The sequence below is a fragment of the Manis pentadactyla genome, chromosome 14 (assembly GCF_030020395.1).
Source record: "Manis pentadactyla isolate mManPen7 chromosome 14, mManPen7.hap1, whole genome shotgun sequence".
NCBI classification, from domain to species: Eukaryota; Metazoa; Chordata; class Mammalia; order Pholidota; family Manidae; genus Manis; species Manis pentadactyla.
This window is the reverse complement of record NC_080032.1, coordinates 64228492-64362952: the sequence shown is the minus strand read 5'-3', so window position 1 is coordinate 64362952 and position 134461 is coordinate 64228492. Positions and strand designations below refer to the sequence as shown.

The 134461-nt window shown below is 49.6% G+C and overlaps 10 protein-coding genes and 2 non-coding genes across 63 annotated transcripts in view; 9 read left to right on the top strand and 3 right to left on the bottom strand.

The window, feature by feature from the left end:
- The window catches only part of ZNF384 (zinc finger protein 384), an 18530-nt gene extending 11566 nt beyond the window's left edge, over nt 1-6964 (top strand). For 20 of the 25 annotated variants that reach the window (XM_057491319.1, XM_057491312.1, XM_057491309.1 and 17 more), the window contains 5 exons: nt 1172-1396; nt 2091-2273; nt 3764-3842; nt 4623-4781; nt 5361-6964. In XM_057491319.1, the coding sequence (XP_057347302.1) occupies nt 1172-1396; nt 2091-2273; nt 3764-3842; nt 4623-4781; nt 5361-5744 (1030 nt within the window). In that variant the 3' untranslated portion in view covers nt 5745-6964. The remainder of the gene's footprint in view (nt 1-1171; nt 1397-2090; nt 2274-3763; nt 3843-4622; nt 4782-5360) is intronic. The other 5 variants (XM_057491326.1, XM_057491324.1, XM_057491322.1 and 2 more) reach the window with 2 other exon arrangements.
- A 2055-nt stretch (nt 6965-9019) lies between these two features.
- On the top strand, nt 9020-15798 carry ING4 (inhibitor of growth family member 4). 4 transcript variants are annotated; one of them, XM_036910061.2, is made up of 8 exons: nt 9020-9160; nt 11843-11914; nt 13643-13809; nt 13988-14093; nt 14250-14355; nt 14594-14741; nt 14998-15059; nt 15165-15798. In XM_036910061.2, exons 1-8 carry the CDS (start codon nt 9124-9126, stop codon nt 15202-15204), a joined length of 738 nt encoding a protein of 245 aa, XP_036765956.1. In that variant the 5' UTR covers nt 9020-9123; the 3' UTR covers nt 15205-15798. The 4 variants fall into 4 exon arrangements, with proteins under 4 accessions (XP_036765956.1, XP_036765955.1, XP_036765953.1 ...); XM_036910060.2 differs by having other exon boundaries at nt 14247-14355; XM_036910058.2 differs by having other exon boundaries at nt 13988-14102; nt 14247-14355.
- A 1450-nt stretch (nt 15799-17248) lies between these two features.
- Nucleotides 17249-25847, top strand: ACRBP (acrosin binding protein). Of its 4 annotated transcripts, none has more exons than XM_036910047.2 (10): nt 17249-18364; nt 18683-18901; nt 19074-19168; nt 19667-19784; nt 20416-20845; nt 21289-21421; nt 23396-23575; nt 23703-23870; nt 24902-24985; nt 25274-25499. In XM_036910047.2, the coding sequence occupies exons 1-10, from the start codon at nt 18325-18327 to the stop codon at nt 25358-25360; spliced, it is 1554 nt and encodes a 517-aa protein (XP_036765942.2). In that variant the 5' UTR covers nt 17249-18324; the 3' UTR covers nt 25361-25499. The 4 variants fall into 4 exon arrangements, with proteins under 4 accessions (XP_036765942.2, XP_036765940.2, XP_036765941.2 ...); XM_036910045.2 differs by lacking the exon at nt 25274-25499 and adding an exon at nt 25507-25847 and having other exon boundaries at nt 17256-18364; XM_036910046.2 differs by lacking the exon at nt 25274-25499 and adding an exon at nt 25507-25847 and having other exon boundaries at nt 17256-18364; nt 18622-18901.
- A 1007-nt stretch (nt 25848-26854) lies between these two features.
- On the top strand, nt 26855-36369 carry LPAR5 (lysophosphatidic acid receptor 5). 4 transcript variants are annotated; one of them, XM_036910054.2, is made up of 3 exons: nt 27344-28281; nt 28448-28647; nt 33952-36369. In XM_036910054.2, the coding sequence occupies exon 3, from the start codon at nt 34164-34166 to the stop codon at nt 35277-35279; it is 1116 nt and encodes a 371-aa protein (XP_036765949.1). In that variant the 5' UTR covers nt 27344-28281; nt 28448-28647; nt 33952-34163; the 3' UTR covers nt 35280-36369. The 4 variants fall into 4 exon arrangements, with proteins under 4 accessions (XP_036765945.1, XP_036765949.1, XP_036765950.1 ...); XM_036910050.2 differs by lacking the exons at nt 27344-28281; nt 28448-28647 and adding an exon at nt 26855-27321; XM_036910055.2 differs by lacking the exon at nt 28448-28647.
- An 8834-nt stretch (nt 36370-45203) lies between these two features.
- CHD4 (chromodomain helicase DNA binding protein 4) lies at nt 45204-70440 on the top strand. 12 transcript variants are annotated; one of them, XM_057491710.1, is made up of 40 exons: nt 45204-45362; nt 46211-46388; nt 49887-50008; nt 50215-50409; nt 50608-50726; nt 50826-51067; nt 51292-51419; nt 51663-51798; nt 51992-52131; nt 52321-52560; nt 53164-53367; nt 53473-53678; nt 54119-54250; nt 54324-54420; nt 54846-55037; nt 55494-55694; nt 55846-55983; nt 56231-56352; nt 56459-56632; nt 56938-57079; nt 57169-57300; nt 57416-57533; nt 58647-58771; nt 59126-59363; nt 59524-59699; nt 62058-62238; nt 62323-62409; nt 62500-62588; nt 62689-62822; nt 63133-63277; nt 63395-63560; nt 63816-63913; nt 64024-64153; nt 64390-64461; nt 64760-64897; nt 65143-65251; nt 65358-65490; nt 68568-68763; nt 69484-69647; nt 69839-70440. In XM_057491710.1, exons 2-40 carry the CDS (start codon nt 46289-46291, stop codon nt 69854-69856), a joined length of 5679 nt encoding a protein of 1892 aa, XP_057347693.1. In that variant the 5' UTR covers nt 45204-45362; nt 46211-46288; the 3' UTR covers nt 69857-70440. The 12 variants fall into 12 exon arrangements, with proteins under 12 accessions (XP_057347693.1, XP_057347692.1, XP_057347689.1 ...); XM_057491709.1 differs by having other exon boundaries at nt 68568-68766; XM_057491706.1 differs by having other exon boundaries at nt 51953-52131; nt 62061-62238.
- LOC118924891 (small Cajal body-specific RNA 11) lies at nt 63596-63734 on the top strand. Its single transcript, XR_005029779.1, has one exon. It is a non-coding gene; the product is annotated as a small Cajal body-specific RNA 11 (non-coding RNA).
- An 848-nt stretch (nt 70441-71288) lies between the features above and the next one.
- Nucleotides 71289-80303, top strand: NOP2 (NOP2 nucleolar protein). Its single transcript, XM_057491711.1, has 16 exons — nt 71289-71419; nt 71668-71777; nt 72758-72803; nt 72963-73051; nt 73221-73450; nt 74502-74557; nt 74671-74827; nt 74900-75097; nt 75254-75343; nt 76186-76273; nt 76348-76488; nt 77392-77531; nt 77662-77751; nt 77907-78029; nt 78149-78377; nt 79514-80303. The coding sequence occupies exons 2-16, from the start codon at nt 71672-71674 to the stop codon at nt 80179-80181; spliced, it is 2451 nt and encodes an 816-aa protein (XP_057347694.1). The 5' UTR covers nt 71289-71419; nt 71668-71671; the 3' UTR covers nt 80182-80303.
- Nucleotides 80304-80339: 36 nt separating this feature from the next.
- Nucleotides 80340-93771, top strand: IFFO1 (intermediate filament family orphan 1). 3 transcript variants are annotated; one of them, XM_036910077.2, is made up of 10 exons: nt 80341-81643; nt 85336-85396; nt 85526-85621; nt 86319-86459; nt 86779-86787; nt 87389-87570; nt 87686-87806; nt 88062-88157; nt 90701-90831; nt 91463-93771. In XM_036910077.2, the coding sequence occupies exons 1-10, from the start codon at nt 80604-80606 to the stop codon at nt 91566-91568; spliced, it is 1983 nt and encodes a 660-aa protein (XP_036765972.2). In that variant the 5' UTR covers nt 80341-80603; the 3' UTR covers nt 91569-93771. The 3 variants fall into 3 exon arrangements, with proteins under 3 accessions (XP_036765980.2, XP_036765972.2, XP_036765979.2); XM_036910085.2 differs by lacking the exon at nt 86779-86787 and having other exon boundaries at nt 80340-81643; nt 87413-87570; nt 88065-88157; XM_036910084.2 differs by lacking the exon at nt 86779-86787 and having other exon boundaries at nt 80342-81643; nt 87413-87570.
- Nucleotides 93507-97801, bottom strand: GAPDH (glyceraldehyde-3-phosphate dehydrogenase). Its single transcript, XM_036910086.2, has 12 exons — nt 97688-97801; nt 97379-97418; nt 95553-95652; nt 95365-95471; nt 95157-95247; nt 94916-95031; nt 94748-94829; nt 94394-94545; nt 94232-94310; nt 94043-94126; nt 93861-93958; nt 93507-93770 (listed from the first exon to the last, which is right to left on the bottom strand). The coding sequence occupies exons 2-12, from the start codon at nt 97399-97401 to the stop codon at nt 93701-93703; spliced, it is 1002 nt and encodes a 333-aa protein (XP_036765981.1). The 5' UTR covers nt 97402-97418; nt 97688-97801; the 3' UTR covers nt 93507-93700.
- A 2408-nt stretch (nt 97802-100209) lies between these two features.
- NCAPD2 (non-SMC condensin I complex subunit D2) lies at nt 100210-126929 on the bottom strand. 6 transcript variants are annotated; one of them, XM_036910070.2, is made up of 33 exons: nt 126726-126929; nt 126491-126535; nt 125576-125725; nt 118089-118164; nt 117760-117818; nt 117108-117289; nt 116661-116803; nt 114954-115081; nt 114763-114886; nt 114453-114600; nt 113235-113432; nt 112753-112887; nt 112559-112646; nt 112285-112465; nt 109313-109437; nt 108719-108955; nt 108227-108401; nt 107866-107950; nt 106096-106229; nt 105627-105759; nt 105451-105538; nt 105206-105373; nt 104740-104909; nt 103893-104004; nt 103695-103818; nt 103458-103613; nt 102918-103095; nt 102742-102836; nt 102182-102262; nt 101843-102026; nt 101019-101145; nt 100769-100927; nt 100210-100536 (listed from the first exon to the last, which is right to left on the bottom strand). In XM_036910070.2, the coding sequence occupies exons 3-33, from the start codon at nt 125700-125702 to the stop codon at nt 100451-100453; spliced, it is 4206 nt and encodes a 1401-aa protein (XP_036765965.2). In that variant the 5' UTR covers nt 125703-125725; nt 126491-126535; nt 126726-126929; the 3' UTR covers nt 100210-100450. The 6 variants fall into 6 exon arrangements, 5 of the variants coding, with proteins under 5 accessions (XP_036765965.2, XP_036765964.2, XP_036765967.2 ...); XM_036910069.2 differs by having other exon boundaries at nt 126491-126929; XM_036910072.2 differs by having other exon boundaries at nt 105451-105535; nt 126491-126929.
- On the bottom strand, nt 117367-117698 carry LOC118924888 (small nucleolar RNA U85). The gene has a single exon (XR_005029776.2). It is a non-coding gene; the product is annotated as a small nucleolar RNA U85 (small nucleolar RNA).
- A 419-nt stretch (nt 126930-127348) lies between the features above and the next one.
- MRPL51 (mitochondrial ribosomal protein L51) lies at nt 127349-129217 on the top strand. The gene is made up of 3 exons (XM_036910087.2): nt 127349-127600; nt 127684-127794; nt 128216-129217. Exons 1-3 carry the CDS (start codon nt 127522-127524, stop codon nt 128410-128412), a joined length of 387 nt encoding a protein of 128 aa, XP_036765982.1. The 5' UTR covers nt 127349-127521; the 3' UTR covers nt 128413-129217.
- Nucleotides 129218-134461: the final 5244 nt, after the last annotated feature.

Genomic DNA, 134461 nt, shown 5'->3' with positions numbered 1-134461 from the left:
TATATCCCCAAATAACAGTGGTGTCTTTTTCTCTGAGGAGCTCAGAATTCTTATTGGTCTTCAGATCTCAGTTAATCTCTAAAAATTCTCCTGGGATCAGAGAAAAGCAGACATCATCACCCTGTGCCATCCCAAACCCATTACAGAGATAAATCGGGGGGGACCCAGAGAAGAGAGGCTCGCCCAGTTGCGCGGCTTCCAGGCTGTTGCCCTTTCTGCCATCCCACACCGTACGCTCATGAGTTGTTTGGGTGTGATGAGATTCCAGCCCATATACAGGTGGCTTTTACCTAATAAAGTCTGAATAGTTGTAGCTTATATTGCTCAGAGGCCTTATTTGATACTGTTGAGTGGTGTCAGAACAGGAAGAAGGACCACCTACCCAGGTGATGAGTGAAAGTGTGTTCCGACCCTATTAATATCCATCTGAAGTGCTGTCTCCTAAGTGTTTGAGGGATGTAGCCCACTCCCAGCAGCTACTTTGGCTCATTGCAAAAGTGGTTCTCACTTGATTGCCAGGGGTTTGGGGGCCAGGGGTAGTTGGTGGAACATCAGATACAGGCTGGAGACCAGACATAGGTGGTTTGGAAAAGCCCCTCCAAGTAATTCTGGTACTTCTCCACCCCCATTCTTTAGGAATCACTGGCAAAAAGTAAGTAGGAGAAAATCTGAGAAAAGACAATTATCTAAGGAGAAAAGAGAGAGGTCTTCCTGGGGAATCCAGTCATTTTGTTCTCATTGTCATCTTGGGAGCTCTTGGAATACCTGGGGGGTGTACTTTGTACTTGGGAAACTGGGGAAAGGAGTTCTCTCAAAAGTTCGGAATCAGTTACGGGCAGAAGGAGAAGAGAAGTTAACCTATATTCCTGGCCCAGTGAAATCCACATCAGCCCAGAGCCTGTAATAAGATTTTCCTATTGTTCCTGGTTGAATTCTTGTTTTGGTACACACTAAGGGAGTCCAGTCATTCAGGAAGCGTTTATTGACTGTATCGTGCTGGGCTGTGTTGGACTTAGGCTATAAAGATCAATAAAGCAGAGCTCCTCCTCTCCAGGGCCTCAGTGTGGTTGGACTAGGAGAGGGTCGGATAGGTTGGCTTCCTGGCAGAAGGGGGGTTCAGCAGTGCCCTCACAGTGGGACAGGCTCTAACCGCTGCCCTCGCTTGGCCCAGGTGCCGGATGTGCTCGCTGACATTCTACTCCAAGTCGGAGATGCAGATCCACTCCAAGTCCCACACCGAGACCAAGCCCCACAAGTGCCCACATTGTTCCAAGACCTTCGCCAACAGCTCCTACCTGGCCCAGCACATCCGTATCCACTCAGGGGCCAAGCCCTACAGTTGTAACTTCTGTGAGAAATCCTTCCGCCAGCTCTCCCACCTCCAGCAGCACACCCGGTAAGGCTGCTCTTGGAACCCCCACTACCTGGCCATGAACCCTGCACTCCAAGGCCATGTGGCCTGCACCTGTTCTTCTCTCCATGTTTTCTTTTTTTCCCCTTCAACTTTGCCCTTTAGGAGCCTTGGTTCTCTCCCATTGCTGTCTGTGAGAAATAAATGATATGTTCTAGCAGTGTGCAGGGGGCCTGGAAAATTGTGGCCTCCAGTCCCAAAGTCTGGAACAATTTTTTGTGGTTTCTGTCTGTGTCTGTGACTGGAAATGTTCTGTAGAGCAGGCCCTGCTTTTATTAAATCCTTCAGTTCAGAGCCAAGGTGTGCATTCAACTTCAGGTCCATGGGGAATAGGCGGTATTGGTCTTTGTTCAAATTGCTATTTGAAAGCAGGGTACCTGTGGTGAGTGTGTAACCTTAGGACAAAGCAGAGGGTTGACAAGACTGAACTCTGAGGTTACCAGGAGCCAGGGGGCGCAGCTCTTCATCATCTCACTGCCATTCTAGCCACCGTCTTACGATCAGCAGCAACCTAGATCTGGGTGTCCTCTTCATTGGCCTCTCCACCGGAGTGTGTTTGGGAGGAGGGAGGAGGGGTCGCTCTCATCCGTCAAGCAACATCATTTCACCCAGCAGAGAGCTGAGCCCATGGTGTCGAACTGCTTCCTCCTCCCCCCTTCCCTCCTCTCCTCTCCGGCAGGATCCACTCCAAGATGCACACGGAGACCATCAAGCCCCACAAGTGCCCGCACTGCTCCAAGACCTTCGCCAACACCTCCTACCTGGCCCAGCACCTCCGCATCCACTCGGGGGCCAAGCCCTACAACTGTTCCTACTGCCAGAAGGCCTTCCGCCAGCTCTCCCACCTCCAGCAGCACACACGGTAAGGGAGAGTGGCGGGCAGCTGCCCCCGCCCCGCTGGCATGCCCTCCCCACCCCCGCCCCGGACACGCCAAACTACCCGCATGCGGGGGGCGGGGGAGAGACCTGGCTGGAGGAGAGCACGACAGGCCTCTGGGAAAAGAACAAGCGACAACCCTGGAGACACAAGTGGACGCTCAGAGGGAGTCTTTCTGGGGCGAAAGCTGCGTCGGGGAGCTGGAGTGACTGTAATGCTACCCCCAATCCATGAGAGGAAGAGACTCACTGGAGCAGAGACTGCTTTCCTTTCCCTTATTTCCCTGTGGAAACACCTATGTGCACATCTTGCAAGATTTTCTTCTTGATGTCAAAGCAGGGGCACTGGACTTGAGATCATACCTCTAGCCCTCAGGGCACCAATTATGGACAGGAGGCATAATCAGACTTTACCTGGGTGCCAGCATGCCGACAGCAACAAGCAAGGCTCCACGGGATTCCAGGAGTGAAGAACAAATAGTCACACAGAACCAGCAAACAGAGTGCAAAAGGTCATCCTTGCAAGGACACCCACTGCTCTTTGTCCCATGAATCTGGAGTGACTGGGAGGAAATGAATCTACAGCCAGAAGAGTTGATGGTCTGTGGAGGTTGCAAGTCTAAATGGAGTCCAGAATCTCAGTGGGAATGGGCCTTCTCACCTAGCTGCTTCTGGATGTGGCGATCCCCCTTAAAGTGGCCAGGCATCTTGCTTTGCGAAGAGGAGGAGTCAGGCTTTCCTCACAGGGAGACATGTCCTGAGATGATTTTGAGATACTAGAGATCCAAAAAAGCACCTGGTCCCAAAATGACCCTGATGCTGAAGTTCCGATGAGGAGCAGGTGTCTGCACAACTCCAGGGCCTTGGCTCATCACAGTGGAGGGCCCTGTGGTGTTTGGGGAGGTCAGATTGGTACTAAACGAGGCATTTCCTGCTGTTAGGGGGCTGACCTAGGAAAAGCCCCGAGGGGTTTCCACAACTATTCCTATCACTGCTACTCTCCCCACTTGGCGTAACTGTCTGCTTTTCTTTGATACCAGAACTTTCTCTGGGAATGATGCCCACAGCTGAGGGGGTAGTTTCTGGCTGTATTATGCGGGCCAAGGAAGAAGTGTTGTGTGTTTCTGTTTCCTTATCATTGTGTTTACCATATATGTCTTAACATTCTTTGGGGACAGTCACAGTAGGAGCTGACTTGTGTGCCAGGAGGCAGACTGCCTGTCCCCTGGCTGCCGAGCCATCAGCCCCTCCTCCCGCAGCAGAGAGGAGCCCTGTGTGAGCTGAGAGATGCAGGCAGCGAGCAGAAATCAGGCTACTCGGGCCTGATCGGTGTCGGAGAGGATCTGAGGCCCGTGCCTTGAAGCCTGTTCTGTGCTCCCATTGGAGGGCAGAAGTGACGTGAGGAGGTTTGTGAAGGAGTCAATCCCAGAGTGGCTTTGCTGATGTCTTTTCCCTTTCTTTTCTCATCCCACACAGAATCCACACCGGTGACAGACCATACAAATGTGCACACCCAGGCTGTGAGAAAGCCTTCACACAGCTCTCTAATCTGCAGGTAAATGTTCTACCCTCCACACGAGGCCTGGGCCTAAGACATGGGGCCCCAGTGCCATTTACTAGTACAGTGGTTCTCAGAAATGTTTCGGGACCCTTTACACCCTTAACAATTATTGGCGAGCCTAAAGAGCTTTTGTTGATGTGGGTAATACCTGTCTACATAGATACTAGGGAACTGAAAAACTTGAAAAAATATTTAGGAATTAGTTTAAAGACACCAAACCCATTGCATGCTAACACAGATACATATTTCCAAGTACTCCCTTGTCCCCCAGAAAACCTTTAGTGAAAAGAATGGCATTGTTTTATATTTTTGCATACTGTAATGGCTGGCTTACCAGAAGATGGCTGCATTCACACGTCTGCTGCATTCAGTCTTTGAGATATTGTACATCATGTCACCTCTGTACAGTCATGAAAAAGGAGAATGAAAAGGCAAACACTGTCTTCTTATTTAGAAAATAGTTTGGACCTTGTGGGCCCCCTGAGAAGGTGTTGGTGCTCCCTAGTGTTCCCCGTGTCTCGCTTTGAGAACCACTGGACTAGTGGGACCAGGTGCAGCATCATTCTAACTTTCAGGATCCTGGTATGTGCTGCGTGACGTATGCTGCTTGCTTTGGCCTCTGCTTCTCAAGTTGCATTTGAAACAATTGCTGCTGCCTTCAAATAGAACATGGGAGGCCTGATGCCCATTTCAGGGCTTTTCCATTAAGGTCAAGGAGGCAGGCAAGAGGAAGGAGTCCAATGCGTTCATCCCAATTTCTCCCAATTTCCTCAGTCCCACAGACGGCAGCACAACAAAGATAAACCCTTCAAGTGCCACAACTGTCATCGAGCGTACACAGATGCAGCCTCACTCGAGGTGCACCTCTCCACTCATACGGTGAAGCATGCCAAGGTGTACACGTGCACTATCTGTAGTCGGGCATACACATCGGTGAGTGCTCAGCACCTTCTCTTTTCTTCCCCATAGGCCTGTAAGACTGCAGTCCACTTCACCCTATCTTTCTGAGTAAAGGTCTGTTGCAGTGAATACACTACCACCCAGGCTCCAAGTGACAGAATCAGTGAAGAGAACAGAAATGAAAGCGACCCATAGCTAAGGAATATCGGGGATGCCTGATCCCTTAAGCTTCTAGAATTTGCTAAGCAATAATTCTTCATTTACCTAAACATAAGGGAAAATAAAGCAACTTGAAATTTGTGAGGAGAGATTTCCATTAGGTATTTTCCATTAGACTCCTGAAAAAGATTTTAAAGTTGTTCCATTTATAAAGGTCTTTGGGAAAATGGCAGCTTTCCCTATGCCAGTCAGTTGCTCACCATGGCCCTAAAGGTCACTCTCTCCTTCCTTCCCAGACATGAGCAGTGAAAGAGGCTCCTGGGGAGAGGTGGCCCCTGGCTGCAGAGCACCTCTATGAGTATTGCTCATTTACAGCCCAGTGAGCCCAGGATGCTGCTGCAAGTAAACTCTGCTTCTCTTTGTTCCTCAATTCCTTTTTACCGTCTTTCTCAGGAAACGTACCTTATGAAACACATGCGTAAACACAACCCACCTGATCTGCAGCAGCAAGTGCAGGCGGCGGCGGCGGCGGCGGCTGTGGCTCAGGCTCAGGCCCAGGCGCAGGCCCAGGCCCAGGCTCAGGCTCAGGCTCAGGCCCAGGCCCAGGCCCAGGCCCAGGCCCAGGCCTCTCAGGCATCGCAGCAACAGCCACAGCCCCCACACTTCCAGGCCCCCGGGGCTGCCCCCCAGGGTGGGGGTGGGGGTGACAGCAATCCCAACCCTCCGCCCCAGTGTTCCTTCGACCTGACACCCTATAAGACGGCGGAGCATCATAAGGACATCTGCCTCACTGTCACCACCAGCACCATCCAGGTGGAGCACCTGGCCAGCTCATAGAGACCCGTGTTGCCACCCACTGGGAAGAGGAGAAAGGAGTTCCGGTCCCTTCTTTGTCCAGCTTCTCTTGGTGGGAAAAGTCCTCTTCTTCCTTGACAGGCCTTGGCTCCATCTCCTTGGGCCGCAGGCACAGCCTTCCTTGTTCTCAACTCTTCTTCAAAAAGAACATCAGCCCTCCTGATTGGCAGAGGAACACTGTGCTGGTAGTGTGATCCAGCAGCCTCCCCTTCTAAGCATAGCTTTTAAAATTGGGGGTTGGTGCTCAAGGGAGGGATTTGCTATGACCTCAAAGAAACGTTTCCAGTGTGGGCACTTACCCTCTCCTTACCCTCATAATCCTCCAAGTTCGGGCTGTTGGAAGACAAGAGGCTGGCCCTCCCAGCTGTCAGAGAGGACGGAGCTCCAGACGCAGCCAGCCTCCTGTTCTGTCCTTGCCTGCAAAAGAGCAGAGGTTTCTTCATGCCCCAATCCTTAGGAGCCGTTTTCTTCCCTTCATGGTCTCACTTCACTTCCTACCTAATGCTGGAAGGAGATCTGGGTGGGGGTTAGATCCCTTTTATTTGTAAAGGGGCAAGGGCTGAGATGTGGTCCCCAAGGGGCCGGATATCCCCAGAATGGTGGAGGGTGGCTCAGAAGCGTGGGTTATGGTTTCCTGTGGAGCCTCTCACCTTCCTTCTCTGCCAACCATGGCCCTGTACTCTGTCTCCCCATCCCGAGGCCTCAGGCGCTGTGGGAGCTTTGTGTTCTTTATGAAGCCCCAAAACCGCGGGTGTTGCGGAGAAGGGAGAGTTCAGGGCAAACGCAAGGACTGGACTTAGCTCCCTAGGTGCCACGGTCAGTTGCCGGACACGGATTTATATATAAATATATATATATAAATATATATATATACCCACTCATCACGGCCATCTTTGTTGTAACCATTTCTGTGTTTATAAATGCATTATCTCTGAGAATTTTCATATTTGATGTTTTGTTTATTTTTGTCCTTTTTGTTTTTTTCCACCCTGTCTTCTGGCCAATGGCATTTTTATTTCCTTTTGTCTTCCTTTTTCTTTCTTTAAATTTTTAATCATGGCAGATTTCAGAGAAAAAAGAAAATGAAAAAAAAATCAGGAAATCAGTTGTTATAAAGCAATTTAAAATGAAGAAAAAAAACTTATGTACAAACCAAGGGGTGTTTTTAGAACCTTGTATAGAAATAAATTCGTGTAAAAGGATCAGAGGCAGTGGAGCTACTGATGTGAGTGAGCACGCGGAGAAACTGGGGAGATGGCAGAGGCCAGACTAAGGATTTACGCTAGAATGTGTGCGTGTGAGCAACAAGTGCTGTTTGACGAGGTTCTTCGTGTGTGTCCCCAGCCATAGAAGGGTATAGCTTTGGTACCTCTGAAATGAAATCTGGGTTTATGAGGGTTCCTACATATGAATTCTCTCATGGGGACTGCTTGATGAGAGCAAGGTTTTAAGTGGTGGTAACAAAAATGCTAAGTTCTGTACCTAGAGAATGGAAGTATGGTCTCTTTAAAGGACCCATGCTCCTCCCTGAGCATCAGTTGGCACTATGTGTATATACATATGCCCATTCCTGTGGCACTCGTAACCAGAGGGTTCTGGTGGTGGAAACCATAGCCAGGATTGAGTAACGATGCAAGACAGTTGTACTGATAGAACATGGTAAGGAAACCTGGACTTCAGCCCTGGCTCCCCCGCCAACCAGTGTCGGCCGAGGTGCTACTACAGCTCTTCAGTGAAGGGACTCGAGGTCACCTCCCAGATTCCTTTGAGAATTAGCCTGTAAGCACCGAAAAAGTGGTGGCAAAGCTCCCACATCTGATAACCTTGCTAATCCTGTGTGGGACTGCTGGGCAGCCATGCTTATTTACCTAGTGGAGTGTAGATACTCAGTGAAAAAAATGCCCACTCAATTTAGGGTTCAGTCTTGGGTGGGCATTCAGGATAGTCCTGATCTGGTGTGACGCTAATGAACATATCACATATGACCAGATATGCCAGTGTTTGTTAGCTTCCTGAATACTTACTGCTTTTCACCTTGATCTCACCAATTGTTGAAAAGGTCCTGACAGCCCTACCTTCATCCCAGGTACTAGAACCAGAATCTTATTTTAAGGTTTCACTTACATGCATAGCAACAACCCTGTGAGGTAGGTACTGTTATTCTCATTCTATAGAGAAGGAACTAGCCACAGAGATTAAATTACTTATCCAAGAGCATGACACGTATAATAGAGTGAAGTCTAGATACTATTGCTGTATCTTACCACCTGCTCAGTAGTAAACTCAGTTTCACCTACCCTTCTGCACACATTTGGTCAAATTCTTTGGCTGGAAATTTGTTTCATTAAAAGCCTGTCATGTGACAAATTTTTATCAAAAATGTGTAAGTTACAAGTGAACAATCTGCAAGACGTTTATCTCAACACCGCAATGAGGTTACGTGCACAGAGTTCCGTTTGCCTCCTCTGGTGGCAGCTTTACATCCTGATTGCGCGATTGCTTTCCATCCTGGTGAAAAGCACAGTTTTCACTGTACTGCAGCTGACTAGGGTGATAGCTGGCATCTAACTGTCCCAGTTGTAACAGCTCCACGCTCCAGTCCTTCTAGAATCATGGTTAACATTTAACTCGAATAAGAAGACCAAAAACAGGAGGGTAAGGCCAGAAGTCCCGCCACTTCATTTGTGAGAATGTACTTGACTGTAGAAGGACAATACCTGACAAAAGGTGTGAATCACTACTTTATTGTGCAAATTTTTTGTAAGTACACGTAGAGTTTATAAATATTGGATTCTTACCATGTTACAAAACAATCCTGGGGAGTTGATGTTCGTGTGAGTGAAGAGAAGAAACACGGAGAGTTTAAACCTCACAACATCCCATACGCCTCACCAACTTCCCTAAGAAACTAGCTTCCCTGCGGAAAGCCTGGATTCAGCCGGGACCTGCTCTGGCTACCAGAGTCATATTCTGCAAAAGGTAAAAAAAAAAAAAGAAAACAGTTGCGTGAATAGGGATATTTATACAATACAATCCTAAAGAGACTAGGTTCTTTTCCTCATTACCGCCCCTTCCCGTTTTGGAGGGAAAAAAGTTTGCTACAGAATGCAAAATGGCGCCTCGAAGTGACGTCACGCCGGCCCGGTCGCAGACTGGGGTAAGGGCGGAAGCGGCCTAAAGCCACCTCGAGGTACGGGCAGCCCTGGCTTCTAACGCCGGGCGGATGTGTCGGCGGGTAATCTACTTAAGGGCGGAAGTTCTTTTAAGGGCGGAAAGGCTCTCCCAAGAATAATAGCTTCGGCCCCTGTCGCTGTTCAGTCCCTTCCGGGGTGGATCGGAAATTGCTTTGTTTTGCTTCAAGATGGCTGCGGGGATGTATTTGGAACATTATCTGGACAGTAAGAGCAGGCTGGAGGGGGGGGTCAGGGGTCACAGAGTGGTGGGGGTATCGGGGCGAGAAGATGTACGGCCCTGAAGTCCTGGGGGCTAGGAGGTCACAGTCGTGGAGGGGTTCCGTGGGAGAAAATTTTGGAGGTTGGGAAGAATGAGGGGGCGGGGCAGCAGGGTCGAGGCCTGGCTCTGGTTGTAGACGAGGGAGGGGCTGCGCGGTGGGTCTTTTGGAGGGCTTGTGGGCATCGCCTGGAAGATGATTGCTGTCCCCACCTTCAGGGTCTCCAGCCTCAGGATCCTCACCCCCACCCCATTCGATCAGAATCGGTCGTTTTTATTATTTCACCCACTGCCATTTGGAGCAGCGACAAAGACCTGCTCGCGGCTGCTCTGTTCTGTCCTTTCTCAGAAGCTGCTGCTCATGGGGATGGCGGGTTGTGAGTGTCCATTGTCGGGTGGTGAACCAGATGCCTCTCTTCTTGAGTAGAGATCCAGTCCCCATCAAATGGAAATCTGATGTTAATGTTGATGCCATTTGTGTAACCCACTCCTTCACAGAGCCTGTCACCCTATTCACTTACATCTGTCTTAGTGTTGGAGTCATTCATTCATTCTTTTCATTCATTCATCGAAGTCCTGCTATGGGTTAGACTTAATGGCAGGTACACACAAAAATGAGTAAGACACAGCTCCTGCCCTCATGTGCTCCTAGTCTACTAGGAAACAGATTCTGCTAATAAATAATTATGATGGTGTGACAGGTGACATAATAGGAATACATTAAAAGTGTAGATGATAACACTGGAGAAGAAGGGGCTAATTGCCTGGGTATGTAGGTTTGAATAGATTTTGAAAGTTGAGTGCTTATTTGCCAGCGTGGAGAGAGAAAGGGAACTGCAGGTTGGAGAAAGCAACAGCAAAAATAATGGGTCTGTAGTGAAGTCAGGGCCAAGTGAGGTCTGAGTGTTTGATATATAGGACTCTAAGGCAGATTTGGGAAGTGAGACTGAAAAGAGGCTCGGGCTAGATTTGGTGAGGTCTTTTAAGCCAAGCTCAAAAGCTTGCATTTTAAATAGTGAGGAAGGAACTCCTTTTTAAAATAGAGTGATTTCTATAAAGGAAAATAACATGTATGGTAAGCTGGAGCATGGTAATATTAGAAGGGAGATGGATTAGCAGTAACAGTCCAGGGCATAGATAATGTGATCTCAGGGAGTGGTAGTATATAGGAGTTAAATATGACAGAATGGACTGAATGAGTGGGTTGAGAGACAGGAAGAATCTAAGGGGACTTCCAATTTCCTCCTTGGGAAGTGAGATAGACAATGTATCATCAACAAGATAGGAAAATTCAGGAGTAACTACAATATGTTTAATTTAGACTTATGCATAGGAATGGTTAGTGTATCCATGAGAGTAAGTGAAACCAAGATCATTCAGGGAAATAAAGTGAGAAAATGAGAGGATTAACATGTCACCTCAAGAAAACATTAACATTTAAGGGACAGGCTAAGGAAATATCAATGTTGCAATTGCCAGAAAGAGTATGATGAGATTTGGACTCCAAAGAGGAAGAAAGTTAACTCGGGGTAAAGATGGTGTGAACTGCTGTGGACTTTTTTTAGGATAGGACTAATAATAACAGACCATTTGGCTTGGTAAGTCATTGGTGACTTAAAATAATCTCTGAACTGGTGGTTGGCAGACCTGTATAGGTTAAAGCAGTGGAGACATTTTTAAAAGTTTGAAGTGGAGTCATGGGAAGAGATTTGTCTTATTTGGGAAAGACGTAAGTGTTCATTTATTTATTCAAGTACTTATTGAGGACCCTCTGTGTGCAAGTTAAAGTTTTCAACCCTAGGAAACAGGCAGACAGACATGCCCAGCCCTTCCGGAGGGCTGGAGAGACAGATACCAAATAACCAATTACACAATTAATTAATTGCAGTTGGATAAATGTCAAAAAGGGTAGCGGTAGAATAATTTGTGTAGCATAATCCAGGGTACTTGCTAGAGTGTGGGGAAGTCAGGCTTGAGCTGAACTTTGAAGAATGGACAGGAATTTAGTAGGCCAAGATGTATGGTAGGGGTGGGAAGAAGACCGGACAGTGCATTCCAGGCAGAGAGCAGCATATGGAAAGCCAAGTGGCAGGGAGAGTGCTGGCCAATTGGAGGCACTTAGAGAAGGCCAGTATGACCACAGCAGACAGGGCACAGAGAGGGACTGACATGGGGTAAGGCTGGTGTGGGGGTAAGCAAGGGCCAGTAAGTGCAGAATAGGAATGGTACAACAGGAAGTTACTAGAAGGTAATAAGCAGGAGAGTGACTTGATCAGATTTGCATTTAAAAGAACATTGTAACTACTATATAGAGAGCAGATTTGAAGCATGTGTGATGAATGGTAGAGGGTACCAGTAGGGTATTTGTAAGTTGAGGGCAAGGAACTTGGAGGGAGAGATTGAAGATCAAGGGAAAGGAAGGGCTGATTTGTGAAGTCCCTGAAGGGGAAAGGGTGGGAAAGCTGTGCAGAGATGGGGAGGTTAACTGTGGAGAGACACAGACTCAAGCCTCTTCTGAGAAAGGAAGGGTAAATGCTGTCCCTGATAGGTCCAGTGGTGTGAAGAAGGCTGTAGTTCAAAAGCAGCTATAAGGCCTGTGAAGTCCAGTAAGTTTCTCCTCTACTCCCTAGGTATTGAAAACCTACCCTTTGAACTGCAAAGAAACTTTCAGCTCATGAGGGACCTGGACCAAAGAACAGAGGGTATGTACAGAGTAAGGAGCCCATGGGTACAGGGAGTGTGTGTGGTGGGTTTCCTTCTCTGTTCAGTGTTCCCATGTCTGATCTGATCTGGGGAACTGGACTTCTCTCCCTCATTTTACTCTCTCACAATTCTTAGAAGGAGAGTAACGATGATCCACATTTCTATGTCAGCTTTTCTGTAACAAATGGAGTTTTATGACAGTGCCTCAAGAATTCAGAGATGCTGTGTTCTTTATATATTCTTTAAGAAGAACTAAAAAAAAAAAAACCAAGTCTAGAATCAATTCCGTTCTCCATGTTCAATGTATTTATAGAAGACTAAAATGTCTATTCCACTGGATTGTTACTGTTACCGTCACAAATTACAGTGTGACTTCAGAGTGCAACTCATGGTGGTAGACAGCTGCGCTGCATGAGAAGTTCTTAAGTAAAAAGGAAGGAGAAAAAGAAGGAAAAGCAACAATTAACACCAGGATCTCTACAGGCACTATATTCTTCAACCTTACGGAAGTGCTAGATACCATCTGTGGCCTTTCTTGGAACTTGAATGAGCATGGCTGTGTGGAGGCATTCACTTGGAGCCTGAGGCTACACTACAATGGTCAGATGGTCTCTTCAAGGCCAGAGATGTCTGTTGGAGCTACCCCCACATACCTGCTCAAGGACACATAGGTCTTAATTTCCATCCTTATGTAGCCATGTTCGAAGATGTAACAACCTGGTGTTAGGATACCTAAAGCTCTGATTTAAGTTATTCCGGGTAAGTTTATGCATGAAAAGGTGACCAGCATCTAAAATTCTGAACATAGGCCCCTGAGAACTGCCTGCCAAATGCTGAGAACCAGCTTGCTTTCTTCGTAATACACCCAGTTCTTGAATTCATGCACAGAAAGACCAGTTGGAGATTATCAAACGACAGGCTTTTTCAGCTTTCTCCAAGAGCTGTCAGTGAAATGGGGTGTAACCATAGTGTGCACAACGATCCCTCCTGTTATCAGTCACTATGCCATGTCACAGTCATACTTGTGTCTCTTTCCTTCGACATTTTTTATGAGCCCTACCAGATACTAGGTGGTAGACATCTGCAGTCACAGTGTCTTGGCACATCACCAGTCTTCCAAAATTAAAATGTTCTGAGCAATATCTAAGATGAAAAAACAGAAAAAAGGTGATGGGAAAAATAAGCAAGTTACAAATGATGCGCAAAATAGGGCAGGCGTGAGAAGAACTGTTCCATGAATGAGCTAGGGTCTAATTTGAAAGATGAGTGGTAGACGTGCAGACCTAGAAGCCAGCAGTGGCAGATGAGCCAGCCTGGTGAGCAGCCCTCGCAGCTGTTGTGAGGAGTCTATGAAATGAGAAACCAGGCGGCCTTTGAGACAGAAATTATGGTTCCAGCGGCAGCAAGCACTGCAAAGAAGCATCTTCAGACATGAACAAAAATAGACCTCACGCTAGTGAGGTATGCAAAGGCTCCCTCGTTCTGCGTCAATAATTTGAGTTCCAGCTATGATAGCAATGTTCTCAGCACCTGAAGGCGCCTTTAGGACAAATATTGTCAATATGTTGCATTACTTGAGTACATGACACGGTACCTGTGAACGTTCAGTACATTTTAGTTCGAAGGTTATGGTGGTCAAAGAATAAAGTCCAAGGAGCAAGAGGAAGAAGTGTGTTTCACCTAGCCACTCAGGGGCCATTGTGACCAGGCCTCTGTCTCTGTTGTAGACCTGAAGGCTGAAATTGACAAGTTGGCCACTGAGTATATGAGTAGCGCCCGCAGCCTGAGCTCCGAGGAAAAATTGGCCCTTCTCAAACAGATCCAGGAAGCCTATGGCAAATGCAAGGAATTTGGTGACGACAAGGTGCAGCTTGCCATGCAGACCTATGAGATGGTATGGCCCTGTTCACAGCTCCCCACCTCCTCCCATCTAATCCTAGGGGCCTAGAGCCCTCCGTCAGCTGTGTCGGGATCTGTGTAGGGTCTGGGAGATCCATAGAACTCTGCCTTAGCCAGTCGTCTTTTCCTGGAACCAGCCTTGTACCTCTTCGTTCTCTGTGCCTCCCACCCAGGTGGACAAACACATCCGGCGACTGGACACAGACCTGGCCCGTTTTGAGGCTGATCTGAAGGAGAAGCAGATTGAGTCCAGTGACTACGACAGCTCTTCCAGCAAAGGCAAAAAGAGTGAGGAGGGGGCGGGCGATGAGCGGTGGGCCGGAAGCCGGCTGGCAGCTGAGGGAGGGTCGCTGGGCCGCAAAGAGGGGGAAGAAGGAAGAGTTAACCCGTCTTTCCGTCTCCCTGCCTTCTGGCATTCCCCCTCTTTCCTAGAAGGCCGGACCCAAAAGGAGAAGAAAGCTGCCCGTGCTCGTTCCAAAGGGAAGAACTCTGACGAGGAGGCCCCCAAGGCTGCCCAGAAGAAGTTAAAACTTGTGCGCGCGTGAGTGTTTGAGGGACCATGTCGCCTGAAGGACTCTCGTCTCCTGCCCCCTACCCCCTGCCGCCCCACCACTTTCTCTGTCTTCCGTGCCAGTAGCTCTTCTTATCGTTTTGATAACTGCTGACTGGAGAGGAGAAGCCACAAATTGAGTGCCCCACCAGGATCCCCTGCCACCCCTGAGAGTCTGAGGTGGTAGCTTTTCCTGCCGATGACACTTCCTCTTCCTTTTGGCATGCAGAAGTCCTGAGTACGGGATGCCCTCAGTGACCTTTGGCAGCGTCCACCCCTCTGATGTGTTGGATATGCCTGTGGATCCCAACGAACCCACCTACTGCCTTTGTCACCAGGTCTCCTATGGAGAGATGATTGGCTGTGATAACCCCGATGTGAGAACCCTTGCCTCTGGATGGGGGAGTGTGGGAGACCTGAAGGCAGTGGGTACAAGAGGGGAAAAATGGTTGCTTGGTGGGACTTCAGGGTAGGAGGAAGGTGACTGGAGTTGGTTGGCCTTGTGACCTCCAACATTTCTGCAAAGGGACAGAGTAAGGGAATGCTCGTCAGGAACCTGTAGGGGGGCTTCTTTTCTTTCCTCTGTCCTGCCCTGGTCCCTGACCTCTGTCCCCCATCCTCTTCCTTTTCCAGTGTTCCATCGAGTGGTTCCACTTTGCCTGTGTGGGTCTAACAACCAAGCCCCGGGGGAAATGGTGAGTGAGTGAGGGTGAGGAGCCGGCCTGCCCTCAGCTGCACAGGGGAGGGCAGGCCCCCTCTCACCCACTGTCTCCCCGCTTCTCTGTCACATCTTCTTTTAGGTTCTGCCCACGCTGCTCCCAAGAACGGAAGAAGAAATAGATAAGAGCCTCAGATTCCAACACAATTTCTTCCATACCCCCTGACCTGGGCTGGTGGAGAGAGGAATGCCTGTGCTGGGGCTAGGGGCTGGGAAGAGTGGCTGGTGCCATGTTATCATCCCATTTCCTCCCCTCTCCCCACTCCTGGTGCTGAGGCTGCGTCCACACCCTGGTAGGCAGGGCTGCTGCACGCTAATGGGATGTGCTCCATGCAGCAGCCTCCGCCTTCAGAGGGAAGCAGGCCTGCCCACCGCCCTGTTGCCTCCATGCTGATGTTGGTGCTGTATTTCTGAGAGGTGGTCCTCTTTACTCCCCTTGCTTTGTATTTGAGGACTGGGGCAAGGGCGTGGGAGCACTTGCCCACCTTCTAATTCCTACCCCCTGGGGGGCCGCGGTGTGGTGAACTTTATTTGTTCTTTCCCTGCTTTTTCTGGTGGGGGTCCTGTCATCTGGGCCTTGCCTTAGTCGAAGGAGCACCCTTCCTCTGTGCCACAAGGATTCATCCTGGCCTGTGAATGGGAGAGGGGGCAAAGTGGAATGCAGAGCACTCACATGTAAAGGAGTTTGAGTAGGTGAATAAAAGCTATACATGCTGGCCAGCTGTGGTTATTGCAGAGATGCTATTTTAGGACATGCACTAAGCCTTTTTTTTTTGTATTCTTTGGGTTGGATGAAGCAACAGGATGACATACCAGAAGTAAAACGAGACATGGGACCAGAAGTGGTACCTTTGTACCAGAATCCACAGCTTCTCAACTTGGGAAGGAGAAAGCTGGCTAGAGGGGTGTGACCAGGGGTTTCCAGAACTTTTTAAGTTGTGCATTTTTTTCTCCATACATCTTTCACTTAATTTCCAATAAATGTGTATTTGTATTTTATACATGTACTATTATACTAAATGTTAACTTGGTTTCTTATTTTAAGCATAAAACAAAGACATTTTTTCCCCTACAACCAGTGGATTATCTTGCCCACCCCAAACTTGGAAACCACTTCCATCCATTGAGCTGTCCTCACACCTGAGTGCCTCCTCACCTGAACACTGCTCTTTATTTTTCAAGATAAAGAGCTTTTACTTAATTTTCAATTTATTTAAATTTTGATTTATTTAATTTTCTGGCTCCTTCCATATCAAGAATGCTGGTTTTCAAGGACACAGAAGATGATAAAATATTTCATAATTACTCATTTATCTCACACACAAAGCACTCTCAGAATAGCAATGCTACCACCAACATGATTAATTAAAATATTTTTAAAATATTTTGCAAATTCATTTACCACTCACCACCTCATTACAAAACCTTTTAGTAAATCTACATTGTCAGGGCATGGAATCATTGTATACCATATGCCTTCTTAGTCCTTATGTAGTTTTAATTCTGTAAGTAATTTTGTATTTAATACTCATCTCCAGTCCTTAAGTCATTCTTGGTTGTCTGAAGTTGGTTTTCTAGTAGATCTCCAGGAAGGAAGCTTGGCAACAGTATTCTCTGAGATCTTGCATGTTGATAACAGTTTGTGCCCTTTACACTTAAAGTCTTTTCTTGCTGGGTTCATACTTTCCTTTCGGCAAAAGGTATTACTGTTAAAAAGTATATCACTTTGGAGCCAAGATGGCGGCGTGAGCAGAGAAGTGGAAATCTCCTCCCAAAACCACGTATATTTTAAAAAATACAACAAATACAACTCTTCCTAAAAAGTATATCAATAGGCTAATATTTTTTCCTTCTAAGTGGTGTGTGTTTATTTTAGATGCCCAAAGAATATTTTTTTCCTTCTGAAGTTCAGTCATTTTACTAGAATATAGTATGTTTTGGTACTGGTCATTTTGGCACTGTATTCTCAGCTTTGCTGTATGCTCTTTGAATATGTAGTTTTAAGTTTTTCTTTATTCAGGAAAATCTTGAATAGTTTCTAGTATTTGTGCTGTTCCCTTGCTTTGTTTTTTTTCCCAAAGACTTGTATTACCTTTTTATCTTATTTCCAGAGTTTGTCAGTGACTCTCTAATCCTTTTTATCTATTCTTTTTGATTAAAAAAATTTTTTTCATCTTCTATCTATGGCATTATCTATTGTTTATTCGCTCTTGCGTACTTCTAGTTTAGTCTTTGTGAATAATGATTTTTTTCCTTTCATCCTAATTCCTGAGTTCTGTTCACCTCTGAGTTTTAGTTCTAATTCTGATTTATGTTCTTTCATGTGTCATATCATGTTCATAATGTCTTTTAGCTTATTTGAAATGGTTGTCTTGATCTGTTTCATGGCACATATCTCTGGTATGTTTCATTCTCTGTAGTAATGTTATTCTTACGGTTTTTCTATGATAATCTTACATGGGATTTGACCTTGGTACTCTTCTATCACTCATTTTCTGTGAAATTACTTTCCCTGAACTTAAAGAGTGAGGTGGGGTTCAGAAAAGCTCCTACAGTGTCACAGAGCTCCTCTTCTGGTGTTTTGTCTGGCTTGTTTTCTGAGATAACCTGGTGCCACCTCTTCTATGTTCGTGTCCATCTTCCTTTCCTTCCTCTCTGTTGTTGCCATCCTACTCTCTCTGTTTTTTTAATTGAAGTGCCCGTTGATATACAATCCTGTATTGGTTGCAGGTCCTGCCCCTGCTCCTGTTTCCCCTCTGGCTCACTTCTTACCTGGAGGCTTCCTCTCTAGTCCCTACTGAGGTGGACCCTGATTGGTTTTGTACGTTCCGTCTCTACCTGCCTGTGCTGACATCCAGCCATCCCCACCTACTGGGCAAACTGTTTCCCAAAGCCCAGGTTTCCCATCACCTGTAAAACTGGAGTAGAAAGAGCATCCCCTTTATGGGATAACTTGGGGAATGAAATAAGCCAATACACATAAAGGACCTACTCCATCCAAGGCGCTGCGTCAGCGATCGCTCGCCGTCCTCATCCTCCGGAGCTGGAAGCTGGCGGGGAAGAGCAGCCGCCGTCCGCGGAGCCCCCGGCACCCCCGTCGGTTTCCGAGGCCCCGCCCCCAGCTCTTTGTGACGTCGCGGCCGCCCTTCCCTGCCGTCGGCGAGCCCGCGCCCGCCGGCTCCCTGGCTTGGCTCGTTGGAGGCCGCTGCGGTCCAGGAAACGCGGGCTGACCGGGCGGGGCCATGAGGCCCGCCGCCGGCTTCCTTCTCTCACTCCTGAAGGGTGAGAGGCTCCTGCCGGCTCAGTCTCGTCCTCCGGGTCGGCCCTCTGCCCCCGGGCACCCTTCCCCTGCGGTGTCGGAGCCGCTCGCTCGCGGTGGCCGCGTTGGGTTTGCGCCCAGGCTTCCGCGTCCCTCCCCACCTCCCCCGGGGTCGGTCAGACATGTGCCTCTGCCTCTGCACTCCCCCCTGCGCCTTGATCAGCAGGGGTCGCGGGCCCGACGCCCCAGTTCCTAATTTGCACAGGGTCCCACTTGCCAGTCCATCCAGGGCCCGAGCGGGTTTGGGAGTCCGTCCATGCCTCCGCCTGTTCGCCCCGCAGCGCTGCTCCTGACTGCGGGACGTGCCTCAGCCCAGGATTCAGTTTCGGCCTCCGCTCCGGGCAGCCCCCTCTCTCCCACCGAATATGAGCGCTTCTTCGCGCGGCTGACCCCAGCCTGGAAGGCAGAGACTACCTGCCGTTTCCGCGCAACCCGCGGCTGCCGGAACCCCGTGATCGTCCAGCTGGACCAGTACGAAAACCACGGCTTGGTGCCCGACGGTGAGGGCTCGGCTAGTAGGACAGTCAGCCCTGTGCTCACTTAAGACAGGGGACCGGACATGGCTGGCGCGTCCCCTGAGCCCGCGCGTTCCCCTCCACACCCAAGGAGGCGGCTGCGCCTCCGGGAGGGGATTGCTCAATGTGTGTTCATCCCCACCCCACCCTTTCGCAGGCGCCGTCTGCTCCGACCTCCCTTATGCCCCCAGGTTTGAGTCCTTCTGCCAGTTTACTCAGTACCGTTGCTCCAACCACGTGTACTATGCCAAGGTGAGGCCCAGGACGAAGGGAGAATCTGGTGTCCCAGGGCCAAGGGAGAAGCAGAGGCCGTGAGGGGTTGGCACGAGGCTATCCTGAAGTCCTCTCTACCTGCCAGCTTGCCAATCATTAACCCAGATTGTGCATGAACACAGTCTCACCGTGGGCATTCAAACTATCAGGACAATCCTGTTATTGTAAGAAAAGTAGGGAAGAGGGACGGGAGGAGGCAAGGAGATAAAACCTTCAACTCCTCTAACAGGTCAGTGATTTCATTCAAGTTAAAAGGGAAAGAGCAAAGACAGGGGTATGGTCCAGACAGGAGTTTTATCTTGCAGGGGATCCCTTTTGCAGGTCTGGAGGGTTCCTGCAGGGATCTGTCCCTTCATCCCTGCCCAGGAACAGGGATGACGCACTGAGAGCAGACACGCTGGGAAGGGACTGAGGAATTCGCTGGTGTGGAAGGCCACCCTTGGGGAAGGCATGGCCACATTCCTCCTCTTCTTGCAGAGAGTCCGATGCTCCCAGCCAGTCTCAGTTCTCTCACCTAACGCTCCCAAGGAAATAGACTCTTTCACTTCCATGCCCCCTACCACGATGACTTCCCCCACCTCATCAAACGCCACAGGTGAGACCATCCCAGCACCCGGGAGACTTGCCAGCAGCTGCTTCCGAGTTCTCAGAGCCCCACATTTCAGGCCCTTGTGGTAGGGAGAGGGGCAGAATGTTGAGTGGGGTGGGAGGTGGCGGCAGGCAGCTATTTACAGAGGGAGGGCCTGCTTTTTATGAATGCAGGTTAGGGCTTTCCTGTCCCAGAATATCTTCAGACATCAATCACAGTCGTGTCCTGATTCCAATTTTCCTAGCTCCCAAAACAGTCCTGCATTTGGAAGAGTTCTGGGACATGTATAAGCTAGTATCTTCACTGTAGAAAGGATTAGTTGCCTAGCTATTCAGAATGTTAGGTGTTTCCTAAGGGAGAGGAACAATAGGTGGCATTTGAGGTGAAGGTTAGGGAGGAGCCTTTGTGAGGGGGGCCGAAAGGTGACACAAACTGCCAAAACTGCCGTGGCAATACTCTTCTCTTTTGATATTCGTACCCTTTTGTGTTTTTACACTTGACTGTGTGTGGTTTGGGCTCCTTTTCTCTGCGTTTGTATTTATGCGTGTGTCCCTCTGAAATCAGTGACGCATGGGACCCAGAAGCCTGGCCTTCCCTTCACGTTCTCTTTCTTGGTCCCTCCCAAACCCAGTTGCAGCCACAGAGCAACAGGCCTTCCAGCCTTGGTCCGAGCGGCTCAACAGCAGCGTGGAAGAGCTGCCCCAGTCCTCCTTGTCCCTGGAGGGCCAGGAGCAAGTGTCAGGTCACAAGCAGGAGCAAGGGCAAGAACATAAGCAGGAGGAGGGGAAGGAGCAAAAGCAGGAGGAGAAAGGAAAGAAGGAGGAAGGACAGGGGACAGAGGAGCGACTGGAGACTCGGTCTGGGCTACAGTCAAATTTAGAGCCCAAGTTCCAGCCTGAATTTGTATCTTCCAACCCTTTGCCATTCACTCCACGGGTGCGGGAAGTGAAGTCCCCTCCTATGATGATGGAGAACATCCAGGAGCTCATTCATTCAGCCCAGAAAATGGATCCACTGAATGGTGTATACAATGACGACTCCATCTGGAGAAATGGGAGCCCTGGCAGGTACAGGAAGTTCTGGCTCCCCCACCAGCCCTGCCCTCCCCGCTGCCTTCTTTGGGAGTGAGAAGCCTCCAGACTCACTTAGACCTGCTTGGGCTTTAGGCGCACCTACCGACGCCTGCCTCACCTCATCACTGGCTCAAGCGCTGCCCCAGACGCTCCTTCCTTAAGGGACGTAGTGGAGTGAGCCCTGGAGCTGCCAGGCTTGAGTTGTGATCCTGTCTCTGGTCCTGATTCGCTCTGCTAATCTCAGTTACTTCCCCTTTCTGGACTTTATTTCCTCATTTGTAGAAGGAGGCAGTTGGTCTGGAGCCTCTACAGTCCCGTCCGGCATGCTGAATGTGTGTGACCAGGCCAAGCTGCTGAGGGCAGGGGGCGGGAGCAGACGTGGCTCTCTGCCGCAGCCCTCTGGGCCATCCTCAGCAGCCAGTGCTGTCTCCTTGCAGCCTCCTGCAGCTGCCCCACGTGGAAGCCTTGTTGGTGCTGTGCTATTCGATTATAGAGAACACTTGCATTGTGACCCCCACGGCCAAGGCCTGGCAGTACATGGAGGAGGAGATCCTCGGTTTCGGGAAGCCGGTACGCCCACCGTGCTGCTTAGTGGGTACACCCTCACAGGGCTTGGCACTAAACCACCCCCCTCGGGGTGAGGGGTATACCCCGGGGGATAGCCATGAAATCATGAGGCATTGTTGGAGAGAACCCATTCTTCGGAAGAACATCTCCAGCTCATCTTAAAGGAGGAAGCTCAAGACCTAGTGTGGAATCCAGTCTAGTCGGGGATTCGTTCTTCAGCTCTCTGAATTGTTAGGCTCGAGTCATCTCCTGATCTAGTTGACCATCTTTGGTACTTGGCTTTGCCCTACATGTAGCTCTCGTTTCCAGAGGGGGCATAGCACCCATTCCAGGGATCTGTAGAGAGATTCCAGTCTCAATGTGTCCTCAGCATGCAGCAAATCCTATTCCCAGGAAAGTAGCCTTCAGTCTTTCAAATAATACAAGTTCGCAAGTGTTTGTTGAGAGGTGGTAAGCCATCCATTCATCCATTTGTTCAACAAATACTGATTTTTTTTTTTACTACAGAGTACTAACTCTGCTAGATATTTGAGATATTAGCAATGCACTAAATCCAATCCTTTGTCCTTTCCTGGGAAAGACAGACTTGGAAATAGGAGAATAATTTGAGGGGTAAATGCTGTGATGGGTAAGGACAAAGGGCAGGGAGAGCAGGTGGGAAGCTCAGAGAATGTTTACTAGAGAAACTGATGCCTAAATTGAGGCCTGTAGGTAAACCCGGCTAAGCAGGCAAAAGAAGGGGCTTGGTGGAAGGTTCCTGCTAGAGGGACTAGTGTGTGCAAAGACTTTGAGGCAAGAAAGAGAAGAGACTTTGCAGGGAACCAGGGATGGTGCACTGCTCCTGCCCTTCGGGGGCTGAGAGCCATAAGGGATTCAGCGCATAGCAAAAGGAGTGTGGTAGTTATTGGGGAGAGGTTTTTTGTTTTTGTTTTGTTTTAAGCATAGGAAGTCCAAGAGCCCTGGAGCGCTTGCTGGATTTTAGGGCTTGATAAGGAGCCCATTTGACCTGCAGTAGAGCAGCAAGAGTTCGAGCCAAAGAGATAGTAAGGGTCCTGATGTGACCAATCTGGAAGGGCAGTCTGAGGCATTTAAATTTAATTTGGTAGGAGAAGGGGATTCAATGACAATTTTGGTCAGGGACATGATGACACCTCCCCAATGTGCTGTTGTGGGAGGACACACAGCAGTGTAAACGATTTCGTGTACTGTGGTGTGCTGACCCCTGCTGAAGGAGGATGCCGCTCAGAGACCCTCCTGAGAATCTGAGGAAGAGCCTTGCAGGTGTCCAGCTAGAAGGCAGCAACTCCTCTTGGAAGAAAATCTTTCAAGAGCTCGGAGGTTTTGAATGTAGGTGCTTGGGCAGAGAGTGAGTTTGGGAGTTAGCTGGGACATAGCTCTGCCATTTGTTAGATGTGGTTTTGAGCGAGTTGCTCAGCCTCGCTGAGTCCCAGTTTCCTCATCAGTCAAATGGAGATATTACTAGTACTTGTGCTAGAACAGGGTTGTGGTAAAGACCCAATGAGATGATAGCATCTGTAGTGCTGGTGCCTAGCACTGTGTCAACTCTTTGTAAATATTGGTGTTGTCATTAGCATGCAAGAGAAAGCAGGGTTATGAGCCCTTTTCAGACAGCCTAAGTTAGGGGTGATTGTGGTTGTCACCCAATGGTAGACGTCTGTCAGCTATTTGGCAGTGAGGATTTGGAGCACAGGAAAGAGATCAGAACAGATAAAGCTTCGGGTATCACCTGCAGGGAGATGAAGATTACCTGTGAGTAGATCAATCATCATCTAGGAAGGGTGAAGAGACAGAGAGCTGAGGCGAGGTCCCTGAGGAGCCCTTGGGGAGGGGTGCAGGGAGAAAAACCAGAGAAGCCTTGTGAAGGACCTTAGTGAAAAGATGGTCTGCGGGGATGGCCCTGCCTGGCCAGGGCGGGAGGGCCTCAGCCTCCGTCTCTCAACCATACTCCGGCCCCAGGTCTGTGACAGCCTTGGGCGGCGACACACAGCCCCCTGTGCCCTCTGTGACTTCTGCTCCCTGAAGCTGGAGCAGTGCCATTCGGAGGCCAACCTGCAGCGGCAGCACTGTGACAGCTCCCACAAAACACCCTTCATCAGCCCCTTGCTCTCATCCCAGAGAATGTCCATCGGCAACCAGGTACCCCAACGGTGGCCTGCAGTAGGGGGCCTCGCAATCCACCGGGACAGGCAGGGAGGCCTGCAGGAGGGCGGAGGCCTGCAGGAGGGCAGCGGCCTGCGCCTGACTCCTGTCCCCTGTGCCACAGATAGGGAACCCACAAGCAGGCCGTTTTTATGGTTTGGATTTGTATGGCGGGCTCCGCATGGACTTTTGGTGTGCCCGGTTAGCCATGAACGGCTGTGAAGATAGTCGAGTGGCTGGCTGGCTCCAGACGGAGTTCCTTAGCTTCCAGGATGGGGATTTCCCCGCCAAGGTCAGAGCCTGCCCCCAAGCTCAGCGCTGCCCCACTTCCTCCCAGTTACTGCTCTAGGGGGCCCAGGGTGAGGAAGAGGGCCTGGGAGCCAGTCCTTACCTAGCTTCCTGCCTCTCTCCAATAGACACCCCCACTCCAAATAGAGCAGGATTGTGTTTGGCACGGGAGTGGGAATCGGGAGGGGTGCCAGAGTGCAAGACTGGGAGGCGGGAGGCAGAGAGGTTCTGGTCCCAGCTCTGCAGGTTCCCTGAGGGCCTTTGGTCAAGTCACTTCCCACTCTGGGCCAAAGGTATACTCAACAACTCATGACTACGGTGATGCCCGAGGGACCATTGACCTGGTGATCAGTCCTGTCCTGCCTCAGTGGGGCAGGCTCCTCTGCGGAAGCTGCCAGGCTTTCCCTGATCAGTGGAACCACTTTTGGTCCCCTTTCCCCAAATTTACCTCCTCTGTGTCCCTCCCTTCTGAGGTTTAGAAGGAAAAATCAAGGCAAGGAAGAATAGAGGTCGCTTAAGAAAGGGCTGGGGGCTGAGTTGAGGGGTCCCAGGCCAGCTCTTGTCCTCAGACCCCTAGATCTGGAAGGGGATCTCAGAAATCATTTTCGCCACTCCCCTAGACTTATAGGTGGGGAGGCGGGGCCAAGGGGGGCAGTGGTTCACCCGAGGTCACTGGAGGTTCGTCTGCTCTCTCCCTTACTCAGCCGTCTCTAGAAGGCTCCCGGAGCTTGGACCGGGAGTTGGGCCCTCCTGCTCCCCATTCCCAGCTGCTTTCCCAGCAAGCTGGCCAGCAGGGCAGCTGCTTCCCTTCCCCAGCTCATGGCTTCTTCCAGCAACTGGCCAGTGACCAGGGGTGGGATGGGAAAGGCAGAGGGGACAATGGCCTTTTCCTCAGAGGGGGGACCCAGTGTGCAAGATCTGGTTCTTGAGGGCCACACCCCTCCCCAGCTCAGCCACAGCAGGCACTGCCTGGGAACTGGTGTCTTGGAAGGCTTCTGATATCTTCCACCTCCCCATCCCTGGCTCCTGGCTTAGATTTGTGACACAGACTTTGTGCAGTACCCAAACTACTGTTCCTTCAAAAGCCAACAGTGTCTGATGAGAAATCGGGACCGGAAGGTAAGCCCCCCACCCTGCCCACTCATCCCAGCAGCCCCTCAGTGGGTCAGCACATGTGGGGCTATTCTGAGGGCCCCCCCTTGAGCAGCAGAGATATGCAGAGCAGTTGTGACTCGAATCTCTGGGTAGAGGCCTCCACCAGACCTCTGTCCTCCACTCCTCCTGTCTTGGAGAAAGCAAGGCCTCCCATGCAGAGGGGCCTTGGAGGGATGCTGCCAGCACTGGGGGAAGAGCCACAGATGGGCTGGGAACTGGATGTTGGGGTCTGAGTCCTGCCTCCTCTTACAGGCAGCCTGGAATAAGTCACTTCCTCCTCCAGCCTCATCCTCCTCATTTCCAAAAGTAGGGGGTTGGGTGACTTGGTGCCTCTTGTAGCTTGAAAAACCCACATGTCCTTCCCTCTGCGGCCCTGTGCCCGTGCCTGCCCTCCTCTGGTACTCATGGGATGCCTGACGCTTCCCCCACTCCACACCTCTGGCTCCTGGCTCAGTGACACAGCCATGTACCCAACCCCTGTGTAGGTGTCCCGCATGAGATGTCTACAGAACGAGACGTACAGTGTCCTCACCCATGCCAAGAGTGCGAACGTGGTGCTTCAGTGGAGCCAGGAGTTTAGCACCTTGACTCTAGGTCAAGCTTGATGAGCCGGGGTCTGTCCTGTCCCCACCCCAGCCCGACCTTTCCACATTCTCCATTGCTTTTAGACACCATCTCTCAATTTGGTTCCTGGCTGCCCCTAGTGGGTTTCTTACCAGGCCCCTACTCGGGTTTCCCCCTGGCTGGGCAGCAGTCCCAGAGAAGTCCATGGTGGGAACTCTGTCCTCCTGAAAGGGATGTCTTTGCATAAAGTGTTTATTTTCAACCTGTGTGGCCTACTTTGGTTATCCCATCCCCAGCACCGCCATCCTGCCCCTTGGGAAGCAACCCTCCAACCCTTGGGATCTATGGATCCCCTTGCAGGTGAGAGAATGAGAATGGTACGTGGGGAAGCAGCCAGCTGCTGGGAGAATGTCTGTGAAATCAGTTGGGTTGAAGAAGGCCATGGCCAGGGGCCTAGGCATCATGTGGGCCATGACAGGGGTGTGTGTCCTTATTCTGAAGCCCTGGGCCTGGCAATCTGAGGGTAGGATTGTCCCTCTGGAAGACAAAGGCCAGAGGCTGGCTGAGATGGTATGAGGGAGGCAGGGCAGAATTGCACCTGATCAGGAGGGAGGAAGCAGCTGGGGCTGGAGCTTAGGACGCCCTTGACTTGCCGTCCAGTAATGGGCCAGACGATTGGACGGTTGGGATGGCTGCACCTTGACAACATGCACTGAGGTATGGCTCCAGCAATGGCCTTAAATGACTTGGAATCTCCCAGAATGTGTTCTGGGGACACACATGTTTGGGAGACTGTATAGTCTCACCCTCTTCTATAGGTTCACAGTGATTATCAACATTTTTAAAAGTTGTTTGTTATGGAAAAGGTCAAACATGCACAAAAATACACTAGTTCAACCCTGTAACCTCCACCCCACTTCAGTCAACACAGGCCAATCTCATGGCATGGTAAAGGTTCTGAGAAGTCCTGTAACACAGAAACCTGTTTAACCGAGTATTTTCCAAACTCACTTGACCACAATAACCTTTCTCACCTATCACTCTAAACACTCAAAAACATTACCTTGTTTTTGTGCATTGAGCATGGGCGACATGCGCAGCCCTACTGATTCAGAGGACAAGGGGCTCCGCTCTGGTGCAGAGACCTGAGGCTTTCCTGTGAGCTCCGCCCCGCGCCCCCAGGGGAAGTAGAGGTGAGAAGGAACCATCCGGCCGGTATTAACCGCAGTGATGGAGGAGCTGTCGGCTCTCTGCCCTGAGAGGGCCCAGTAGCAGCCAGTGGGGCAGAGGGGCCCTGGGCAGGGTGAGGTCTGAGCCATGACTGGCTGGAGCGAAGCCACCTGCCGGAACTCAGCAGAGAAAGAGACGCCCAGGGGAACCCGTGAGCACAGTGGAAGGCTGGTGGGTTAGTCATCTGGCACCAGCGGGTGGGTGTGCCAGTGAGACTTCCCAGAAACCGTGGGGAGCGTGGGAGCCATGGGCGGGGGTAGTTATTAGGCACCAAGAGGGCTGGATTAAGTGTTACGATCTACCGGCCAGTCCGTGGGGGCCGCTGAGGGCACTGATTCCTCCTCTCTCCCTGCCGCGTGCGGGGCTGGGTGAGCGTGAGCGTGAGGAGCTGGAATCTGCGGAGAAGGTGGGTGCGTCCCCACCCGCCAGGAGCAGGTCCTACCAGCCCAGCCCAAACAGGCAGCGGAAGCCGGCTGGGGGCAGTGGCAGAGCCGCAAGGAGCTCAGGTATGGGGGTGTCATGGGCAGGTTGAACCTTCCGGGGGATGCCAGGGGCAGCACCCCTCCTTTAGGAACAGGGGGACATGGGTGGGGATGGAAGTGAGGGTGGGCCATGGGCCCCAGGAAACCTCTCTGAATAGAGTAACAAGCTAAAAGGGGCTGCCTCCAGCAGACAGACCCGCTTGGACACTGCTGGGTGAGGAGGCAGCCAGCACACTGGACTTGAGGCCCCCACATGGGGGCAGCTAGAGGCTGGGGTACCCCCTCCACCCATTCGGCCCCACTGTCATGTTGAGCCTGGGACTTCCAAGGCCACTTAGGAAGGCCTCAGTAGAGGCTTCCTACCCTTTCCCACTCTCAGATAAGGCTTAACCCCCCGACCACTCAGCCCCCAGGCCCAGGCCCCTTGCTGGATGACAATGAAATAATCTGGCTGAAGTACACTAATGAATCCACTGGTGCACATGTGTTCTTGGGGTTATCCTTTCTGGCTGTCCAAGAGGTATTTTACGGGGTCTTGGAGAGACACTGTCTTAACCCAGTGTGTTCATCCACGTAAGGGGATTAGACAAGATGGTCTCCAGCGTTCCAACGGCTGTGATAGTAGGTGGCTCATGAGGGCAGCTGCCTGCCTATTACCTATGTTTATGGGGACCTCCATGAAGGAGAGGGCCTCCCGCCAGGTGTATCTGCAGCTCCTTTTAGGGCAAGCTGCAGCTGTAGCCCTAAGGGGAGGTGGAGGCAAGTCTTGAAGGGGAAACAGGAACTTACTCATGCCTATAAACCTCACCTCCTGGCCTCTCGGAGACACCAGAGGCTGCTGCGTCATTGCCTCTCCCCGTACTGCCCTGGAGTCTACCTCAGTGACACAGAAACCTTGCATGCCTAGGCCCCCGGGGAAGCAGCAGAAAGGGTGAGGGCTGCAGCCAGTGGTGCATGCCAAGTGGTGTCTGACTTCAGAGCAAGGTCAGTGGGGCCAAGAGGCTCAGGAGATTCCTCGGAAGCAATGACACCATCCAGGCCCCACCAGAAGGGTGAGAGGCTCACAGCCCACTTGGAGCACAGGGCTGTGGAGGGCTGACCCCCACCAAGCGACTTCTTTTGACTGGGACTCTATTTCCTGTTTTTCCAGCTCTGGAAAGCAGGATGAAGGGAGATATGCAGGTGGCCAGGTGACCCGCACAACTGGGAGACTAACTGTGGAGCTGCAGGCCGACTTTGCTCTCTGCCTGTTTCCAGGAGAGAAATGCCGGGAGAGAGGAGGTCAGAATACCCCAGGAGGGAGAAGACACAACTGAGGATGATGATGCAAATGCAGGAAGAGAGGCTCAGGTGGGGAAGAGTGGGGAGAGGCTGGAGCAGGAATTGGGCTGGAGGAAGCAGAGCAGGCCTGGACCAGGAAGGAGGGGGCCTGTGCCAGAGCTCCTGTCCTTGGCAAGGAGGTGGCCCCTGAGGCGGGAGGCAGCATCCAATCACCCTGGTGACTGGTACTATCTCCACCCCACAGACCCCTCAGTCCCAGGACAAGCTATGAGCAGGATACATCTGTGTCCCCAGAGAGCTGCTTGAAAAGCCTCCATATGCGTTCAGCTTCTGCTGCAGGCCCAGCACAGTTTGGAGCCATTTGGGGCATCTGAATATACAGATATGAACAGGTCTTTATATTGGAGCCTTCTGTGGGTAAAGGTGCCTCTTTTCAAAGTTGCCTGAGGGCCTGGCCATGTGGCCTCCAGAATCTAAATGAATTTGGGGCTGTTCCAGAACCATCTTCTGGGGCAAGGAAGATGAAGGAGATCTGAGTTCATTTCAAACTTCTGAAAGATGTGAATGAATTACTAAAAAGAGGAGAGGAAGAGAGAACAAGGTGTTTGGTGAATGTGTGGGAGGGGCAGGGGGGCTGCATGGAGAGGGTGGCAGGCAGGAAGAAGCTGGACAAAGCAGAGGTGATTCTCTCCCCTCCCTGCCCCCATCACTGTCCCCCCAACCCCCACCACATGGCCTGTTCCTTTCTCTGCAGCTCCCTCTGCATCACTGGTCAGAGCCAGAAGGGTGAATGCCACGGGCAGGCTGTGTGGAAGAGAGGGAGGGAATAGTCACGATCTTGCCTCCTGCCTAGTCTGACTTTCATTCTCACTTCCTGCCTATGGCAGAAAATAGCCCTGCCCCTCTGGCTTATCTCAGCAAAAAGTGGTGCCCAGCCCAGCTCAGAGGGCAATGGGACAGGTCCAAGAGGCCCTGAGGACATAAGGAACCTGGGTCCAGATGTGTGCCTGGGAAGCTGAAGGACAGAGGCCCAGGGAGGAGGCAAGCAGCCACGTGTACTCTGCTGCGTGAGTGGTGTGGTGGGAGGTGATGACACGGGGCAGCCCCGGGGCCTCTGTGTGTGCGGTGCTTTCTTCGTCCTACAGTATCTGGGGGCTGGGATATGTTAGTACACCGCTGCAGGGGTCTCTGCTCCCAAAGTTGTCTGATTCTGTCTGTCTGTCTGCATAAGAATATGGATGTCCCTAGGCCAGGGGCTATGTCTGCCCTTCCTCCTCTGGCCCAGTTGTCTGTGCTGCAGTGCGTGCGCATTCTTGTGTGTTACTGGGGGTATATATACCTTGGCTTCTATGTTACTAGGGACCATGCATGCACATCTCTTAGTGCACCTATATCTTGCATGTACGTACACATATGTGTAGTGGTATGCTTGTCACCACATCCTTGGAGCAAGGTTAGTCAAGGTTACTGAGCCTATGTGGGCCTCCATGTCCCTCTTTCTCCTTGCTGAAATGAAACTCCAGTGTTCATTCTTTTTGGGGGCAGCTGCTGTTCCTCTGCTTTGTACATTTCCCCCATAACTTGACCTCTTCCTCCAGGCAGGACTGTGGAGAGGGCCCAGGCCACCCCTCCCCCACACCTAAAGCCCTCCTCCCGTTTCCTGTTCACCCCCTTTTTGGCAGTTTCTCCCATCTTTGCCATCTGGCCTGGCACTGTGCCCATTCAGCTCCACTGACAGGAGCCCCAGGGAAGCAGGCAGATGGGGTGGGGACCAGGGTAGGGCCTGGCAGCTCCCAGCACTCAGCTCAGGTCATTCCATGGGAGCCTGTCAGAAAGTGGTGATTTTTGACAAATAGACTCCACTGTAAAGAAATCCAGGGACGTCTTCCCTCTGGAACTGAGTCGTGAGTGCATCGCCATCAGCTCTACTAGAGGATTCCTATCTTACCTTTACGTAGCAGCTTACCTAATGCATTTTGGTTTGTAACTTTGTTACAGTGAAAGACCTGGGATACTTGGGAAATAATAATTTATTCACTCATTCTGTTTCTAGTATTTGTCTCCTAGTTACAAGGAGCTATTGATTCTCCAAATAATGGTTAAGAATAAGAGAGTGGGAGATTAAAGATGGCAGCAGGAGAGAGGCATATTAGAATGATGTGACTGGAGCAAAGGAGCATGGGAGGTGGGGCATGTGTCAGAAAAAGAACCTGGTTTTATTTGCTTTTCAGTATGGTTAAGCCCCCTTGTTAGTAGTACTTTCATTGCTGACATGGGTATTTTGCAGAGGAAATTTTGTATTCCCTTTAACTACTCTAGAATACCTCTTGCAAGTCTTAGACTGCTGGTGGTTGTGGTTAGAGGGAGAGCAAACAAACAAAAAACCCACAAGAAAACTTGTTACAGGCAGAGACCTAAGTATCAATGATAGCTTAATTTTAAAAAATCATAAAAAAAAGAATAAGAAAGTGTTACTGTAATTATAGCATAAACTGTTATTGAAATTTTAATGCAAGCTGTTCCAAACAGGCCTTTCAAGGGACATGGTCTTTTACTAAGTGAGTTATACGTATGGACAAGATAGTCAGGAATTGGACAAGAAGTGGTTAGTTGATTGGATTCATACAAGAGATATTATAACAGGATTGCAGGATGGGTGGACATGGGGTAGGGGGCAGAATTCCTGCCAGTGAGCCACTGAACATCACAAGTGCTTGCCAAGTAGAGACTGAAGTGTTAGCGAGCTTGGGAAGAAAAGCAGTGGAAGATGTGGTCCCCACTCCGGACCTTCCCAACTAATGGGGGAAATGGAACAAGGACACATAAAACAACCCAAGGAGTTCAGAGCAGCAAACTAAGTGGTTAGTAGGTAAGGGGACATTGTAGAGGGTCGTGTAGTGTCATGAGGAAGATGAGTCTATTACTAGTGTTTGAAGTGGCAGAAAGAAACTGGGTTATTAAAAAGTATATATTTGAAATGGACAAATGAGGTAGTAAAACAATGCTATCTATGGGCAGGGATTTCATATAGGTGGCCAGGAAAGATGGGCTCTGGGAGGCGTCTGTCCTCATCTCTTGCTGGAAGTGGCACTGGACAGCTTTGGAGCCAGGTGGCCCTGGGTTTGAATCCTGACTCTGCTGCTCATTGACTGAGCTCCGAAGCTTCTGTTTCATTTCCTATAAAAATGAAGATAAATGCCTGCTTCAAATGGCTGTTGGAAGGACTAGAGATATGCATGTACAATTCCCTGGGATGCGGCGAATGATCAATAAATGATAGCTATTTTTTTCACTTGACATTTATTGAGGTAGGTGTTGGGGATACAAAGATGAATAAGCCACAGCCCACAGCCCCTCCCGTAAGAAGCTCATAGTCTAGTAGGAGAGGCCGACTGAGAACAGCTAATTACAATATCCGTGGGAACAGGGTGGGGTAGGGGGATGGGGAGGGTGGGGTAGGGGTAGGGGGAGGGCAGGCAGGAAGTGAGGGACGGTTTCACAGAGTCCTAAAAAAATGTCTGGTTCTCCCGTTGGAAAGTGGGAGGAAGGGTATTCCACGTTGAAGAAACAGCATGTGCAAAGGTAGAGACCTGAAAGCAACATATGTGCAAAATTATTAGTATGGTGTGACTGGAGCAAAGGAGCATGGGAGGTGGGGCATGTGTCAGAAAAAGAAACTGGTTTTATTTGCTTTTCAGTATGGTTAAGCCCCTTTTTAGTAGTATTTTCATTGATGGCATGGGTATTTTGCAGAGGAAATTTTGTATTCCCTTTAACTACTCTAGAATACCTCTTGCAAGTCTTAGACTGCTGGTGGTTGTGGTTGGAGGGAGAGCAAACAAACAAAAAACCCACAAGAAAACTTGTTACAGGCAGATTTCAGGCTTGGGTCCATGTAAGAACTTAAGCAGTTCCTTTTGAAAGAAGTCCAATGCTTTGGGATAAGTGCTCAGGGTGTTTCCCTGAGATGGCACGTGGATAGCCATATCCACAGCATTATTCACGATAGCCAAAAGACAGATGAATGGCTAAACAAAATGTGTATACATATATACAATGGAATGTGTTATTCAGCCATAAAAAAGATTGCTAACTTGGATACATGCTACAGCATGAACTGACCTTGAAAACTTGAAGTGTCACAAAAGGACAGATACATGAATCCACTCATATGAATTTTCTAAACAGGCAAATTCATAGAGACAGAAAGTAGAATAGATGTTACAAATTCTGGAAATAGTGGTTACTATTGTGAACGTCCTTCATGTCACTGAATGGTACACTTAACGATGGCTAAAATGGTAAATTTTAAGTTATGTATGTTTTATCACACACACCAAAGAGAAGGCACTGGGGGTAGCTACAGAGGGGTGGCTTCTGTGGCCTTAAGGCTTTAAGGAAGGTGGGATCTTGAGACCATGTCCTGTACTCTGGCTTCTCTCCGTCTTGGCCATCTCCTTTGTCTGCCGGCTTCTCCTGAGGTCTGTGGTCTGCTTTACCCCATCCGGGAAGCTCATGAGTCGACCCTCCTGGAAGGCACCTGGAAAGCACAGCCCATAGGGCCACCCCCTGCCTGGTAGGACTGTGCTGGTGTGCAGTCTGCCTTGGAGAGCCCCACTGTGTTATTAAACCAGTTTACAGATGAAGAAAGAGTTGGAGAGGTGAACAATCAGGCTGAACCCACGTCGCTCTGACCACAGACCCAGCCCTTACTGGAGCAATGGTGAACAGGACTGTACTGAACTCGGGAATTTGAACTTTATTCTTTAGATAATGGGGAGCCAGCAGAGCACCTGCTCCAGGGCAGTCGCTCCCTAGTACTTCTCCCTACCTGACATAACATCTGTTTACTTGCACTTTATTACCTGTCTCCCTTCAATGGAATGTGAAGTAGGTGGGGGCAAGGCCATCATTTTGTTCCCTGCTGTGAACATGCCTGGCACCTTCTGAAGACTCAGCAAGCATTTGTAGAAGAATGGAAGGCAGAGAGATTAGATAACTACAACTTCAGCACATTACATATATCATCTCATTTAATCTAACAACCTCATGAAGCAAGGACCTCTGTCCTTTTTTCTCTCCAGGTAAGGCAAATGAGGTTCAGAAAGAGTAAGTCACTTTTCTGTGGACAAAACTAGGCAAGTTGGCATATCCAGGATTTAAGCCCAGGCAGTATAACTCTACAGCCTGGGCATTTAACAGTGAGTTCCAGAACCCTACTGCAGAAAGCTATTCTGGCCGGATGGAAGGTTGGGAGTGAGATGTGAGGCTGAGAAAAGACTCAAGAAGCCAGCCAGTTTAGCTAGATGAACATTTGTGTCTTCGGCCCTGTCCTTGCATTATTTTGAATTCTGGCGTGCTCTCCTATTCCAGGTCTCCACGGCTGATGAAGCGGTGTCCAAAGGCATTGAAGCCCTGGCAGCCATCTACCCGGCAGTCACAGCCCACACTCCCATGCCCTGCCTCTGCTGGCTTTGGGACTGTCTCTGGGCAGCCTCCATGCCCCACCCTGGATAGGGCCACGATGCCAGGACCTTACTGTGCCCCATGATGCCCCCAGCCTAGCTCCTCCTCCCTCTGGCACCATGTTGGCCAACTCCTCGGCCACCAGTTCCACCAACAGCTCTGTTCCCCGGTGCCCTGACTACCGGCCCACACACCGCCTGCACATGGTGGGCTACAGCCTGGTGCTGGCCGCAGGGCTGCCTCTCAACGCGCTGGCTCTCTGGGTCTTCCTGCGCGCGCTGCGCGTGCACTCCGTTGTGAGTGTGTACATGAGCAATCTGGCGGCCAGCGACCTGCTCTTCACCCTCTCGCTGCCCGTGCGCCTCTCCTACTACGCCCTGCACCACTGGCCCTTCTCCGACTTTTTGTGCCAGACGGCAGGTGCCGTCTTCCAGATGAACATGTACGGCAGCTGCATCTTCCTGGCCCTCATCAACGTGGACCGCTACGCCGCCATCGTGCACCCGCTGCGGCTGCGCCACCTGCGGCGGCCCCGCGTAGCGCGGCTGCTCTGTCTGGGCGTGTGGGCGCTCATTCTGGTGTTCGCAGTGCCCACCGTGCTGGTGCACCGGCCCTCGCCCTGCGGCTACCGCGGCCTCCGGGTGCGTCTGTGCTTCGAGAGCTTCAGCGACGAGCTGTGGAAGGGCAGGCTGCTGCCGCTCGTGCTGCTGGCGGAGGCGCTGGGCTTCCTGATGCCTCTGGCGGCCGTGCTCTACTCGTCGGGTCGCGTCTTCTGGACGCTGGCGCGGCCCGACGCCACGAGGAGCCAGCGGCGGCGGAAGACAGTGCGCCTCCTGCTGGCCAACCTCGTCATCTTCCTGCTGTGCTTCGTGCCCTACAACTCCACGCTGGCGGTCTACGGGCTGCTGCGGGGCAACCTGGTGGTGGCCAGCAACGCCGCCCGCGACCAAGTGCGCCGGGTGCTGATGGTGATGGTACTCTTGGCCGGCGCCAACTGCGTGCTGGACCCGCTGGTGTACTACTTCAGCGCCGAGGGCTTCCGCAACACCCTGCGCGGCCTGGGCACTCCGCTCCGGGCCAGGACCTTGGCCACGAACGGGGCTCAGAGCGCGCTTGCCGACCGGCCCTCTGCGATCACCCACAGCACCAGGCCGGCTCCCGCCAGTCAGGGGCTGCTTGGGCTCTCCAGCCCTGGGAGGCCCTTCGCCCAGTGCCCGGAGGATTCGGCTCTCTGAAAGCGCAGCTCGCGCTGGCGCGCTCACGCCCACACGCACCCCTCCGCCTCTCACGCTCATAGACCTGCAGGGTGGGCACACGAGGGTGGGGAATTGGGCACTTGGACTTCTGGGTGGCACTCGAGCTCGTAATGCAGAAGAAAACGAAGTGTGGGAGCGAGGGGCACAGGGAAGGAAGCGTGCTGGCGGACATAACCTTTAAACTAGTGGCAATGGTGAGCACGGGGAGGACCCCTTCCAGTACGCAGGAAGTGATGCTGTGAGCCTGCCAATGCAGAGGCAGGCGACTGGGTGAAACGCCCTCGGTGGGGGCATGAAACACTGCCAAGAACTGGTAGATGGAGCAGACAGTGGGTGTCCTGGATATAGACCACAGCTGTGCTAGGATGGATGCCACCCACTCTCACTGCCACCTAGGCTTCCCCTGCCCAGCCCTGAGGCGTAACGCAAGAGGTTATTGAATAGGGACAGAACTGGTTTCCTTCTCTTTTAGTGACTTGTAACAACTTAGACCTGACACCCAGCACAGGATGGTTGTGGGCAGGACAAACTGTGAGTTAGAGGGTTTTTTTCCCTCAAAGATTTGTCCCCTGTTCCCATTGCTATAGGGCATTCCTTGTCAGCCCACCTCACCCTGCTTTCCAGGCCTCCTCCATTCTAGGTCCTAAACTCACTCACTCTGCCCCTGCTGCTTCATTTAGATTAAGGAGAAAATTCCTTATACTGAAGTAGCAATTCTCAAACGTATGGTCTCCAATCCTTTTACACTCTTAAAAACTGAGGATTCCAAAGAGCTTTTGCTTATGCTTTGTCCTTCCAATACTTATTAGATAGTTAAACTAAAATGTTTTTCACCAATACACAAGCCACACTCCCTTAGCTGTGAGAGCAATAATGTCCTCCCGTTTCATGAAATCTCTGGAAAACTCCACTGTATACTTGTGAGAGAATGAGAGTGATAAGGACAAATGACATCCTAGTAGTATTAGGAAAATATCTTTGATCTCGTGAACTTCCTAAAAGAGTTTGTCCCCAGATCACACTCCGAGAACCATGCTTGTACTAAAGTATTAGAGTTTGTGTGTCACTTCTTACCAGGGCATTACATTTTTATTTTGGTACTGTGGGGAGTGGGCAGTGCTCCATAACTCAATTGTTAGTTGTAGTCATTCAGGCTTGGGGTTTCCTGGGGACCCCAGGAGCAGCTGCATATGAAATGGAACTACCTGGGGCTTCCTGGAGCTGCAGCCTGAGGTGCGGGTGGAACTAGTCACACACACTCAGGAGGAGGGGGTGGGCTTTTCCAGGGAGGAAAAGGGCACTATGCCACAGCTGGGCATGAAGAATTTACAGGGAGCAAAGAGCAGATGGGACTAGGCTGGCCGTTCTTAGCAGGCTGGGGGCAAGGGAAATGGGAGACTGCTTTAAGGGCCAATACAGTTCCCTTTCCTTGGATGGAATCAGTGGCTGGGAGGAGCTGCAGAATCGGCACTTTGACATCTTGAGACCCTGACATTAGTGAAGGAGTCATTGCCATGGGTGTGTCCTGTATTTCTGTCCCTGTGTCTCTCAATGCTGTTGTGTGTGTCAGTGTTAGGATTTTCCTGTGTGTGTGTGTGTGTGTGTGTGTTTGTTTGGAGTAAGCCTTTTGTGTGTCTTTATGTGATTGCTCCAGAATGTGATTTACAGGGGGAAAATGACCCCTGGTGGCCAAACCAGAGAACTGACCCAGATTCCTTAGTGATAGCCTTGAAGTCTGGGCCTTCCACCATCTGGCGGGAGGTTAGAGCTGTGGGCCAGACTCTTACCGCCTGCTGCTCTAGAAGAGGCCCGGTGGTTAGCACCTGCTCCATCCTGCTTCATCCTTAAGATTCGGGACTGTGCCCTCCCAGCTCTGAGAGCCCCAGAGCCTCAGTGTTTTTCCCTATTCAAAGTGAACTAAATTGAGGAGTTTTAAAAAATTACTTGAGTATTTTTATACGCTGATAGGTGAATGATTTCTAAAGTAAAACTCACATAGCAAGTATCTTCTAACATACTATATAATGTACTTATTTATTATAATTTTTATAGTTTATTGTATGCCTCCCCCCCCCGCCCATAGAATGGAAGCTCCTTGGGGGTAGGGCTTAGTTCTCTGATGTATCTCCAGCATCTAGAACAGTGCCTTGCACAAAAGAAGTACTCAATAAATACTTGTTGAATTATAAACAGTTGAATCTTGCTGGAAAGCAGTTTATCATCTAGTGGGGACCATAGAACAAGTCAACAGTAATTACCATTCAAGATGGAAGGTGCAAGAAAGCAGGGTAAGGAACTGGCAGTTAATTTAGTGAGTAATGGGAAGTCCCTAAAGGTTCTTGAGTGAGGTTTTGCTCACCCTGACATACGGTGTGGAATAAACTGTAGAGAACTGAGGTGGGAGAGTCTAAAGGGCAAGAAAGATGGTGAGGGACCTGTGTAAATAGTCCAGCAGAAGTGTGATGGTGGCCTGCGCTGGTGGATGGAATGGGCTGTCCCCAGTGTGAAATTTCTGGTATGTAAGCTCGGGGACTCTTTCCCCACATTCAGTATATCCAAAGGGTTTCTATCGTGAAACTGGAGAGGCAAGACCAGATTAAGGAGATGTGGCAGACAGGAATGAACAGAATCTGGCAAGTAAGAGGCTGGGGAAGTTTAAGAAATCTTGTAACCACTGCCATTTTCACAGGATTCTCCAGTGACTGAATGGACAGCACATGGATGTAAAATACGGGCAATCCAGAGCCCTCACCCCAGGCCCTGGGGTCACCCCTGTGAGTTTCAGGCAAATCCCAGGAGGACAAGAAAATCTTGGAGAGAGAAGAGCATTAACAAGTTTTAAAAATATTCTCTGTATGCCAGGATCTCAATTTAGTGCTTAAAATGCTCCCTTACTTAATCATTATAATAACCCCCTGAGTTAGGCATGATTATTATCCCCATTTTACAGATGAAACACACTGGCAAAGTTGAGGTCCCAAGGTCACACAGCTGGGAAGTAGCAGAGTATCCATCCGGCACCCAGACTCTGACTCTGCAGTACATTGTGCTGCATCTCCCCTTCCCGGTTCTTCCCACCTCCTTATCCCTGGCCTTACACCCACCCTTCCCTGGTTTCCTTCTCTTTCCCTTCTCCGACTGGCCACGTCTGTCACCTTGAATCTCTAACCCACTCACCTGCAGCACACCTGTTGCCTCCCTCTCCACTTGCCTCAGGCCCCTGTGCAAAGATCCTTCTGGCTGTGCGAGTGCTGGAAACTGGGCTCACTCAGGGTTCCAGTTGTGTTGGCTCCAAAATGCACCCCATGGAGGGCTCAGAAGGGAGTAGCTGGCCAGTGACACAGGTGGACAGGTGGCTCAGCCCTGTGCAGTTGGCCATGACGCCTTTCCCCCATCTGGGACACACACATCTCCAAGACTGTCCCCCAAGTAAATCGAAGAGGAGACCTCGTTTTGGCTCTCTACAGTCTGTCTCCCCCATAGGATGTTCCCCCACGTGGTAAGGGTAGCTGGGGGAAGAGTAACCATCATTGGCCTTGAAATAAAACAAATTCAGAACCAGAGCACAGGTAAGGACCCCAAGGGGCAGAGATGCTTCTCTCTTAACCCTGAAGCAACTCGATGGGACTCCCCCAGGGGCTGCCACCAGGGGTCCCTGGAAGAAGTGGGGGGGGGGCCTTCTTTATCATTCTTTCAGGAGACCCTGGAGACAAAGAGAGGCTGGGTAACTCTTACTATGCCATGGTTTCCAGAGGAGCACTGAAGGCAATGAAAAGTGGTTTCTCACAAGAGGCTTGGGGAATTCTAAAGGCCCTCAGAATTTTGGAATCAAACAAACCTGGGTATTAATTCCAGCTCTATCATTTCTTGGCAAAGTGACTTCAGCAAGTTACTTAACCTCTCTGAAACTCTGTTTTCTCCTCTGTGAAATGGGGATCATAGCATCTACTTGCTGGGTGTGAGGGTCAATGAAGTCACCTTTGGAAGGGACCTGTTATCCTATAAGGGGGAGCTCTCTTTCCAAGGAGAGTACGGGGAGGAGATGCCCTTGGTAAAAGTCTGTGATGCCCAAGGGTGGTGCTTCTGAAAGACAGCAAGGGCTCCAGGGGAATCCTCACCCAGACAGAGCTGTACCAGCCATCAGAACTAAGGCCAGGGGCTGCGGGAGCGAGGCAGGCTGGGCGGGTTTCCATGGTGCTGGGTCAGGGCAGGGACTGGCCGGTTGCCCTGTGGGGGCACTCGCTCCCCTCTGGGCCCGATGTCCATCCCACACACAGAGGAGTGGGCAGGAAAGTGCAGAAAGAGAAAGGAGAGGGGACATGGGATGAAGAACCCAGCAAGGAGAAAGGGCAAGGGCCCTGGCTGGAGGGGAAGTAAGGGCCCAGGCAGGCACCGGGTGGGGCTGGGAGAGGGGCCCAGGGCAGGAGGGACCGTGCAGGGGGGAGGAGGGAGGGACAGGGAGGGAGACCAGCGGCGCTGACACAGCCTCGATGTGTGGAACGGGCTGGGGTTTGGCCCACAGGTCAGGCGTCTGGCACTATTATGGGATGGAGAGGCCTTAGGAGACAGGGAGAGTATTATGGGCTAGAACAGCCTTAGGAGACTGGGGAATATTATGGGCTGGTGAGGCCAGGCTCCAACTGGAGGCGGGAGGAAGGGGTGCGGGGCGGGAAGGAGGGGGTGGTGGTGGAAGGGAATATTATGGGCTGGAGGCCTCCTGCGACCAGAGGCAAGAGTATTATGGGCTGGCAAGGCCTTCGGTGGCCAGCGGGGGGAGCAGCGGGGGATGGCACCGGCTGCATGTGACTGAGGGGGGGGCCAAGTTGGGGGGGGTGAGTGGGGGTGGGGGAGCATATTATGGGATAGCTCTTTGTACCTACTGCGGGGACTGCTTCTCCAGAAGATATTATGGGATGTTGTGTGTAGGAGGGGGAGTGGGGCTGGGGGATTATTATGGGATGGTGGTGCAGAATGGGGAGGGCCTGAGCTCTTCACTCCCCCCTTACTACGTAGCCATCCTCTCTAAGGTCTGTCTTCTCAAATGGCCCAAGGGAAACACCTGAGATCCACCCACACACACACACACTTTTGGGCACCTCAACCCATCTTAGGTATCCCCCTCTAACTCACAGCTACCTCCGGGGTGCTGAGAGGGAAAGGCAGCCCCAGGGGAATGGGGAGAAAGCCTCAAAGCACGGTTGTGGTGGCCATTGGACCACACCTCCCCCCTGCAGGGCGTCCCCTTGGCTCCTGTCCCCTTGGGCCACTCTTCTTAGCCTTCTCCCTCCCTTCCACAAAGTGGGGGCCCTTGATCCTCTTCCCCTCCTCCCTCCCCTCCATTTCCTCTCCAGCTCCCTCCACAGCGGTAACCAGTAAAACAGGCGGCCAGCTATTATGGGATGGCTGCTCCAGGCAGCTCTGCAGGGAGGGGGCGGTCACCGCGGAATGTCTCCTGTGGGTGGCTATTATGGGATGGCCGCCTCTCTTTTTGGGGGGGGTTAGCAAGAAGAAGGATTATTATGGGATGTGCCCTGCACAGCTGGGTGGGGCTGTCCTGGTAGGTGAAGCTCTGGGGAAGGTGGGGGTGGGGAAGGAAAGGAAGGAAGAGGGAGGGAAGGAGCTGGGGAGGGTGGGGTGAGCCCTGGAGCCAGACCTGAGGCCTGGCAAGAGTAACAGGCTGGAGAGGTTCTTCAGTGACAGCTGTTTGAAGGGGCCCCTTCGGGCTAGAGCCAGCCAAATTTGAACCCTGGACACCTGGGTCCTTTCACAGCTGGTGAGCTACAGGGTTGCTGGGTCCAGGGCCTGCAGTGCCTGGCGGTAGTGAGAATGTCTGGGTTCTGGCTGGCAACCCACCAACAGGAGCAGTGCTCTTGGGTGACCACAGTACCTAGCTACTCCCCTCCCTCTTTGCCATTCTGGATTTGATTGAGCCTTGGGCCCATAGCTCACATCGGGCAAGTAGGCCAGGGCCACTTTGCCGCCTTGCAGTCACACCCCAGGAAGAGAGAGGCTGGGTGGCTCTTGAAGGGCAATGTCTGGCCGGTCACGCCAGAAGCCCTACATGAACTGCATCCTGTCTAGCCATCAGACTGCACCTTCACAGTGGCTTTTCTTCCTTATGTTGTCCTGCCAAACCCCCCTTTTGGACAGAGCAGGAGAACACTGGTTTCTGGGGCTTCTGAGCAGATTTTCTGGGGTGCACACAGAACAGCAATGTAGAGAGAGGAACTATATAGAGCATGTGCTGAAAACCTGGTGGACAATCCACTCCAAGTGTTATTCTAGGTTCTTCTGTACCTTGGGATGGAAACAGAACTCTAAGGTAACAGGCGAGAGAGGCTGTCCCCCTGGGTGCATTAATCAGGAGATTATCCCACCCATAGTCTCTGTGGGCCAATCATGCTAGTAGCTTATTTATAGTTTATCTGGAAGGGTAGCATGGGGCCAGGGCCGGGAGGGGAGCAGAGAAACATAAAGACCACAAAAGAAACATGCAAGCACACACAACCTAGTCCTTCCGGGGTCTCAAGAAGAGAGGAAGGGACTTGTAAACCTTCTCCCTGAAGTGGTGTCAGGGGAGGTGGGGAGTAAGAGGAGCGAGTGCATTGTGGGTAGAACCATCCAGGGGGAGGCAGAGGGGAGTAGTGGACAAAAGGTACCACTGTTTGTAATCACAGGCCCAGAGGCTGTGGCTACCCTGTTATAAAACTCTCTTCTTGGCTTATATCATGATTCACTGTGGTAATGTGGTATATATATAAGAAGAAAAGGGGCAGATGGAGATACTACAGAAGGGAATTTGAGGCCCAGAGGCAGGCTGGATTCCCTAGAGAAATAGGGAGAGAGGTATCTGGCAGCTCTATTTGTGAAGGAAAGACTCTTGAAAGGAGGTATCTTAAACGAGTTGTCTTCTCTCCCCCAAGTGATGGGCACAGGATGCATTCTTAGTCCTCAGAAGAAGCATGAGAAGGATTTGCACAAAGGAAGGGAGCCCAAGCTCCATTTCCAGAGAATTCTGTGAGGAAGACTACAGCAGCCTTGCAGGATGAGGGGAATGGCCTGCAGGTCACAATGGATGTGGCAAAAGCGTGGTCCCAGGAGTTAAGTCAGGCAGGAGCTGGTGGTAAGACTTCTCAGAGGCAGTGGTGCTCTTCTTGGAAGCAAAGGGATACTGATTTCCCAAGGCCAGCACTTGCCTCTCCTGAACTTGTCCTTGCCCTTTCTATAGTCCTGAGGCTCCTAGAGTCAGGAAGAGTCCTCTGGCCAGGCCCTTTCTCTAGGGAAGTGAGACTAGAAGGGCAGTAGAGATGGTGTGAGGTTCATCCCACTCATTTCTGGTCAGGAAGGGCCCCTCCTCGGAGGAAGTTCCAGTTTCTCTTCAACCTGTCCTACAGCCACAGGTCTTGGATCATGTGAAAAAGGCACATGAAAGCAGAGCAAGACATTCTCTCTAGCTTGGGGGTTGGGGGACAGCAAGGCACTGGTGCTGGGACATTGGTTTTCACTCAGGTACTGGTTCCCTGGGGTCAAGAAGAGGGAAAAGTGACAGGTGTATTGGCTCATGTTTGCTGAAGGCTAGGGGGTTTTAGGCTTGGGCTCTCTGACTTTTTGGGGCTGAGTCCCCAGTGTGCCTACACAATTAGGGAAGGGGATGGTGTACATGGGGAGGCTACCTTGGGGCATAATTTAATTAGGAAGGCATTCTGGAATGTTGGTTGTACATGGGTGGGCAGAAATGGTGCACATCATACAACACAAAGATTTTTGGGGTTGGAGAATGGGGCCTCAACAAGATGAGGATGTGGCAGTTCTAAGTATTATGAGACTTCAGTATAGAAAATGAGAAAGTTGCTGAAAATTTTTAGGATATTGAGAATAAGCAGAATTTGGTGTTCAACAATGAGGACAACAATTCTGGCATGTAGATGAGTCTCTCAAGAAGGAAGCACATGATGATATTGTAGGATTTCAGTATTAAAACATCAGACGGATGAACACTGCTTTCCCATCAAACCCTCAGTATGTAGGGAACAGATTATCTTGACCATCTACCTATATCATAAATCTTTTGCAATACCTTCCAGCCTATAGAAGGACCACCAAGAACCTCTACTGGGATACACTCTCTCCTGAGACCAGCTGCGGTTTGTTTTACTCTCTGTAGCAGGAAATTGGGGAATAGCACTCAGTAGTACTCCCTTGCAACTAGACGTTCTATCTCATGTCATAGCTGTTTGGTTGTTGAAGGCAGACATTTGTGGTCCTGTATTCCCCCTGGTGCCCAGCTCTGTGCCTGACTAGGTACTCTGTCTACATCTGTTGAATCAATGTGAGTAGCAGTGAGTAGAGGGGGAGCTGGTCTTGGCTCTTGGTGCTTATATAGCGGGATCCTCAGTTCCCATCATAATGTCCATCTGTAGGAGTGGCCTAGGGGTGCTGTGCTGATGCACGGACCACCTGACCTGCAGCGGCAAGCAGGGGTAGGAAGAGGACTGCTGGAATGAGGAATAGTCTTTAGACGGATGTTTGTAATTATTATGAGACACTCGGGCGTGAACTAAACTTTACGGAAATGGCTCATCTGGCCAGCATGGTATTTGATTGGTCTTACTCAAAACTTAAAAGAGCTAGAGGTAAACATCTGAGAACATCTGGATTTTGGTGGGATCAGGTGGGGTCCTAGGTTGACTCTCAGTTCCCTAGTGTCTGGAAATGATGGGATTGAGGGAAGCTAGGGTTGGTCCTATACATCAAAAGGCTTTATGCCAGGATACTGCTTTGGCCCAGAAAGGGATAAAAGTATATACAGGTTGGCGCAGACAGCGGAGGGAGGGAAGCTGCTTCACCCTTGCTGCTCTGGGCATCAGAATAGACTGACAGCACCTGGAGAGGGGGAGGTATGAATATGAATATTTTGGGATGACTGGTGGGACCACCATAGGGGTGGTGGAGTGGAGATGAAGCATTATAGGTTGTGAGGATGGGTTGTGTTGAGAGAATTGTGGTGTGTCTGGGGGACCACAGGATTCCTTGAAATTATTATAGGATATCAGGTGTGAATGGGGGAGTAAATTTATGGGATATCTTTCCAGTGTTAGAGGAAAGATTAGATGTTCACCTGTAAGGTGACAGTAGAGCTGCTGATCGCTATGGATATCTCTTTGATAGGTGAGGAATGGATATTATGGGTTGTGGAGCTAGAATGAGTTGTGTGAAGGCTAGCGGTGGTGGTGTGAGAATCTAGACCCTAGCCTGCAGGGGCTAGGGCAACTCCAGGGGGTTAGTTATTATGGGATGTCAGTATTGAAAGTAAGAGAGTGATTATTACAGGACGCGTGTGGGAGGAGGCCCAAGTGTCCCTCGTAGTGTGTGTGTGGGGTGAGTTTCTGACTATTATGGGATATCAAACTGGGGGTGGATAAAGAGTGGTTATTATGGGATGTCTATAGGGGGATGGGAATGAGTATTATGGGATGTAAGGCTGATGTGTTATTATGGGATGGCCACGGGGAGGGAGAGGTGACGAATTATTATGGGATGTTAGCATTAGGGCCAGGAGTGAAGAAGTTGGCAAAGGATGGCTATTATGGGATGTCTGAGGTGGGGAAAGGGTTAGTTGCAAAAGGTCTGCAATATCATGAGATGTCAACAGCCCTGACATATATGTGTGTACGGAGTGTGTATGTGTGTCTGTGTGTGAGTGTGGGGTGTCCGTGTGTATTATGGGATGGCCAGGAGGTGGGTGGTTGCCCGGGTGACACGCGCGCGCGCTCGAAGGGGGCGTGGTCAACGGTTGCCTGAGCGACGAGGGGGCGGGGGTTGCCCGGGAGACCTAGGGAGGAGGGTGGCAATAGCAGAAGGGGGGTTGGAGTTGGTTGAGGTTATTATGGGCTGTCCGTGGGGGGCGGGGCCTGTGCGGTGGGATTTCCCGGCCGGTGTTTCGGGCCCTTTAAGAGGCGACGCTGGAGCCGGAGCCATTTTCCCCCCTTCGGCCGTGGCGAGGAGGAGCTCGAGCGGGAGCGACACCGGGCCGGACTCAGCGCGACCTGCGGCGGCTCCGGGGTGAGGAGAGCGCGGGGTTCGCAAAGAGACGTCCCACTCAGTCTGCCAGCCCCGAGGGTCATCCCTCCACCCACCCTTTCCTCAGGCGTCCGCGGACCGCCCCCTGCCCGGGGCAGCCGACCCTTCCTCCTTTTCCCTGCAGGGTGCCCAGCCCCCACCCTGGCCCGGCCCGGGCGGAGTCTGGCTCCCTGCGGCGCCCACCTCGGGCTTGGTCTCCCACAATGCCCGGCGCCCGCCCCTTGCCCTTTGGTCACTTGCCCCCCGGGACACGTGGCCCACCCCCCTGTCCGGTGGGCGCGCTCTTGCCCCACCGGGTCCCTGCCTCCAGCCCCCCGGAGCGCTGGAGCCTCCACGCCCCCTCTTCCCCTCGGCTCCTCCGGAGAACCTGAGTTGTCCCAGAGGACAGCCTTTGGAGAGCTGCCCTGTCTGGGGACTGGCCCCTCCCCAGGCGCAGGGAGGCGCCCCCCCACCCCCAAGTGACCTTGTGTCCCCGAGCGTCTCGTCGCCGGCCGCCTCCTCCAGCCACCCCCGCGCCGCGGCCACTCGGACCCTCCCTCCCCCACCCCCCGTCACCTCCTGCTCTGTCCAGCCCCGCTTCTCACCCCGCGCCTGCACCAGCCTGCCATGGGGGCGTCGCTCCGTCACATCGGGGGGCTGCAGTTGGGGAGCCGGCTTCCGGGGGCCCCCAGGAGTGTGGAACTAAGTTCAGCCTGAGTGGTTCGGGTGCCCCGCTAGGGTGGCGGGGGTGGGGGGGCCGTGGTGGTGGTGGGCGGAAAGAGTGGGGGTGGGGGAGGGGGCAGTGCGCGTCACTGACTGTTCTCCCTTTCTTTCCCCCCTCCCCCGCACAGTGACTCGGGCCAGTGTAGAGGGCCCCAGGCCGCAGGCAGGAGCAGCTGGGCCAATTCCCTGGCCGGGAGCGGAAGGGGATGGCGTCGGGCCTGGGCTCCCCGTCCCCCTGCTCAGCGGGCAGTGAGGATGAGGATATGGATGCACTTTTGAACAACAGTCTGCCCCCACCCCACCCAGGTAACATCTTCCCTAAGCCAGGGCAGGAAAGAGGCATTGACTCCTCAGTGACTTGTGAGGCAGGGTTGAGCTGCTCTCTTGGTGCAGAGTCGGAGCTGGATGTGCAGGGCATCCGAAGGGAGTGGTTCCCTTCTGCAGAGCTCTTGTGGGAGGGGGGTGGAAGCCATGTGCCTCCTGGGCTCCGCGGACCCAGATGCAGGCGTGCTGCACTGTCTTCTGGCATGCTATGCAGTTCCCGGTTGAGGGAGCTCTCTGGGTTGGCAGGCATTATTACCCTGTGTGGGTCCTTGGAGGAATGCAGGTGACTGAGACCCCTGGAGGCTGTATGGTAGTGGTGGTGGTGGGGTTGAAGATGGCTGTTTGGGGAGACCCGCAGGGCATCTGTGCTGTAGGATTCTGTGGTTGCTGCCGTGGAAAGGAAAGAGGGAGTGCCGGTTGTTGCTCTCTATCTGCTTATTTTTAGCTTCTAATCACTTACCGGTTTTCTGTGCTGTTTCAACTGTGTGAAGTTTGAATTGCGCTCCTCAGCTGGGATCTAGAGCGCTTGTAGCCAGGCAGATTGCGAGAATGTCTTTGAGTGGGGAAATGATGGGGGGCTGGGGTAGGACGGCAGAGCCTGAAGGAGAAACTAGGAGGGGCAAAAGAAGGGAGGGAACACCTTGGGCACTTCCTCCCCTGGCAGGTGGACATAATCCTGGCTTTTTTTCCTCGAGGCTTCTGCTTTTGCACGTTGCCTGGGGTTTGCGCTGGCAGTGTGAAGTGTTTGTGTTGGTGTGTTGAGGGTTATCATGCCTGTTTGGGGTGGCTCTTTGGAGTGGCCAAACGCGTATGGTTCTAACCACCCTGCCTGATTGGAGTAACCCTTGTCTGTCCTCAAATGATGATTGATGTCATGCTTTAAGCGATGTCTCTTTTGTCTGTCTCCTTCAGAGCCCCTAGCTAAGTCACCTACTTGTTTCCTTGACTGTTTTTACTAGTTTAATTTTTTTCTATATTCCATTTCTTCATTCTCTCTACTTATATTTTTCTTTTAATTCTGGAGCCTGCAGGTCCTGTTCTTGTTCCCCATTGAACATATTTCACTTCTGCCTGCTCTCTCTTTAGCTCCAGTAGCAAGTTGAGGTGGTCTGGGAGAGGTGTTTGCACATTTGGCATTTTCTGAATTGGAAGTCTTCACTTCAATCCCAGGTCACTTAGGAGAGGGGTCATTCTTGTTACTGAGTCCTCAGCTGTTGTGATAAGAAACTGAAGCTGAGTCTCAGCCCTGTAGAGGGCAAGGTGGAAGATTGCCCAGCTGCTGCCCAAGGTGGGGGTGGGGTGGTGGGAGTGGTAAGATGCTCCTGTCTGTTCTGTGAGGAGCCTGAGTAGTGGTGCTATCCAGCCAGTGCTGGTTCCACAGCTTGGCTTCTCACTGGCCCTGGGCCTGGGTCTGCCCCCGTGTTGACAGGGGAGCTGTGCAGGTGCCCAGGGTGAACTCTGCCCCAAGCTGTAGCATGACCCAGTTTTTCCACTTGCCACACCTCATTCCTGCCCCTTTCCCAAATCATCATCTGTATCGCAGGCACCTTGCTGCTTGCCATGTCAGTGCAGTAGCTGCCTGAGGAGTCTGGGGGTCTTATGTGGATGGAAGGGTATTCCCCTTTGCCTCTGAGCATTTGTCCTTGTGTCCACTTCCAGCCTTCACAGAGGTGATGAAGAGGAAGAGCTGAGAGACATTGCTGATTGGGGCAGGAGTGGGGCACAAAACGGGATTACTAGGGAGAAGATGCAGGCTGGTGTTCTATTCCCAAGGGAATGGGAGGGGCTTTCTTGTGCCTGATGCTGGGCTGAGTTGGGGGGAGGCTTGTGTTGCTTTGTCAAGCCTAAGGTCTCCTGTTCCCTGGTATCTGCCTCCCTCAGGAAGGGCGGAGCCAGAGACATTTTAGGGCTAGTTCTGGGGGTCAGGAACTAAGAGCCTGTGTGGGACTTCTTCCAGGAAACATGTTGTCATCCACCACTCTCGAGGTGCTGCTCCTTTTCTCTTGGGGTGAAAATGACTCCCATATGTCGGATAGGTGCCCACCTCTAATCTGAAAGAGGTGGTTTAGGATCTGTGGCCTGGACTCTGGGCGGATGAGGAAACGGAGTGCGCCAGTGATTTGTCGTGGGCCCCCACTCCTCAAGGTAAATCTTGTGGCACCCAGAAATGTGAGGAGAAGGTTGTGTGCTGTGACCACAGCTCCACTGAGCCTTTGTTAAATCTCTGATGATTGAAGGACAACTGGCAGAGTGACCCAGTGCCTCCATAATATTACCTTTCATGTGTCTTGGGTTTCCTTGGCTAGGATATTAGAGTGGCCTCTTGAGAACTGTGTCATCCCAGAGTAGGTGTTAGGAGAGGTGGCATTTGGACCTGGGACCAGGTAGTAATTTGGGAAGTTGTCTTTGAGGGTAGTCTTTCTTCTGCTACCTCTCTCAACCTCACCCCCTCCCCTGCCACTTCCTGTCTGTCCTATGTTGGCAGCTGGGTGCCCTGGGCTGGCTTCTGCGGTCAGGAGCCATTTTCCCTCTCCTCAGTGGGTGAGGCACTCCCTCCTTCTCTCCACTCCCTGGGCGGGGGTGGCTTGGGAAGAAGGCGAGAGGAGGGAGGAGGGAGCAGGGAGCTGGTGTGAGTGTCTGTTACAAAGGAAGCTGCCTCCTGGCCTCCTGCGCCTCTCTGCCCCTTCCCACCTCTCCCTGCCCAGGAAGCTCTCAGTAGTACCCCAGGCTTTGTGTGTGCTCCCAGCCAGAGGAGGAGGTGGAGCCAGAGGGGAGGAGGATGGGGGCGGTGGAGGAGATGGTGACAGCTGGGCTGATTTGGGCCCCTGGGGAGAAGAGCTACTGACCCAGGAGAAGCTGGGGAGGAACAGTAGAGCTGGAGATGGTAAAGGAAATTATGTCTGGGAGTAGGCGTGATGTTGGGCTGGCAACTGAACCTGGGACTTGGAGTTTCTTGTGGTTTTGAGCAGTGATGACCCAAAGTGGTTGTTAGTGAAGAGCGTGGTTTCTGGGACCCTTGAACTGATACTGTTCTGTGCATGTAGTGAGGGTGTATTCTATAGTTTTTGTGTTCTGGGTAGAATCTTTCATTCGCATTCCCTGGTTTATGGAATACCTGGTGGCCAGTTACAGGAGGACTAGACCTGTTTCCCTGATTTAGTTAAGTCTGAGCAGCTTGGTTCAGTTGCACTGGTGAACATATAGAGAGGGCTCCTGTTAGGGCAGAGGGAGAGGAGGCAGGGGTCTGGACAGCTGCCCGAGGTGGGCCTGGCCTGGCCTGGCAGGCCTATTTCAGGTCTATACAGCTCTCTCTTTGTCTGTTTTTGTCCCGAGTATCAGCTTCCTTCTGTGTAGAGTGTAGCAGTTCTCTTCAGTGGAATCTGGGACAAGAGGTGGGGAATAAAGTCTAAAGCCTCTGGATTAGGCTCTAACCTTTTGGTATTGATCTTTTTCCTGCCTACCTTTGTCAAATCAACATAGAAAATGAAGAGGACCCAGAAGAGGATTTGTCAGAAACAGAGACTCCAAAACTCAAGAAGAAGAAAAAGCCTAAGAAACCTCGGGACCCTAAAATCCCTAAAAGCAAGCGCCAAAAAAAGGAGGTGAGTGGGTGCCTGGATGTAGGGAATGAGAGAAAGAAGGGAGGAGCACCATCAGGGCTGGGGGCGTTTGTTTCTTCCTCCGGGGTGTTGAGCCCTGGGGCCTGGGGATGAGCCTCGGGCTGTCCTGAGGCCAGCATGTGTGTAGCATGTGTGTGTCTGTCTCCCTCTCCCCTTCCCTGCTCCAGCGTTTGCTCTTATGCCGGCAGCTGGGAGACAGCTCTGGGGAGGGGCCGGAGTTTGTGGAGGAGGAGGAAGAGGTGGCTCTGCGCTCAGACAGTGAGGGCAGCGACTATACCCCTGGCAAGAAGAAGAAGAAGAAACTTGGACCTAAGAAAGAAAAGAAGAGCAAATCCAAGCGGAAGGAGGAGGAGGAGGAGGATGACGATGACGATGATTCAAAGGTGCCTGGGCCTCCATCCTCTTTTCTGTACTGTTAGCTTCTGTCCTGAGTTTCCTGACACCCTACCTACTTTTTCTTTCCAACTACTGCTAATGATTTCCTCTCTGCTCTCCTACCCTCACGACGTCAGTTGCAACTCAACTCCCCTTAGCAAGCACGGGCACTAGATGTCAGGTCTTTGACCTTGTTCTCTCTGCAGGAGCCAAAATCATCTGCTCAGCTCCTGGAAGACTGGGGCATGGAAGACATTGACCACATGTTCTCAGAAGAGGATTATCGCATGCTGACCAACTACAAGGCCTTCAGCCAGTTTGTCCGGTAAACAGGAGGTGCTTCTGTGCCCTCTTTTCATTTCTCCTTCCCTCTCACATTCTTCAACGTTTCCCTCTTTTCTCTTCTTGTTTGTCTCTGCACCAGACCCCTCATTGCTGCCAAAAACCCCAAGATCGCCGTCTCCAAGATGATGATGGTCTTGGGCGCGAAGTGGCGGGAGTTCAGCACCAACAATCCCTTCAAAGGCAGTTCTGGGGCCTCAGTGGCGGCGGCGGCGGCGGCGGCTGTGGCAGTGGTGGAGAGCATGGTGACAGCCACTGAGGTCGCGCCTCCTCCTCCCCCCGTGGAGGTGCCTGTCCGCAAGGCCAAGACCAAGGAGGGCAAAGGTGAGATGGGACTCAGGGGCACTTGGGGTATTGTAGAGGAAGCATGGGGATGCTGTCATTCCGAGGCTAGGAGATAGGAGGGAGGAATGGAATTTGGATTCAGGAGGGAAATTTGGGAAGGTGAATGTGGGGAAACCAGGTTAGGTGGAGCATATTTTATTTTCCCATGTTCTGCCTTGTAGAGTGTATTTGGATTGTATGATCTTGCTTGCTTTTGATTTTAGGTCCCAATGCTCGGAGGAAGCCCAAGGGCAGCCCTCGTATACCTGATGCCAAGAAGCCTAAACCCAAGAAAGTAGCTCCCCTGAAAATCAAGCTGGGAGGTTTTGGTTCTAAGCGTAAGAGGTCCTCGGTGAGAGCCCAGCCCATGCCTTTCTTTGGTGAGGGTGCCGTGTCTAATTGGCTGCTGCGCATGTCAGGATCTGGCCTTCACAGTAGGCGCCTAGTGTGGGGAGGTGGTGTAGAACAGGTGACTAGGCTGCATATATGAGTCCTTGCTGGGATTCTGGTGCCTGAGGAAGAGAGTGATCCCTTCCCTACCACTTCACTTCCCCTTGGCTCAAGCCTCTAACCTTACTCCTTTTCATTCTGCCAGAGTGAGGATGATGACTTAGATGTGGAATCTGACTTCGATGATGCCAGTATCAATAGCTATTCTGTTTCTGATGGTTCCACCAGCCGCAGTAGCCGCAGCCGCAAGAAACTCCGAACCACTAAAAAGAAAAAGAAAGGTGTGTTTCTTTTCTGTATTTTTATGGGGATGGGATGGGTGGGATGACTGGGGAGGAATCTCCCTAAGGAGATAGGGGTTGGGTTTATCTCAGGGGTGGGGGTGGGGGAGGTAGTCTGTGGCTAATAACTGGGCTTTCCCTCTTCCTTGCCCAGGCGAGGAGGAGGTGACTGCTGTGGATGGTTATGAGACAGACCACCAGGACTATTGTGAGGTGTGCCAGCAAGGCGGCGAGATTATCCTGTGTGACACCTGCCCCCGCGCTTACCACATGGTGTGCCTGGATCCCGACATGGAGAAGGCTCCTGAGGGCAAGTGGAGCTGCCCCCATTGCGTGAGTGCCCGGCCACCATGGCCTTTCACCGCCCTTGAGAGGTGGGAGGTGAGAAAGTGCTGTGGGCCCAGGTGGGAGTGGAGATGGTGGTGGTGCTGGTGTGAGCTTTGGGAAGCATTCAAAGGGATGGTGGGCATGGTTCCAAGGTGGGGGGTTGGGGGCTGATAATCTGACTCTGTGGTCCTTTAGGAGAAGGAAGGCATCCAGTGGGAGGCTAAAGAGGACAATTCGGAGGGTGAGGAGATCCTGGAAGAGGTTGGGGGTGACCCTGAAGAGGAGGATGACCACCACATGGAATTCTGTCGGGTCTGCAAGGATGGTGGGGAGCTGCTTTGCTGTGACACCTGTCCTTCCTCCTACCACATCCACTGCCTGAACCCCCCTCTTCCAGAGATCCCCAATGGTGAATGGCTCTGTCCCCGCTGTACGGTGAGTGGCCAGCCCCAGTCAGAGTTGGGGTGGAGTCTAACAGAAGGGTTTACCCCTTTCACGTGTAGGCTTTGGGAGGCTGAGGTGCAGGAGAGGTCACTGGACACCCCCAAGCAGAGGATTTTCCTCCCTTGTGTAGTCCTGGGGAGGGTGCGGCCGACTTCAGAAGGAGCTGATGCTTTGCCGCTTCTCTTCAGGGGTGGGGTGGTGTTCTTCCGGCCAGGAACCTCTTCTCTGTCTTGGCACCCAGCCTTGGGGTCTTGGTGGTTTAGATTGGTTTCATGGGCCATTACTGCTTTTAGATTGAGAGAGGAATTCTGGGCTCTTGATCTGTGGGTTTTCTATGCTTGCTTGTTCTTGGTCATTGTTGAAGCCTAGCTACTGGCTCTGTTAAGCCTGCAGGAGTATAATGTCGCACAAATCCTGGATGAAGTCCAGAAACAGAGAGGGAATTCTATCATTCTTTCCCTAGAAGAGTCCTGGAATGAGATCGTACTGAAATGAGATTTTATAGTCCTTTGATAGGGTTGAGGCTCAACTGTGGGCTGTCCCATTTTTCCCCCCATGGTAATGATTTGATATTTGATCCAATTTTTTTCTCAGTGTCCAGCTCTTAAGGGCAAAGTTCAGAAGATCCTGATCTGGAAGTGGGGTCAGCCACCATCTCCCACCCCAGTGCCTCGGCCTCCAGATGCTGACCCCAACACTCCCTCTCCCAAGCCCTTGGAGGGGCGGCCAGAGCGGCAGTTCTTTGTGAAATGGCAAGGCATGTCTTACTGGCACTGCTCCTGGGTGTCTGAACTGCAGGTAAACCTGGGATAGGTGCGATGCGGGCGGGGGGCAGGGATCGAGCCTGATGGATGGTGGAGCATGCGCAGCTCCTTGGTGACTGGTCTTGTTTTCGGCTGGCAGCTGGAGCTGCACTGTCAAGTGATGTTCCGAAACTATCAGCGGAAGAATGATATGGATGAGCCGCCTTCAGGGGACTTTGGTGGGGACGAAGAGAAGAGCCGGAAACGAAAGAACAAAGACCCTAAGTTTGCAGAGATGGAGGAACGATTCTATCGCTACGGGATAAAGCCTGAATGGATGATGATCCACCGAATTCTCAACCACAGGTACCAGTGGACTGGGCAGCCTGCCGCTTTTTGTGGGCTTACTTGGGGTGGGCATTGTATCCCCAGGGAGTGGGCATACCGAGGGTGGGCAGCGAATCCATGGGAAGTTGGCATCCTGGGGGTGGGCAGTGTATCCACAGGCTCCTGCCAGACAGATTAAGAAAATGGATGTCACCAGTGCCTGACACTTAGAGGAGACGCATATTCAATATATTATTATTAACCACATTTGGTGAAGTGTTTGAGCCATAGGGGACTACAGAGGTAATTTCTGGTCCAAAGACTGGTACAGCAGAGGCTCTGAATACCTGTGGTGTCTGGCCTTCCTAGAGGTCAGGTTTGGAACATAGGTTATTGGCTTACCTTTCTGGGAGCAAGGCTGTCTTAGGAGGAGAGGAGGTGGCCTTCTGGTTCAGGGTTTTTCCTCCTTGACCTTGCAGCGTGGACAAGAAGGGCCATGTCCACTATTTGATCAAGTGGCGGGACCTGCCCTATGATCAGGCCTCCTGGGAGAGTGAGGATGTGGAGATACAGGACTACGACCTGTTCAAGCAGAGCTATTGGAATCACAGGTGAGTGGCTTTAGTGAGGATGAGCCACTTACGAGAAGGACCCTGGACAGTGGGGTGATGTTGTCTTCTTTAGGGAGTTAATGAGGGGTGAGGAAGGACGACCAGGCAAGAAGCTCAAGAAGGTAAAGCTACGGAAGTTGGAAAGGCCTCCTGAAACTCCGACAGTTGATGTGAGTTGGGGCGGAAGAGGAAGGCGGTTTTGTTGGGTGGGAGGATGTGTGTTGGACACTCCAGGCTAACTGGTGCTCTAAGGGGCTGCAGGTAGGGACTGTGACTGAGAGTCCTTCCCCTAGTCTGCTTCCCCACTTCTCCACATCTCTCGAAGCCAGAGGAGTGCTGGGGTTACTTCTGCTGTCATCAGAAAAATGAAAATGTAGCAGGTTGCATTTGCATGATTGAGAAAGTGTTACCTAGCAGGGGGTCACAGCCCCAAGTGTTTATGAAACTTATATTAGAACCTGGGTTTTCTGACTCTTAATCCATGGCTCAGTTCCTCTTGGTTTTATTTGTAATATAATGTGAGGATGGTTAAGGTTAAAAAGATGAAGGGAGGGAATTTCTTGCCTGCTTGTGACTCCCTTATTTCATCCTTCAGCCGACAGTGAAGTATGAGCGACAGCCAGAGTACCTGGATGCTACTGGTGGAACCCTGCATCCCTACCAGATGGAGGGCTTGAATTGGTTGCGCTTCTCCTGGGCTCAGGGCACCGACACCATCTTAGCTGATGAGATGGGCCTGGGGAAGACTGTCCAGACGGCAGTCTTCCTCTACTCCCTTTATAAAGAGGTAGGAAAGCCAGGCTGTGGGCATTTTATGTGGGTATTTCTCACCCTCTTATACTCTGTGGAGAGAGAAAAAGGAAGGAAAAATTGGTCACTGACCTTGAAGAACACTGAATGACATTAAGATGGAAACACATTCACAAAGATTGGAGGAAAGGAGCCATGGGTGGAAATAGTGGTGGGTGCACTCAGCCTCAGTTCTGGAGGTGAATGTGTTGAGATAAGCAGAGTTGAGGGTGGAATTGGTATGGGAAGACTTATGGGAGACTTTCTCTGTACAGGCGGGTGGGCGTGGCTGGAAAGGGGCAGGCCAGGCATTTCCAAATGTAGAGAAAAGCAGGTGGGAGATGCAATTCCTGCCAGCCCTCGGCCAGCTCTTGGGGCAGAGGTGGAGGTGGGCGCTGGGGTGCTAGTGTGTTGGGGCCCTCAGTCCTCACTCTGCTTCTCTTCTTTCCCAAAGGGTCATTCTAAGGGCCCCTTCCTAGTGAGTGCCCCACTTTCTACCATCATCAACTGGGAGCGGGAGTTTGAAATGTGGGCTCCAGATATGTATGTGGTGACCTACGTGGGTGACAAAGACAGCCGTGCCATCATCCGAGAGAATGAGTTCTCCTTTGAAGACAACGCCATTCGTGGTGGCAAGAAGGCCTCTCGCATGAAGGTATCTCAGTAGAGGGAGACCGCCCTAGAGGGAGTCGTTGTTTGGGCTGAGTTGCCTTCTGACTCAGGCCCTGGAAGGAGGAAACCTGTTGGTCCTTTGGGGTCATTCACACTGGGTTGAACATCAGTGATCAGGCTGCCTTCTTGTGCAGAAAGAGGCATCTGTGAAATTTCATGTGCTGCTGACATCCTATGAGTTGATCACCATTGACATGGCAATCTTGGGTTCTATTGACTGGGCCTGCCTCATCGTAGATGAAGCCCATCGGCTCAAGAATAATCAGTCTAAGGTGAGGGGTTGGGGCCAGATTGTGGCATCCAGTTTGTTTTCTAGTACCTACTGCTCATTAAGGGGAGACCTAGGAAGAGAGGAGGGAAACATGGTCTCTGTCTGCCTTTTTCGCTGTGATATCCCTTGGGGGCTTATAAGACATGGAGGTGGGCATGGGGGGTGCTTCACTCTTGGGCAGTGAAACAGCTCGGGATTTGCAGAGGGCCCTCTTTTCATTGCATTTTACCTGTCTGTCTGCTCACCAGTTCTTCCGGGTCTTGAATGGTTACTCACTCCAGCACAAACTGCTGCTGACTGGGACTCCATTACAAAACAACCTAGAAGAGTTGTTTCATCTGCTCAACTTTCTTACCCCTGAGAGATTCCAGTAAGTGTTTATTCATAACCAGCTCATAATTGTTTTTGACTTTCTGTTGCCCATTTCCTATATCACTTTCCCCCTTTCTCCAACAACTTGCTTTCTCTTTCTGAAGCAATTTGGAAGGCTTCTTGGAGGAGTTTGCTGACATTGCCAAGGAGGACCAGATTAAAAAGCTGCATGACATGCTGGGGCCTCACATGTTGCGACGGCTCAAAGCTGATGTGTTCAAGAACATGCCATCTAAGACAGAGCTGATTGTGCGTGTGGAGCTGAGTCCTATGCAGAAGTGAGTCGGAAGGGACGAAAGCATCGACTCCGTCTTGCAATACAGTTAGACTTCTGCCAGTCTGCAGGGTGTTTCTTTTTCCTCTGTACACTCTGTGTCAAGAGTCTGGTGATGGGAGCGACCGAGGCCAGGGCCTGTGGTTCTCACCTATTTAAAGTGGTGGTGGTGGTGGTGGTGGTGGTGCTTTGGTTTTCCTTAGTCCCAAAGTGGGATGTGCTGGAAGGAAGCTCTCTGACTGTGGGACCGTATCATGAGTCATGTAAAAGCTCTCGAGTCTGATTTGTCTTTCTATCTTGCCCATGTAGGAAATACTACAAGTATATCCTCACTCGAAATTTTGAAGCACTCAATGCTCGAGGTGGTGGCAACCAGGTCTCTCTGCTAAATGTGGTGATGGATCTTAAAAAGTGCTGCAACCACCCATATCTCTTCCCTGTGGCTGCAATGGTATGTTGGGTGACCTCTCAGTCCTGCCTGGTTGAAGCTGCTTCATTTCTTTTAATATTTTTGTTTGTTTGTTTTGCTTCTTTGCTCAGGAAGCTCCTAAGATGCCTAATGGCATGTATGATGGCAGTGCCCTAATCAGAGCATCTGGGAAATTGTTGCTGCTACAGAAGATGCTCAAGAACCTTAAGGAGGGTGGGCACCGTGTCCTCATCTTCTCCCAGGTATTAACGTGGTCTGGGCTGGAGCTTGAGGGGACAGCAGTAGACAGGGTTCAGTGACACGAGCGCAGGGATTATCATCAGGCTCCCCTGTAATTAAACTATGCTCCTTTTCCAGATGACCAAGATGCTGGACCTGCTGGAGGATTTCTTAGAACATGAAGGTTATAAGTACGAACGTATTGACGGTGGAATCACTGGGAACATGCGTCAAGAGGCCATTGACCGCTTCAACGGTGAGAGACAAGGAGTGGCTTCAATCCAGGCATCCTCATTCACTTGTGTCTTGGGACTGATCACTCATTCCTGGGCATCTGCTTTTCTGTATGGTTCTTCTGGATCTTTGTCAATGATATGGAAGAGTGAAGCTTTTGCGAGTCTTAATTGGGAGAATGTACCGGACTATTCACCCAGAAGCTTTTTTTTCCCTTTAGAGTCTTAGCTTTTTTCTGCTAGAAAGAAGTGCATTTTATTTAACCCTCCTGTATCTTGAAGCCCTTGGAGGGATCAGGACTTACCCAAGCTCCAACAGCAAGTTAGGAGCTGGCTTGTCTCAGTAGCTGCTGCCGCCACATTTTTTTTTTATAATTTCTACTTTTTATCCTAAAGTAATTTCGGACTTAAAGAAAAGTTGCAAAAAAAAAAAAAATACAGACATGTATACCCTTCACCCAGCTTCGTTTAATAATGACAACTTGTATAAACACAGTAAAACTATCAAAACCAGGAAATTATCAGTGTTGTCATACTGTCAGCTAAACTCTACACCTTAATCGCATGTCGCCAGTTGTCTTCCCTAATGTCCTTTCCCTGTTTGAGGATCCAGTGCAGACCCCCATTGCCTTTAGCTGTGTCTCTTCCTGTCTGTGACAGGTCCCCATTCTTTCCTTACATTCCTGCTGGGGACACGTCTGGTGATTACTGGGCAGTTACTTTGTGGGCTGTCTTTTCCATTTGGGTTTGTCAGATATTTTTCTCATGATGAGATCGAGGCTTGACATTTGGGCAAGAAGAACACAGAAGCGAGCTTGTCCTTTTCAGGGCATCAGACAGCAGGAGGTCGTGAAGCTGATAATGTCCTGTTGCTTGCAATGTTAACCTTGACCACTTAGTGCAGGTGGCATCTGCTGAGTTTCTCTGCTGTAAAGGCACTCTCTTTTCCATTGCAATTGATAAATATCTCGAGGGAAATATTTGAGACCATGATAATATGCTGTTTCTCCTTAAACTGTCAAACTGATTGCACTATCCATTGGTGGACCTGTTTACAATTATTACTTGCCTAATGAGACAGTTATTAATCAGAATTCAGGAGACACTTCTAATGGTGTTTTTGGTTCCCTTCTTAGCACCGGGTGCTCAGCAGTTCTGCTTCTTGCTTTCCACTCGTGCTGGAGGCCTTGGAATCAATCTGGCCACTGCTGACACAGTTATTATCTACGACTCTGACTGGAATCCCCATAATGACATCCAGGTGAGCAGAGGTAGCAGCTGAGGTATACGGTGACTTACTGGAAATGTGCAATGTTCTCTGAGAGCTCCACCATCTGGAATTAGTTGTTTCAGGGGAAACAATAAATTCTTTTTATGCCTTTTACCTTATCATAAGCCGTAAGCCAGAGAGTTTGGGTTAGCGATGGTCCTATTTTGGGTAACCTGATAGAGGATGGTGTCTTGGGGCAGGGGTGCAAAAGGAAGTTTTGTATGAAGGCAAGCTGCAGCTCCTGCCTTGTGCTAGATTTAGCTTATTTGTGAAAGTCAAGGCAAGAGTGGAAGCAGGAAAATATGGTTACTTCAGTTTCTTGCTTTGGTTTGTGCCCAACTCCAGGCCTTTAGTAGAGCTCACCGTATAGGGCAAAATAAGAAGGTGATGATTTATCGGTTTGTGACCCGTGCGTCAGTGGAGGAGCGCATCACGCAGGTGGCAAAGAAGAAGATGATGCTGACACATCTAGTAGTTCGGCCTGGGCTGGGCTCCAAGACTGGATCCATGTCCAAACAGGAGCTTGATGACATACTCAAATTTGGCACTGAGGAACTATTCAAGGATGAAGCCACAGATGGAGGTGACCTATCACTTGTTTTGGTGTGGGGCTTGGCCTCTCGAAAGGGTATCTTTGATACCTAAGGTCTGGAGGCTTGGACTTAGGGTCTTGTGGGACTTGCTTTTTCCACTGCAACTGTCAAAGCTGACTCTAGGGGGTACGGACCCCTTATTCTTTATAGGAGGAGACAACAAAGAGGGAGAAGATAGCAGTGTTATCCACTATGATGATAAGGCCATTGAACGACTGCTGGACCGTAACCAGGATGAGACGGAAGACACGGAATTGCAGGGCATGAATGAATATCTGAGCTCATTTAAAGTGGCCCAGTATGTAGTACGGGAAGAAGAAATGGGGGTGAGTATGAGTCCAAGGCAATGTCGTGCTTGGTGACAGGTCTGGAAATTAGACTTGTGGCTAAGGTGGTATTTGAGACAAGAGGAAAACATCTGTAGGGAAACAAGCACATTGATGAGTTGATGTACGTCTTCCTCTGAAAGTAAATAACATCTGAGCACTCACACTCTCAGCTTTGTCATGGCTGTCAGAAAACACCCAAAACATATACTAGCTCTTTATCAGAATCCCATTTTCTCTTAGGTATTTTATTAGCCCTACAAATTTTTGATTACTATCTCAAGTCTGTTCAGAGAAAAGGCAGGAGAGGAGATACATACCTAGGCAGCCTATTTCCCTGTGCTTTTTAAAACATTAGAATTATTTTCCCTTCCTTTTCTTGGTCTTTTTTAGTAAATAAAACAAAATACTAAAACAATGATTTAACTGTGTGGCTTCTGTAATAATTATCCCCCAAATGATATAGTAAGGTATAAAATATAAAAAAACTGCTCTGTCTTGTCCCCTTTAAACACAGCTCAGGGTTTTCTGAATTGACATAGGTTTCTGGTTGTCTTTGTCATCTTTTCTCATCCTTCCAACTCAGAACCGTCCCTCTTGCTGTGTTTTTCTGATACATAACTAATTTCTTTGTTCTCGAAGGTGGTGCTGCTGAACTCAGTTGTGTGAAGCTGTGCTGAAAAGCCTGACAGGTCTGTAGGCCAGTAGTAGTCAGTCAAAACTGCCCTCCCGCAGGGTGCTTGGCCTTCCAGTCAGGGCAAGGAGCTGTGTATGGAGCGTACAGGAGTGATTGGGCAGCATGCGGAGTGGTGGGAAGGTGGGGGTTCTGTCCCTCCTGTTGATAAACCTGCTAACAAGCACTCAGGTATATAAATGGCCCTCTCGTTAGTGGGTGCATCTGCTAGTTTATAAGATGTGAAAATTTCATCTTTTGAATTAATGATAATTCACATAGTTCACAATTTGAAAGATACAAAGGTATCTCTTTCCCTCCCCTTTTCTCTGGCTACCTAGTTCCCTCCCTGGAAATAACTCATATTTCCTGTTTCTTGTATATTGTTCTGAAAATATTTTATGTACATACAAATTACATAAATATCCATCTCTATGTATAGATGGATATATAAATACATGTTTATATACACATGTACATGTGTGTGTATACACACACATTTTTTTCCCTTAAACACAAAAATAGTTCTTTATATGTAATGTTCTCTACCTTGCTTTTGTCCACCTAGTAAATGTTGAAGATTTAGTCCAATCAAGACATAAAGACCTCTCCCACCCAACTCTTTTGGCAGCATAATGTGTCCTTATTTGGAAGTATCAAAATTAATTTAGTTTTTTTAAATTGAGGTATAATTGGCATATAACATATTAGTTTCAGGTGTACAACATATTTGGTATTTATGTATGTTGTAATACGATCACCACAATAAGTCTAATTAACATGTTACCACATGTAGTTACACATTTTTTTTTCTTGAGAACTTTTAAGGTCTATTCTTTTAGCATCTTTTAAATATATAATACAGTGTTATTAACTACAGTCATCCATGCTGTTCATTAACATCCCTATGACTTATTTTATGTGTAAGTTTAAACTTATTTTAAACTGGAAGTTTATATGTTTTGGTCCCCTTCATTCCCCCTGCCCCTCCTCTCAACCTCTATAATTTATTCATTTAGTTCCATATGACGGACATTTAGGTTATTTCTAATGTTACCCTATTAGCAGAAGTTTAATTCTAACGTAAGAGATTTGGAATTAGTTCATGATCCTGAAGTGTCTGAAAAAGAAATTAAAGGGCTTCCAGAAGAGCATAAACATTGGGATGTAAGAGAATACATGTATATATCTATTTATACATATACAAGTATGTTATATTTTTATATACAAGAGATAATACACATTTCTACACAGTTGGTAAACTTCTGTGGTTTATGAAGAATAGATGGCTTATGGTCCTCCTCCTCTCTTAGGAAAATCTTTTGCAGTATTTTAGAACCTTCTCTGTTCTGCCTTGCTAAGTCTTTAAAAAAAAGCCTTTTTGTTTTGCTATCTCCCAACTGTATATGTGTCAGTAAAAGGGATTAGAAAAAGCATATTGTCTCTTCATCCTTCTCTTGTGTTAACAGTGCCATCCTGTTTTTCTCGAGTTATGTTGACTGCTAATTATGAAGAGCCATGTCCTGTCAATTAAATTTCTTCCAAGTTCTTAGGTCCCAGCAGGCAAACCAAGTATTTCAGAGGTCAATCATGCAAAGGAGCTAACGGAATTGGAACTGAGGTTAAGGGATAGCTGGTGGTGCTGACTTCAGCAACCCTGAGCCCTGGCCCTCCCTCTGTCCCAGGAGGAAGAGGAGGTAGAACGGGAAATCATAAAACAGGAAGAAAGTGTGGATCCTGACTATTGGGAGAAATTGCTGCGGCATCATTATGAGCAGCAGCAAGAAGATCTGGCCCGAAATCTGGGCAAAGGAAAAAGAATCCGTAAACAGGTCAACTACAATGATGGCTCCCAGGAGGACCGAGGTGTGTGTGGCCGGCCCCGCCCCCCACCCATCGGCCGTCCCACTAGAGCAGTGGGCCCCGCTCATCTGCCCTCTCTCCCTCCAGATTGGCAGGACGACCAGTCTGACAACCAGTCCGATTATTCAGTGGCTTCAGAGGAAGGTGATGAAGACTTTGATGAACGTTCAGAAGGTGAGGGCTATGCCTTTCTGCTGGCTTTTAAAATATTGCTTTGTCTAGTACCCTTGCCAGTGTCACTCATGCATCCTTTTCTTCTTGCAGCTCCCCGCAGGCCCAGTCGTAAGGGCCTGCGGAATGATAAAGATAAGCCATTGCCTCCTCTGTTGGCCCGAGTTGGTGGGAATATTGAAGTAAGTGCCATACAGTTCTCAGGAGGAGTGGCTAAGTGCTGATACTGGGTCTCTGATAGATAAGATCTGCCTCCTCTCACCTAGATTCCTTCTTCCCTAGGTACTTGGCTTTAATGCTCGTCAGCGAAAAGCCTTTCTTAATGCAATTATGCGATATGGGATGCCACCTCAGGATGCTTTTACCACCCAGTGGCTTGTGAGAGATCTGCGGGGCAAGTCAGAGAAAGAGTTCAAGTAAGTTGAGAGCCAGAGTGGCTAATGTAGAGTAAGGGCGTTGAACCTCTGGTGCTTCCACAGTACTAGTCCAGGCTATGCAGGGAAAGCAGTGGTTTCCTCTACTCAAGTTGGCAGGTGAGGCTGGTAGAACAGAGGAACCCTGGAAGAGAACCTGGGCCATGGGATGGGGTCTGGAGAACAGCCTTCAGTGTGATGGTGGGCTTTACCTAGTTGTCTCTGATAATACCGAAGTGGAGATGGGAAAGAATCTGATCTAGGAGTTGACATGATTGCTGTTTAGCTCATTTCTCTGTTTCTTTCACTACAGGGCTTATGTCTCTCTTTTTATGCGGCATTTATGTGAGCCAGGAGCAGATGGGGCTGAGACCTTTGCTGATGGTGTCCCTCGAGAAGGCCTGTCTCGCCAGCATGTCCTTACTAGGATTGGTGTCATGTCCTTGATTCGCAAGAAGGTGAGCCCTGACTCTGTCTGTGTTGTTCAAGGTTTTGGCGGGGACTGACCAGAGGGCCAGCAGGAAAGGAGCCTAGGGCTGGAAATGGGTCTTCAACTTCTTGTCCCATTACTACAGGTACAGGAGTTTGAACATGTTAATGGGCGCTGGAGCATGCCTGAACTTGCTGAAGTAGAGGAAAACAAGAAAATGTCCCAGCCAGGGTCCCCTTCCCCCAAGACTCCTACACCCTCCACTCCAGGGGACACACAACCCAATACTCCTGCACCTGCCCCACCTGTTGGTAGGTCTGCCTGGACTGTCATTCTCCTTCCCATCTTGTCCTGGCCTATATTTTTTTGCTTCTCTGTGCTCAGTTCTAACAAGGGGTTCTGGCGGGACACACAGCAAGCTCCCTCTCAGTTTAGGAGAGCCGTCCTAAGAATGGGGCTGGCTCTTAAAGGCACGAGAGGACAATTTAATGTGAGACAAACTGAGAAGGCATGACTTGCTGATCTAGGTCTTTCTTTCTAATTAATTGTCTTCTATTGGTCTGCAGAGGATGGGATAAAAATAGAGGAAAATAGCCTCAAAGAAGAAGAGAGTGCAGAAGGAGAAAAGGAGGTTAAATCTGTAGCCCCTGAAGCCACTGTTGAGGTAAGAGATGGGGGTAACTGGATGCCACACCACAGGCAAACGGATAAGTTCACTCTTCCTTTTGGATGCTGGCCTGTCTGCTTTAATTTCTGTCTTTCTTCTCTTTGAAGTGTACACAGACCCCTGCTCCTGCCTCAGAGGATGAAAAAGCCCTTGTTGAACCTCCTGAGGGAGAGGAGAAAGTAGAAAAGGCTGAGGTGAAGGAGAGAACAGAGGAACCTATGGAGACAGAGCCCAAAGGTATCCACAGTTTCAAGCACTACAGATCCCTATATGAACCAGAGTTGCTCTTGAATCTAGCCAGGCTGTAGAAATGTCAGGAGGAAGTGGCACTGATGACTCCTGCACACTTGATTCTAAATTGTGAAGTTACTACCCCCTTAAGACATCAAGATTTACGTTTAAGACTGTTCCATTTGGATACAGTATGGAACAGAGAACACTGTTTAGACTCTGCATGCCATCTGTTCCCCCAGGTGTTGCTGATATGGAGAAGGTGGAGGAGAAGTCAGCAGTAGATTTGACCTCCATTGTGGTGGAGGACAAAGGTGGGTGTTTGGAGAAGCTGACTGTGGGTTAAAAGAGCTCTGGAACTAGAGCAAGGACTTTGTCTCTGGGGCCTCCCCACCCACCTGCTACCCTATCCCCACCCATAGAGCCGTGTTTCCCCAAGCTAAAGGAGTGTGGTCTTCACATTTGGTTGTCACTGGGCCGGTGGCACCTTTTCTGGGTTTGTGTGGAGAGAGGGTGGTGGTGGACAGTTACTGCAGCACATGCTGCTATGGGTAAGGTCCACGGTGCTGGGCTTCTGTCTGGAGCTGACATTTTCTTCTATGTATCCTGTAGAAGAGAAGAAAGAAGAAGAAGAGAAGAAAGAGGTGATGCTTCAGAATGGAGAGACCACCAAAGACCTGAATGATGAGAAGCAGAAGAAGAATATTAAACAGCGTTTCATGTTCAATATCGCAGACGGTGGTTTTACTGGTATGGAGAAAAAGGGCCCCTGGGGTTAAAAGGCCCTGAGGTGAAATTAGGGTTCTTGTCAGAAGCCAGAGACTTCTCCTTGCCTAGATGAGAGCATACCAGGCTGACTGCAGACTCCTCTGGGCTCTGAGTCAGAAAACCAGGGGCTTACTACTAAGTTGGTACCTGGGGGCAGGAATATATAGGATTTTGGATTCTCACAGGTACTTGCCTTTTCTCCTTAACCTTCCCTAAATCCTTCTTAGAGTTGCACTCCCTTTGGCAGAATGAGGAGCGGGCAGCCACTGTCACCAAGAAGACTTACGAGATCTGGCATCGACGGCATGACTACTGGCTGCTGGCTGGCATCATAAAGTATCCTTTGCCCGAGTCTGGGCTGCAGTTCTAAGGTTTCTGAAGTTCCCACAATTTGAGGTTCTTTTTCTTCTCACTTTGTTTTTCCTGAGCAACTTTCCAACAGCCATGGCTATGCCCGGTGGCAGGACATCCAGAATGACCCACGCTATGCCATCCTCAACGAGCCTTTCAAGGGCGAAATGAACCGTGGCAATTTCTTAGAGATCAAGAATAAGTTTCTAGCTCGAAGGTTCAAGGTGAGCAGCATGGGGAGGAACACAGCATTGGTGGCGGCCAGTGGAGTGTGAGGGCCGCAAAGAGGGAATCTGTTCATTCAGCCACACTGCTTATTGTTTCCTCCTGTGCACTTTGCTTATTAACTTCTTGTATTCTCGAAAGGTTTTGCTCCCAGGTATCTTAATATTAGCGAAGACCGATAGATTTGAAAATTAACCATCTGTACAAGGGCTGAAGATGACTGTGCCTACTGAACAACAAAGTCTAGTGCCGTGGTGGTGGGGGGCACTGTAGGCTGAAGTGTTTGGGAAAGAAACAGCAGTGGGATTGACTTAGATCTCTGAGGAGGCAGAGTTGTCAGTGGGTTAGTGGTACTTTTTTCTGGGTCTGAGAGTCCCTGTGTGGGGAAGAGCTGGGTGGGTGCAGGGAGGAGATGCAAAGGCAGAACTCCATTTTCAGAATCACTAGGGCTGATGAGCCCAGGACTGAAGGGAGTTTCACTCAGGAATTCAGAAATTGTCTATTAAGGGCATCTTGTGTGCAGACCGTCAAAATGGGGTGCCATGAAGACAAGATATGTGGATCTTAAGATGAGTGTAATTGGGGGAATAAGAAACGTATGCTAATAAACCTTGAAGCATTATGTGCCAAGCAATGAGCGACATAGGGGATACAAAAATAAAGAAGACATAGTGCCTGTCCTCAAGAAGCTTTTGGTTTAAAGTAGTAGCAAATGTATGAACAAATGAATGCCATTCTCTGTATTGAGAGGGAGACTGCTGAATCCATATGAAAGTTCTCCAGAGGGAATTTGGGGAGTGGGGACAGAGCTCACAAATGGCTTCTTGGAAAAGATGGCACTCGAATTCAGTTTTGATGAATGTAATTGAGATTGTTGGATAGAAACAAAGCTGTTTGAACCAAAGGGATTAGGCTAGGCAAAGACAACAGAAAGCAGCAGAGTTTATGGTGCTCGGAAACAGCAAACAGCACCACTGGGCTGAGAAAGCACTGGTGTTGGGTGATGGTGGGAGGTAGATTGGAGAGAGAGAGAGAATGCTAGAAGTCAGTAGGTGGGTTTTGGCACCAGATAAGAGAGTTTGGACTACAGTTGATGGGCAGCCAGTGAAGGTTGTGAAGAGCTGTGCTTAGAACCAAGGGAAATGGAAACATTTATGAGATTATAGAGCTGTTGTGGAGTTGTGAGGTAGTGGGGGTGAGCGTGATGCTGGTTGTGGAAAATGGAAAGGATAAAGTAAATGAGACAAAACACCAAAGAATGTACAGGATTTATTGATTTACTGTAAATTCAGTAAATTCAGGGGGTCAGCAAAAACCTTTGCTGTTTAAAGGGCTAGATAGTAACTGTTCACGCTTTGGGGGACATAGGGTTTCTCAACTGTGAGAGTATAAACAACCACAGGTGATAAAGAAGTATGAATGTGTTCCAATAAAACTTTTATCTACACTGAAATCTGAACTTCAAATAATTTCTATGAAGTGTCACAAACAACTCTTATTTGACTTTTTCTAAACCATACAAAAACATAAAAACATTTTTAGCTCTTGGGCCATACAAAAACAGGCAGTGGGCCAGATTTGGCCCACGGGCCATAGTTTGCCAACTCCTGACTTACTGGATTTGAGATACAAAGGATTCCAAAAATAACTGAAGTTTGAGCTGAGTCACAAAGAAAGTTATCATTGGTGTATCAAGGAAGTGAGAGGGAACAGTTTGTAGAAAAGAGTAAATTCAACTTTAGACAAGTCATTTGATGTTTCTCACAAGTAAATACCCTCCCACTACCCCTACTACTATAAGCAAGTGGGATCAAAGAGTGCCCAACCATCCCTGAGTGGCAGCAGAACAATCGGTGCTTGAGACGCAGGTTTGAAAAGCATTTGTGTGGAGGTGCTGAAGATGCTAGGAGAGGAGCACTCTCTTGGGAGAATGCTTTAAAAGAATAGCAGCAAGCCCAGGTATCCTAGACAAAGCTCAGAGTTTGGGGCAGAATGAGGAATTGGTGAGGGAGATGGGTTTACAGATGAAAGTAGATGCTCATTCTGTTTGGGGATTAAGCAGGAGGCCCTGATGGATCCAAGTCTTGTGGAAGAAACAACAGCCCATTATTCTCATACTGTCCTTTTTCCTGACCCCCTAATGGAATCGTTCTCTTTAAAAACCGGTGGACACTGAGTGAATTAAGTCATAATTTAGGAATCAGCATTCTGTCTCTTGGAATATAATTCAAGGACCCTGTACACAACTCCATCAGACAACATGTGCCAAGTGTTGCAGTGTGATTTTTGGTGGGGGGCGTGGAGGCAACCTGGATGTTCAGCATTGGGAGTGTGGATAGGCAGAATGTGGATTCAGATCCTGGAGCATTAAGCAACTGTTAAAACAACAAAATACATGTGAAATAACAACATAAGATGTAATAGGGAAAGAAAGAAAAGCATTTTATATGTACAGAACATCATTCTATAGATTAGAAATGTGCACATGAAACAATACTGAGCCTTCAAAAACAACACACAAAAAGACACAGTAAGTATATTCAAGGGGTTGCTTCTTAGGGGTAAGTAAAGGAATGGTAGTGAGAGGGAGACAAAGAATAATTTTAAAGAGTTAAACAAGTAAAATAATATGGTAGTATGTCCATAGATGGACTACCGTGCAGCCATTAAAAGTCATCTTCTATAAAGAAGTTAATAATAAAGGAAGACTATGTAGCTTTGAGTGAAAACCCAATATAGATAATGTATACAGAATGCTCTCAATTATGTAGGAAATAATGCAAAAGAAAGCCTCACAATGTTAATGGTATCTCTAGGAGGTGGAATTACTTGTGATTTTAATTCTTTATACATTCTGTATTTTCTAAATTGAGTCACCATTTTTATATTAGAGCAAATGAGTAGGGGGTAAAGAGTTTTACATTTATCTCCAGAGGGGGATTAAAAAAAGCAATGTAATGTTGAACTGCTTGGGTGTGGGGAGCCATCCAGAAGGTTCTTTATAGGTTCTGAGGCCTGTCAGAAATAAGCAAACAGTGTCAGGCCAACTCCCATCTCCTCTTTATCCCTTGTCCAGCTCTTAGAACAAGCCTTGGTGATTGAGGAACAGCTGCGCCGGGCAGCTTACCTGAACATGTCAGAGGACCCCTCTCACCCTTCCATGGCCCTAAACACCCGCTTTGCTGAGGTGGAGTGTTTGGCGGAGAGTCATCAGCATCTGTCCAAGGAGTCAATGGCAGGAAACAAGCCAGCCAATGCGGTCCTGCACAAAGGTAGCCAGTGGCTCTCCTGCCTCCTACTGACTCAGTCTCTTTCCTCTAGCCCTCTCCAACACACATTCCCTTGTTCCCAAACCTTTTTCAGCCCCTCTATCTGGAAGCTTAGGATGTGCTGGGGATCTTTGCCTTCCTCCTTGGGAAGCTAATATTTTAGAGGCAATCAAGGACAGTAGCTCTTTGCCTCTTTTAATGTATTCAAGTTCTTGGAGGAGGAAGGCAAACCAGAATAATATAGTGTCTGTCATCTTTGGTACTTTAGAGGTAACTTGAGGTGATTTAAGATCCCTACAAATTCTCAACCTCTTTCAAACACCTTGTTTCTAATTAAAGTTAAAACATTTGGGGGGCGCGGGGGTGGAAGGTGAAATGAGGAAAAGAAGAAGGCTGTTAGAGGGAAGAGGGAGATAGCTCCAAAAGGTGGGGAGAAAAGACAGGAAACAATAAGAATAAGCTTCTCCTAAGAAGTGGAGGAAATAGGAGCAAGGGACAGTGAGGATTAGGTGACTTTAAAAAGCAAAGAATCATGGACAGTTAGAACTGGACTGTGAAGAGCAGGAATTTGAGCGTGGTGGTGCTCAGATCAAGTGAGTCAATGGCTGAAGACAGTACTCAAGCACGTCAGTCACGGTCACTGAGAAGTGGGAGCTGGTCGCTGTGGTAAGGGTCTCGGTGTTGAGCACTACAGCTCACCACCTCTTTTTTTCCCCTGCACAGTTCTGAAACAGCTAGAAGAACTGCTGAGTGACATGAAAGCCGATGTGACTCGCCTTCCTGCTACCATTGCCCGAATTCCTCCAGTTGCTGTGAGGCTACAGATGTCAGAGCGTAACATTCTCAGCCGCCTGGCAAACCGAGCACCTGAACCGACTCCACAGCAGGTAAGGCCATTTTCTTCTGGCCAGCTGTTTGAGCAGAGCCATGCCAGGACTTGTAACCCTGCTCTCAGTGCCTGGCTTCAGGCTCTCTGTCCCCTACTAAGCGGTCGGGTTGTCCTACCATTGGGTTCTCTGGGGATTGGGTGAATGCCTATGCTCTGGAATTCTGACTCCTTGGCTCTCTCTCCCTACAGGTAGCCCAGCAGCAGTGAAGAACCAGACGGACACCACCTCCACCGATGAGCAGTGACCTTCCTCACTTTCCCTTGCCCAGCTTCTCCTCTGGGGGCCTGGGAGACCCTCTCCTTCCTTCTGCCCCATCTTCCATGTTGTAAAGGAATAGCCCCCAGTGCACTGGGGGAAGGGGGAGTGAGGGGCAATGGTGCCCTTCCTGCTGGAGAGACATGCAGCAGTAGCGCCGGCGCCATCTGCAGGGAGCTGGCGGGCTGGCCTTCTGGGCCCTGGCTTCTCCCCACTGTAACGTCTGTTACACACGAACTGTTGTGGGTTCCTGCCAGGCTTGAAGAAAATGATCTGAATTTCTTCCTCCTTTTGGTTTTATTTTGTTTTGTTTTTTCTCCTTTTTGGGGGTATTCAGAGTGGGCCGGGCCCCTGGGCGAGACACAGCTACCTCTGTTGGCATCTTTTTAATACCAGGAACCCAGCGGCTCCAGCCACTAAGCAGCTAGAATGAAATAAAGTGTTTAAAAAAAAAAAAAGGAAAAGAACCAAAAGCATAAAAAACCACAGCAAATTTCTTGATGAAAACTGAAAATAAAAGTTTCCTTGTATTTTAGTGCTCTGGCTCAGTGTGGGTGCAGTGCAGGGGGATGAGTGTGTATGACAGGAGCCCTGAGAGTCCTGTAACTGAAAACCAAGGGTTACCTTACGTTCTGATACTCCACGAAAGAGCCGCATTAAGTCTGTGTGCATGTGCCCTGTGTGCTCTGGGCTACGGATGACCGCCATCCGGGAAATGAGAGACTCCAAAACTAATCTGGGTTCAATGCTGCACTGCTTGTTCAATGGCTCTGACCTGGAGAAAGTTAATCTGGGCTGTCGATTTCTCATATAAAATAGATACCTTCCTCATAGCGTCTTCCTCATAGCGTTGTGAAGCTAAAACCAGTAAAGTGCAACAGTTTTCAGCAGTTACTAAGCACTCCTTGGAGTTCATTTGAGGGAGGGCTGAAGTTCCTAGGAACTTATATTAGGATGTAAGATGTCTTCCTCCTGACCTCCAGGTGTCAACCTAGAGAGGAACCTTACCTGACAGACTGAGCAGGATCCTCTGGGGTCAAGGAGAACTTCCCAATCAGAGGGTTGGAAGTAGGTAGGCGGCGTGGGAGTCCGTGATCTTGAGACCCGGGGGAATGCCAGCAGGAGGGCCCGATTCTTAGGCATTACTTTGAGGGAAGGGGACAACTTTGAAATAACCAGTTTTTCGGACCGAACTCTACAGTAAGATAGAAAGCCAATACCTCTAGGGAAAAGCTGAGGGCTGAAAGCGGTCCCGCCCCCATAGTTTTCTCCACCCTCGGTGTGTCAAGCTCAGCGGGTCCGCCTCCCCGTTTTCTCCGGCTACGCCGCCAGTAGCGTTTCCAGGATGCGCTTGCGGAAGCAACCGGAAGAGGCGGGGCCACGAGGCTAAAGCTCACAGTGCGCCTGCGCGAGACGTTTCCGCGCGGTGTGACACCCGAACTCTGGCTTGGCAGCGCACGTGGAGTGCTACGCCTCGGACCAAGGGGGCGTCTCGTGCCTGCACCCGAATTCAGGTGAGCCGAGGCTTCGGTGGGTATGGAGGAAGTCGGGGAAGGAAGGGCGACTGGCCCGGGGCGTGGGGACGGAGCCCGGGTATCAGAATGGAATGGAGGTTTGGTCAGGCCTGGAGGGGCTGGTGGCGTCCCGCGTCGAGGCTCTGGTTCAGGCGATGCCCTTTCCCACTCTAGTGCGCTGAGTCTGCAGTCAGCCTTTCACTTTCCAACGCGCGCGACGCTGTCTTCTCCCATTTTTTTTCCCTCAGTACCATGGGGCGCAAGTTGGACCCTACGAAGAAAGAGAAGCGAGGGCCGGGCCGAAAAGCCAGGAAACAGAAGGGTGCTGAGACCGAACTCGCTAGATTTTTGCCGGCAGGTACGAGGCTCTACCCATTCTCCAGCTTTTGCGGCAGTCTTTTTATCTGCATAGTAACTCTCTCCATTTTTTAGTCTTTACGTTTACTCTCTGTTCGAGTGGAATTTTCTTTGCGTAAGTTACTAGCAAATGAGTACGAAACACTCACTGTTAACAGCCTTTAAAAGTTAAGGACGATGTGACAAGGACACAGATATGGCATGCAAAGAAGTGCAGCTTAATGTTGAGGGGGTTCAGAGGAAGAGAGGATCCCATGCTGTTAAGAGAATTTAAGAAGATTTTGTTAAGAAGCCGAGTTTTGAAAAATGGGTGACATTTTAGCAGGTAGAAGTTGGGAAGGGAACAGGCCCTTCATTGTGACCTGCATTGTCGAGGGGATGGAGATGGGAAAGCCTAGATCTGGTGAAGACTGGATGGGAGAGAAGAGTGAACAGGTGGTGTATGTAGGGCTTTGGATAAAAGATGCAGCTTACTGAGGTATTAACAAGTGCTAGGTGCTATACTGAACCCTGTGGACACATTCTGTCACTTCATTTCCTTAGTGCCGTGTGAGAGAGGCACTATTAAAGAATGGATGTTAAGAGGTGAAGTGACTTATGTACAGGTATTAAGTGACGACAGAATTAAGCTTTTGTTTGTTGAAAAATGCATGGAAAATAGCAGTTGTACAGGTGAAATCTGCTGTGGTTGGTATTTGGATTTGGTTGCTGAAGATAGAGACCATTAAAAAAAAAACTGACATGTTAATACATTTACATAAATCCTAACATACTTTTTATATACGAATAAAGGTGACTAATATTGGGGAAAAAAGATGGAGATACTTATTATATCTCTTATCCAGCTCCTTGTAAAGCACTGTGGAGTGAGTTACAATCTACTCCCTTTAATGTACTGATACGCTCCCTACCCATCGTGTCTCGCATTTCTCTTTTCATTTCTCCTGGAATCTCCTGTTCAGCCTCTTTTTTTTTTAACAGCTCATGAAGAAAATTCCAAGAGGCTATCTAGTCGTGCTCGAAAGAGGTGAGTGTGGATGTCCAGACTTACACAAATTAAATTGGTACTGCTTATCTTCGGCCATGGGAGCCCACGTGATTATATTGCTGTTTGGGGGCTGTCACATTTCTCTGGGATAGGAAGTGGCAGAGGTGGAGGTGTGTTCTTACTTCTTACATATTTCAGGGTGGCCAAGAGGAGGCTGGGCTCTGCTGAAGCCCCCAAGACAAATAAGTGTCCTGGGGCCAAGCCATTGCCTGGAAAGCTACCAAAAGGTCAGTGAAAAGAGGAGCTGGGTGCCATGAGGAGTCATCTGGGTCCTGGGTAGGGAAGGGCTTGCTGGGCATTTCTGGAGGGAAAGGAACAGCCTGAGGACAATCTTCAGGGCAGAAAGTACAGGCGCCAGCAGTCTGGGATTCTTCAAACCCTTAGGGATCTCTGCAGGAGCTGTCCAGACACCTGGCAAGAAGGGAGCCCGGCGCTTCCTGAACACTGCTCAAGGCAAGGAGTGCCCAGCACTGACCCACAGCAGTGAGGAGGAGGAAGACTCTGAGGAGGATGGTGTGGTGACCCAGGTGGACCTCTGGGGCGCTGAGGACAGTGATGCTGATGTGATAGACGACTATGGAGCAGACTCTAATTCAGAGGATGGAGAGGAGGAGGAAGGTGAAGAGGTGAGATTTACCTCTCTGGACGTTCAGGCAGAAATCATTGCCTTTCAAAGTTTTTCCAGACCCTTGAGACTGTCGCTCAGTGACAAGGCTAAGCCTGAGCAGAGAAAAGGGATTTTAGAGTTCTATCACTGCTTTCCTGTTACATGTGTCCTCTTGGTGCATGTGTGGGTGTGAAAGAGCTGTAGAGTAGAGCATTTTTAAATAAGAGAGTGCTCATTGCTGGTGAGGATGTAGGAAGGTGGACACTTGAATGCCGTGCTGATAGGAATAGAAACGCACACACATTTTTAATAAAGAATTTGGTATCTGAGAACCTTTAAGTTTTTCCCTTTTGATCTAGTATTCTGCTTAGGAAGTTGATCAGAATGTGTACAAAGATTATTTATGGAGGTGTAATGAGTTTTTTATGTATTATACAATTGTACATGAGCATGTTAGAAAACTCAAGCCATGTAGAATTGTGTGGAATAAAAAGAAATGTCCTGTTTGCACACCTCTCCCACAAACCCCCTTTTCTCTACTATTATGAAATTTGCAGACACCACGTGGACCATAGTGACAAAAACTCTGGAAACTTCAAAATATCCAATATACTTAAGTTATGGTTCTCTTTCATATGTTAAACTAACATTTGGCCTTTATGTCTATGAAAGTGCTTGTGAATGAGAAAATGCAAAGAACAAACTTGAAAATGCACCCTGTTGAAACTATGAAAAATGGAGAGTTAAGTCTGGAAGAAAATACGGCAAAATGGATGCCCAAGAGCCATTTTTACTCTCTATGAGTGGGTGTTAATGTTTAAAGCTTTTTCATGGAAAGGGAGATATACACAAAAGTAGAAAGAACAGTGCAGTGAACTTCTTCAATCTTTTAGTAAGTTTCAACAGTGGTGAACTTTGTACCAATCTAATAATCACTTTAGGGTAGGGTATTTCCTTTTTAGAGCAAGTGTTACACTTGTATTTAGGAAAAAGTAAAAGTACAGAGAAGGGGCTAAGTGAGAAGGCGGAAGGGCAGGTTTTGCATTAACAGCCTCTGGTTTCTTTTTCAGTTGCTGCCCATTGAAAAAGCTGCTAAGAAGCAGAAGGCACGGGAAGCTGTTGCTGGGTGAGTTTTGAAAACTCTTAGGAGAGAGATGAGGCAGGGGGTGAAGGAAACTGAGGAAGGAGGAGGTGTCTGTTTTGATCTGTGAGTTGTTCTGTTCCTGGACCCGTTTCTAGGGGCCACTGGTGTGAGGAGGAGACTCGTGAAGGGGAGGAAATGGAGAAAGTGTTGCCTGAGTCAGGCCCCAAAAAGAATGAGATGGATGGGGGCCTACAGATCAATGTGGATGAGGAGCCCTTTGTGCTGCCCGCTGTTGGGGAGACGGAACAGGATATCCTTCCAGTGCAGGGTGAGGGGTTTCCAGGCCCTGGGACCTCGTGAAAGAGTTCCTTAACGCGTCCACATGCCCAGGCTCCAGACTTGCAGCAAGTTCACAAGCGCATCCAGGATATAGTAGAAGTGCTGCGGGATTTTGGATCTCAGCGGGAGGAAGGTCGGTCTCGTTCTGAATACCTGCACCGGCTTCAGAAGGATCTGGCTACTTACTACTCGTATGGAGACTTCCTGCTTGGCAAGCTCATGGACCTCTTCCCTATGTCAGAGGTAGTACATTTGTCCATCTCACACCCCTTCTGCTTTTCTCACCATCTCTCGCCTCATGAGGTCTGTAAGGAAGGCCGTCAGCTGTGTTGCTCTCTTCTCTTCTGACTAAGCTCTTTGGTCAGCCTGACTTGCCCCCCTGCCATCTTGTTTTCCCAGCTGGTGGAGTTCTTAGAAGCTAATGAGGTTCCTCGGCCCATCACCCTCAGGACCAATACCTTGAAAACTCGGCGCCGAGATCTTGCTCAGGTGAGGGATGGGTTTTGCGGTTTGCTCATCTCAGGGAGGTACTGGTTTCTGCTAACTGTAGAGACTTCCCTTTTCCCACCCTGGCTGGGTGGGTCTCAGGAGCTAAGCATTTCTTCGTACAGTCATGGTACCAGGGGGCAAACCTAGACAGGCCTGGTGTCATGCTGGGGCTGGCTGGCTGGCTGGCTCGGCCTAGGACCTCTGGAGTAGAAAACTCATCCCTTAGCCTCTGCTCCCAATGACAGAGTTGAGCAATCTGCAACATGATGAGGGGGCTGCCTCAGAAAGAAATGGGAGGGAGTCTGCCTTTAAATCAAGAAGCTGGTTTAGCTGTGATTCCTGCCCACAGAAAAAGACACAACACACTTGCACAAACAACACTTTAAGCTCATTGTTTCCAGGAGTTCAGGGGCCCCAGGTTTAAGAACCTGTTCTAAAGTACGTGGTGTGGGCCTGTGTGTTGTATATCTCCTGGTGTGAAGATAACCTGATAATTATCTTTAGTGTGCTATAAGCAGTGACATTTCATTTTAGGATGGTAAGGGGACTGAGCCCCTTGGAAAATTAGTCTACTTCAGGAGATAAAAGAATGAAATTAGCTGTCTGTTCCATTGGGATGGAGTTCAGACCTTGAGTTAGAGCCTGAGGCTACAGTAAAGGACATTTAGGTTGGGATGAGACAGGAAAAACTGTGTTCAGTGACTCTGATTGTTGTGTTCTGAGTACAGGCTTTGGTTGTAGTGTCACAGATTTTCTGATAGAATGAGGTTTTCATATCTCAATTTGTTTTCTGGGTATAGTAGCTTATGAGACTTCTAAATCTTTTTTCTTTTTATCTTCAGGCATTAATCAATCGTGGGGTTAACCTGGATCCCGTGGGCAAGTGGTCAAAGACTGGACTAGTGGTGTATGATTCTTCAGTGCCCATTGGTAAGCATGCGCTGCCTAGGAGTCCCCCTGCCATTGCTCTAGGCACTGCATCACCGACGGGTTCTCCTGCACAGGTGCTACTCCGGAGTACCTGGCTGGGCACTATATGCTGCAGGGAGCTTCCAGTATGCTGCCTGTCATGGCCTTGGCACCCCAGGAGCACGAGCGGATCCTGGACATGTGCTGTGCCCCTGGAGGAAAGACCAGCTACATAGGTATGAGAGGGCCAGGCAGGGGTGGGATTCATTTGACTTTCTGCTCTTGAAAGTAGATGGGGTCAGGGACTTGTTAGTGTTCAAGAAGCAGGGCACAGGCAGCTGGCAGAGTGGTGAGGAGCACAGGCTCTGGAGCTGACCTGGGTTGCAGCCCCATGTGCACCGCTTACTGCCCGTATGACCTTGGGCAAGCCCCCAGTCCTCTTTCATCACCTATAAGATAGCGTGGTCTTGGGCTGGCCGTTGGAGTGTGCTTGCATTATGAGGGTTGAGCTGTGCATACAGAGTGGCATAGTAGGCTTTCAAGAGGCTTCATAGTGTGACTGCAGAGAAGGGAGGGATTTCTGCCTTCCTGTTCCCAGCCTTTGCATGCTTGGATGAGAGACCCCTTGCATCCCAGCTAGAATTGTTCCCAAGCCTGGGCCCTACTGCAGTATTTCAAAACACTCGTGTGGATGGGGGTCTCTTTCTTACTCTACCAAGCAGCTACAGTTTGGCACTAAATTCATCCCCAGTGCAGGTTGTGGTTTCTTCGCTGTCTTGGCCAAGGGTTGCCTTATTTGTAGTAGATTTCTGCCAGCCTAGCATTGTCAGCTAGCATTGTCAGGTTTTGACCTAGTTGTCTGCACATAACTACTCAGAACTACCTCATTAAACCGTAGCTTTTTCAAAGAAGTGACAGTCTGGAGCCAGAGGATGTTCAGTGGCAGTGAAGACCACGGTGGCAGGCTTGCCTGTCACCAGGGCTTGGTGCAGACTGGGTAGACCTGGACAGTACAGTGGGGAGCGGGGCTTCTGGAGGGAAGATGCTTTGAAGTGATGAGATTCTACCAGCTGGAGGTCAGCTGGTACGTGTGGAGGCAGAGGAGCTCACTGCTGAGCATGTGCCCTCCCGCCCTTCAGCGCAGCTCATGAAGAACACAGGTGTGATCCTTGCCAATGATGCCAATGCTGAGCGGCTCAAGAGTGTCGTGGGCAACCTGCACCGGTTGGGAGTCACCAACACCATTATCAGCCACTACGATGGGCGCCAGTTCCCCAAGGTGCGGCTTTCCTGAGGTGTCAACAATTCACCTGCTCCCTTCCTGACATTCAAATGTTTAGACTTGCCCCTAGAATAAAGGGTGTGGTCAGGTTGCCAGAAACATCTGATTAACATGCCCTGTTTCCCAGGTGGTGGGGGGCTTCGACCGAGTGCTTTTGGATGCTCCCTGCAGTGGCACTGGGATCATCTCCAAGGACCCAGCTGTGAAGACTAACAAGGTGAGAAGTGTGGGAGGACCAGACAGTGGTCTTGGCTGGGCCTTGCAGAGCCAGCATGGGAGGTAGAGGAGCATTCTAGACAGTCAGTTACTTACCCCTCCACCTGAGGCTGCCTTTGAAATTCTGACACCCTTGGTGTCTCCTCCTTGGGACAGGATGAGAAGGACATCCTGCGCTGTGCTCACCTGCAGAAAGAGTTGCTCTTGAGTGCTATTGACTCTGTCAGTGCCACCTCCAAGACAGGAGGCTACCTCGTCTACTGTACCTGTTCCATCATGGTGAGACTGCTGTTGTGGCAGAGCCTGAGGGGCAGGGATGGGAGGCCTGTTGCCCCTTAGAGCTCCTGTCAGCTCTAGCTCTGCTTTCCCTTCCATTTCTGCCTCTCCCACATGTCCAGGTGGAGGAGAATGAGTGGGTCGTCAACTATGCCCTGAAAAAGAGGAATGTGAGGCTGGTGCCCACAGGTCTGGACTTTGGCCAGGAGGGTTTTACCCGCTTTCGAGAGAGGCGCTTCCACCCCTCTCTGCGTTCAACCCGCCGCTTCTACCCTCACACCCACAACATGGATGGTTTCTTTATTGCCAAGTTCAAGAAATTCTCCAATTCTATCCCCCAGTCCCAAACAGGTAAGTGATCTGTTCTCTCTTCCCTTATCACCACCTTTGCTTCTTTCAAGAGGCTTCATAGTGTGACTGCAGAGTTCTGTCTTCCTGTTCCCAGCCTTTGCATGCTTGGATGAGAGACCCCTTGCATCCCAGCTAGAATTGTTCCCAAGCCTGGGCCCTACTGCAGTATTTCAAAACACTCGTGTGGATGGGGGTCTCTTTCTTACTTTACCAAGCAGCTACAGTTTGGCACTAAATTCATCCCCAGTGCAGGTTGTGGTTTCTTTGCTGTCTTGACTGAGGGTTGCCTTACTGGTAATAGACTTCTGCCAGCCTAGCACTGTCAGCACTGGGTTGGCACAAGACTCTTCAGAACTATGAGCAGTTTCCTGAGCCGTCGTGCTAATTGCAGGTCTTTTTCTCAGCCATCTTGAGGAGTCTGGCCTGGATCTTGGGGAAGGGTAGAGTTTTCTGAAACCAGCTTGAGAGCTCTGCATGCTCAGTGTAACCTGGGTTTAGTTGGAAAAGGGAGAAGAGAGCCTCTGAGTATAAAATGAATGACTTACTAAGTTGATCTTTTTTTCTTTATAAATAATGCCCCTTAAAAATTTACATCTGAATGTTAACAGAGCAAAAAAACCTTAATAGCAAAATTTACTCTTTTCCTGTAATTTAAAAAGTACATATTTAATGTCAGTTCTTGTTTATGTCTTACTAACTTGTTTCTAGTTGCTGTATGCTAGCCTTATTTTCCTGCATCTCATCAAAGTCTACATTAAGAAAATTATCTTCTCTGATTAAAAAAAAAGCCCAGTGCCTTAGGTTTATTCAGGATTCACCTCCTTCTCAGAGTATCTTATTACATGCTGCCCTCAAGGGGATACAGTTTCCTCCAAAAACCTTTTGGCCCAAGGTTGGGTAGTGGTCCCTTTCCTTTATTTAATACAAGGTTCAGATATGGAGTGAATGCAGGCCTGGTGATGCTAAGTAATGTGAAACTGGGGAATCTGCTCTTAGGCAGAGTCCCAGTTGGTGGCAACACTGGGCCAAGAGTACCCAGGCAGTTGCCTTATTTTAATACCTCTACTTCTCCCCACTGATGATCCTGACACAATGATGAGGCCATTTTCTGAAACCATCTTTAATTTTAACCCCAGGCAACTCTTCCGCATCCATCCCTACAAACCCAGACTTGTCTGACCTGAAAGGTCAGGTGACCCCAAAGCTTGAGAGCAGCAGCCAGCCTGCCAAGAAGGCCAGAGTGGTTGTGAAAGCCAAGTGGCAGTTGCAGAAACAGCGACAGCCCAAGAAGGCCTCCTCCCAGAAGCAGAATGGAATCTCTAAAGTGACAGACGCAGAACTGGCCCCTGTATCTTCTGTCAGAAAGGCCCAAGCTCCCTCCAAGCTCCAGGATAGCAGTCAGCCAGCTGGAAAAGCTGAACTGACCAGGGAACTGAAGGTGACTGGGAAACTAAAGCACCAGTCACCAAAGCTGCAGCTGTCCAAGAAAGTTGCCTTCCTGAAGCAGAGTGCTCTCCCCAAGGGCTCGGGCCCAGAGGTGCCTGCTCTGCTGGCTCTCTCCAAGACCCAAGCCACCCGCAAGCCTGAGGACCACGATCAGCCCCTTGGGAATGCCAGAGGGGTTGAGAAGGTAAAGCAGCGGTTGCCAGAACAGCCTCTCAAGAAAGCTGCCTTCCAGACACGGAATGGCACCCCCAAGAGACCTAAGACTCCCTCCATGTCCCCACTCCGTTCCAGCCGGCCCCCACCAGCAAAGAGGAGAAAATCTCAGTCCTGCGGCAGCAGCCAGCCGCTGCTGTCTTAGATGGCTAGTTGAAACTAGACTGGGGTGGCTCATTGCCTTTGTCACTGGGTTGGAACCCTTACCTCTGTGAGGTTTGCTTCCCTGCTGTGCATGTGAAATCTAATACACCTCTTAGTGTCTGGTCTGGTGACTGTGTATTTTTTTTGAGGGGACTGGGTATAGGCTTTGCTGCTCTAAGGGCAGGGATGGGAGGGTGGGACGGAGAGGACTGCGGTACACTGAACAGCTAGGTAAGACTCAGGCACCTGGCATCCCTGAGTCTTCCCAGGGACCCAGGGAAGGAGTCGGGGTCAGTCAAGGGTGTTTGGACCCTGGGGAGAGGAGAGAGAGCAGTTACCGGTGTGGGCAAGTGGGGCTTCCGGACACGAGAACTCGGAGTACTGGAGGACCTGGGTGTTCTGCCACCCCAGTGGATTTCGGGCATGGGCTGGGGTCCCCTCTGGAAGGGCGGGCCGGTGTTCTGTCGGGCCCGGGCTCAACCTCAGGCCCGGAAAGGTCCAGGTGCCAGCCGTCAGTTGAGCCATTCATTGGCTTTCTCTCTGCCCTCCACCGCCCCCATGACCTCTGCCCCTTCTGTCGGGCCGTCCGATTGGTTGCTCCGCGTTCCCCTGGCGTCTCATTGGCTCTTCTCTCTCGCCCTCCATCCCTGCTCCTGCACTGGTCTCCGTCTCCCAGCAGAAGGCGCAGCCATGAATCCGTTATTCGGTCCCAACCTCTTCCTCCTACAGCAGGAGCAGCAGGGCCTGGCCGGGCCGCTGGGGGACCCCCTAGAAGGCGACCACTTCCCCGGCGGAGGGGACGTGTCCCCGGCGCCGCTCGCTCCGGCCGGTCCGGCTGCTTACTCGCCGCCCGGGCCGGGCCCGGCGCCCCCCGCCGCCATGGCGCTCCGCAACGACCTGGGCTCCAACATCAACGTGCTCAAGACCCTGAACCTCCGGTTCCGCTGCTTCCTGGCCAAGGTGCACGAGCTGGAGCGCCGCAACCGGCTGCTGGAAAAGCAACTGCAGCAGGCGCTGGAGGAGGGTAAGCAGGGCCGGAGGGGCCTGGCTCGCCGCGACCAGGCCGTGCAGACCGGCTTCGTCAGCCCCATTCGGCCCCTGGGCCTTCCCCTGGGCGCCCGGCCGGCCGCCGTCTGCACCCCGTCGGCGCTGGTGCTGGGCTCGCCCGCGCGCTCGCCAGCCGGTCCGCTGGCGCCCTCCTCGGCCTGCCACTCGTCGCCCTCCACTTCCACCTCTGCCGGCTACTCCTCGTCGGCCCGCTTCATGCCCGGTACCATCTGGTCCTTCTCTCACGCCCGCCGGCTCGGGCCGGGACTGGAGCCCACTCTAGTGCAAGGGCCTGGCCTGTCGTGGGTGCACCCTGATGGGGTGGGCGTCCAGATCGACACCATCACCCCCGAGATCCGCGCACTCTACAACGTGCTGGCCAAAGTGAAGCGTGAGCGGGACGAATACAAGCGGAGGTAGGGACTGGGAAGGAGGGACAGGGCCCTCTGTCATGCCCACATGGCCGGAACTAGGTGTGGGTCCAGGAGAGGAGGGCAGTTGGGGCCTAAGAATCAGGGAGAAGTTAAATGAGTGAAGTTCCTGCTGTATCAGGCAGAGCTTTGAAGGAGGTAGATGGGATTGGATACAGGGAGGCTGGAATCCACAGAGAATGCAGAAGTCCCACTTGTGACAGGAAGGACACCGGGAGAGGAATACCGTGGGAAATTCATATTTTCTTCTGGCTCTTCTTTTCTCTCATATAACTGCAGTGTTTGGATGACTTGTTAACTATGGGGTTTTGTGAGATGTGAAGGGGACATAGCTTTGAGAGGTCACATCTGGGGTGCTGCTTATCCCCCCCAGTCTCAGACCTTGGAGCAGTTTTGTCATATAGGCTCTACATACTGATCAAAAGTAAGGGACAAAGAATACAGCTGTACTTTAGAAGTCTAGGTGCAATTAGAAGCGGGTAGGGAGGAAGGGGCACCTTGCACCCACCCAGGGTTTCCCAAAGCAATATTGGTAGAAACTGGATACCTGCTCTAGTTCCATCTGAAAGGCTCTGGGGACCTCTGGGCATTTCTTGGAGTAGGTAAAAAATAAAAATGGGAAATGAAAGAGCAAAGGGAATTCTCTAGGGAAAGGGGAAGAGCCTGGTAGTTGTCATAGGGCCAGTGGAAGCTGGGGGAATCTGAGAAAGTGCTGAGCCAGGGCGGAGGAAATGTGAACAGAGCCAACAAAGGAGAGAGGAGGGAAAAGCTAGGAGTGTGGAGACGCCCTGTGAGTATAATGCAGCTGGGGGCAGCCCGGTGCATCCTGAGGGTGCATACTTGGCTTTCTGCAGGAACTGGTGGGGCAGTACCAGGGGCCCAGTGCTGGAGCTCTGGCTTCTTAGAGGGTTGATAATCAGGCTCTCAGGACAGGAACACGACCACAACCAGCGCTTTGTAGGCTCTGTGGCCCATGTCATGGTTGAAGAGGAAGGAGATGATGACAGGTCAGAAGGAGGCTTTGGTATGGGGTCTTCAAGTTTAACCTCTTAATCAGCCACTCTGACCCCTTGTGGGCAGGCTTGGGAACTACTCCTGCCTCCAACCCCTACCGCCAAGTGTAGCTGGGCTGGTGGGGACTGACCTCAGAAATTGCTGCTGGGTCTGAGGGATCTGTACCTTGCCAGCATCCAGCTGATCCAGATGAGCAGGCTTTCTGGGACTGAGTTCTGTCCCTTAGTTGCAGTCCATGTTATGGGAGTCTTTGGGACTCTCAGTTCTCCTAAAACCATCATCCAGATGCCACCCAGAACCATCCTGCACCTGCCCCTGTCCCTGCAGAGGGTAATCAACAGTCAGCAGTGGAACATGGACGGACAGTTCTGGAATACATCCATAACCACAAGAACAACTGCCTTTCACAGGAGCATTTCTTTCTTTCTTTTTTTTTTTTTTAACTGAAAGAGTGTTTGTCCTTGGTCCAGCTGTCCAGGGCAGCACAGAGTTCTTCCTTGGGGGCCGAGCTCATCGCTTGGCAGCACGCTGCTGTGTAGAGGCCCTGCAGCTCAGGCTGTATGATATGTGGCACTGGCAGTTGCTCACTCATCCACTCAGAGTCCTGCCCTTGTTCTCCTTACAACAATACTGCAGCTCCGTAGCCTGAAAGGCAGGGGTCTAGCTGGAGCATGGCGCTGGGGAGGAGCTGAGGCCTTCTGTTCTGTTCTCAACTCCACTGCTGGGTGTGACCTTGGGTGGGTCTCCTTCTCTTGGCCTCAGTTTTTCCCATATAGGAATAGTCCCTGCTTCCTCACTTCACTCAAGGGTACCATTTATTTAGAAGAGAGGTGTTTGGTAAGTGTAGAGTACCAGAAATTGCTTACTTTCTACCAAGTTAAAGGGACCTCATGAGAGCAGATTTGAATGGAGGTCACAGTGGAACTATCTGTGGGAAAGTCTGGCTGGAGAGCAAACAGAATTCTAGTAGCTTCCACTACTAGATTTACGTTCAGATTTTTTTTTTACCCCTCTAAGAGTTTATTCATCTTAAGCTTTACCTAACTTCGTTAAGTTTCTACCTGAATTTTTTTACTTCACTGTCAAATAGTGCTTCCCGCCCTTTCTGATGCATCTTGGACAGTCATTGTCCTTTCAGCCTTGATTTCCTCTTCCGGGGACTCGGAGACTCCAGAGTGTGAGGGTACTGCATCTCATGCCTTTATATTGTAGATGAAGAAGCCAAGGTCCAGAAGAGATTTAAAAAAAGGCCTTACCTAAGAGCCCGATGGTCCTAGGGCCCTTCCTTGCACCCCCAACCCCCACCTGAGAGAGATGCCAGAGCAAGAGGGAGAAGGACGTGGGGGCAGCAGGGGAGGGTGGCAAGGAGCCGAGAGGGCTGGGCACTGGAGTTGTGATGAGCTGGCAGGGTGGTGGCTGGACTGGCCGCCTCTTCCCTCCCCAGCCAGGAGGGGCAGTGGCGGTGAGGTAGAGGAATTATAATTAGGAATGCTGCAGTGCGGATGTGAGAGAGGAATGGGAGCACCCAGGGGGCATGGCCAGGCGAGATGGGAGGAGACTCAGGGAGGGGAGGAAGGATAGAGCCCCACGTCTGCAGAAGTGTTCCTCATGGGCTTTCATTTCACTGCGGTCCTCTTTTTGTTTCCTTCCTAACCAGCTCTCCTATGTTGAAGTTTCTCTCTTGGTGCAGTTTCCCTCCTCAGACTGGAGGAAGCCTTTCCAGAATGTGGCAAGAAGTGTTAGCTGTGTGGGTGGGGTCCCCCAGCCAGCCTTGCAGGATCCCAAGAGCCCAAGCGGTGATGCCGCCCACCCGTCATGTTCTGGAACCGGCCTGGCTTGCCAAGCACTGTCCTCTGTGAAAAACCCACCTGGATAACAGCTCTGCCTGGGGCCAAGAGTGCCTTTTAGCCTACTTGTGATCTAGGTCTCTGAATCTGGGTCCCAGGAGATGCTGCTTCTAGCTCTCAGCCCCCCTACTAACTTTTCATACTCCAGTCCCTTCCCTCTGGGCTAGGGGCTTGGCATCCCAGGCTCCTGCTTCCCACCGCCTCAGTGCCTCAGGCCAGCCTGTCACCTCTAGGCTCACCGAGAGGGGCTCTGGGCAGGCAGTTTCCGGAGCTTGTGGGGATGGACTTTGAGTGTCTGCTGCCAGGCTCTTGACCAACTCTGTTGATGCGGGATGTGTCCTGCAGCTGCTTTTACAGGGTTAAATGGTCCCACAAGAGGCAGGGCAGCGGGCTAGAGGAGCTCTGTTCTGGTGCAGGCAGGAGGCGGGAGACCGGATCTGTGCGCCTGAAGGTGGGACACTGGGCTGGGGCGCCTGGTGGTCTGGTGCGGGTGGTGGTGGGCAGCCGGGCAGCTGGTGAGACAGCGCCTGGGTGGGACGGGTACCGTGGAGGACGAGGGTAGCAGCACTCTCTCTTAAATGTAGTTCCTGGTGCATGGCCCGGATGTTCTGGAAAGGGAGCTGGTGAGCTTGGCCCTTGCCAGAAAGTGTGGAGCCGCCTGACAACTGACTGGCGAGCCAGCCATTTCTGGCTGCAGCCCTTCCCTATCCAGGGAGCCAGGCCAGGGAGTGAGCCTGAGCCGAGAGGTGGGGAACAGGGAGCTGCAGGCAGGGAAGGGCTCACACCGACCCTCTGCCTTCTCCCCATGCCTGCTAGGTGGGAAGAAGAGTACACGGTGCGCATACAGCTGCAAGAGCGAGTGAGCGAGCTCCAGGAGGTGAGGGCCGTTCTGCCTTCTGCCCTCACCCTCTCATTGCTCTTGGGCTCTGGTGCCAGCCCCTGGCCCTGCCTATCCTTACCTTCCCACTGGCAGTGCCACTGATGTTAGGATTTTCTCCCTGGCTAGGAAGCCCAAGAGGCTGATGCCTGCCAGGAGGAACTGGCGATGAAGGTGGAGCAGTTGAAGGCTGAGTTGGTGGTCTTCAAGGGGCTCATGAGCAATGTGAGTGTGGCCCCCCCAACCCCGTGGGCTGCTCAGGACCAGGTGCAGCCGGCCCTGGCAGTTTGGGCTGTGATTTCCTGTCCCACCCCACTTTGCCATGCTTCCGCTTTTTTCCCCTGGTGCCCCCTAATTCAAGAGAAGAAGGATCAGAAGTCCCCATGTTGTGTCTGAGGGGCCGTATAATCTTTGTGGTCCTAATGGTGGTTAAGCAGTTCGTTAAGAACCCAGAGCCTGGCTCTCCACATTGCCAGCTGTGCAGCACGGGTGAACTCCTTCAGTGCTCTGCCCTGTGTCCTCGAGCGTGGAAGAGATGACAAGGCAGGTGCTTTGTAGAGTGACTGCGAGAATATAGTGTACCTAGGACAGTGCTGCGCATACTTAGTGCCAAATATGTATTCACTAGTAGTGTTATTTTGACAGCACTTTCTCTCCCTGGGTAATTCCCAGTACTCTCTTCCTCTGGGAACATAGTCCTGGAAGGGACCCAGGCCCTGGGCCCCTGTACCTCCCAGGAGCTCCCCGTCTGGCCAGGGAGCCAGTTGTAGAGCAGCTCCTTGTGTGAGCAGGTGCTGTGGGGAGGGCACCCGGGAGGACTTGGAGGAGGTGGCAGTGGCGCACGACCTGAGGGAGGAGGAGGGTCTTGCCTTGCGGTCCTTGTCTGGGTGCTTGCTCACCGTCCCCTGTGTTTCCTGGCCAGAACCTGTCAGAGCTGGACACGAAGATCCAGGAAAAGGCCATGAAGGTGGACATGGACATCTGCCGCCGCATCGACATCACCGCCAAACTGTGCGACGTGGCTCAGCAGCGCAACTGTGAGGACGTGATCAAGATGTTCCAGGTGAGGGGTTGGCCACCCTCGGCCCGGAAGGGGCAGGCCTGGGCTCAGGCTCCCGGCCCACACAGCCCAGGGCCTGAGCTCCTCGGGAGGGTTGGGGCAGACACACAACCTTCCGTCCTCACTGGCTGGAGCCAGGCCCTGCCCTCCTTTTCGGGGGGACCTGATTGTGGGGCCCTCGGTGGGACTAGGCTGGGGGGCAAGGAGCAGCCTCTGGAGAGGAGTTCGGAAGCTGTTTCTAACGCCATCTCTCCCTTCCTTCTCTCTCTCCTCTGTCTGCTCCTCGCCTCTCTTCCTTCATCTTCTCTTGCTTTCTCCACAGAAGAAGCTGGTTAGTAGCACTCTCATGCAAGCTCTGTAACGTCCCGGTCCCAGTTTCAGAGGCAGCCAGGCCTCCGGCCCCCAGGGCTGCCCCGCCAGGCTGCTCGGTGCAGATTGCCCCCTCCTCTTTCTCCCCTTGCCTCCCCCCCACCTCCTCCCCCTAGGCGTCCCTTCCTTCCACCCCTCTCCCTCTGACTTGCCAGATCTGGATATAGATTCAGGTTCTCCTTTGTAAACACTGGCCCCCTCATCCTTGCGGCCCAAACTTTTCTTTTCAGTTCAGTCATTTCATTAGAAATACTTTTTTAAGAATAAATGTCCTCTGTAGCCATTATGCACATCTTAGCGTGGTCACTGCAGGGTCACGTTTCTCCTGATCTTACTGCTCTGTTCTCTATTTCTTCTCTCCTTCCTTCTCAGTCTGCAGCCCTGTTCCCATCTGTGTCTGTCTGCCTGCCTCTTGGTGACTCTGGTGTCTGTTCCTGTCGTTGTAACTGTGTCTTCTCTCTCTGTCTGCCCGCCCTTTTGTTGGTTCATGCTTCTCCTGCCTTCCGCGCATTCCTGCCGGCGCCCGCCCCCTTCTCCTCATGCACCCGGCCTCGTCTCTGTAGTCTCTGCACTTGTCTCCCATTAAGGTCCCATCCATGGGGGGGCGGAAGCGGGAGCGCAAGGCTGCCATCGAGGAGGACACCTCCCTGTCGGAGAGTGGCGGGCCCTGCCAGCCCGATGGGGACGAGGAGGAGAGCACAGCCTTCAGCATCAACGAGGAGATGCAGCGTATGCTCAACCAGCTGTGAGTCCCGCAGGAACCCCCCCGCAGCACCCGCAGAGGCCGGAGCTCCCCGCAGGCCCCTCCGCAGGACGGAGGCGGGCCCCACCCTCCTGACAGCCGGGCTCCCTGTCTCTAGGAGGGAGTATGATTTTGACGACGACTGTGACAGCCTGACTTGGGAGGAGACTGAGGAGACCCTGCTACTTTGGGAGGATTTCTCAGGCTATGCCATGGCAGCTGCAGAGGCCCAGGGAGAGGTAACCACCCCTCCCGGCCTCGGGGCCCCTATAGTTCTGCCCAGCCAACTCCCTGCTTCCTTGCTGTTTTCTGTCTGTGGCTGTCATCCTTTATCTGCTTCTCCCCTCTTCCTTTATCCTCCTCCTTATCTTCCTGCAGTTTCCTGTAACCGGACTTTCTCTCTCTCTCCCTCCCCTGCCTGGCCCTTGCATCGCCCCACCCTGGCCCTCCCTGTCGGCTTCCCCCTCGCTTCCCTGCTTCCCTTCCTACTCCAGCAGCAAGAGGACAGTTTGGAGAAGGTGATTAAAGATACTGAGTCCCTGTTCAAAACCCGGGAGAAAGAATATCAGGAAACCATTGACCAGATAGAGGTAAGGATGCAAGCTGAAGCGAGGCCGTGAGTGGGGCTATGGGACCCCAGGCCCAGGGCCTCCCCCTTTCTTTTGTGGAGGAGGAGGGTCTCCTGCTGTAGTAGCTGTACACCTCAGGCACTGCGGGGCAGTTGATGGGGGCTCAGACCTCAGCTCTGTCTCTTACTTCTTGTGGCTCTGATGTTTCATGAGCTATTTATTCTCTCCAAGCTTATTTCTTTATTTCTAAAATGGGAGTCTTAATACTTCCTCTCTTAGGGCTGTTTGAAGATCACATGAAAGAATGCCTGAGTGAGGCTTAGGGCAGTGTCTTTCTCAGCAAACACACTGTGGTGGCTTTATTATTACCATCCTTACTACTCGGTGCCATCACAGAGACCACTAAGCGGGGACTGAACCTGGCTGCTGCCTCGGCTCAGAACCTCCATTTTTAGTCCTTTGCCTTAGGGAGCCTTCTGGAGGTGGCAAGTGGCTCTGGTGCTGTACCTTCCATGCCAGGCCTTTGGGGGCTGCAGGAAGGGTTTGTGGCACCCTGCATGGAGGTGGGGGGGGCGCTCCTGTGAGCCCTCTTACCCATGTTGGGGGCCCTTCCCTGAACACTGTGACTTGGGCATGAGGCCAGTGGAGTTCTGTGACTCAGCCTCTCCCCAGGCCCATGTGGCTAATTACACTGTCCCTGCTCTCACACTGCCTGCGCTTTGAGAAGGAAGTTGAGAAAAATTTCCTACATACTTATTCTCTCAACACACATCAAACAGTCTTGCTCCTTCAAGCAAAACCTGCTTTGGTTTCCTGCGCAGGCAGACAGCTGCTCAGTGTTAGAGCAGACTCATGCCGCTAGCTGGGGAGCTGCGCAGGGAGAACCGCTGCCCTCTGCCCTCACACCGACCTCCCCGCCTCCCTTCTCCCCAGGGAGCAACAGTGGGAGGACCGTGAGGAGAGCAGACAAGGTGTTGGTGGCAGTGCCACTCCTGGGGATCCGTCTGGGGTACCTGAGGTCCTGTTATCTAAGTGAGGTTGACCTCTCAGGGTCACTGAGATGTGGCAAGGACCATTTCCTGTTGTTGGATGGTAAAGCTGAAGCCCAGGTGGAGGGATCCTTTCACCCTGCCTCCTCTTCCCCATCTTCCTGGCCTCCCCCTGCCCTCTGCTTATGCAGCTGGCTGACGTCATCAGTGCGTGTTGTCACCGGTACCTTTGAATGTAGGGTCATCTTCTTTACCTCCTCCTTGCTTTGAAGTGTGAGTTATGGGGAGACATACAGATGCACAGAGACAGCCGGTGGCAGGTCTTGGCTTGTGTTTTGATAGACACATTTGTCTCATTTCCTTCATCCCTGTTGTACTGAGTGGCTCTAGAACCCAGCCCCTTACTCACTGGCTCTCCTGAGGTGGGAAATTAGGGTGAAGGGGGCAGCTGAGCTGAACAAGAGCTGGTTTCTCTGGTTTCCTTCCTAGCCTGAACAGTCGGCACATCCTATTTCTTGGGCCCACTGCTGTGGGACCCCAGCCATTTGAGCCACACTCATGAGGGCTTCTGACCCACCCAGGTCACCATCTTGTCTTGTTACTGTCCTGACCACCTCTTTGTCTGGCCCTGTGGCCCATTTACTGCTTCCTCCAAGTTCCCATCCTCTGTCAAGTTTGGATTAGTTTGGGGTGGCTTCCTCTGTCCTGTTCAGATCATTTATGGGTGGTTTCCTACACTTTTGCTTTGCTCTTCAGCAGTCAAGCGAATACCACTCTGAGCAGTTTTATTCTGCCTCTTCTTTTGGCCCCTGTCCTTTGTACCCTAGACAGAGTGAGGCAGCAGATTGTCTTCCTGCCTCCGCGCCCACCTCTCGGCTCCTCCTCAGAGCCTGCGGCACAGGACTGGGCTCGGGAGGGAGCCTGTGCTGCCTTGAGTCTGAGCCCACGTTTTTGCACATAAATATTTCTTAAATCAAAATACATCTTATAACCAGGAGGACAGCAGTCTTTCTGTTAGTCTGTGATGATGGCTTACAAATGAGAAAATAAGGAAATAAGGAGGAAATGGATGGTGCGAGAACTGAGCCCCTCTCAATGGTGTGGCCAGATTTCTTCCTTTAGGCCAGGAGTCTTGTGGGTACTTCACAAAGTTCATTAATAACTTCCCATCGAGGTGCTGGGCATGCACATGCAGAGATGAATGAGACTTTTCCCTTCCAGAGCTCCCAGTTCAGTGTGGGAGAGACTAGGTGCAGAGTTGTCTGGGGAGTGAGGGATGGGCCAGGACCTGGAGGAACCATGGAGAGGAAGTGACACTGTGCACAGAGCCACCCATGCTCCCAACAATGTCCGTTGCCTCAGAGCTGCCCGCACTGACGATTCCTCACTTGTCAGGAAGACGAGAAGGAATGATAGTATATTGGGGGCCTTTTGCCTTGACCTGATTTATTTTTAAATCTGAGCCATCAACCTTTGCTGCCTGGGCTCCTGCCTGGCGGCGCTCCTGGCGTGCTGGCCCCCTGGGGTGGGGCAGGGACCCTGCTGATCCATGGCCCTGCCCTGTCCCCACCACAGCTGGAGCTGGCCACGGCTAAGAATGACATGAACCGGCACCTGCACGAGTACATGGAGATGTGCAGCATGAAGCGAGGTTTGGATGTGCAGATGGAGACCTGTCGCCGGCTCATCACGCAGTCTGGGGACCGGTAGGGGCTCCCCATGGGTGTGGCCCTCCGGGGTGATGCAGGAGGGAGCAGTGGGCCAGAGCCCTGGGCGGGCAAGGCCTGAAGATGCTCTGGCAGTGGCTGTGTCACATGTTGATGGGCTCTCCTTTTGGGGTCCCCTGGTGTGTCTGCCCAGCCCACAGCTCCCCTCAGCAGTTGGATGGTACATGTGTCCGCTCGTGGCTGGACAGCTGAAACCTCCAATGCTACCAGCTCTGGCAGCTAAAACCTGACCAGGAACCCAAGGGGTGCAGGGCAGATGTTTATCTGAAGTCCCAGCCACAGTCCCTGCATTTGATTCTGCATAAGTTATACTGCAACCAAAAAGAAAATATATAAGAAGTCACAAAACAGTATAGGTAGACATAAAGCTGAGGTCATCAAGTCAGTGCCCTTGGGCTCAGGCGACATCTCTCATGCTGTGACTTCAGATATTTCTAAACTCTGAGCTTCCCAGAGTCCCCAAGATAAAAAGGGAGCGACTCTCCCATCAGAGTGGGTGGGCATTGTTTCTTCCCCTTCCCCATGTCTCTCTCCCAGCCTCCCCCACCTCCGATCCCTGCCTGAGACAAAATTTTCCCTGCCCCAGGGTGACAGCTGGTATTTTTTCTAGAAAGTCTCCTGCTTTCACTGCGGTCCCACTTAGCGACCCGCCGCCACCGCCAAGCGAGACTGAGGACTCCGATCGTGATGTCTCATCTGATAGCTCCCTGAGATAGGGACCTCCCTCCAGCCCGGCTCCCCTGGGCCCACCCTGCCAGGAGCTCACCAGGCAGAGGGTTGGGGGCTTATGGAAGGGAAGCATCATCTGTTCCGCTGCACAAGCCTGGCTCTGGGGCCTGTGGCTCCTCCCTTGCCTTTCTCCCTTGGTCCTTGGCCTGGGGTGTCTGGAGCGAGGCTTAGCCTGCCCTTCCTGGGCGACCCCAGCTCACCTGGGGCACTCCTGCCTTCTTGCGTGGGTGTCTGCTACTTCCTCATATTTAAAATGCTGCCAAGCGATTGGGACCCCTGACCTTCTCCGCTAAGGAATGTGATTGTCAGATCTTCCTTCCATCCCTGTGGCCTCTAGAGCCTGCTTGATGTCTGATTCCGCACTGGTGCTAACCGACCCTGGCACTGGTATGAAGTGGGTCAGGCCGAACTTTCCCTGGTGTGTGCAGCATGTGGCAGGGGAGGGCTTCCCCTCCTGTTTCAGGTGGAGGAGGCGGGACTGGGCAGGGCTCTCCGTCCTCCGTCAGGGCCGGCTGCTGCTGACAGCAGTGATGTGGCTGTGACCCCTTTCCTGCAAGTGCCATACATTAAAGGGGCCTCGTGCCCCGTTCTAGATGGCATCTGGGTTTGACTGGGTGTGGTATTGTGGTGGGAGATGGAAGCTCGTCTTCTAGTCACTGCTGAGTGACAGAGAATGTGAAGCTACTTCGTGTGCATGTGAGTGTACGCAGGTGGGTGTGTACATTTATGTGGTGTGCATGCCCATGGGTGTGCGGGTGCACATGTCCTCAGGGTCTCAGTCTCTGCAAGTATCAGCTGAAGATGTGTCCTCCCGTGACTGTCATACACTGAGACCAACATGCTGAGTAAGAGATCCTTGGAAAGGCTTGGAGAAGTTGGGAGATACGACTGATGACACCTCAGCATAACTGCCAGTGGGGGGCAATACTGAGCTGACATTTGAATGGAATCTAATAATAATGAAACCGGAGAGTATTGAACACTTTTGTGTCACTGTTTCTAGCACTTTCTGATAATAGTACACAACCCCATGAGGTAGGTAGAAACGTTTTTTTAATAAACGAGCAGATGCAGAATGCAGAGTGGTAAGTTTTAACTTGCCAAAGCAGTAAGAGCCTCTAGGGCAGGAGCAGGGTCTCAGGCCAAGTGGCCTGCAGCCTGTGCTCCCACGCATGCCGCCGTCCCTCATGCGCTGATGACCATGGAAATAGTATCGCCACACATAACTACAAACTCAGGCAGTGGGCCCTGCCCTTATCTTTTACCGTGTAGGGCTCACAGAATCCGGCTGACCTTTTTAAACTGGGTCCTATCAGTCATGCCCTTATTTTTCAGATGGAGTAACTAGGGCACAGAAAGTAAATATAACTTGCTCAAGACCTCACAGCTGGGAATGGAATTTGTACCCTAGCAGCCTGGCTGCACGCCATGCCCTACTGGGCATCTGCTTCACAGCAGCCAGTTAATGGGTTACGGCCATATGGATTCGGTAGCCCTCCTCCAAAGCCGGCTTCCTGGGTCCATGTTATTACCCTCCAGGGGGCTGCAGACAAAATACTTCTGGATAAAGACAGCCAGGCCATTCCCGTCTTCAGCCAACACAAATGAGTAATCCAGAGCTGAAGCATGGTGAGAAAATGGTCTTGTCCTTTCAAGTTACCAGTGGTGGCTTCCTGGAGCACCCAGAGGCCTTGGAGGGGAGACTAAGCTGAGGTGAGGACAGACTGTTCTTCAAAGGAGCCATGCCTGAGTGCACACACTTCTGGGACGCCTTTCACTGATGTGTAGCTCTAAACCCACAGTGAAGCTTAAGTGTGGTCAGGGTAGACCAGATTGTTCTTGGGTACTCAAGCAAGATTATCTCCTTGGCACCAGCTCGGCTTCCCTCCCTTTATCCTAGACCCTAGAATAAGATAAACAGCTGGCTGGGTACAGTGCACTTTATTGATGGTACATGACAAGGTATGCCCCTCCCCTTCTTTAGGGGGTTTGGGATGGAAATCGAAGTTGGAAGATTCTCAATGTGTCGGGATGAGTGGGGGCATGGACTCCCCAGCAGCCGAGGGCCTCTCTCTTCCTCTTGAGCTTTTTTTGCTGGGGCTTGTGATCCAGGGGGCTCTTACTCCTTGGAGGCCATGTGGACCATGAGGTCCACCACCCTGTTGCTGTAGCCAAATTCATTGTCATACCTAGAAGGTCAAGAGTTAAGGGCTATTTTCCTGAGCCAGACACCAGAGACCATCACTTTTTTAAGCTTGTCCTCTACCCCAGCCACATACCAGGAAATGAGCTTGACAAAGTGGTCGTTGAGGGCAATGCCAGCCCCAGCATCAAAGGTGGAGGAGTGGGTGTCACTGTTAAAGTCGCAGGAGACAACCTGGGGAGGGGAGAGGGCTAAGTGTGGGAACAGTCTTGTTTAACAGATTCACGTGGACACAGTTACTTGCCCGATTGGTGGTACCTGGTCTTCAGTGTAGCCCAGAATGCCCTTGAGAGGCCCTTGTGATGCCTGCTTCACTACCTTCTTGATGTCATCGTACTTGGCCTAACAGTACCAAAAAAAAAGATCCTTATTCAAGCTCCACTCTTAACACCGATTTTCCACAAACCCAAACCCCTGCCCACCAAATCTTTTCCAGCCCATTCGTACAGCTTTCTCCAGGCGGCAGGTCAGATCCACGACGGACACGTTGGGGGTGGGGACGCGGAAGGCCATGCCAGTGAGTTTCCTGCAGACACCGGGAGCAGGGTCAGCACCACACCTGCTCATTAGCCAGGCCCCCCAGGGCAGAAGAGCAGCAAAGAGCCTCACCCATTCAGCTCTGGGATGACCTTGCCCACAGCCTTGGCAGCGCCCGTGGAGGCAGGGATGATGTTCTGGGCAGCCCCTCGGCCATCACGCCACATCTTCCCAGAGGGGCCATCCACAGTCTTCTGAGTGGCAGTGATGGCATGGACTGTGGTCTGCAAACATGAAGGAGGGAATGGGGGCCCCTGAATGGTGCTCCTCACATCCCCTGCCTTTCAGGCTTCCTCTTCCCCTCAGGAAGAACTAAAGGACAGCATGCCTGGAGCCAATCCCCTTAGCACCCCCAACGCCCCTCAGCCCAGGGCCAATCCTGGGCGAGAAATGAACATGCTCTGGGCTCTTTCCCATCACTCATACCATGAGTCCCTCCACAATGCCAAAGTTGTCATGGATGACCTTGGCCAGGGGAGCCAAGCAGTTGGTGGTGCAGGAGGCATTGCTGAAACGAGGGAGGCAAGTCAAGGGCAAGCACACCCACCTTGGACACGCAGCGCTGCCCGGCCCTGTCCCCGCTGCCAGGCTCACCTGACGATCTTGAGGGAGTTGTCATACTTCTCGTGGTTCACACCCATCACAAACATGGGGGCATCCGCGGAAGGCGCAGAGATGATGACCCTCTTTGCCCCACCCTTCAAGTGCGCCTGTAGCAGAGGAGCAGTTAACACCCCCGGGGTTCTCCCTTAATAGGCCTAAGTCAGCTTGCTCCATCCTTCCTGTTACACCAGACCCCAGGTCACCTCCCATCTCTGGTCTTCCTGCCACTCACCCCGGCTTTCTCCATGGTAGTGAAGACACCAGTGGACTCCACTACGTACTCAGCACCAGCATCACCCCATTTGATGTTGGCGGGATCTCGCCTGCAAGAGAAGATGGCACAGTTCAGGGACAGGGGTACCACGTACCTGAGGTGTCATCACGTCATCCTCGCACTTCCCTACAAGCAAGTTCCTTCCTGTCCCACCTTCCATACTTACTCCTGAAAGATGGCGATGGGCTTGCCATTAATGACAAGCTTCCCATTCTCAGCCTTCACTGTGCCATTGAACTTGCCATGGGTGGAATCATACTGGAACATGTAGACCTGAAAGGGCAGGTGGGGGCTTCAAGGGACTGTGCTTTGGCCAGGCTTGGCCCTCACACCAGTCACATGGGCAGCACTCACCATGTAGTTGAGGTCAATGAAGGGGTCATTGATGGCGACAACATCCACTTTACCAGAGTTAAAAGCAGCCCTGGTGACCAAGCGCCCAATTCGGCCAAATCTGAGAGGTAGGAGGCAAGGCAGCATGAGGAAGGGGAAGTAGAGAATTTTCCTGAGTGAGTAAGCAGCCCTAGAACAACTCATCCTCTTTCAGAGGTTAGAAAGTGGCACTTTCCTACCACTGCAAGCCCCAGGAGATCTCATTTTATCTTCCATGAGCAACCCTTCCAGGATGGCCTAGCTTTACAGCATGGCCATAAGTGAAGGTTCCTATCCAGCCCAAGAGATCAAGCTCAAATACATGCCCATCCCACTATCATCTGAAGCCCTTCAAGGAGAAATGGCAGTGTGGGGCATTGATGCTGTCACCTACAGCCTGGGCACATGTCACTCCCACCTGTGCTGGGAATGCTTGTTCTGTCTGGCCCAGCTTCAGGCTACACACTCTAGGGAGCAAAGACATATACACTTTAGCATCACCAAGTTCAAAGGGCAAGAGTAAAGGTCAGAAATTAACCAGCTGGGGAAAAGCCCACACCCCCTTCTCCAAGTCCCTCCTACTGAAGGGAAAGAGATGGGGGAAAACGAACCTTTCTCAACTCCTAACCCCAGGGCTCTAGTTTGCTAAGCTACCCGTCCTTCCTAGCTCGTTTCCATAAATCAGGAGTGGTAGCAACAGATGTAGATGTGCCTGCGGGAAAGGTGGAAGAGAGCAGAAGCCCAGGCCCTCAGCGGCAGAAAGGTCAGGCAGCTATATTTAACCCCACATTAGGGTGGAGTGGGGGGATCTGGTTTCTGGAAGACGGAATGGGGAGAAGGGCAAGATTCTCAAGGCTCATGGACACCTGATCCTCCCTGCGACCTTTGGAGCCTGGTCTTTGGGGCTGGGTCAGCTCTAGGCATGGCTGAGGACAGGAGTTTCGAGGGGAGCTGGTGTGAAAACAGGGGCTGCTACTGCGAGAGCCATTTTGCGGTGGAAAATTTCTGACCATCAATGACTCAGCTTCCCCAGCATGGCACTAAGCCACACCCACACCTCTCCAAAAAAAGGAAAGACACAGGAGGACCCCAAGAATCCAACGTTTTGGAGTCATCACAGAATCGTTAGGAAGAGCATCACTGCCAACAGAAATTTGGCTGGTGGCTTAAAGGATGGTCCAGGGTTTATATGGTCTAGTTTGAGGTCCAGCTCTTCTGAGAGAAAGTACAGTAAAGCTTTGTCTCACTCGGTTTACCGGATAAAGGCGTCTCCACCCCACTGAGGCAAGACTGGGGTTAGTCATAGGTAGGAAAGCGAACCCAGCGCCGAGCGAGGTTTCCTAACGGCCTCATTCACTTCCTTCCCAGTTACAACATGGCGGCCAGCCCCGCATCATGCCTCGGGGCCCCGCAGCCAACCACCCTGCCTGCCCCCACCGCCCCCGGCCCGCATCCCCCGCCGGCGGGCGGAGAGGCCCCAGCACGTGACTCGCAGGGCGCGAAAGGACTGAGCGGCCCCGGCCTGGGGCGAGATGCACGTAACCCCAGCAGGAATCGGAGCCTCTCCGGGTTATCTGAGGCCGGAGCGGGGGCGCCGTGTCCTGTCCCCGCAGGGGCGACGTCACTGGAAGCGCAACAGCTGGAGGGGTCACGAGGCTGCCTGCCGGGTCTGCCCGCTAACCTTGAACTCTCCTTGGAGACGGCGGTACGACCATCCCACCATGTGCCTCACGCGCTGCAAAGCCTTGCAGACCCAATTCGTGGGGACACAGGACCCAGTGACTTAACCCAGGCCACCTCGCACTTACCCGTTTATTCCAACCTTCACCATCTTGTCTCAGGACGCGGCTGCGGGGAGAGGAGGTGAGTATGAGGGCACTGGGCTCCGCCGGCCGCGTTCCAGCCGTTGCCCCCCGCCCCTCCCCCAGGCCTCCATTGTCACTCTGCGCCTCGGCACGTCCTTCCTCCGCCCCTGCAATGCGGAGGCCCGGTCCGACCCCAGAACCCCCCACCCCCGCGTCCGCGCAGCCGAGCGCCCGACCCGCGCACGCCCCGGACCCTCTCGGGGCCATCCCAGAGCAGCCTGCGCCATCGGGGCGGCGCCTCGCCTCCGCTACCTGGCGCTGCACCGGAAGCTGCGGCTATCTGTTGAACGGGCAGGAGCAGAGAGCACCGGCGGTGACTGCGGGCTGCATTTATAGAGCAGGCGCGGCGGGGAGGGGGCGCGGGCCCGCCTCCCGCCCGCTCACCCAGTCGCAGCCCGAGGGCGCGGAGACCTGAGCTACGTGCGGCCGTAAAGCTGCGAGTAGCCGGGCCCGCCGTTTTTCCGCCCCCCGCCCCCCAACCGCCCATCCTTGGACCCGCCCGGCTCTTCAGCGTACACAGTGTTGGTGGGCTGGGGCCGAGGGGAGGGCGAGCGGACCGCTGAGGGTACCCAGGGCGGGACGGCGGACGTGCCGGGCACTGGACTCGAGGACGGGGTCCTGGTGGGAACCCAAGCGGTCCAGGAGCCAGAGACTTTAAAATTGCTGCACACATGAAATCGGGGGACTTTGGAGCTGGTGGGATGGGGAGTGGGGCTGGAGCCCGGGACTGCTCGCGAATGCACTCTGTTACCCTCGTCCCCTTTCTTTCAAAGGCTGAGGGGCGGGAAAGCTGAGGAACTTCTCAAGGCTCTTCGGTAGTGACACGGGAACCGCAAAGGGAAAGCCCGGGAGGGGCCAGCCCGCCTCCTGCGGGCCCTTCCCAGCTCCGCCTCCCCCCAACCCCCGGCTCCCCGCGTCTTTGGGCGGGGGGCCTAGGCCCGGCACTGGGCAATGGGGGCCGGGAAAGGAAGGGGGCTCAGAACGAGGCTTGAGGGGGAGGTTTGCGCACTGAAGGTCACGCTGTCCTGGAGCTCGGCAGCCTGGAGACCTATTTGCCGCATTCAAACCAGGCCGTGTGCACCGGGCCGGGATCACCGATGGGGGCTGGGCGGATGGAAGGCCACAGGCCTCCCACAGGGTCGCTCCTGGGAAACCGAAGGCTGTGCTGCCCAGGCTGGGAGACAATGCCTCTTTCACCCTTCTGCAGCCCAGAGCAGAGAGCGGGACGTGAGGGCGGAAGTCCCTCCCTCTCCACCCTGGGACGTGCCGTCCAGTCCTGGAGCCAGGGACTCCCCTTCACTGGTGCTACCAGGGCATGTTGAGAGGTAGGGTGAGGAGTCCAGAGGAAGAGAAACATTGGGAGGTGCTGGGCACACGGTGGAAACAGCCCCCCCCCCCGCCTCACACGCGATATATAGGCAGGGATCCATTTCCCCCGAAGAGGAGCCCCAGCTGCACCAGGTTTGAGATCTGAGGATGGAGGAAGGGTGGGGTTTCTAAACGAAGGGGGTGGGGCTGAGCGGACATTGACCATTAGCAGGTGCTGGGGACCAGGAATCTGGGGCCTCTTTGCTGGCCCAGCGTAACATGAGAACAGCCCCCTTTTCTAGCTGAAAAGCCTGTGGCTAAGTTTAGCCGGCCTGGTGATAACCTTTGCTTAAAAAGGCAGAGAGCACGCAGTGCTACACCCCAACTCCAGCCGCACTCCCTTCCCTTTCAGGCATTGCCCTCCTTCCTTGGGGCCCCAGAGCCAAGGCTATGTGTCTGGCCATCGGCGTGCCTGGTTGGTGTCCAGGCTTTTCACGAAGAGCAAGAGCAGGGCTAGAAAGCCCCTAATGGTGACAGGAGGTGGGGAAGTGGAGGACTCAGTGGCTACTGTTCATCCCCGCTCAGATTCAACCAGGACCATGAACCACTTCCCACAAGGGCAGGCCTTGGGGTTCATCCACGCTCCTGCAGCGACCAAAGCATGTGTCTGGGGTACCATCTTCCTCTTCGTCTCATGGTAGTCATTTTTCATTACCATCCTCTGCCAGAGCAGGAGCTCAGCATCGGGGAGCACACTGTGCAGTGTTGTCATGGCAGCAGGCTCACGCCTCCTGTTGCAGGTGACTCAGCAGACACTTGGGGAGTTAGAGGGGCGATGGTTTCAGGTGGGCGGCACTAGGAGTGCGCGACTCCTGCAGACCCTGCAAGTGAGGGGTCCTTCAGACAGCTTGTCTCCGGAGATGTCTAGAGCTGGAGGGGACCACAGGAGGTCCCATCAGCCCACCAGGTCAGTCGCCTGTGTTCAGGGAGCACTGGTGGGGGCAGGGGAGCGCACAGAGGAAGCCAGCCCTTGCTCTGGAGCAGGGCTTCTCAACCTCGGCACTACTGTCTGACACTGTGGGCTGGGCGGTTCTTTCTTGGGGCCGTCCTGTGCACTGGAGGCTTTTTAACACCCCTTGCCTCTACCCACTAGATGCCAGGTCGCACCCCCACCCCACTGCACCTAGTTTCTGACAAAGAAGCTTCTCTAGACATTGCCAAATGTCCCCTGGAGGGCAGAAGTGCTGAGCTGGAGTCCAGACCCTGCATAATTCTCCACAGTGGCACAATCTTGTTCCCTGTGCAGGGTGGGGAAGATGAGGCAGGGGGAGCATGAGGCTTATCAGATCCTGAGACAGGTCCTGGGACTCTTGTGCTCATTTCTTTCTGGATTGATTACTGGATCTGCTGCCCACACCTGAGCTAATGTGAAATATGAAACAAAGACAAGCTTAGGGAAAGATGTCTAAAAATTTATAAAAACATTTATTCATGAGAAAATAGGGAGACTGGCAAACATATTCCAGTGAAAGTGGCTAAACTCCGGTCATTTAAGCTAGGTTAAGAGAAATGCCATATAATATTATAAAGGTCATTTACATATTAAAAGGCCAGAAGACAGGCAAGCATATATTTGACAAGGGGAACGGAGTTGAAGGTCACCCCAAAGATACTCTGGACAGCAGGGACAGAACGGGCGAGGGCCTTCTAGGGCCTGGGCATGTGAGTGGACGCTCGGCGGATGGGGGTTGTTTTCTTAGATGTCTCCTCTTCCATCATCTCTGCTGAAAGCTCTATTCAAAGAATTGGAGGAATAAGAAAAAGCTGAGTCACAAAGATGTGAAAAATAAATTTCAGAGGAAAATGAGATGGCCCCAGACCATATGGCACAAACAAAACCCAAAGTGCCCAAGAAGGAAGGCAACCTTGGGGGAGGAGAATCTCTCTACACAGCAGGACCCCATCCAAACCAGCCTCCCCAGCACACTGTTCCTTTGGGGCAGAGTCTGGGAGGGAGCACTGTACCTTCCTTGCTGGACTCATCACTTGAAAAGACAATTCTGGGTTTCTTTTTTGAAATTCGCTGCTGGGTGTTTGGATGCCGACGGGTAGTCCGGCGGGGCTCAGGTGTGACGAAGTCATTGTCTGAGTCTGCAGACACTGGATGCTGGTGCCGCCTGGAGACTAGTGAAGGTGGAGGCGTGAGTCCCCAGAAAGGCCCCTCCACCTGAGGAGGAGTGGCCTGGCCTCTCCACCGTGGGGCGGCCTCACCTACCGGTTGACTGTTTCCTGGCTGATGAGGCAATCCGGCTACTCCCCTGGCCAAGCTCTAGTTCCTCTATTGCACCCAACCCTCTGGTGTGACAGGTTCGAAGCTTCTGCTCAAATTCATCTATTATAGCCTGGTGGGAAAAGGAGATAAAGAGGGGGTCTGGAAATATAGTTATTTCTATGGTTAAAAAGAAACAAGGCCATGAGAGGGTGTGGTGAAACCCTAAATGCATAGTACTCAGGGAGAGAACCCGACATAAGAAGGCTCCACAGCCTGTGACTCCAGCTATGAGACCGTCCGTCAAAGGCCATGCAGTGCAGACAGCAGAAATACCAGTGGGTGTGGAGGGCTGAGGGGAGGTGGGAGGCAGGAGTAGTAGGGAGCATTCAGGGCAGGGAACCCACTCTGTGAGATGCTGTGATGGAGGACACAGGTCACTGGTCACTGTCTATCCAACCCACCTGATGTACTCCACGTGTGAACCCCAATGTAAATGATGGACTCTGGGTGATAATGACGTGTCAGTGTAGGTTCATCAACTGTGACTCATGTGCCCTTGGTGGGGGATGTTGATAGGGGAGAGGCTGTGTGTGTGGACGGGGCTCATGGGGGGACTCTCTATACTTCCCATTCAATTTTGCTTTGAACTTAAAACTGCTAAAGAAAAGAGAAAACAAACAAACAGGAGTTGGAGGCACAGAGATGGTCACTGTGGTTACTTGGTTGCAACCAAGCCGGGAACCGTGAGGCAGTAACAGCGGGTGGCCAGAGAGGCTCGGAACCCATGGAAGGCGCGACCAGTATGGAAGCCAGCAGGGGCTGCGTACCTTGCCCTCGGGCTTGGCCCCACGCTGCAGTTTGCCCACAACCGACAAAAAAGCAGTGAAGACGGAGTCATCTGACAGTTTATCGCCAAAGCAGTCAAAATTGTCCAGCATTTTGCGGAGGCCTCGCTCGGTGAGGGGCAGCTGCGACACGCAGTAGGCCAGGTCCCGGTACTGCCGCTCAGTTCTGCAGCCAGGAAGGGCTCCGTGAGGGGCAGCAAGACACAGGAAGCAAAGGCCCCTCCTTCCTCATCAGACGCCCATAACCCCAGGGATGCCCATGGGGGCTCTTTCCCTGGCAGGGCCCCCCTCTGCCCAAAGATCCTCAACGGGCCAGTGTACCTGGCTGTGCGGAAGCGCTGGCACAGCTTCTCCACCAGGCTCTCGGTCTGCTTGTCCTTGGTGATGTAGGAGAGCAGCTGCCTGCAGGAAGGGGAGACGTGGGCGTGTGGTCACGGGGCAGCTCCGTGCCTTCCACTGAGACCAACCCGTACCCTCCCCTGCACCGGCCTCCTGTCATCCCCTGAAGGAATTTTTTCTGCCCCGCCTGGGCCTGCCTCACTGCTCCTCCTGCCCCCTCCCATGCCTCGGAGAAGGGCACACTTCCACCCCAGGGAGTCTTTACTGTGAATTGAAATTTCTAATGGAACAGCTGCCACCTAGTGAGTACTGCTATGTGCCTGCCCCCACGTTAGCAACTTTACCTTCGTGAATATTCTCAAGAACTAAGGGGTAAGTATTACTGGCTTTGTCTTATAGAGAAGGAATAGACACAGAGAAACCAAGTTACTGTGGGAGGCCACAAAGCTAAAAAGTAGCAGAGGTAGAATTCAGTAGAGGTTTGTCTGATTCCTAAGCCTGTGCTGCAGGAAAAATGGGCCCCAAGGCCCAGGAAGCCATACCTCATGATGGTGTGGAAAGGCTCTTCCTCCACCCCTCCCTCAGGGTCTGCCAGGCGGCTGATGATGTCTGGAAGGAGATTATAGATCGCATTGCCCTGTGAGAGAGACTCACGTTAGAGATGAGCTGGCATACTTTCCCTCAGAAGCAAGCCCTAAACTGCCTCTCCACCTCTCACCTTGTGGGAAAGTTCGTTAAAGAAGTTCTTGGCCAGGGCAGCGATCTGTGGCACCGGGTCGATGAGCAGCACGGCCATCTCGCTCACCTGCCCCTTCACTTTCACCATGTCCTTTAGGATCAGGTGGGTCATCACCAGCCCTGCTGTTTTCCGCACTTGCTGAGCTGGGTCCCGGAGGCTGGGAATGGGATCTCAAGTCATTGGGAGGGACCCAGACTGGGCCTACACCCTGATGCTGGAGGGAAGGGCCTCAATAGGAATCTATCACCCCTTTTTAATGTGCCATTCTAGAAGCAGTTTAGAAAGCTGTCTAGAGCTGAAAGCTGGGATTGGGGAGAGGCCAAGCTTGCAGCCACGGTTTGCAACAGAGGGATCAATCCCTTTGGGGCCATATTTTGCCAGGGTCTGGATGGGTCAAGTATCAAGTATATGTTCAAGGTAAAGACAAGGGAAATACAGTTTTCATGAATGTCATGTTGACCGAATTCCAGCCTCCCACAGCTGGCAGGGACTGCTGAAGCACTGGGTGGGATCTCTTACCGAGCATACAGATGAGGTGTCCAGGGGTCCACCAGGTTGGGGAAACGGATGGCTAGATCCCCAGTAGCAATCATGAGGTTAGACCGGACAATGGGGAGTGAGGACTTTTCTAGCATTGTGAACAGAAGACGAAGCTGGGAGTCACAGAAAGTGGCACTAGGGGCAAGGAGAAGATCATCAGGGAAATCACACCATCCCCAAGCTCCTTGAGAAGGCGGTAGCAACCCCAGGGCTTACCTGATCATGCAGAATTTGCCAAGGGCAAGGGAAGCAGCTGCAGAGAGCTCTGGGCTGCTATAGAGGCCAGGGTTGTTGCAGACTTTTAGCAGAAGTGGAACGAAGGCAGCCAGCATCTGTTTGCCTGTTGGAAGAACAACTCCAGTTTGGGGCAGGCGATCTCTGTTGGGGAAAAGGCCACTCAGCTGCTCTCCTTACCATCTAATAGTTCCTTCTCACAGATGCTACGGATTAGCTCGGCTTCTGTGTCATCAGCAGTGGCCCCTACCAGTCCCATCTCCTCCTCCATGGTGGTCTCAGAGCTTGTATTCTAATGGGAAAGAAGCCAGGGATCATGGGTAATCAGAGACTTTTAAAATTCCAGCCTATCTTCATTTTGCGTGAGTGGGATCTGGGGAAAGGCAAACTGCAAAGCTGTTCATAGGCTTGTCCGATGTGTCTGTGAAGAGGAAGGGGTCCTGAATGAAACAAGAAAAGAACTAGGTCTCCTATACTTAAGTTGCCAAAGCATATTCCTATATCTCTTCTTAACTCATCCTCATAGAGGCGTGCAATTTCCTGTAGACAGTAACCAGACAGATCATGCCATACAGTGGTTCAAGGTCACAGAAGCCAGACCTTATCTCACTGCTGCCAGGCTGTGTGTCTCTCATCTGTCTGCAAGACACCAATGCCTCTAGTGGACAGAACACCAGGTCTCCCCGCAGGAGGCCAGCAACCAAGGCTGATGGAAAGGGGGTGGGGTGCCTGAACGTTCTCACAAATGCTGCCTCGGGCACAGCCTGTATTGTGCACTGAACTCCCTAACTCCATGCTGTGTATCTGCCCTAAACTTCCCTCCCTGGGGCATCATGATCACTATTCCGTCTCTGTTCTCACTCATCTCTTCCAGAGTAGAGGTGGCAAGAAGGCAGAGCGTCTTCTTCATTTCACTTAATGGTAAAAAAGCAGAGACGCCCAGAAGGAAGTGTGAATGACCTGAGGTCCTGAATCAAATCCATGAAGTGCTGGAACACAAACCCAAATGCCCGGGCACTTCACTCACCTTCTCCTTTGGATCTTTAGTCTTATGCTCCTGTTCCTCCTGAAGCACTCGACGCCTGCAGAGCTCTCCACTCACTGCCTGTTCCAGATGTACCAGCTGCTGCAGGGCCACATCCCCAGCCAGGGACAGCAGGTTCATCAACAGGAAAGTGGGGAGCATGAGGGTGACCTCTGGGGAAGAGGGGGGAAAGAGGGAGGACAAGACAAGATCAAGTCTCACAGGCCCCTACACCCTGTTTTTGCTGACCTCCCCCTCGCTCATGTGCTACACAACGAGTGAAAAAGTAGGAGATGGGTGGTGGTGGTGGCAGTGACTGGCTGAAGCTGAGTGACACAAACCAGACAATATGGGCTGTGGGGGTCGGGGCCGCTTTGGGGCATGGTGCTGGCAGTGGTTTCTGGCCTGGCAGGGAAAGCAGCAGAAACTGGCTGCTGCCCGCTGGTCTCCTAACCCTCTGCCCACTCACTTGGGTCCTCTTTGGTGGGGCTCCGCTCCTCCAGCTTCTCCAGGGCCTGCTGCGCACAGCCCTGCAGTATGTAGCCGCAGATCACCTCGGGGCCCTCTGCCAGCTGGTAAATGAGGGTCACTGCAACCTCTTTGAATGGGATCCAGTGTGGGTCTGGATGGACAAAGCCTTCAGAGGAGAAGGGAGAAGTCACCCACTGCAGACGAAGGAGCCAGTCCTGCCCGAGACCCTTTACGATAGCTCACCTTTGGTGACCATGTCACGCAGTCGCTCAAACAACCTGTGTTCCTGAGGCAGCCGGAAGGGAGAGTGATGTTTGCCCAGAGAGGGCTGCTAAGAACAGCAAAGCCAGAGGGTGGGTGTCTGTTGAGGGTGGACAGGGAACCACCACCTCCTTAGTTTGGAAGTAACCCTCCCATACCTTTCTGCTGTCGGAGATGTTGGCAATGGTGTGGCACACCTGCTGGGCCAGCCTGTAGTCCTGTGGGAGCTTCTCATCCAGCCCTATGCTCACCAGTGTGTCTAAGTTGCTTTCTACAATTTCTGGTTTCCCTCTAGGGGAAGGAAGCCATAGAGTTAAAGCCAGTCATGGGGAGGACTCTGTGGGGGACAATGCCAAGGGGCCACAGGTACCAGCACTCAACAAAGTGCTCCAAGAGCCGTGGAGGACTGCAGGGCAGCTCTGACAGGGCTCGCCCCTCCAAACCCTTCTGTATTGAACCCCACATTTCTGCTAGGCACGGGGGCTGGAACTTCATGTTATCTTCCACGGAGATAGCCAGCTCACACGCTGAGCTCAGCTGGCCTGACTGCTACTACTGAAGGAAGGGGAGCGCTCTCAGTACCCTTCTTTGCTGAGATCCCACTGCCTGTGTGCGTCTGGGCCTCACCGTGCCATCATCCCAAGAAGCATGACAGAGGAACAGCGCTCCAGAGGAGAGCAGGGCACCTTCTCAGTTGCCCGCTCCCACAACAGTTGGGTCACTGCTGGTTTCAATTCATCCTTCTGTACAAACTCACAGACCTGAAGAGGAAAAAGGCCTTAGACTAAAAACTGACAATTCCCCAGACCCTTGGTCCACTTATTGAAGAGAATAGTGAGAACCTAAAGTGGGTAAAAACCACACTTAAGAACGGAAAAGGAAGGAGGCTCAAAATGTGAAAGCAGGTTTTGGGGAGGCGCCTCCACCTCTGCTGCTCTTCTACTTCCAGGCCTGCAAAACTACTCTTGTTAAGATGACATATTGAAACTGACCTTGTTGAGACCTGTGTGGCTCTGTCGTTCTGACTGCATTCTGGAAATCTCTAGGTTCTCCTGCTCTTACCACAGACTCTGCGTGTCTAGAAGGGAAGCCATCATCTGCCCTTTCCTTTTCCTTTTCCAATGGTACCAACACTCTCTTAGTCACATATGCTTAAAACCTCACAGTCAGCTAGTTTTTTTTGACTCATTTAGTCCTACTTATTCTTCCTCTAAAAATATGTCTTCTATTAAGTCAATTCTATAGCTTTTCTTCCCACCCAAGTCTAGTCCCTTGTCACTGCACACTGACAGCACCCTCCAGGGACCCTCCTGTCCCTAGCCTCCTCTCCAACCAATTTATATATTCCTGCTGGATCAGCGTTCCATGCGCCTATTCCATCACGCCACACCTCTGCTCATCACCGAGGAGCAGCTCCCCCTGGCCTCCTGCAGGGCATCCCGCCTAGGAGAGCTCAGGTCAGCTCCAGCCAGGCTGTCCTCTTCCCGGGAGGAGAAAACGCGGCTGGTGGTAGTGCTCCTCCTGGTGGAAGCTGATGGTCAGCACCACCTCCACCCTCTGTCTCCATAATGGGAATGCTTCAAAGCAGATTTGTGTCATGAAAATGCTGGGGTGCCTGCTAATGAGACTCAAGTCCCAGACTCTTGAAAGGCACCCAGAAACCTTCACAACTGAATTCCAACCCACATTCCATCTCTATTGTCTTTTCCACAGAGCAGTTTTAAGCCAGAACACAATCTTTCTCATCTGCCACACAGGCTGAGCTTTCTCGGCTATCCATGGAGAATGCTGCTTCTCCTCTGATTCTTTAAATCCTATTCATAGAGACCCAACCTAAGTGCCATCTCCTTCAGGAAGCTTTCCTTGACCACCCCACCTCATGTTTTCTCTTTCCCACTTTGGACTTATCAGTGTGACCTATAAGGTAAGAGTGTATTTTCTGGAGCTCTTACTGCCTGGGTTTCAATCTCAAACTTTGCACACCTACACTGTAACTAGCCAGGTCCTTTAACCTCTCTGAGCCTCTAGACTCTCATTGTAAAATGCAGACAATGGCATCTCCTCATAGGGTCGCTGTGAGGATTAAACAAGTGAATATGTGCAAAATGCTAAGCACTGTGCTGGGCATATGGTAAGTGTTCTTATTAACACACCACTACTCGCTACTATAACCGTTTCCTGTGCCCTTCTTCTGGCACTAAGTTGTCTCTCTGCTACGTTGTTCTAGAAATGTTTTGTGTTATTTGGTTACCAACTAAACTGTTGATTCCTTCTAAGTTGGGGACCTTGAAAAGAAACGATCTTATATTTTATGGCACTGAGTAAATTGCTGAATGCACAGTAATCATTCACTAATACTTGTTGCATGAATAAGAATTAGGAAGTGAGGAGACTTACAATTTCCTCAAGACACTGAATGGTCCCAACTGAGGCATCCACCAGTAGCAAGGAGAGATTATGAATCAAAGCCTGGGCCCTGGCTCTGTGGGAACAGCAGAGGTCAAGGTCATTAAGGGACTGGTAAGTAGAACCTGGCAAACAGATTCTCAGGGCTATCCCACCACAGCGTCACGGAGCTGCAGAGCACGGGCTTCTGTGGAAGTTAGGCCCCACCCTGTGCCCCACTTCAGACCACCTGCCTATGGGTTCAGAACTCCTCTAGGAGGGAGTCCCCCACACCCCATTCCTTTAGGAGAGCAGATATGTCTCTGTAAGAAGCAACCTCAGAAAAGTCAGCAAGACAGAAGTGCCCACACACCTGGCGGAGTCCCCTTTGGGGCTGAGGTAGAGTTGGCGGTATGCATTAAGCACAGCTTCCCGGATGCCAGGCTCCTTGGACAAGATGAGAGGCAGCATGCGGCGTACCCCAAATAGGGCCTGAGGTACCCCAAATTGGAATACCATCACAAAGAATTCAATCACCTCCTGTACCACTGAGAGGACAGACACAAATGTCACCCACCTGCTTAGCAAAACTCCCCCAATATTTAAAGATGGAGCCTTTCTTAAAGTAGCACACTCAAGTGAAGGCTCTCCTTTTCTCTGAAAATGTGGACTCCTCCTATAACGCTCTATCATGAAATACTATGTACATTAAAATATATACGATCCATGGGACTACACAAAGCGAACAGAAATACAGAATCCTTGTGTTTTAAAGGAGCAGACAGGTATCAATATAACATGTACAAGACTGGTTTTTCCAACCCCGAGACCCAGTCCTTATGGAAAGGGACTTTGGTGTACGTACCAGTAGTCGTGTTTTCATACATCATCTTGCTGATGATGCCAATGGCCTCTGTAATCTTCAGAGAGAAGCTGTAGGCATCCTGCAGATACTGGACGAGCATCTCCTGCTTCACCAGTTCATCGCTTCCCCTGGATTTCTCAGGTTCTGACACATTTGGCTTGTCTTTACAGTCCGTCTGTCCTGGGCCCATGTTCCCTGCAGACCCTTGGGGATTCTTCTGTGTGGAAGCTGCTGGCGCTAGGAGTTAGAGAATTAAAGAATGGCTTCTGTTCAAGGGTATATGGGGAAATCCAATCTCTGGATGTATCTTTTTACAAAAGGAAGGTATAAAATTTAGAACCTATTCTAAAACATTTTGGTTCATTTCTCAGAAAAGATTCCTCAAGTCCTCTATGGTTTGGAAATACCCTTTCACGCCCAAGGCTCAATCTTTGGCCCTTGGCTGCTTCTATTCCAGAGCAGAAGCACTGCCACCTCCCCTGGCCTCTTACAGCACCAGGTTCTATTAACCAGGTCAGTATCTGGCATAAAGTAAAAGGGCCATAAATACTACTTCAAATGTTTTGTTTGTTCTGAAGAAGGAAAAGGAATTACTTTTGAAGATAGTTCCCAAGAGATGCAGAAAGCTGGTCTCCTCTGGCTCCTCAAGGTCCATATGACTGAAGGGTTCACACTCCTGGAAGAGGCCTGTGGCTTCTCGAGTGAGAATGATTGCCTGCCTGAAAGAACATCAATCTGTCACCAACTCAGCACCCAACAAGAGTGTCACTGCAGCCTTTTGAAAGGCAGCTTACTTCATAATTCCACCAAGAACCTAGACTTCCTGCTTCAAAGACAAGGAACACTTCTCACACTTTAATTGAGAAGCACCGAGAAAGGGGTGAGCTCAAAACACTTCTATTTCTGAAGTGACAGGCTTTACCAGAGTCTTTCAAAAACTCAAATAATTTAAAAATTATTTTAAATTTACAAAATCACCGACCTACTCCAACCATTGTTTAAAAACTTTGCTAATTGAAAGTTTGGAAGAAACTTCCAATAACTGGTCAATTTATGGTATAACCATGCAATGGGATTCTATGTAACCATAAAAAATAGCAAGGCAGCTATTCATGTAGAAATATTAAAACACACTGAGATATATAGTTAAGTGAAAAAAACAAGGTGGTAGAACAGTGGGTAGAGAATTCTATCAACTGGGTTCAAAGTTGTGGAGGTCTGACTGCACCTCTATATTATCTCCAAAGGGATGCTCAGTAAACTAATAGCACCACTACCCTGAGGGGAGGGGAACGAAAGTGGCTGGGAAACAGGTTTGGAAGGGACTTTCCATGCATGTCCTTTCTATAATTTTAAATTCTGTATTAATGTGAATGTATTGCCAAATTTTTGAAAAGTATATTTGTTTAAAAAAATTAAATTTAAACAGTTTTGTTCTAACATATGTTTAAATTTGCAGTTGAAGGCGTCACGGGGATAGTAGTGCAGCATGGAGTATAGCCAATGGTTCTGTAACATCTTCCTATGTTGACAGATAACTGCACTAGTGGGGGTAAGGGTTTAATAATATGGGTAAACTGTTGAACCACTGAGTTGCATATTTGAAACCAATATAAGATTGCATATCAACGATACTTCAATAAAAAATTTTTTTTAAACTTTCAAATGGAAGCAAACACTTCAGTTATAAAGCCTTTAACTCTATTGATTGGTAAGGATTTCTGAAGGAGGAAGTGACATCTTTAGCATGAGAAGAAATATTCTTCTAACTGATAGGAGAAAATACTAGCATGGCTGGAAGCAGAAGCAGCAGTTATAAAACTACAGGCTTCAAGAAACAACAAATGCTGGTGAGAATGTGGAGAAAGGGGAACCCTCCTACACTGTTGGTGGGAATGTAAGCTAGTTCAACCATTGTGGAAAGCAATATGGAGGTTCCTCAAAAAACTAAAAATAGAAATATCATTTGACCCAGAAATTCCACTCCTAAGAATTTACCTGAAGAAAACAAGATCTCAGATTAAAAAAGACATATGCACCCTTCAGTTTATTGCAGCACTATTTATAATAGCCAAGACATGGAAGCAACCTAAGTGTCCATCAGTAGATGAATGGATAAAGATGTGGTTCATATACACAATGGAATATTATTCAGTCATAAGAAGAAAACTAATCCTACCATTTGCAGCAACATGGATGGAGCTAGAGGGTATTATGCTCAGTGAAATAAGCCAGGCGGAGAAAGGCAAGTACCAAATGATTTCACTCATTTGTGGAGTGTAAGAACAAAGCAAAACTGAAGGAATGAAACCAGCAGACTCACAAGACTCCAAGAAGGGATTAGCAGTTACCAAAGGTAAGGGGTAGGGGAGGATGGGTGGGGAGGGCGGGAGAAGGGATTAATGGACATTATAATAAGCACACAAAATATAGGTAGGTTACGGGGAGGGCATTCTAGCACAGAGAAGACAAGTAATGACTCTATATCATCTTACTATGCTGATGAACAGTGACTGCAATGGGGTGTGTGGGGGACTTGATAATATGGGTGAATGTTGAAACCACAATGTTGCTCATGTGAAACCTTCATAAGATTATATATCAATGATACCTTAATAAAAAAAAAAAAAGCCAGCCCCAAAGGTTAAACAAGATGCCATTTATGTAATATTCTTAAAGTGACAGTATTATAAAAAAAAAAAGAGTGTGGATTAGTCACTGCGAAGGGTTAGAGATGTGAAGGGAAGAGGAGGCAGGTGGGTATAGATATCAAAGTGCAACATGAGAAATCCTTGTGATGATGACACTGTTCTGTGCCTTGACAGTGGTGATGGATACATGAACCCACACAGGTGATAAAAATGCATAGGACTAATACACTCCACACACACAAATGAGTACAAGTGAAAAATGGGGAACATCGGAGTGAGGTTGTGGATGGTAGCAATGTCAATAATCTGGTTGTGATATTGAACTATACAGTTCTACAAGATGTTGCCACTGAGGGAAACTGGGAAACGGGATCTTTCTGTGTTATTTCTTACAACTGCATGTGAATCTATAATTACCTTAAAATAAAAGGTTAATATAAAAAATAAAAGTAAAAAAAAATAAAACTACAGTCTCTCTTTATGCAGCTCAGAGAATTTAGAATTACAAAGCCATTTGAGACCAGATGATCTGATCAGTTTCTTCATTTTACAAATAATGAAAGAGTTTTTTTTAAACAACATTATACAACTGGAACTGTATAACTGTATTTATATTATAATTCCTTCAAATGAAGGAGAACTTTTGCCTATTTAATTATAATAGTGTTTACATCTAGTTATTTTAGTAGTTTCTTTAAACTTTTGTGAAAGGAGAAAAGCAAAGCATGCCTATTGTGGACTATGTATGCCTTTGGCATAACTCGGGTGTTCAGACCACTCCTCCAGTGAAAACACGCCTCATTGGTCTAGAGACAGCATACTCTGAATGCAGTTCATTTTAAAGAAATATCGCTTCTCAAAAGTTAACTCTAAATCTACACAGGCCATTAGAGAATATTCCATTCTCTCACATACTTGTAACTGGCTTTGGCAAGCAACTGGCGGATGCGTCCCTTCACCTCTTCAGCGGTCTCTGTACTAGCAATCTTCTCAGGAACCTCCTCTTCCCCCTGGGGAAGTTTTAGCAGCTGCTGCAGGGTACACATCAGCTCCGGCAACATGGCTTCCCACTCCTCCTCTGGGTCCAGAGCTGTGGCTTAATGAGAAAGTCTTGCTTAGACTCCTTCACTGGTTTCTCACTGCAGGAAGCAGAATGTCTGGGGTGGATTCCTATGTTGTAGCTACTCACAAGCAGCTGCAGTTCGCCTTTGGGCCCTCAGCTCTTGTAATTTTTGGGTTTCCTTCTGCAGTGGTCCAGCAAGGTCAGTATCACTAAGCTACCAAGGTAAAATGGTTATCGGGATCACTAAGTCACATAACTTCATCCTTGTTTTCATATAATTCCTTCTTTTTTTTTTTTTTGGATGGACAGAGCCCACTCACCTTGCAGGAAAAGGGATTATTGGCAAGAAAGTTGGCCAACAGCTGGATGGCATTTTTACACACTAGCACCGACTTGTCTGCAAGACGTCCCACTGCTAAGTTCACCACTGCTTGGAAACGCGTCAAGGGGAGAGCCTATGTGGGGTGGGAAAGAAGGATCAGCTCACATCCCACATCACTAATCTGCGCAAGACAAATAGTGACAAATACTCTAAATGAGGTACCAACTCACTCTAAAGGAGCTTTTCTATGGGATAAAACAGTTAAGGAGTATTCTTTGTAATGGTTACATAGTACAGTCCTGTGGAGGAGCCTGGCACCCTTGTCCTTCGCAGCAGAAGAACTTTACTCTTGGTAGTCAACAACCTGAATTCTAGATTCTGCTTTGAGACAGGTATTTTTCTTCAACACTAGAGTCCTCTTTTCTCAGGCCTGGACATAGAGGGGTACCATACGTCTTTATTGTGCAGAAGGCTATTCACCTTCTGCTGGACGATTCTGGTGAAGAGTTGCAAAACACGGCTCCGCACGAAGGAGTTGACATCATGGCCATGGGCTTGCAAAGTGTCCAAGAACTGGTCTCTGGTGTCTCGGGCTGCTTCCTCCAGCTGGTCACCATTCAGAACCTGCAGTACCATCTCGGCCATGGCTGCTAGCACAGCATTGCGCATCATGTAATTCTGAGAGACAGGAATAAGACTGGTATGAGCCTCTGCACTCCAATACTAACTCTCCTGTCCCTAAAGAAGAGGCAGGGCTTTAGCTAAGGTTAAGCTTGCTTTTTATAGCTATGACTCTTTCTGGTCAACTGTGTAGGTATTCACCTCTGAGGTCACTGGAAAAAGCTGAATCCCAGAGGGGCTTTGCCCAGAGGAGAATATAGGAACAAAATAAGCAAGAATCCACAAAGTTTTTCCTTGTTATGACTCACCCAGGTAACCATGGTGGAGGCCAAATGTGCACTCACATCTATCCACCAATACACATTTGAAAAGCACTGATTACCACCTTTCATCTGAGGCCTCAAAGCCTTTGATCCTTATTAATAAAACTTTCTCTCCCACTCTCCTCCCTTTTAGCAACAGAGAGTGAGACACAGAGAAGAGAAATCAGCCCTAGGGTGCCCAGCAAATCCACTACAGTCTGGTGGAGAAGAGGGTTGGGGTTTTTGTCAGGCCAAGAGCCAGAGAACTGGGTCTCGCACAAGAAGTTAGAGTAAATTAGATGAGCGAGTAGACTATTTTTGTCCTTGATCTTCATGAAGGAGTGCCCTCCATCACCCTGGGAAGCAGCAGGTTAGCACTCTGGGATAAGAGAGAATTGAGAGAGATGGGATGGGTTGACCTGAGCTGAGACAGTTCCTTGTTTGGAGAAAGCAAGGTGAGCCAGAAGGTAGTAAGAGGCTTCATCCTGAAGAACATGGGACTCAGAATCACAGCTGAATCACTCTTGCCAGACTTAACTGTGGAACTGTTATTTCCCTATCAGATCTGGGTAAGACCAGTGTGATATCAAAAAGGGACTAGCACATGGCTCTTTATTCAGTATACTTTGTTTGCTTCTCTGTGGGAAGGAATTGCCACAGTGATAAGTTTAGACAACTTGACTTCAGCTGAAAACTACCTGCTTGTTAATAAAGAGCCTTTCAACAATGACTTAAAATCTCCTGAAGAAGCTGAGATCCCCAGGGGACCACCTACCTCTCCATCCAGATGATCTAGCAAAATGCACATGCTGGACATCAGGATGGCTGGGATGTGCTCTGCTAGTCCTGTCAGGAAGGCTGCAAAGCCCTTCGCCCCTGAAGCATCCCGACTCAGCTCCTGGGGACACTTCTGTCCAATTTCTCTATGCAAAGAAGAAAACAGCCATCAAAAGATAATTCAGTGCCCAGTAAGGGAAGGTAACACTGGTATCTAAGATCTGAAAGAATCTAGTAAATATATTGCCAATTTTTCTTTATTTTACTCCTGAGAGAAATGAAAATTAGAAACTTAAGGGAAGAGTCACCTTACAATCTCTCCCACTATGCTCTTCATCTCATAGTCAGCTGCCCACTGACTCACGGCTGCCACCAGTACAGGTGCCAGGTGTTCGAAGTGCTGCAGCATCTGGATGATCTTGACGGTGGCACCTGGGGGAGGACAGACGTGAGAACCTGTGGGCAAATGAAAAGGTGGGCCAAGCGGGGGCTGACTTACTGAGCATATGGTTATAACGTGCCAAGGCTACACCCAGCAGGTACGTGAGGGCTTCCCGGGTGGGGCGGTTCCTCTGGTGACCGATGGTGGGGTTCTCCAGGAGGCGGTAGCAGCAGCCGGTAACCAAACTGAGAAGGAAGAGAGGGAGCTGATGAAGCCAGCTGTCCAGACCCCATCGTGTGGAGGTCCTGCCTCACTTACTGTCTCTCCCGCTCCCAAAGCCAGGCTCTCCTAGTTTCCTTCATTCTGTCACCTTCTACACCAAGTTGTTTTACTTCACTGACACTAGATAGGTACTCAGTCCTTCAAGATGGCCAACTTTCAACAGGTTATGATGTCTACACGAAACCTGAACATATGATAAAAGATAGGTTAAAGTCACCAATGACTTTTCATTATGAATATAACGGTCAATTCAGTCCTCATCCTGACAACCTTCCAGCTGCATCTGACAACAGTTGATTGTCTTTTCTCCTTGAAACACGATCCAAGCTCCCTTCTTAGTTTCTTCAGCTGGTTCCTCTCCTCATCTCATCCTCTTAATGCTGGAGTGTCCCAGGGTGCAGTAGGGATTTCTGCTCTCTTCTAGCCACACTTACTGATCTAGTAATCTCGTTCAGCTCAAGGCCATAAAGACCACTGACATAAATACACTGTATCCCCAAATGTGAGCCTCAGCCTATATCTCTCTTGGACTCAGGGTTTGTACATTTACCAGCTGAACCTGACATTACTTGGACGTCTAATAAGAACCCCAAACTTTCTATGTCCAAAAGAGAAACTCTTCTTGTCCCCTCAAAAGACACCCCCAGGCCCCCCCCCCCCCCCATATTTCAGTTACTGGCAACTCCGTTTTTCTAAATGCCGAGGCTAAAACCCTGGTGAGTCGTTCTTGACTGTCTTCTCCCTCAGACCTCACACACGCTTGTCGGCTCACCTCAAAAACTACAGAATCTACCTGCTTCTCTCCGTATCTACCGCCGCTCTTTGTTTGAAGCTATCATCATTTCCTGTCTAAATTACTGCATAGCCTCCTAACTCCTAACTCCACTTTCCTCCTTTGCCTCCATAGTCTGTTTCAACACAACAGCCAGATGACCTTGGCAAAGTGCAAGTCAGACCACCTCACTGAGAACACACCAAAGTCACCATGGCAGCCTGCGAGGATGGCCCCCACCACCCCTCAGCCCACAGAGCCTAGCCCTCTCACCCTTGCCCAGGGCCCGTCTCTCTGGCCTCACTGCTATTACTTGTACAGGCTGAGCACACTCCCTCCTCCGGCTTTTTGCCCCTGCTGTTCCCTTTCCCTGCTCTTCCTCTTCCTCCAGATATTCTCATGGCCTGCGTTACCCCCTCTTGGTCTCTGCTCTAATGTCACCACTTCAAAGAGGCCTTGGGCCTTGCTGGAACAGTGATTTAAAATCACAACCCTCTCTCATCAAACTCATCCTTTCCTCTATTTCTCTCCACAGCCATAAACTACAAAACATACTAAGTATTTTACTTATTTTAAATGGGCATTAAATATGGGAAATTTTCAGCAGTTTCTAACATTTATTATGGACTTCCTAACAGCTCAATGTCATGAGTACACTTCTGTATCACAGAAAGAAGTGAAGCATGAAACAAACTATTGAAAGGCACACCAGCAACAGAGCCCACATTCCTCACAGCTCAGTATTATCTGTAGCCACTGTAACTACCCACCTGACAAACTCCTCTTCAATGACTGAGTGGTTCCACAGGTGACGAATGTCCAACTGCAGGAGCTGCGTTAAAAGCTGAAGAACTGGTTGCCTCTCTTCTTCCCAGTCAAAGCCATGGGCTGCCTTGGCACGGGCTCTCTTGCCCTAATAAAGGATCATGTATACGTTTAAGAAAAAATAAGGAAACAAAGAGGATCAGGATCTGCTAGTCTGAATGCCCGAACTATCCACTGTGGAGACTGGGTAGAAGGTAACTCAAAAGTAGGACAGGTTCCAAAAAGACAGGAGCTGCTTGTCAGGGGGTACACTGTGATACTTTCAAATAGTTCCTCAAAAACCCTCAGTCAGGACAGGAAGGATTCCCAGAATCTCTGGATACCCTTCTTTCTCTTCAGTTCTCCTATCTCACCAGGCCCCCAGTGTAAGTGAGCCAGCAGCTCTGAATTACCTTCCCACCCAGGTCCAGGTCCACGAGACTCGTCTGGCTGCTCATAGCCTCAAAGGATTCCAGGAGGCGTATCAGCGCATAGCAGTTCATTTTAAGGGCATTTAGGTGGGCATGTCTATCTGATCTACTCAAAGCTGCATCATCCAGGATAGCTGGAAGCTCCTGGGAATGGCGGGATACCACTGCAAGGGGCACAATCTGGAGTCAGTTTCATTCGTTTTCCTCATCTATTCCCAACTTCAAACCATCCTGCACTTGCAGCCATCAGATTACCAAAGATCTGTGTTTCATCTCTCAGTGGCCACAACACAAGCTAAGTCCTTTGGGACCCCTGACCCAGCTACCCTGAACACACCCTGTCCCTACTCTCTCACTCCAGTTACCATAATTTTTCCCTGGCAACTGGAAGAATCACCTCTATTAAAGAGTAGAGGCGATTCAAAAGTAGGAAGAAGTTCTTGTTGGTATGCCCTTACAGTGAACACACATAACTCTGTATTGCCCACCAAGATTACAGACCTTCATAGGTCAGAGGCTCCCGGGCTTAGCCAAACCAACTGAATCACCACAGCCTTGATATCATCATGTGGCTGATCAAAAGCAGGAAGCAGTAAACAAACACCTTCCACCCCTCCCCTTGGCCCATAAACACCTTTGATCAGGAATTCCAGAGTATCTTCCTTGAGGCCAGGATCTATACTTCGAAAGTGACTATGAGGGAAAGAAAGTGTGGGGGTGAGACAGGAACCTGCTGAGCCCATCCTGACAGATCAGATCAACGTGAAGAATCTAATACCGAAAAATACATGTGAGATCACAAACTGAATAAATATGGTGTCAAGCTGGGGTAAATGCTCATTAGTAGAGATATTAGCACCCAGAACCATTTATCAGTGAACTGATAATTTGGCATTTCAGGATTAACATGCAAAGTTAGGTCCAACAACTCTTTTTAAAGCACCAGCTGGGTACTTTACTTACTGCAGAATGCTGTAGATGGTATCAAAGTGCTCTAGCATAGCCAGTGGCCCCTGAGCTTGGAAGGCAGCCTGAAATGCTACAAAGATGAAGGGAACTGATTAACACAGGAGAAGGGTTTTTTTTTGTAAATTCTATTCACAGCAGAAAATCAATTACGTTTATTGGTAGAAACACAGACGGAGACAGTTCATTTCAATGTAACCTATTACAATACTATCTTACATTTAGTTCTGTTTTACAACTATAGACTGACGAGTTTCATCATATCTCTGATCTAGATAAAGTAGATGGTATTATGCCTATTTGATGGGAAAAGAAATTAGTTGTCATTTGTCCACTGTAGTTAGTAGTGAACACAAACTCAGGACCTTCCCAAGTGGCAAAAACAGTACACAGCTCTTGTACTTTTCACACAGATGTTAACATCTATCACCATAGTACAAGAATCTATTCTAAACCAAGAAATTAACATTAATTAATTTAATGCTGCTAACTAATCCACAGGCCTTATCTGAATTTTGCCAGTTCTACTTATGTCCCGTTTCTGGTCCAGGATCCCACAGTGTATTTCATTGTCATGTCTCCTTGGCCTCCTCCAATCTTTCACGATCTTGATATTTTTGAAGTATACTAGCCAATTATTCTGTAGAATGTCCCTCAATTTGGGTTTGTCTGATATTATTTGCTCATGATTAGATTGAGGTCACGCATTTTTTACAAGGTTATTGTAGAAGGTCCTTCAAATGCACCATTCCCAGAAATACAGGATGTCAATGTTTTATTAACTAGTGATGTTATGTTTGATTACTTGGAAGTGTTTGCCAGCAGTCTCCACTGTAAAGTTCCTGTTTCCTCTTTTGCAATTAATAAGTATCTTGTGGGGAGACACTTTGAAAGTATGTAAACATTCTGTTTCTCATCACATTTTGCCTGTTACAACTCCTGCTGCAGTACTGACTAAATGGTGATTTTTCTATCTCCATCATTCTTTTTACACTTACTAATTGGAATGCCATGTAAGAATGAGCTATCCCTTTCCCTTGAATTTGAATTTACTTATTCAATTGTTTATTTATGTCTCAATGGACTCCTGGATATTTCTTTTATTCTGCTTCAATCCATTCCTATTATTATTTATTTTGTTGCTCAAAATGTCCCACACTTGACCACGGGGCTCCTTCAACTTGGCCTATGTCCTTTTGACATGCCCCCCCCCCTCACTTCTGCCCTCTCACTTTCTCATACCACAGGATGTTTTAGGCTCATCTTGTGCTTTTCCTAGCCTGGTCCTGAAATCAACCATTTTCAACAGTCCTGGTTTCTTTTATGGAAGAATGGTATTTAGACCCAAGTTCTACACACTAGTTGGGCTTGCTGTTATTGGAACATCAATAGCTTTTAGGCCCTCTCAGCAGAGAACAGTAGTGTATAAATGTATATACACCCCCCAATCTATTTTCATCTCTGTCTATATATGAAAAACATGGGTGCATTTACATATTGGCTCAGTCTTAGTATACACATAAAGCACTTTCAGAATTGCTTACCACACTTCTGTGAAAACTATTTAACAACCAGCTTACAATAACTTGTGTAAAGTTCTTTCATATAGAGTAAAAAAACCATTGTTTTTCAGTTACTTAGATTAGTTTTTTTCTTGCCCACTCCTTAGTGTAATTACGTTAAACATTTGTAATGTACTTGTTACTACCTCTATTACATTTTGAAAACACAGCATGAGTCTTTTGATTCTCAAATTCAGTGCTCTTTTCATCCTGATTGTACTGCTTCCATATAAAAGCTTCAGTATCAAGGAGAGTAGAGTGGAGGTATATCTTAAAACAGGAGTGGCAAGGCAGGATGTGAGTCAGAAAATTTTTGAATCACGTTTACACTTAGCTCCTTCTATGGATGGGGAGGGAAAGAATTCCCCTGCATCCTTCATGTCTGCAATATCATGTTGGTTTGCCTAGGAAGTAAAGCTAGAATCTTGTACTCCGTTATCACTGCTGGCATTGATAGGTCCAACGTTGTCCAACTACAACCTGATCCTCTGATTTTTAACAAGCTGTTTTATTCCGCCAATTCCTACGGACTCCCTAACACTATACTCCTAGCATGTTCTCCTCTTTATACTTTTTCTCACCCTTTGCTTCTTTTCATTTAGCAGATGACTGCTTCCTACTTTACAAAAAGAGAGAGAGAGATGCCAGTTCACTCCAGGCAATTATTTCACACCTTTCCTCTGCTCATAACACCGAGACCCTCTTCTCCAACTCACCCTCAGTTAAAGGCTTCACCTGCTATCTCACTGTGAACACAGCATTGGAGAGACGAGAACTCCCAACTGCCCTCTCTGTAGTTCCCTGCACTGCCTGCATCTGTACCCATAAACTTGGCCTTCTCTTTTGCTGCTGCAGGTAAATTGTCCCTGCTTTAATAACCCCCACAACCAGCTAACATGCTTCCTTACCTACTACAGGATACTCCTAGAGCTGTCCTCCACCCCGGCACCACTTTCCCTCTTTGATCATTCCCACTCAGCCTATATACATGTAATGCAGCCCATCTTACCCAAAAAACCCTCCCTTGACTGTAACTGCCTTCTAGCTCCCACCCCATTTCTCTGCTATTCCTTAGAGCAAATTAACCACAAATGTAGCTGAACTCACCATCTCTAGTCTCCTCCAATTTTCTCACCACCATTCCTCTGAAACAGCTCTCATCAGTTACCAGCAACTGCTACATCACTACTAAGTCCAGTAATTAATTTCTAAGTCCCTGCCTCTAAATGTTGGACCATCTATGGTTTCATGTCTTCAAACTGCTTTTCTTCTCTATCTGCAGTACACTGAATCTCATGGCTTTAAATGCACTCTACATACTAATTGTTAAATCCCAAAAGTGTGTTTAGCTGGTACCTCTCCCCTGAACTGCCAATCATATAACCCAGCCTAAAGCTGCCCCTCTCCTCTTCTACCCCATCTCAGCAAATGACAACTCCCTTCTTCTAGCTGCACAAGTCAAAACACCTTCTAATCATTTTAGATTCTTCTTTCTCTAACCCCACAAATCCAATCCAATCCAAAAACAATCCTGGTGGCTTTATTTTCAAAATATATTCAAAATCTAACCTTTTTTGGTCATCCCCACTGTTCTCACTTGGTATATGCCTGGCTGTTAGTATGTTAGTCTCTTAATCCCTTTGCTTCTCCCTCGTCCCCTACAGTCTCCTCTCAACAGAGTAGATAGTGATACTTTCAAAACATCAGGCCATGCTATTCCTGTACTTAGAACCCATTGGCTTTCAAACTCCCTCACACTGAAGCTAAAGTCTCTACCATGACCTACAAGACCCTAGATCAGTGTTTCTCTAACTTAAATGTGGATCCAAATTACCCAGGGATCTTCTTAAAAAAACGGATTTCCTGACACAGTAGTTTTGTGCTGGGTCTCCATTCTGCATTTCTAAATCATGATACTAATGCTGCTGGTCTGAACACTTGAGGAGCGAGACTCCAGAATAATCTGCATCACTTCCCATTTGACCTCTATTTTTTCCATCCAAATTCATAGGCTTAGAATGCCCTTCCTTGAGGTTCTGCATAGCTCACTTCCTCACTTTTAAGGTCTCTGCTCAAATGTGAGCTATCAGTAGGCTTTCTCTTATCATCCCACATAAACTGCCAGTTTCTACTCTGTGTCACCTTATCCTTTTTATTTTGATTTTTTTCCTTGGCACTTCTGACCATCCGATGTACTTCATTTTTATATACTACTCGTTGAGAGCCTTGAGAGAAAGAATTTTGTCATACTGTGTTCTGCTTACTGCTGTATTCCCATACCTAGAACAGCATCTGGCATATAGCGAATCATCAGTAAATACTTGAACAAATTAAATGATTTGATCTTGTATATTTGTAGCAAACTTGTATTTAGGGTTCTAAGTATCAAAAGTAATGCAATTGTTATAAAAGGAGTCTTAAAGAGTGATCATCCATAAAGGCCATATACAAGAAACCCACAGCCAACATCATACTTAGTAGAGAAAAGCTGAAAGCTTTTCCTCTAACATCAGGAATGAGACAAGTATGTCCACTCTCACCACTTTTATTCAACACAGTACTGGAGATCCTAGCCACGGCAATCAGACAAAACAAAGAGATAATAAAGGCATCCAAATTGGTCATGAATAAGTTGAACTGTCAATATTTGCAGATGACATATTATACACAGAAAACTCTAAAGACTCCACCAAAAAACTACTAGAACTAATAACTGAATTCAGCAAAGTTGCAGGATACAAAATTAATACATAGAAATCTGTTGCATTCCTATATACCAACAATGAACTAGCAGAAAGAAAAATCAGGAAAACCACCTTTTTTACAATTGCATCAAAAAGAGTAAATACCTATGAATACACCTAACCAATGAGGTGAAAGAACTATACCCTGAAAACTACATGACATGAGAGAAATGAAAGAAGACACCAATATATGGAAAACTATCCCATGCTCATGGATAGGAAGAATTAATATTGTCAGAATGGCCATCCTGCCCACAGCAATTTACAGATTCAATGCAATCCCTATCAAAATACCAACAGCATTTTTCAATGACCTAGAACAAATAATTCTAAAATTCATATGGAACCACAAAAGACCCCAAACAGCTAAAGCAATCCTGAGAAAGAACCAAGCTGGGGCGATTATGCTTCCTGACTTCAAGCTGTACTACAAAGCCACAGTAATCAAAACAGTACAGTACTGGCACAAGAATAGACCCATAGATCAGTGGAACAGAATAGAGGGCCCAGATATAAACCCACACATATATAGCCATTAATATATGATAAAGGAGCCATGCATACACAATGGGGAAAAGATAGCCTCTTCAACAACTGGTGTTGGGAAAACTGGACAACTACATGTAAGAGAATGAAATTGGTTTATTGTCTAACTCCATACACAAAAGTAAACTCAAAATAGATGAAAGACCTGAATGTAAGTCATGAAACCATAAAACTCTTGGAAGAAAACGTAGGCAAAAATCTCTTGAATATAAGTATGAGCAATTTTTTTCCTGGACACATCTTCTCAGGCAAGGGAAACAAAATAAAAAATGAACAAGTGGGAATACATCAAACTAAAAAAGCTTTTGTACAGCAAAGGACACCATCAACAGAACAAAAAGGCAACCCACAGTAGGGGAGAATGTATTTGTAAATGACTCATCTGTGAAGGGATTAACATCCAAAATATATAAAGAATTCATACACCTCAACACCCAAAAAACAAATAACCCAATTTAAAAAGTGGGCATAGGACCTCAGCAGTAATTTCTCCAAAGAAGAAATACAAATGGCCAACAGGCACATGAAAAGATGCTCCACATCACTAATAATCAGGGAAATGCAAATCAAAACCACAATGAGATATCACCTTACACCAGTTAGAATGGCCATTATCCAAAAGACAAGAAGTAACAAATGTTGGCTAGGATGTGAAGAAATGGGAACCCTCCTACAATGTTGGTGGGAATACAAACTGGTGCAACGGCTGTGGGAAGCAGTACAAAAGTTCCTCAAAAAACTAAAAATAGAAATACCATTCAATCCAGTAATTCCACTTCTAGGAGTTTACCTGAAGAAAACAAAATCCCTGACTTGAAAAGATATATGCACCCCTATGTTTATCGCTGCACTATTTATAATAGCCAAGATATGGAAGCAACCTAAGTGTCCATCAGTAGATGAATGGATAAAGAAGATGTGGAACATATACACAATGGAATACTATTCAGCCATTAAAAAAAAATCCTGCCATTTGCAACAATATGGATGTAACTGGAGGGTATTATGCTTAGTGAAATAAGGCAGGTGGAGAAAGACAAATACCATATGATTTCACTTATTTGTGGAATATAAAAACCAAGGAAACCAGAAGGAACAAAACAACAGTAGATTCGTAGACACTGAGAAGTGACTAGTGGTTACCAAGGGGAAGGGGCTGGAGTGGGGGGGCACAATAATTCACAATTATAATATAAGTTTTCCCAGGGATGGTAGTATGGCACAGAGAATACAGTCAATGATTCTGTAACATCTTCCTATGTTGATAGAAAGTAACCGCAGTAGAGAGGGTGAGGATGTAATAATATGGGTAACTGCTGAACCACCATGTTGTACGTTTGAAACCAATATATGATTGTATATCAAAGATACTTCAATTAAAAAAACTAAAACCAGTCTCTTAAAAAAAAGTGATCATCTATTAAAAAAAAAAGTATTATAATAACCATGGAACAATTTGCTATAATTTGTCCAATTGGTGATCCACATATCCACACATTATGGAGAGAAGAGTCTAGTATAGAGACTACTGTTTAGCCACCCGCCAGTCAACCTCCACGCTCCCCCTTCTTCTTTGCTTCCCAAATGGTGATATGCCTAGGTTTAGGGAGGCTCTTAGGTAATCATCATCTTGATCAATTTAGCCAATCTGAGTAATTCCATCTCCCTTACCAGTAATAATCAGTTAGGGAAACAGGCATGTGATCCAACTTGGACTAGGTCTGTTGGGAGACCTCTGGTCAAGTTTTAAAAAAAAGAAAGAAGAAAATTAAAAGCACAAGGTAGGAAATCATCTTTGCCATCTCTGGACACAACAGCAAGGAGCTACCATCCAGCAACCATGATGGGAAGGGCAAGAGAAGACAAGCTGGAGTGAAATTATCAAGCTGACTCATTATCTAAACCTTCTTGTTGTAGGAGATAATAAATGAAGTAGGTTATTATCCCTATCTATACAGAGGAGAAAACCTTTACAGAGGCACAGAAATAATTAAGTAGCTTGTTTGTCCAAGGTCAGAGTGGTAAAGCCAGAATTCAAATTCAGGCAGCTTTGCTCCAATGTCTTAATTTCTATTCTATGTACCTCTCCAAAGCCACCTAACAGATACAAGATCATTTCTAATAAGTGACATTATGGGGTCTTTTTGATAATGTATAAATTGTCTTGGTCATCTACAGGTTTCAATGGGTAACTGCATTGTAAATATATTGTACAGTGGTGCAGGTGTACATACATATTATGTTTTGCACACTCTTGGAAACAAGAGACAAGACTCTAAAGGTGTTACCTGAAAAAGGTGAGGTCAAGTCCCAGACATATGAGAAAGCTATCTTCTATAACTCTTAAATCCACCAAGGCTTAATCTTGGCATATAAGGCATAAAGATCTAAAACAATTCTTTCCTAAAAAGTAACCATATATATACCAACTGTTTATTGACTAGTCGAGAGAAGGTGGTCAGTGAGTGTACCCTGTGTAATGCATCTCATACAATGCTAGAGGGAGAAAACAGTGGCAAATAGGAAAGACATGTTCCTTGCCCTCAGGGAGCTTAGTAGTATAGTGGAACAGACGATAAAAAGGGATGGTTGTTTTGAAGTGCTAGGCACAGCAGCAGCTATGGAGTCTTACCTCTAAGCTGTGGTGCAAGATGTCTGATGGACAGTACCTCTTGCACAACATACTGATTCACTCCTCCACTTTTCAACAATTCTTCTGGGGATAAAGGCAGATGGAACTCATACACCTGGGGAGACATCGTTCTCCCTCTGGCTTACAGGACTGGAAGCCAAACAGCAAACAGGTCAGTCTCTGAGGCCTGTCTTTTTTACCTGGTTATTTAGCTATTATTATTCCCCCCTCCAAAAAATAAAGCTTTTTAGTCTTACATCAAGATCAAGCTGATTAACATTATCGTACAGGATGTGATATCAACTCTAGACTAGAATCTCATTCTAGTCTTGACTCTGCCATTTGGCCATGTCACTTAACCCCCGGAGCCTCATCTGTAAAACAGGGTCACTAATTTCTGATTACAAATTGTTCTGAGGACCAAATGAGTCAAGGGTATGAAAGTGTTTAAGGAACTGTGAAGTGGCATATCAATGAATTAAGTTAGCGTTATTTTTTTCATTTTTAGGGGCAGAGCTTAAGTGCTGAGAGACTGTCTCTCCCAAGCTGGAATAGTGACCCAGCAAGGGCAAGCGGGTTTCCTAGCTCCAGAATGGGAGAGCATTAACACGTATTGTTTACCCTGTGCCAGGTTCTGTTAGGCTATTTGAATATATCACATCTGATGTAATTCTCCAAATGCCAATCTCACAGAGTGCATAGTAATATAAATCTATTTAGATTAGGAAACTGAGGCTAAGAAAGGTTAAGCGATTTGCCCAAATTCCGCTGCCGATCTGTCAGACTGTTTCTGTACCTCAAAAATATACCCATTTGACCTCCCTGTCCCTCCCACGCTGCCTAATAATACCGCGTCAACAGCCCCGTATCCGATTTTCCCAGCCTTTCATTCCCCGCTCCCCATTAACAGCACACCTTTACAGGAGTTCACCCGCCGTTCCTCCGACTCCGGTTTTGGGGCTGAAATGAAAGAAAAAAATACGGAGCGTACAATACACACCGATCAGCGAGGCAGCGCTCAAACGGGCAAGGAAATCTGCCAATGCCGGGAAGGCGGAGGCAAAAACCCGCCTAGGGACCAGGCGCCGCGCGGCGCAAACTTGGGAGTTCAAATCTCAACGGCCGCAAGGGGACCAATCGTGACGCTTACTGGAGAGACCGACCAGTCATAGCCCAGGAACACGGCCGCGCCGCCGGGAGGGGCGGGGCCTACGTCGAGTCCCCGCCCCACTCGTCGTCGCTGCCTCTTTCCCTACGAGGTCCTCCTTGGCTGGCTGCGAGGAGGCCCTGGCAGTGCCCGGGCACTTGTAGTGCCCCGGGGTGGTGACCCACTCAGTCACCCCCAGGACAGGAGGCAAGTCCAGGCCGGGAATGAGAAGGCTCAGGCTCTAACCCAGGTTCCGCCATCTCTGCGTGACGCCCAGCAGGTCACTGCACTCTGAGCCTCAGCTTTCTTCCCCTGCAGAAGAGGGGTAATAAAAAACAGCTACAGAGCAAAACCGCTGTGAGGCACAGAGAAAAGAAGCTTTTGGCTCCAGGTTCTGGGACTTCATCTCTCTTACAGTTGAGGGACGCCCAAGGAAACAGGAAAGGTTGAATTTTCTTGAAATTCAGTTTTAGAGCGCCCTCGAAAACGAAACGAGCTCCTTAGTTCTTCCGGCGCTGACTTCCGGCACACAAACCGGAAGCAGTCTGGCAGAGTCGGGTTGGGTGGGTGCATTAAGGCCTCAGTGCACCGGGACCCGGAGGGCGCGGCTTGTGGCTGGGGTAGGAGGGACCTAGGCGGGTTCTGCGCGCAGAGCTAGCTGGGTAAGGCCAAGAAGGTTGCGTCTTCCTAGTACCCGTGTGAGGCTGGCGTCCACGATTCTGACCATCTCCTTGAAAGCCACGTCTGACCTTGCCGTTGTGCTCGTGCGGTGTGCTTTTGTAGGGAAGAGACGACAGCAATGGCAGGCAGCCTCTCCAGGGGGGCAAGCAGGGGCTTATGGGGCTGGGTGCCCCTGGCCTGCAGAAGCTTCTCTCTGGGTAAGCGGCTAATGTAGAAAGACGCCCCAGAAGTGCTTGTCAGTAAGCGGCGCTAATTGATTCCATTTCTTCCTCATTCCTAGGTGTTTCTCGGTTGTACCGTGTAAGGCTCACTCTCCCGCCCACTAAAGTGGTTGATCGTTGGAGCGAGAAGAGGGCCATGTTTGGGGTGTATGACAACATCGGGATCCTGGGTAAGGCTCGACTCATGGTACAGAATTTCAGAATAGCAGTTATGCCGTAACGACTATCTTTTTTTCACCTTTATAGAAATGGTACCGTGTTTTAATAACGGGCAAACATTTGAATGGCTGTTTCCGTTGTGTTCAGTACCGCTCTGAGCGCCTTTCATGTATTAACTCATTTGATCTTCATAAAATAACCTTTTCACTTCACAGGCACGGAGAAGTTAAGTAATTTTTCCAAAGCTAGTAAATGGCAGTGCCAAAATTTGAACCCCAAGCACCCTGGCTCCAGGTCTGTGCTCTTGATACTGCAGTGTAATGTATCTTGTCTGTAGGTGCTGCTCAAGAAGATGCAAGTGTGTTGAAGGCTTGGGTGATCGAGACTGGCTTCTCTGGTCTTGGATCTAATATGTTCTCTCACGTTATACAGGAAACTTTGAAAAACACCCCAAAGAGCTAATCAAGGGCCCCAGATGGCTTCGGGGGTGGAAGGGGAATGAATTGCAGCGTTGTATCCGAAAGAAGAAAATGGTTGGAAATCGGATGTTCCTTGAAGACCTGCACAAACTTAAAAAGCGCATCAGCTATCTCTACAAACACTTTAACCGACATGGAAAGTACAGATAGAAGAGAAATCTGGGAACCGTGGAGGAGGCACACAGATCACCCAGGAGAAGGGGAACAGTACTTTTCCTTATGAGGAAAGTAATTTGTATGCTCTCTAATAAAATGGGGCTCTTTGGAATCTCTTATCCACACATTTTACTTTAACTCAAATATGTTGATTGCAGAAGTCTGACTCATCCCTAATTCTTACAATCTTAGGTTTGGACTTCACCACTTGCCCTTTGCAGTCTAGCCATACTTATGGCCTTTAGAAAAGAAATTAGTTACTGGCACTTTTTGACATTTGGCCCTTCGTATTTTGAAAGTGGTAATATTAATTGCCCTGTAATACTGTTATGTTAAATATTTTTTGAAAAACCCTTACACAAGAATAAAATGTAAGTGGAATTGCACTTCACTAGTCTCATCAAACAATACTTACTGAATACTTTTTCTGACCTGAGAACTGTAGAAAAAACAAAGTGTAGCAGATTTAATGCTTTTGGAGTTAGGGGTACAAAGTTATGTTTTTACATGTGCACTTTAATATGAGGCATTAAGTATTGTGTAAGTGGTTTGCATGGGTGATTCCTAAGCCTGACTGATCATCAGAATCATCTCAGTAATTTAATTCAATTTCAGACAATTTCAAAAGTCTGGTCCCTAACTCCAAAGATTTGTGATCTGTAGATCCAAGCTGAGCTGAGTCTTGCACGTCTGTGTTTTTTGTTTGTGTGTGTGTAATACTTAAAAAAAAAAAGTGCATGTATAGTGCAAAATTTTAAAATTATGAAAGGGTAATTGGATAAAAAATTCCCAGCCTGTTTTTTTTTCTGCTCTTTTATTATTAAGGTATTATTGATACACACTCTTAATGAAGGTTTCACAAGAAAAACAATGTGCCTATTACATTCACCCTTATTGAGTCCCTCCCATACCCCATTGCAGTCACTGTCCATCAGTGTAGTAAGATGCCACAGAGTCCCTATTTGTCTTCTCTGAGCTTCACTGTCTTCCCCATGACTCCACACACACCATGTGCACCAATCATGATACCCCACAATCCCCTTATCCCTCCCTCCCCACTGGGCCTCCCCACCCCATCCCCTTTGGTAACCACTAGTCCCTTCTTGGAGTCTGTGAGTGCTGCTGTTTTGTTTCTTCAGTTTTGCTTCGTTGTTATACTCCGCAAATGAGGGAAATCATTTGGTATTTGTCTTTCTCTGCCTGACTGACTTTACTGAGCACAATACCCTCTAGCTCCATCCATGTTGCAAATGGTAGGATTTGTTTCTATGCCACAGCCTGTTATTTTATGCTCCTTTACAGAGGCAACCACTCTTAAGATTTTTTAAATCCTTCTGGACATATACTGTGCAGTACAAGCTTATCTTAACTATGTATTTATCTACTTTAAAAAAGTGGGATTCCATGCACACTCTTCTGTATCTTGCTTTTTCAATTAATGCGACCTGGGTATCATTTATTTTCTTAACATTATGTACCATAATGAGTTACCCAGTTTCATTTTTATAGACATTTAGGTTTCCAGGCTTTTGCTTCTTTGAAGTGTGATTCCTCTAATCGGTAAAGGTTTCATTGAATAGGTTGGATTTTAGTAAAGAGAGAAATGTTAGAACATTTCAAGTGGGCACGGGAAGAATGATGAGTGCATAGTGAGAGAGTATAGAATTGTGTTGAGAGATGGTGAGATAGGTCTAGCTTTACTGAAGCATGGTATGACACGTTTAATAATTACTTGGCTGTGCATCAGATTAAATAAGGGTGACAATCGAGGAGAAATGTTGCTACAGTTTCTAGAATTACATGTTGGTTAGGGTTAATTTTTGTATGTCTTCAGTGCCTAGACTAGTGAGACTGAATAAATTTTTGCAGAATGAAGTAAGGGAAGTAATTGAAGTATTGATATGTTGATTTAAAAATTTTTTATGTGGCTTAAAAGTGCATTTTGTGTTTCTTGGGGGGGTTAATTTAAATTGATATAGGTAAGCTTCTGGTATAAGCTGTTTATTAAGAATATGGCTGTTTGAGTCAGACAGGTCTGGGTTTAAACTTAATCTCTACTACTCTGTGTGACCCTCAGCAAAGTAGTTAATTTCTTTGAGCCTTAGTTTTTTTAGCCTGTCAATTAGAAATAATATACTTTACCTACAGGTTTGTGTGAGTAGTAAATGAAATGATGCATGTGAAATACTTAGAACAGAGTTTGGCAAGTGTGAATGGTTATGACACTTGAGTCTGTGTAGTTGTCAAGAATTAGAGAAACCTGAAGAAATGAATGCAAATAGGTTTTAAAAATTATTTTAACTTTTTGTTTATACAAGTAGTATTGCAAAGTAAAGAAAATGAATTACTTAAAGATACAAGTTGGGATTTGAAGATAGAGGAATTAAGAATGATTAGGTCTCTTATTTGATCTACATCCCATAAAACAAGTACTCGTTTCAGTTATTTATGGTTATATAACAATCCACCCCAGAACTAAGGACCGAAGACAACAGTTTATTCATATTCTCTGAATTGGGCTCAGCACAACTGTGCCGCTTCTTTTGGGGTGGGCTGGGTCAGTCATGTGGTTGCATTCAGCTGGGAGCTTGGCTGGAGCTAGAATGTCCAAGGTGTCTTCATTCATATGTCTAGTGCCTCATTGCTGTGGGTGAGATTCTTTTTCCACATGGTCTCGTTATTCAGTAGTGTAGCCAAACTTTACATGGAGGCTTCATCCCAGAGGATGAAAGTAAATATGCAAGGCTTGATAGATGGAGTCCAAGAAGTCACGTGGTGTCACTTGTGCTGGATTCCCTTGGTCAAAGTAAGTCACAGGCCAGCTCAGATTCAAGGCTGTGAGAAAAAGGCATTCCATTTTTTGGGTCAGAGAAGCAGCATGCAATTACAGGGATGAGAGGATGTGTCAAGAGCCATGTGTGCAGACAATCTTCCTCGGTAACATTTCATGTCTTTTTTGGGACTTTACCTCCGGTAGGACCAATTGAAGTGAAGCTAGATTAACAAGTACTTATTAAATTAAGTAAAAAGTGGGTTTTTGAGAAATAGACTAATGGGTAGATATGAACACACGTTATGATTCTTGGTCTTACGGAAATGTATATATACCAGAGTGTCAGGTCTCATGGGAGTGAGTTTTCAAAGGGATGGTTAGACAGAAGCTGGATATAAGAATGGAGAGGTTGGTGTAAAGTATGAGTGGCTCTGGGATACTTCCCGTGATTTGGTGAAACTGGAGAAAAGAAAATCAAATATTTGAGACTTAAGTAAAAGGTGCTGTGTAGAATACATATACATGTTTTAGAGTATGTGATTATTGGTGAAGAGTAAATTGATAATTCAATCTAGACATTTATAGAATACTTATGGCTGTGAAGATACAAAAGCTCTTGCTTCCAAGGAGAGAACAATCTTGTTTTCGATGTGGGACAGTATGTAACATTTACATTCAGTAAACACTAAACTGTGTGCAGGGTTATTTGGAAGGACATAAATCACTAAGTCAGGATAGGTTCCTAACTCTTGGTAGCTTTCATTCTACTTAAGAGGTATGTATGTAAACAATGTGAATTTGAATATGATAATTGCATAGGAAAAAAAGTTCTGAGAGTTCTTTTTTGGTGGGGGGCATATTGAACTAAGTCTTGGAAAATTTCAGCTGATAGAAATGGGAAACCAATGTTAAGTGTAGACAGTAATATCTATGGGGAGGAGCTTTGACGAATAGGAAGTAATTCAGGTGGGTAAGGGGAGTGGGGTGAGGGTAGCCTAGTCATGTGAAAAAGGTGGGATTACTGACACAGGTCCATAGGACTAAGTTAATGATCGTTAACACACAGGTAGGTTTTCTTTAATAGTAGGAAGTAAGTTTGGATAGGAATTCGAGTGCCAAATAACCAGGAGTCTTGAATGCCAGCCAGGACAAAGCTTAGATTTGTGTGTGAGTGTGTGTTTTCCACTATAGACCAGAGCTGTTCAATTCTGGCTACATGTTAGAATTCTCAGAGCTTAAAAAAAAAAGAGAGACTAGGGCCCCTCCCAGACCAGTGAAATCAAACTGAGCTGGGGTCCCAAGCATTCATTTTTAAAAGTTCCACAAGAAATTCTAAAGCAGGATTGAGTACCACTGCTTTGGAAAATAGAAGGCAAAAGAATGTTTTTAAAGGAATTTTTACTTTGAGCCTCTGAACTTACATTTTTGCTTTTTGCTTTTGCTTGGTTTTATGTGTCTGCATCCGTCTTACCCAGTAGTTAGGCCTCATCCCCGTTGAGGTCAGGGACTCTTGCACATATTCGATTACTGCAGTATTCTAATATCTGGTCTTTGTAAACTGGCTCTTAAAAGGACCTTGATAAATAACTAGTCGTTATTCATTGAAGGTCACCAGTAGGTGCCAGGGATACAAAGGGAAAAAAAGATACAATTCCTACATTTAAAGAATTCCATCTTTGCCAGAGATAGACAAGGAAGAGTTATTAAATCTAAAATTAAAAAGTTATGGCATTTAAAACTTGTTAACACCAATATGCATAGGCATAGAGACGAGGGTCACTTACTCTGGGAGTGCATCACCGGGGGCAGGGGAGGCTTTGGTGGAGGAGGCCATTACTCAGTTACCTCGAAGGAGCGAAGGATAGCAGGCTTTCCAGACAGATGAAACAGAAACAAAGGTCCAGAGGCAAGAAACAGCATGGCATGTATGGGAAAGCTGTGAATAGTATTTATTGGTGAAACTAATGTACATGGCAAAAGATATGACAGAAGATGGAGATGAGAGATCATGAAGAAAACTGACGAACTGTTAAGACTTTGCCTTTAGTAAAATGGTGCAGCTTTGGAAAACTGGTAGTTCTACAGAAAGTTAAATAAGGAGTTACCATATAAACCAGTGGTTCCACTCCTGGGTGTAAACCTAAGAGAACTGAAAACATGTCCACACAAAAGCTTGTACATGAATGTTCATAACAGCATTGTTCTTAATAGGGAAAGAGAAAAAACAATCCACATTTCTATCACCTGATGGTGGATAAAGAAAATGTGGTTTCCCCATCCCCTGAAATACTGTACAGCCATAAAAAAGAACAAGATACTCAGATTTACAACATGTTGAACCTTGAAAACACTATGGTAGATAAAAGAAGCCAGGCATAAAAGGCTACATATTGTATAATTCCATTTATAAAAAGGCAAATCCACAGAGACAAAAATAGATTGGTTGTTGCTCGGGGATGGGGTAAGGGGTGAAGAATGGTAGGTGACTGCTAACAGGTATGGGGGCTCTTTTCAGGGATCACCCTGCTTCCCTTAGGGTTTGTGCCCAGCACCCCAACTCCCAGCCCGATCCCCCAGCCCCACAACATCCCCAGCCGCTGTACCTCCCGGAGGTGGCGCCAACACCCCTGCCCTCTGGAGGCCCCTGCCCAGAAGCGGAAGGCTGCACTGAGGACCTCTGAGCAGCAGTGCGCCCTGCGCCTGCGGGGCGGGGGCGGGTAGTGGGGGAAGAAACCGGGAGCCTCCCTGATTGTGCTGCAGCCTCCCAGTTAGCGAGGAGCAGCGAAGGGGCAGCTGGGCAGGAGCCTGGGTCCTGACTCTGGGGCACACGTGGAGCCCGACAGGGAGACAGAAAAATCTGCGCAGGAAACAAAATCGCCACGACCAAGTGCCAGTGTCCGAAGCCTTCGGGTGAACTCACCACATGTGTCAGGCCCTTGCCACTCCAAATGTGGCCAGGAAACCAGCACGGACATCATCTAGGAGCTTATTAGAGTCTCAGGACCCTCCCCAGACGTCCTGAATCAACCTGTGAGCTGTGCTTTAAGATTGAGAAGCGCTGCTATGGAAACCAGCGCGCTCAACCTGGGTGGTGATGCGAACTTGTTTTGACACGTGCAGGTAGAGCGCCAAATTCTCTTCAGATGAGCAAGTAGTTAACCGTTCTACACATTAACCTTAAACTAGATGAAGAACCAGCTTTCCATAAAACCAGACTCTTCAACTCTTGGATGACCCTTGATTAAGTTGCAAGGGAAGTAGCAGAACTCC

Excerpts from the sequence above, each read along its gene's own strand:
- ING4 (XM_036910058.2), top strand. The coding sequence starts at position 9,124 with ATGGCTGCGGGGATGTATTTGGAACATTATCTGGACA. Across the intron at positions 14,356-14,593 it reads AAGTTAAAACTTGTGCGCGC|AAGTCCTGAGTACGGGATGC; the intron begins GTGAGTGTTTGA and ends TTTGGCATGCAG. Across the intron at positions 15,060-15,164 it reads ACCAAGCCCCGGGGGAAATG|GTTCTGCCCACGCTGCTCCC; the intron begins GTGAGTGAGTGA and ends ATCTTCTTTTAG.
- ACRBP (XM_036910045.2), top strand. The coding sequence starts at position 18,325 with ATGAGGCCCGCCGCCGGCTTCCTTCTCTCACTCCTGAAGG. Across the intron at positions 21,422-23,395 it reads TCCTCGGTTTCGGGAAGCCG|GTCTGTGACAGCCTTGGGCG; the intron begins GTACGCCCACCG and ends CTCCGGCCCCAG. Across the intron at positions 23,871-24,901 it reads ATGGGGATTTCCCCGCCAAG|ATTTGTGACACAGACTTTGT; the intron begins GTCAGAGCCTGC and ends CTCCTGGCTTAG.
- LPAR5 (XM_036910050.2), top strand. The coding sequence starts at position 34,164 with ATGTTGGCCAACTCCTCGGCCACCAGTTCCACCAACAGCTCTGTTCCC.
- CHD4 (XM_036910062.2), top strand. The coding sequence starts at position 46,289 with ATGGCGTCGGGCCTGGGCTCCCCGTCCCCCTGCTCAGCGGGCAGTGAG. Across the intron at positions 53,368-53,472 it reads CCTGGGTGTCTGAACTGCAG|CTGGAGCTGCACTGTCAAGT; the intron begins GTAAACCTGGGA and ends TTCGGCTGGCAG. Across the intron at positions 57,080-57,168 it reads TCTTCCCTGTGGCTGCAATG|GAAGCTCCTAAGATGCCTAA; the intron begins GTATGTTGGGTG and ends TTCTTTGCTCAG.
- NOP2 (XM_057491711.1), top strand. The coding sequence starts at position 71,672 with ATGGGGCGCAAGTTGGACCCTACGAAGAAAGAGAAGCGAGGGCCGGGC. Across the intron at positions 71,778-72,757 it reads CGCTAGATTTTTGCCGGCAG|CTCATGAAGAAAATTCCAAG; the intron begins GTACGAGGCTCT and ends TTTTTTTAACAG. Across the intron at positions 73,451-74,501 it reads AGGAGGAGGAAGGTGAAGAG|TTGCTGCCCATTGAAAAAGC; the intron begins GTGAGATTTACC and ends TTTCTTTTTCAG.
- IFFO1 (XM_036910077.2), top strand. The coding sequence starts at position 80,604 with ATGGGCTGGGGTCCCCTCTGGAAGGGCGGGCCGGTGTTCTGTCGGGCC. Across the intron at positions 85,622-86,318 it reads TCAAGGGGCTCATGAGCAAT|AACCTGTCAGAGCTGGACAC; the intron begins GTGAGTGTGGCC and ends TTTCCTGGCCAG. Across the intron at positions 90,832-91,462 it reads ATCACGCAGTCTGGGGACCG|AAAGTCTCCTGCTTTCACTG; the intron begins GTAGGGGCTCCC and ends TATTTTTTCTAG.
- GAPDH (XM_036910086.2), bottom strand. The coding sequence starts at position 97,401 with ATGGTGAAGGTTGGAATAAACGG. Across the intron at positions 95,653-97,378 it reads GTGAAGGTTGGAATAAACGG|ATTTGGCCGAATTGGGCGCT; the intron begins GTAAGTGCGAGG and ends CCTACCTCTCAG. Across the intron at positions 95,472-95,552 it reads TCATTGACCTCAACTACATG|GTCTACATGTTCCAGTATGA; the intron begins GTGAGTGCTGCC and ends CTGCCCTTTCAG.
- NCAPD2 (XM_036910069.2), bottom strand. The coding sequence starts at position 125,702 with ATGTCTCCCCAGGTGTATGAGTTCCATCTGCCTTTATCCCCAGAAGAA. Across the intron at positions 117,819-118,088 it reads ACCATCTACAGCATTCTGCA|TCACTTTCGAAGTATAGATC; the intron begins GTAAGTAAAGTA and ends TTTCCCTCATAG. Across the intron at positions 107,951-108,226 it reads CCCAAAGGGGACTCCGCCAG|AGCCAGGGCCCAGGCTTTGA; the intron begins GTGTGTGGGCAC and ends CTGTTCCCACAG.
- MRPL51 (XM_036910087.2), top strand. The coding sequence starts at position 127,522 with ATGGCAGGCAGCCTCTCCAGGGGGGCAAGCAGGGGCTTATGGGGCTGG. Across the intron at positions 127,601-127,683 it reads CTGCAGAAGCTTCTCTCTGG|GTGTTTCTCGGTTGTACCGT; the intron begins GTAAGCGGCTAA and ends CCTCATTCCTAG. Across the intron at positions 127,795-128,215 it reads TGACAACATCGGGATCCTGG|GAAACTTTGAAAAACACCCC; the intron begins GTAAGGCTCGAC and ends CACGTTATACAG.